General features: G+C 48.1%; 3 protein-coding genes across 4 annotated transcripts; 1 reads left to right on the top strand and 2 right to left on the bottom strand.

Annotated features, from left to right (window-relative positions):
- Nucleotides 1-14959: 14959 nt before the first annotated feature.
- LOC138674967 (protein mono-ADP-ribosyltransferase PARP12-like) lies at nucleotides 14960-48474 on the top strand. The gene is made up of 12 exons (XM_069762849.1): nucleotides 14960-16351; nucleotides 36190-36325; nucleotides 38999-39290; nucleotides 39456-39542; nucleotides 39613-39733; nucleotides 39805-39967; nucleotides 43465-43588; nucleotides 44842-44938; nucleotides 45223-45304; nucleotides 47188-47318; nucleotides 47391-47542; nucleotides 47622-48474. Exons 1-12 carry the CDS (start codon nucleotides 16068-16070, stop codon nucleotides 47924-47926), a joined length of 1974 nt encoding a protein of 657 aa, XP_069618950.1. The 5' UTR covers nucleotides 14960-16067; the 3' UTR covers nucleotides 47927-48474.
- Nucleotides 48475-50663: 2189 nt separating this feature from the next.
- On the bottom strand, nucleotides 50664-55021 carry LOC138673842 (E3 ubiquitin-protein ligase TRIM39-like). Its single transcript, XM_069761877.1, has 2 exons — nucleotides 54928-55021; nucleotides 50664-52677 (listed from the first exon to the last, which is right to left on the bottom strand). Exons 1-2 carry the CDS (start codon nucleotides 54935-54937, stop codon nucleotides 51179-51181), a joined length of 1509 nt encoding a protein of 502 aa, XP_069617978.1. The 5' UTR covers nucleotides 54938-55021; the 3' UTR covers nucleotides 50664-51178.
- Nucleotides 55022-69434: 14413 nt separating this feature from the next.
- TBXAS1 (thromboxane A synthase 1) lies at nucleotides 69435-117996 on the bottom strand. Of its 2 annotated transcripts, XM_069762846.1 has the most exons (14): nucleotides 117858-117996; nucleotides 97053-97165; nucleotides 82823-82916; nucleotides 82692-82744; nucleotides 82450-82546; nucleotides 82179-82295; nucleotides 79390-79478; nucleotides 79137-79288; nucleotides 77791-77921; nucleotides 77419-77718; nucleotides 77240-77328; nucleotides 73163-73300; nucleotides 72930-73092; nucleotides 69435-72738 (listed from the first exon to the last, which is right to left on the bottom strand). In XM_069762846.1, the coding sequence occupies exons 2-14, from the start codon at nucleotides 97133-97135 to the stop codon at nucleotides 72664-72666; spliced, it is 1581 nt and encodes a 526-aa protein (XP_069618947.1). In that variant the 5' UTR covers nucleotides 97136-97165; nucleotides 117858-117996; the 3' UTR covers nucleotides 69435-72663. The 2 variants fall into 2 exon arrangements, with proteins under 2 accessions (XP_069618947.1, XP_069618948.1); XM_069762847.1 differs by lacking the exons at nucleotides 69435-72738; nucleotides 72930-73092 and having other exon boundaries at nucleotides 73182-73300; nucleotides 77148-77328.
- Nucleotides 117997-144179: the final 26183 nt, after the last annotated feature.

The raw sequence follows: 144179 nt of genomic DNA, 5'->3' as shown, positions 1-144179 counted from the left end.
TTATGGGGTCCCTGTGGTTGGGGATATTATGGGGCCTCTGTGGTTGGGGATATTATGGGGTCCCTGTGGTTGGGGATATTATGGGGTTCCTGTGGTTGGGGATATTATGGGGCCTCTGTGGTTGGGGATATTATGGGGCCTCTGTGGTTGGGGATATTATGGGGTCCCTGTGGTTGGGGATATTATGGGGTCCCTGTGGTTGGGGATATTATGGGGCCTCTGTGGTTGGGGATATTATGGGGCCTCTGTGGTTGGGGATATTATGGGGTCCCTGTGGTTGGGGATATTATGGGGTCACCTGTGGTTGGGGATATTATGAGGCCCCTGTGGTTGGGGATATTATGGGTCCCTGTGGTTGGGGATATTATGGGCCCCTGTGGTTGGGGATATTATGGGGTCCCTGTGGTTGGGGATATTATGGGGCCCCTGTGGTTGGGGATATTATGGGGCCTCTGTGGTTGGGGATATTATGGGGCCCCTGTGGTTGGGATAATATGGGGTCCCAGTGGTTGGGGATATTATGGGCCCCTGTGGTGGGGATATTATGGGCCCCTGTGGTGGGGATATTATGGGCCCCTGTGGTTGGGGATATTATGGGGCCCCTGTGGTTGGGGATATTATGGGGCCCCTGTGGTTGGGGATATTATGGGGCCTCTGTGGTTGGGGATATTATGGGCCCCTGTGGTTGGCGATATTATGGGGCCCCTGTGGTTGGGGATATTATGGGCCCCTGTGGTTGGGGATATTATGGGGCCTCTGTGGTTGGGGATATTATGGGCCCCTGTGGTTGGGGATATTATGGGGCCTCTGTGGTTGGGGATATTATGGGGCCTCTGTGGTTGGGGATATTATGGGCCCCTGTGGTTGGGGATATTATGGGGCCTCTGTGGTTGGGGATATTATGGGGCCTCTGTGGTTGGGGATATTATGGGGCCTCTGTGGTTGGGGATATTATGGGGTCCCTGTGGTTGGGGATATTATGGGGTCCCTGTGGTTGGGGATATTATGGGGTCCCTGTGGTTGGGGATATTATGGGGTCCCTGTGGTTGGGGATATTATGGGGTCCCTGTGGTTGGGGATATTATGGGGCCTCTGTGGTTGGGGATATTATGGGGTCCCTGTGGTTGGGGATATTATGGGGTTCCTGTGGTTGGGGATATTATGGGGTCCCTGTGGTTGGGGATATTATGGGGCCTCTGTGGTTGGGGATATTATGGGGTCCCTGTGGTTGGGGATATTATGGGGTTCCTGTGGTTGGGGATATTATGGGGCCTCTGTGGTTGGGGATATTATGGGTCCCTGTGGTTGGGGATATTATGGGGTCTCTGTGGTTGAGGATATTATGGGGTCCCTGTGGTTGGGGATATTATGGGTCCCTGTGGTTGGGGATATTATGGGGCCCCTGTGGTTGGGGATATTATGGGCCCCTGTGGTTGGGGATATTATGGGCCCCTGTGGTTGGGGATATTATGGGGCCTCTGTGGTTGGGGATATTATGGGGCCCCAGTGGTTGGGGATATTATGGGGTCCCTGTGGTTGGGGATATTATGGGCCCCCTGTGGTTGGGGATATTATGGGGTCCCTGTGGTTGGGGATATTATGGGCCCCTGTGGTTGGGGATATTATGGGGTCCCTGTGGTTGGGGATATTATGGGGCCTCTGTGGTTGGGGATATTATGGGTCCCTGTGGTTTGGGATATTATGGGTCCCTGTGGTTGGGGATATTATGGGGCCCCTGTGGTTGGGGATATTATGGGGGGCCCCTGTGGTTGGGGATATTATGGGGCCTCTGTGGTTGGGGATATTATGGGGCCCCTATGGTTGGGGATATTATGGGGCCCCTGTGGTTGGGGATATTATGGGGCCCCTGTGGTTGGGGATATTATGGGGGCCCTGTGGTTGGGGATATTATGGGGCCCCTGTGGTTGAGGATATTATGGGCCCCCTGTGGTTGGGGATATTATGGGGGGTCCCTGTGGTTGGGGATATTATGGGGTCACCTGTGGTTGGGGATATTATGGGGTCCCTGTGGTTGAGGATATTATGGGCCCCTGAGGTTGGGGATATTATGGGTCCCTGTGACTGGGATATTATGGGCCCCTGTGGTTGGGGATATTATAGGGGTCCTGTGGTTGGGGATATTATGGGGTCCCTGTGGTTGGGGATATTATGGGTCCCTGTGGTTGGGGATATTATGGGGCCCCTGTGGTTGAGGATATTATGGGGCCCCTGTGGTTGGGGATACTATGGGGCCCCTGTGGTTGGGGATATTATAGGGGTCCTGTGGTTGGGGATATTATGGGGTCCCTGTGGTTGGGGATATTATAGGGGTCCTGTGGTTGGGGATATTATAGGGGTCCTGTGATTGGGGATATTATGGGGCCCCTGTGGTTGAGGATATTATAGGGGTCCTGTGGTTGGGGATATTATGGGGTCCCTGTGGTTGGGGATATTATGGGGCCCCTGTGGTTGGGGATATTATAGGGGTCCTGTGGTTGGGGATATTATGGGGTCCCTGTGGTTGGGGATATTATAGGGGTCCTGTGGTTGGGGATATAATGGGGTCCCTGTGGTTGGGGATATTATAGGGGTCCTGTGGTTGGGGATATTATAGGGGTCCTGTGATTGGGGATATTATGGGGCCCCTGTGGTTGAGGATATTATAGGGGTCCTGTGGTTGGGGATATTATGGGGTCCCTGTGGTTGGGGATATTATGGGGCCCCTGTGGTTGGGGATATTATAGGGGTCCTGTGGTTGGGGATATTATGGGGTCCCTGTGGTTGGGGATATTATAGGGGTCCTGTGGTTGGGGATATTATAGGGGTCCTGTGATTGGGGATATTATGGGGCCCCTGTGGTTGGGGATATTATAGGGGTCCTGTGATTGGGGATACTATGGGGCCCCTGTGGTTGGGGATATTATAGGGGTCCTGTGGTTGGGGATATTATGGGGTCCCTGTGGTTGGGGATATTATAGGGGTCCTGTGGTTGGGGATATTATAGGGGTCCTGTGATTGGGGATATTATGGGGCCCCTGTGGTTGAGGATATTATAGGGGTCCTGTGGTTGGGGATATTATGGGGTCCCTGTGGTTGGGGATATTATGGGGCCCCTGTGGTTGGGGATATTATAGGGGTCCTGTGGTTGGGGATATTATGGGGTCCCTGTGGTTGGGGATATTATAGGGGTCCTGTGGTTGGGGATATTATAGGGGTCCTGTGATTGGGGATATTATGGGGCCCCTGTGGTTGGGGATATTATAGGGGTCCTGTGGTTGGGGATATTATGGGGCCCCTGTGGTTGGGGATATTATGGGGCCTCTGTGGTTGGGGATATTATGGGCCCCTGTGGTTGGGGATATTATGGGGCCCCTGTGGTTGGGGATATTATGGGGCCCCTGTGGTTGGGGATATTATGGGGCCCCTGTGGTTGGGGATATTATGGGCCCCTGTAGTTGGGGATATTATGGGGTCCCTGTGGTTGGGGATATTATGGGGCCCCTGTGGTTGGGGATATTATGGGGGGTCCCTGGGGTTGGGGATATTATGGGGCCCCTGTGGTTGAGGATATTATGGGGCCCCTGTGGTTGGGGATATTATGGGGCCCCTGTGGTTGGGGATATTATGGGGCCCCTGTGGTTGGGGATATTATGGGGCCCCTGTGGTTGAGGATATTATGGGGCTCCTGTGGTTGGGGATATTATGGGCCCCTGTGGTTGGGGATATTATGGGGTCCCTGTGGTTGGGGATATTATGGGGCCCCTGTGGTTGGGGATATTATGGGGCCTCTGTGGTTGGGGATATTATGGGGCCCCTGTGGTTGGGATAATATGGGGTCCCAGTGGTTGGGGATATTATGGGCCCCTGTGGTGGGGATATTATGGGCCCCTGTGGTGGGGATATTATGGGCCCCTGTGGTTGGGGATATTATGGGGCCCCTGTGGTTGGGGATATTATGGGGCCCCTGTGGTTGGGGATATTATGGGGCCTCTGTGGTTGGGGATATTATGGGGCCCCTGTGGTTGGGGATATTATGGGCCCCTGTGGTTGGGGATATTATGGGGCCTCTGTGGTTGGGGATATTATGGGCCCCTCTGTGGTTGGGGATATTATGGGGCCCCTCTGTGGTTGGGGATATTATGGGGCCCCTGTGGTTGGGGATATTATGGGGCCCCTGTGGTTGGGGATATTATGGGGCCTCTGTGGTTGGGGATATTATGGGGCCCCTGTGGTTGGGGATATTATGGGGGGTCCCTGAGGTTGGGGATATTATGGGGCCCCTGTGGTTGGGGATATTATGGGGCCCCTGTGGTTGGGGATATTATGGGGGGTCCCTGTGGTTGGGGATATTATGGGGCCCTGTGGTTGGGGATATTATGGGGCCCCTGTGGTTGGGGATATTATGGGCCCCTGTGGTTGGGGATATTATGGGGCCTCTGTGGTTGGGGATATTATGGGGTCCCTGTGACTGGGAATATTATGGGCCCCTGTGGTTGAGGATATTATGGGGTCCCTGTGGTTGGGGATATTATGGGCCCCTGTGGTTGAGGATATTATGGGGTCCCTGTGGTTGGGGATATTATGGGGTCTCTGTGGTTGAGGATATTATGGGGTCCCTGTGGTTGGGGATATTATGGGTCCCTGTGGTTGGGGATATTATGGGGCCCCTGTGGTTGGGGATATTATGGGCCCCTGTGGTTGGGGATATTATGGGCCCCTGTGGTTGGGGATATTATGGGCCCCTGTGGTTGGGGATATTATGGGGCCCCTGTGGTTGGGGATATTATGGGCCCCTGTGGTTGGGGATATGATGGGGCCCCTGTGGTTGGGGATATTATGGGGTCCCTGTGGTTGGGGATATTATGGGCCCCTGTGGTTGGGGATATTATGGGGCCCCTGTGGTTGGGGATATTATGGGGGCCCCTGTGGTTGGGGATATTATGGGGCCTCTGTGGTTGGGGATATTATGGGGACCCTGTGGTTGGGGATATTATGGGCCCCTGTGGTTGGGGATATTATGGGGCCTCTGTGGTTGGGGATATTATGGGGTCTCTGTGGTTGGGGATATTATGGGGCCTCTGTGGTTGGGGATATTATGGGGTCCCTGTGGTTGGGGATATTATGGGGTCCCTGTGGTTGGGGATATTATGGGGTCCCTGTGGTTGGGGATATTATGGGTCCCTGTGGTTGGGGATATTATGGGGCCTCTGTGGTTGGGGATATTATGGGGTCCCTGTGGTTGGGGATATTATGGGCCCCTGTGGTTGGGGATATTATGGGGTCCCTGTGGTTGGGGATATTATGGGGTCCCTGTGGTTGGGGATATTATGGGGTCCCTGTGGTTGGGGATATTATGGGCCCCTGTGGTTGGGGATATTATGGGCCCCTGTGGTTGGGGATATTATGGGGTCCCTGTGGTTGGGGATATTATGGGGTCCCTGTGGTTGGGGATATTATGGGGCCTCTGTGGTTGGGGATATTATGGGTCCCTGTGGTTGGGGATATTATGGGCCCCTGTGGTTGGGGATATTATGGGGTCCCTGTGGTTGGGGATATTATGGGGTCCCTGTGGTTGGGGATATTATGGGGTCCCTGTGGTTGGGGATATTATGGGCCCCTGTGGTTGGGGATATTATGGGCCCCTGTGGTTGGGGATATTATGGGGCCCCTGTGGTTGGGGATATTATGGGTCCCTGTGGTTGGGGATATTATGGGGCCTCTGTGGTTGGGGATATTATGGGTCCCTGTGGTTGGGGATATTATGGGTCCCTGTGGTTGGGGATATTATGGGGCCTCTGTGGTTGGGGATATTATGGGGCCCCTGTGGTTGGGGATATTATGGGGGGTCCCTGTGGTTGGGGATATTATAGGGGTCCTGTGGTTGGGGATATTATAGGGGTCCTGTGATTGGGGATATTATGGGGCCCCTGTGGTTGAGGATATTATAGGGGTCCTGTGATTGGGGATATTATGGGCCCTGTGGTTGGGGATATTATGGGGGGTCCCTGTGGTTGGGGATATTATGGGGCCCCTGTGGTTGGGGATATTATAGGGGTCCTGTGATTGGGGATATTATGGGGCCCCTGTGGTTGAGGATATTATAGGGCTTCTGTGGTTGGGGATATTATGGGGCCCCTGTGGTTGAGGATATTATAGGGGTCCTGTGGTTGGGGATATTATGGGGTCCCTGTGGTTGGGGATATTATGGGGCCCCTGTGGTTGGGGATATTATAGGGGTCCTGTGGTTGGGGATATTATGGGGTCCCTGTGGTTGGGGATATTATAGGGGTCCTGTGGTTGGGGATATTATAGGGGTCCTGTGATTGGGGATATTATGGGGCCCCTGTGGTTGAGGATATTATAGGGGTCCTGTGGTTGGGGATATTATGGGGTCCCTGTGACTGGGATATTATGGGCCCCTGTGGTTGGGGATATTATAGGGGTCCTGTGGTTGGGGATATTATGGGGTCCCTGTGGTTGGGGATATTATAGGGGTCCTGTGGTTGGGGATATTATGGGGTCCCTGTGGTTGAGGATATTATGGGGCTCCTGTGGTTGGGGATATTATGGGCCCCTGTGGTTGGGGATATTATAGGGGTCCTGTGGTTGGGGATATTATGGGGTCCCTGTGGTTGGGGATATTATAGGGGTCCTGTGGTTGGGGATATTATAGGGGTCCTGTGATTGGGGATATTATGGGGCCCCTGTGGTTGGGGATATTATGGGGCCCCTGTGGTTGGGGATATTATAGGGGTCCTGTGGTTGAGGATATTATGGGCTCCCCTTTGGTTGGGGATATTATGGGGCTCCTGTGGTTGGGGATATTATGGGGCCCCTGTGGTTGGGGATATTATGGGCCCCTGTGGTTGGGGATATTATGGGTCCCTGTGGTTGGGGATATTATGGGGCTCCTGTGATTGGGGATATTATGGGCCCTGTGGTTGGGGATATTATGGGGGGTCCCTGTGGTTGGGGATATTATAGGGGCCCTGTGGTTGGGGATATTATGGGGTCCCTGTGATTGGGGATATTATGGGCCCTGTGGTTGGGGATATTATGGGGCCCCTGTGGTTGTGGATATTATGGGTCCCTGTGGTTGGGGATATTATGGGGCCCCTGTGATTGGGGATATTATGTGGGGTCCCTGTGGTTGGGGATATTATAGGGGTCCTGTGGTTGGGGATATTATGGGTCCCTCTGTGGTTGGGGATATTATGGGGCCCCTCTGTGGTTGGGGATATTATAGGGCCCCTGTGATTGGGGATATTATGGGTCCCTGTGGTTGGGGATATTATGGGGCCCCTGTGGTTGTGGATATTATGGGTCCCTGTGGTTGGGGATATTATGGGGCCCCTGTGATTGGGGATATTATGGGGCCCCTGTGGTTGGGGATATTATGGGGGGTCCCTGTGGTTGGGGATATTATAGGGGTCCTGTGGTTGGGGATATTATGGGTCCCTGTGGTTGGGGATATTATGGGGCCCCTGTGGTTGGGGATATTATGGGGCTTCTGTGATTGGGGATATTATGGGGCCCCTGTGGTTGGGGATATTATGGGGCTTCTGTGATTGGGGATATTATGGGGCCCCTGTGGTTGGGGATATTATGGGGTCCCTGTGGTTGGGGATATTATGGGGTCCCTGTGGTTGGGGATATTATGGGGTCCCTGTGGTTGGGGATATTATGGGCCCCTGTGGTTGGGGATATTATGGGCCCCTGTGGTTGGGGATATTATGGGGTCCCTGTGGTTGGGGATATTATGGGGTCCCTGTGGTTGGGGATATTATGGGGCCTCTGTGGTTGGGGATATTATGGGTCCCTGTGGTTGGGGATATTATGGGCCCCTGTGGTTGGGGATATTATGGGGTCCCTGTGGTTGGGGATATTATGGGGTCCCTGTGGTTGGGGATATTATGGGGTCCCTGTGGTTGGGGATATTATGGGCCCCTGTGGTTGGGGATATTATGGGCCCCTGTGGTTGGGGATATTATGGGGCCCCTGTGGTTGGGGATATTATGGGTCCCTGTGGTTGGGGATATTATGGGGCCTCTGTGGTTGGGGATATTATGGGTCCCTGTGGTTGGGGATATTATGGGTCCCTGTGGTTGGGGATATTATGGGGCCTCTGTGGTTGGGGATATTATGGGGCCCCTGTGGTTGGGGATATTATGGGGGGTCCCTGTGGTTGGGGATATTATGGGGTCCCTGTGGTTGGGGATATTATAGGGGTCCTGTGGTTGGGGATATTATAGGGGTCCTGTGATTGGGGATATTATGGGGCCCCTGTGGTTGAGGATATTATAGGGGTCCTGTGATTGGGGATATTATGGGCCCTGTGGTTGGGGATATTATGGGGGGTCCCTGTGGTTGGGGATATTATGGGGCCCCTGTGGTTGGGGATATTATAGGGGTCCTGTGATTGGGGATATTATGGGGCCCCTGTGGTTGAGGATATTATAGGGGTCCTGTGGTTGGGGATATTATGGGGTCCCTGTGGTTGGGGATATTATAGGGGTCCTGTGGTTGGGGATATTATAGGGGTCCTGTGATTGGGGATATTATGGGGCCCCTGTGGTTGAGGATATTATAGGGCTTCTGTGGTTGGGGATATTATGGGGCCCCTGTGGTTGAGGATATTATAGGGGTCCTGTGGTTGGGGATATTATGGGGTCCCTGTGGTTGGGGATATTATGGGGCCCCTGTGGTTGGGGATATTATAGGGGTCCTGTGGTTGGGGATATTATGGGGTCCCTGTGGTTGGGGATATTATAGGGGTCCTGTGGTTGGGGATATTATAGGGGTCCTGTGATTGGGGATATTATGGGGCCCCTGTGGTTGAGGATATTATAGGGGTCCTGTGGTTGGGGATATTATGGGGTCCCTGTGACTGGGATATTATGGGCCCCTGTGGTTGGGGATATTATAGGGGTCCTGTGGTTGGGGATATTATGGGGTCCCTGTGGTTGGGGATATTATAGGGGTCCTGTGGTTGGGGATATTATGGGGTCCCTGTGGTTGAGGATATTATGGGGCTCCTGTGGTTGGGGATATTATGGGCCCCTGTGGTTGGGGATATTATAGGGGTCCTGTGGTTGGGGATATTATGGGGTCCCTGTGGTTGGGGATATTATAGGGGTCCTGTGGTTGGGGATATTATAGGGGTCCTGTGATTGGGGATATTATGGGGCCCCTGTGGTTGGGGATATTATGGGGCCCCTGTGGTTGGGGATATTATAGGGGTCCTGTGGTTGAGGATATTATGGGCTCCCCTTTGGTTGGGGATATTATGGGGCTCCTGTGGTTGGGGATATTATGGGGCCCCTGTGGTTGGGGATATTATGGGCCCCTGTGGTTGGGGATATTATGGGTCCCTGTGGTTGGGGATATTATGGGGCTCCTGTGATTGGGGATATTATGGGCCCTGTGGTTGGGGATATTATGGGGGGTCCCTGTGGTTGGGGATATTATAGGGGTCCTGTGGTTGGGGATATTATGGGTCCCTGTGGTTGGGGATATTATGGGGTCCCTGTGATTGGGGATATTATGGGCCCTGTGGTTGGGGATATTATGGGGCCCCTGTGGTTGTGGATATTATGGGTCCCTGTGGTTGGGGATATTATGGGGCCCCTGTGATTGGGGATATTATGTGGGGTCCCTGTGGTTGGGGATATTATAGGGGTCCTGTGGTTGGGGATATTATGGGTCCCTCTGTGGTTGGGGATATTATGGGGCCCCTCTGTGGTTGGGGATATTATAGGGCCCCTGTGATTGGGGATATTATGGGTCCCTGTGGTTGGGGATATTATGGGGCCCCTGTGGTTGTGGATATTATGGGTCCCTGTGGTTGGGGATATTATGGGGCCCCTGTGATTGGGGATATTATGGGGCCCCTGTGGTTGGGGATATTATGGGGGGTCCCTGTGGTTGGGGATATTATAGGGGTCCTGTGGTTGGGGATATTATGGGTCCCTGTGGTTGGGGATATTATGGGGCCCCTGTGGTTGGGGATATTATGGGGCTTCTGTGATTGGGGATATTATGGGGCCCCTGTGGTTGGGGATATTATGGGGCTTCTGTGATTGGGGATATTATGGGGCCCCTGTGGTTGGGGATATTATGGGGGCCCTGTGATTGGGGATATTATGGGGGTCCCTGTGGTTGGGGATATTATGGGGCTTCTGTGATTGGGGATATTATGGGGGGTCCCTGTGGTTGGGGATATTATGGGGGCCCCTGTGGTTGGGGATATTATGGGGTCCCTGTGGTTGGGGATATTATAGGGGTCCTGTGGTTGGGGATATTATAGGGGTCCTGTGATTGGGGATATTATGGGGCCCCTGTGGTTGAGGATATTATAGGGGTCCTGTGGTTGGGGATATTATGGGGTCCCTGTGACTGGGATATTATGGGCCCCTGTGGTTGGGGATATTATAGGGGTCCTGTGGTTGGGGATATTATGGGATCCCTGTGGTTGGGGATATTATAGGGGTCCTGTGGTTGGGGATATTATGGGGTCCCTGTGGTTGAGGATATTATGGGGCTCCTGTGGTTGGGGATATTATGGGCCCCTGTGGTTGGGGATATTATAGGGGTCCTGTGGTTGGGGATATTATGGGGTCCCTGTGGTTGGGGATATTATAGGGGTCCTGTGGTTGGGGATATTATAGGGGTCCTGTGATTGGGGATATTATGGGGCCCCTGTGGTTGGGGATATTATGGGGCCCCTGTGGTTGAGGATATTATAGGGGTCCTGTGATTGGGGATATTATGGGCCCTGTGGTTGGGGATATTATGGGGGGTCCCTGTGGTTGGGGATATTATAGGGGTCCTGTGGTTGGGGATATTATGGGTCCCTGTGGTTGGGGATATTATGGGGCCCCTGTGATTGGGGATATTATGGGCCCTGTGGTTGGGGATATTATGGGGCCCCTGTGATTGGGGATATTATGGGGGGTCCCTGTGGTTGGGGATATTATAGGGGTCCTGTTGTTGGGGTTATTATGGGTCCCTGTGGTTGGGGATATTATGGGGCCCCTGTGATTGGGGATATTATGGGTCCCTGTGGTTGGGGATATTATGGGGCCCCTGTGATTGGGGATATTATGGGGCCCCTCTGTGGTTGGGGATATTATGGGGGGTCCCTGTGGTTGGGGATATTATAGGGGTCCTGTGGTTGGGGATATTATGGGTCCCTGTGGTTGGGGATATTATGGGGCCCCTGTGGTTGGGGATATTATGGGCCCCTGTGGTTGGGGATATTATGGGGCCCCCTGTGGTTGGGGATATTATGGGGGCCCCTGTGGTTGGGGATATTATGGGGGTCCCTGTGATTGGGGATATTATGGGGCCCTGTGGTTGGGGATATTATGGGGGTCCCTGTGATTGGGGATATTATGGGGTCCCTGTGGTTGGGGATATTATGGGGCCCCTGTGGTTGGGGATATTATGGGGCCCCCTGTGGTTGGGGATATTATGGGGGTCCCTGTGGTTGGGGATATTATGGGGCCCCTGTGGTTGGGGATATTATGGGGTCCCTGTGGTTGGGGATATTATGGGGCTTCTGTGGTTGGGGATATTATGGGCCCCTGTGGTTGGGGATATTATGGGGCCCCCTGTGGTTGGGGATATTATGGGGCCCCTGTGATTGGGGATATTATGGGGCCCCTCTGTGGTTGGGGATATTATGGGGGGTCCCTGTGGTTGGGGATATTATAGGGGTCCTGTGGTTGGGGATATTATGGGTCCCTGTGGTTGGGGATATTATGGGGCCCCTGTGGTTGGGGATATTATGGGGCTTCTGTGATTGGGGATATTATGGGGCCCCTGTGGTTGGGGATATTATGGGGCTTCTGTGATTGGGGATATTATGGGGCCCCTGTGGTTGGGGATATTATGGGGGCCCTGTGATTGGGGATATTATGGGGGTCCCTGTGGTTGGGGATATTATGGGGCTTCTGTGATTGGGGATATTATGGGGGGTCCCTGTGGTTGGGGATATTATGGGGGCCCCTGTGGTTGGGGATATTATGGGGTCCCTGTGGTTGGGGATATTATAGGGGTCCTGTGGTTGGGGATATTATAGGGGTCCTGTGATTGGGGATATTATGGGGCCCCTGTGGTTGAGGATATTATAGGGGTCCTGTGGTTGGGGATATTATGGGGTCCCTGTGACTGGGATATTATGGGCCCCTGTGGTTGGGGATATTATAGGGGTCCTGTGGTTGGGGATATTATGGGATCCCTGTGGTTGGGGATATTATAGGGGTCCTGTGGTTGGGGATATTATGGGATCCCTGTGGTTGAGGATATTATGGGGCTCCTGTGGTTGGGGATATTATGGGCCCCTGTGGTTGGGGATATTATAGGGGTCCTGTGGTTGGGGATATTATGGGGTCCCTGTGGTTGGGGATATTATAGGGGTCCTGTGGTTGGGGATATTATAGGGGTCCTGTGATTGGGGATATTATGGGGCCCCTGTGGTTGGGGATATTATGGGGCCCCTGTGGTTGAGGATATTATAGGGGTCCTGTGATTGGGGATATTATGGGCCCTGTGGTTGGGGATATTATGGGGGGTCCCTGTGGTTGGGGATATTATAGGGGTCCTGTGGTTGGGGATATTATGGGTCCCTGTTGTTGGGGATATTATGGGGCCCCTGTGATTGGGGATATTATGGGCCCTGTGGTTGGGGATATTATGGGGTCCCTGTGGTTGGGGATATTATGGGGCCCCTGTGGTTGTGGATATTATGGGTCCCTGTGGTTGGGGATATTATGGGGCCCCTGTGATTGGGGATATTATGGGGGGTCCCTGTGGTTGGGGATATTATAGGGGTCCTGTGGTTGGGGTTATTATGGGTCCCTGTGGTTGGGGATATTATGGGGCCCCTGTGATTGGGGATATTATGGGTCCCTGTGGTTGGGGATATTATGGGGCCCCTGTGGTTGTGGATATTATGGGTCCCTGTGGTTGGGGATATTATGGGGCCCCTGTGATTGGGGATATTATGGGGCCCCTCTGTGGTTGGGGATATTATGGGGGGTCCCTGTGGTTGGGGATATTATAGGGGTCCTGTGGTTGGGGATATTATGGGTCCCTGTGGTTGGGGATATTATGGGGCCCCTGTGGTTGGGGATATTATGGGCCCCTGTGGTTGGGGATATTATGGGGCCCCCTGTGGTTGGGGATATTATGGGGGCCCCTGTGGTTGGGGATATTATGGGGGTCCCTGTGATTGGGGATATTATGGGGCCCTGTGGTTGGGGATATTATGGGGGTCCCTGTGATTGGGGATATTATGGGGTCCCTGTGGTTGGGGATATTATGGGGCCCCTGTGGTTGGGGATATTATGGGGCCCCCTGTGGTTGGGGATATTATGGGGGTCCCTGTGGTTGGGGATATTATGGGGCCCCTGTGGTTGGGGATATTATGGGGTCCCTGTGGTTGGGGATATTATGGGGCTTCTGTGGTTGGGGATATTATGGGGTCCCTGTGGTTGGGAATATTATGGGGCTCCTGTGGTTGGGGATATTATGGGCCCCTGTGGTTGGGGATATTATGGGGCCCCCTGTGGTTGGGGATATTATGGGGCCCCTGTGGTTGGGGATATTATGGGGCCCCCTGTGGTTGGGGATATTATGGGGCCCCCTGTGGTTGGGGATATTATGGGGGCCCCTGTGGTTGGGGATATTATGGGGGTCCCTGTGGTTGGGGATATTATGGGGCCCCCTGTGGTTGGGGATATTATGGGGGGTCCCTGTGGTTGGGGATATTATGGGGGTCCCTGTGGTTGGGGATATTATGGGGGGCCCCTGTGGTTGGGGATATTATGGGGTCCCTGTGGTTGGGGATATTATGGGGGGTCCCTGTGGTTGGGGATATTATGGGGCCCTGTGGTTGGGGATATTATGGGGGTCCCTGTGGTTGGGGATATTATGGGGTCCCTGTGGTTGGGGATATTATGGGGGGTCCCTGTGGTTGGGGATATTATGGGGCCCCCTGTGGTTGGGGATATTATGGGGGTCCCTGTGGTTGGGGATATTATGGGGTCCCTGTGGTTGGGGATATTATGGGGGGTCCCTGTGGTTGGGGATATTATGGGGCCCCCTGTGGTTGGGGATATTATGGGGCCCCCTGTGGTTGGGGATATTATGGGGCCCCCTGTGGTTGGGGATATTATGGGCCCCTGTGGTTGGGGATATTATGGGCCCCTGTGGTTGGGGATATTATGGGGGGCCCTGTGGTTGGGGATATTATGGGGGTCCCTGTGGTTGGGGATATTATGGGCCCCCTGTGGTTGGGGATATTATGGGGTCCCTGTGGTTGGGGATATTATGGGGGTCCCTGTGGTTGGGGATATTATGGGGGTCCCTGTGGTTGGGGATATTATGGGTCCCTGTGATTGGGGATATTATGAGGCCCCTGTGGTTGGGGATATTATGGGGGCCCCTGTGGTTGGGGATATTATGGGGCCCCCTGTGGTTGGGGATATTATGGGGCCCCCTGTGGTTGGGGATATTATGGGGCCCCCTGTGGTTGGGGATATTATGGGCCCCCTGTGGTTGGGGATATTATGGGGGTCCCTGTGGTTGGGGATATTATGGGGGTCCCTGTGGTTGGGGATATTATGGGGCCCCTGTGGTTGGGGATATTATGGGTCCCTGTGATTGGGGATATTATGAGGCCCCTGTGGTTGGGGATATTATGGGGGCCCCTGTGGTTGGGGATATTATGGGGCCCCCTGTGGTTGGGGATATTATGGGGCCCCCTGTGGTTGGGGATATTATGGGGCCCCCTGTGGTTGGGGATATTATGGGGGCCCTGTGGTTGGGGATATTATGGGGCCCCTGTGACTGGGAATCAGCACCGTCAGCTCCAGTACACATCACAAGCGGTTTCCTGCGCACATGACCTGTAGTCGGGGCCGCGCCTGTCACTAACGCATGCGCAGAGGAGGCCGGCTGGGGCCGTGCGGGATTTCCGGAAGTTTCGGTTTCGTTTCTCCAGATTTCTCCGTCCTCGGATACCGGAGGGAGCGGCTCCGGGGCCACAGACTCCGGGGGCCACAGCAGGAGCCGCTGCATCTGCCGATCGCGCTTATATCGCAGCCTCAGGCCAGGGAGGGTTTCTCGGGGCTCGGATTGGTGATTGCACGGTCCGGAGTGCCGGATTACTGGTGTGAGGGACCGGACTGGGTGTTTTAGGGTGGGGGGTGAGTTTTAGCCATTGGGGTCTCAGGATCAGGGTTTTTAGATTTTGGGGTGAATTTTAGCCTCAGGACGATTTAGGGTCCCGGTGTCAGATGTAGAGTCGGGTGTGGAGATCGGGGGTCTTACCGGGGGCTGATATTACAGGTGAGGGGCCACAGTCCTCTCAGGGGCCCATGTATTAGAGTTCAGGGGTCTTATAGTACAGATTGCTGGTCTCTGGTCCCATCGGGGCCTTATAGTGCAGGTCTGCGGTACCAGAGTGCTATCGGGGGGCTGCATAGTACAAGTTGGGGGGCCGCGGTAAGAGTCCTGTTAGGGGGCTGCATAGTACAGGTCGGGGGTCCGCGGTACCAGAGTCCTGTCGGGGGGCTGCGGTAAGAGTCCTGTCAGGGGGCTGCATAGTACAGGTCGGGGGTCCGCGGTACCAGAGTCCTGTCGGGGGGCTGCATAGTACAAGTTGGCGGTCCGTGGTACCAGAGTCCTATTGGGGGGCTGCATAGTACAGGTCTGGGGTCTGCGGTACTAGAGTCCTATCGGGGGGCTGCATAGTACAAGTTGGGGGTTCGTGGTACTAGAGTCCTATTGGTGGGCTGCATAGTACAGGTCGGGGTCTGCGGTACTAGAGTTCTATAGGGGGGCTGCATAGTACAAGTTGGGGGTCCGCTGTACTAGAGTCCTATCGGGGGCTGCATAGTACAGGTCGGGGGTCCTATCGAGGCTGTTCAGTACAGGTTAGGGGTCTGCAGTGCCAGTGTTTTTATCAGGGGCCACACATTGCAGGTCAGGGGTCCCCATAGTACAGGTTGGGGGCAGACAGTCGGAGGAGGGGTGCCCTGGTAAGCTTGCAGGACCCCACCATGGCAGACCCGCTCTCCCTGAAGCTGTGCCAGGCATTGTGCTCCAGCGGGGGCAGTATGGAGCTCGGCCTCTTGGGCCGGACCCTCAGGTTGGGCCCCGAGCAGATGGCGCGGCTCCTGGAGGTGGAGGAGGGGCGGAGTCTGGTGATCCAGAGCCGGGACGGAGGGCGGGTGGCGGTGTACAGCAGCTCCCTGAGACTCTGCGCCAGCCGCAACCAGGAATGTCCCGGGAACTGCGGCCATCTCCACATCTGCCGCTTCTTCATCTTAGGCGGCTGCAGCAGGTGAGAGGTGTCCGATAATCCGGAGCATCTGCTAATCCGGCGGCGTCAGCACTAGGGTTGAGCGAAACGGGTCGAACATTTTCAAAAGTCGCCGACTTTTGGCTAAGTCGGGGTTTCATGAAACCCGATCCGACCCCTGTGCGGGGTCGGCCATGCGGTACGCGACTTTCGCGCCAAAGTCGCGTTTCAATGACGCGAAAAGCGCCATTTCTCAGCCAATGAAGGTAAACGCAGAGTGTGGGCAGCGTGATGACATAGGTCCTGGTCCCCACCATCTTAGAGAAGGGCATTGCAGTGATTGGCTTGCTGTCTGCGACGTCACAGGGGCTATAAAGAGGCGTTCCCGCCGACCGCCATCTTACTGCTGCTGATCTGAGCTTAGGGAGAGGTTGCTGCCGCTTTGTCAGAAGCAGGGATAGCGTTAGGCAGGGTCCATTAACCACAAAACCGCTTGTGCTGCAGCGATTTGCACTGTCCAACACCACCCTCGGTGTGCAGGGACAGTGGAAGTTACATTTTTTTTTTTTTCCCCTCAGCGCTGTAGCTCATTGGGCTGCCCTAGAAGGCTCCCTGATAGCTGCATTGCTGTGTGTACGCCGCTGTGCAAACCAACTGCTTTTTTCAAAGCACAAATCCTCTTGTTCCTTCCTTTCTGCACAGCTATCTTTTTTGTTTGTCCACACTTTTTATTTCATTTGTGCATCAGTCCACTCCTTATTGCTGCCTGCCATACCTGGCTGAGATTACTGCAGGCAGGGAGATAGTAGCTGCCTGCCATACCTGGCTGAGATTACTGCAGGCAGGGAGATAGTAATTGTAGGACATTCCCTGTTTTTTTTTTTTTTTTTTTTTTTGGTGGGAGATTAAGATTGGCAATTTGGCATTTCTGCTAGAGTGCCATCCCTGTGTGTGCCATCTCTCTCACATAGTGGGCCATAGAAAGCCTTTTCATTTTTCTGTATTTTTTTTTGTGGGGTGTATAAATTCTCCCTGATAAAAATACAGTGGGAGATTAATATTGGCCTTTGGGCTTGTGTGCCAGTCCTGAGTGTGCCATCTCTCTCACAAATAGTGGGCCATAGAAAGCCTATTTATTTTTTTTTTTGGTTTTATAAATTCTCCCTGAAAAAAAGGGAGATTAATATTGGCCTCTGGGCTTGTGTGCCAGTCCTGAGCGTGCCATCTGTGCCAGCCCTGAGCGTGCCATCTCTCTCACAAATAGTGGGCCATAGAAAGCCTATTTAATTTTTTTTTTTGTTTTATAAATTTTCCCTGAAAAAAGGGAGATTAATATTGGCCTCTGGGCTTGTGTGCCAGTTGTGAGCGTGCCATCTGTGCCAGTCCTGAGCGTGCCATCTCTCTCACAAATAGTGGGCCATAGAAAGCCTATTTAAATATTTTTTTGGTTTTATAAATTCTCCCAGAAAAAAAGGGAGATTAATATTGGCCTCTGGGCTTGTGTGCCAGTCCTGAGCGTGCCATCTGTGCCAGCCAGCCCTGAGCGTGCCATCTCTCTCACAAATAGTGGGCCATAGAAAGCCTATTTAATTTTTTTTTTTGTTTTATCAATTTTCCCTGAAAAAAGGGAGATTAATATTGGCCTCTGGGCTTGTGTGCCAGTTGTGAGCGTGCCATCTGTGCCAGTCCTGAGCGTGCCATCTCTCTCACAAATAGTGGGCCATAGAAAGCCTATTTAAATATTTTTTTGGTTTTATAAATTCTCCCAGAAAAAAAGGGAGATTAATATTGGCCTCTGGGCTTGTGTGCCAGTCCTGAGCGTGCCATCTGTGCCAGCCAGCCCTGAGCGTGCCATCTCTCTCACAAATAGTGGGCCATAGAAAGCCTATTTAATTTTTTTTTTTGTTTTATCAATTTTCCCTGAAAAAAGGGAGATTAATATTGGCCTCTGGGCTTGTGTGCCAGTTGTGAGCGTGCCATCTGTGCCAGTCCTGAGCGTGCCATCTCTCTCACAAATAGTGGGCCATAGAAAGCCTATTTAAATATTTTTTTGGTTTTATAAATTCTCCCAGAAAAAAAGGGAGATTAATATTGGCCTCTGGGCTTCTGTGCCAGTCCTGAGCGTGCCATCTGTGCCAGTCCTGAGCGTCCCATCTCTCTCACAAATAGTGGGCCATAGAAAGCCTATTTTATTTTTTTTTTGGGTTTTAGAAATTCTCCCTGAAAAAAGGGAGATTAATATTGGCCTCTGGGCTTGTGTGCCAGTTGTGAGCGTGCCATCTGTGCCAGTCCTGAGCGTGCCATCTCTCTCACAAATAGTGGGCCATAGAAAGCCTATTTAAATATTTTTTTGGTTTTATAAATTCTCCCAGAAAAAAAGGGAGATTAATATTGGCCTCTGGGCTTCTGTGCCAGTCCTGAGCGTGCCATCTGTGCCAGTCCTGAGCGTCCCATCTCTCTCACAAATAGTGGGCCATAGAAAGCCTATTTTATTTTTTTTTTGGGTTTCAGAAATTCTCCCTGGAAAAAAAAAGGGAGATTAATATTGCCCTTTGGGCTTGTGTGCCAGTACTAAGCGTTCCATCTCTCTCTCTCTCTCAGTCAGTGGGCCATAGAACGCATATTTTTGGTTTTATTTGTTTTCTAAATTCTCCCTGAAAAAATCATTTTATTTTATTTGGTTTCTAAATTCTTCCTGATAAAATCATATTTTTTTTATTATTTTTATTTCTAAAGTCTCCCTGAAAAAAAAAAAAAAAAAACAACCAAAAAAACAGTGGGAGATTAATATTGGCCTTTCTGCTTGTGTGCCAGTCTTGACTCCTGGGTGTGCCATCTCTCTCTCTCTCTCTCTCTCTCTCTCTCTCTCTCTCCAATTGTGGTCCATAGAAAGCCTATATTTTTTTTCCTTGATTTGGGTTCTAAAATCTACCAGAGAAAATAACTACATCAATCATTGGTAGAAAAATATTGGCCTCTGGGTTTGTGTGCCACTCCTGACTCCTGTGTGCGTCATCTCTCAGTCAGTGGGCCATAGAACGCCTATTTTTGGTTTTATTTGTTTTCTAAATTCTCCCTGAAAAAATCATTTTATTTTATTTGGTTTCTAAATTCTTCCTGATAAAATCATATTTTTTTTATTATTTTTTTTTCTAAAGTCTCCCTGAAAAAAAAAAAAAAAAACAGTGGGAGATTAATATTGGCCTTTCTGCTTGTGTGCCAGTCTTGACTCCTGGGTGCGTCATCTCTCAGTCAGTGGGCCATAGAACGCCTATTTTTGGTTTTATTTGTTTTATAAATTCTCCCTGAAAAAATCATTTTATTTTATTTGGTTTCTAAATTCTTCCTGATAAAATCATATTTTTTTTATTATTTTTTTTTCTAAAGTCTCCCTGAAAAAAAAAAAAAAAAAACAACCAAAAAAAACAGTGGGAGATTAATATTGGCCTTTCTGCTTGTGTGCCAGTCTTGACTCCTGGGTGCGTCATCTCTCAGTCAGTGGGCCATAGAACGCCTATTTTTGGTTTTATTTGTTTTATAAATTCTCCCTGAAAAAATCATTTTATTTTATTTGGTTTCTAAATTCTTCCTGATAAAATCATATTTTTTTTATTATTTTTTTTTCTAAAGTCTCCCTGAAAAAAAAAAAAAAAAAAACAACCAAAAAAAACAGTGGGAGATTAATATTGGCCTTTCTGCTTGTGTGCCAGTCTTGACTCCTGGGTGTGCCATCTCTCTCTCTCTCTCTCTCTCTCTCTCTCCAATTGTGGTCCATAGAAAGCCTATATTTTTTTTCCTTGATTTGGGTTCTAAAATCTACCAGAGAAAATAACTACATCAATCATTGGTAGAAAAATATTGGCCTCTGGGTTTGTGTGCCACTCCTGACTCCTGTGTGCGTCATCTCTCAGTCAGTGGGCCATAGAACGCCTATTTTTGTTTTTATTTGTTTTATAAATTCTCCCTGAAAAAATCATTTTATTTTATTTGGTTTCTAAATTCTTCCTGATAAAATCATATTTTTTTTATTATTTTTTTTTCTAAAGTCTCCCTGAAAAAAAAAAAAAAAAAACAAAACAAAAAAAAAACAGTGGGAGATTAATATTGGCCTTTCTGCTTGTGTGCCAGTCTTGACTCCTGGGTGTGCCATCTCTCTCTCTCTCTCTCTCCAATTGTGGTCCATAGAAAGCCTACATTTTTTTTCCTTGATTTGGGTTCCAAAATCTACCAGAGAAAATAACTCCATCAATCATTGGTAGAAAAATATTGGCCTCTGGGCTTGTGTGCCACTCCTGATTCCTGTGTGCGTCATCTCTCACTCAGTGGCCCATAGAAAGCATATAGTTTGTTACATTTGTTTTCTAAATTCTCCCTGCAAAAATCTATTTTTTTTTTTTTGGGGGGTTTCTAAAGTGTTCCTGAAAAAAATAAAAATAAAAAAAAAATAATAGTGTGACATTAATATTAACATTTGTGCTTCAGTGACAGTCCTGCGTGTGGGGCATCTCTCTAATTTGCAGCCACCAAAAAAAGAGTGTGTAACATTGGGCCTGATTTTCGCTGTGGTCTCACCAACCTGTAAAGGGGTAGCTAAATCATACTGAAGTTATAGCTCACCGTGTAAGTTGTGTGACTGCAACAAATAACGTTAGTTTGGTTACGTTTTTAAAACAATGAGGAAGTCTAGTGGAAGAGGTCGTGGCCGGGGGCGTTCATTGTCAGCTGGTAATGAGGGTAGTGGTAGTGGTGGAGCATCAGGTGGTCGTGGGGGAAAAAATATTGCACCTAAGTCTGGAGCTGTGGAGCCAGGTTAGTCGTCCGGCTACACAAGGCCTCGAACGCTCCCTTTTCTGGGATTAGGAAAACCGCTTTTAAAGCCGGAGCAGCAAGAGCAAGTTTTGGCTTATCTTGCTGACTCAGCCTCTAGCTCTTTTGCCTCATCTCGTGAAACTGGTAAAAGTAAAAGCAGCGCGTCGTTAGTGGATGTTCACGGTCAGGGACAAGTCACTTCCTTGTCCTCTTCAGCAAAAACAACAACAGAGAAGAATGCAGCAGGCGACACAACGGGTTACTCCATGGAGCTCTTTACACATACCGTCCCTGGCTTAGAAAGTGAAGCAGTTAACAGTCCATGCCCATTACAAATTGAATCTGACATGGAGTGCACTGACGCACAGCCACAGCCAGACTACTATGCTGGTCCTTTGACTCAGACCACAACATTGCCCTCGCAGGGTGCTGATCAAGAATCAGACCCTGATGAGACTATGTTGCCCCATCACGAACGCTATACCACCGAACGACACGGTGACACAGACGAAGTTGCGCAGGAGCTACAAGAAGAGGTAATAGATGACCCAGTTCTTGACCCCGATTGGCAGCCATTGGGGGAACAGGGTGCAGGCGGCAGCAGTTCTGAAGCAGAGGAGGAGGAGGGGCCGCAGCAGGCATCAACATCGCCACAGGTTCCATCTGCCGGGCCCGTATCTTGCCCAAAACGCGTGGCAAAGCCAAAACCTGGTGGAGGACAGCGTGGCCATCCGGTTAAAGCTCAGTCTGCAATGCCTGAAAAGGTATCCGATGCTAGAAAGAGTGCAGTCTGGCATTTTTTTAACCCCTTCCCGACCCATGACGCCACGTAGGCGTCATGAAAGTCGGTGCCATTCCGACCCATGACGCCTATGCGGCGTCATGGAAAGATCGCGTCCCTGCAGGCCGGGTGAAAGGGTTAACTCCCATTTCACCCGATCTGCAGGGACAGGGGGAGTGGTAGTTTAGCCCAGGGGGGGTGGCTTCACCCCCTCGTGGCTACGATCGCTCTGATTGGCTGTTGAAAGTGAAACTGCCAATCAGAGCGATTTGTAATATTTCACCCATTATAACGGGTGAAATATTACAATCCAGCCATGGCCGATGCTGAAATATCATCGGCCATGGCTGGAAATACTAGTGTGCCCCCACCCCACCCCTCCGATCGCCCCCCCACCCCCCCGATCTGGCCGGTACACTGCTCCGGCTCCCCTCCGCCCTGTGCTCCGCTCCCCCCCGTGCTCGTGTCCGCTCGCCCCGTGCTCCAATCACCCCCCCGTGCTCCAATCACCCCCCCTGCACTCCGATCCACCCCCCCCCGTGCTCCGTTCCACCCCCCGTGCTCCGTTCCAGCCCCCCCGTGCTCCGTTCCACGCCCCCCGCGCTCCGTTCCACCCCTCCCGCGCTCCGATTCCCCCCCCCGTGCTCCGATCCCCCCCCCGTGGTCCCCCCCCACCCTATCATACTTACCGATCCAGCCGGGGTCCCGTCCGTCTTCTCCCGGGCGCCGCCATCTTCCAAAATGGCGGGCGCATGCGCAGTGCGCCCGCCGAATCTGCCGGCCGGCAGATTCGTTCCAAAGTGCATTTTGATCACTGAGATATAATCTATCTCAGTGATCAAAATAAAAAAAATAATAAATGACCCCCCCCCTTTGTCACCCCCATAGGTAGGGACAATAAAAAAATAAAGAAATTTTTTTTTTCCCACTAATGTTAGAATAGGGTTAGGGTTAGGGGTAGGGTTAGGGGTAGGGTTAGGGTTAGGGGTAGGGGTAGGGTTAGGGTTAGGGGTAGGGTTAGGGTTAGGGGTAGGGCTAGGGTTAGGGCTAGGGTTAGGGTTAGGAATGTGCACACGTATTCTGGTCCTCTGCGGATTTTTCCGCTGCGGATTTGATAAATCCGCAGTGCTAAACCGCTGCGGATTTATGGCGGATTTACCGCGTTTTTTTCTGCGCATTTCACTGCGGTTTTACAATTGCGATTTTCTATTGGAGCAGTTGTAAAACCGCTGCGGAATCCGCACAAAGAAGTGACATGCTGCGGAATGTAAACCGCTGCGTTTCCGTGCAGTTTTTCCGCAGCATGTGTACAGCGATTTTTGTTTCCCGTAGGTTTACATTGAACTGTACACTCATGGGAAACTGCTGCGGATCCGCAGCGTTTTCCGCAGCGTGTGCACATACCTTTAGAATTAGGCTATGTGCACACGGTGCGGATTTGGCTGCGGATTCGCAGCAGTGTTCCATCAGGTTTACAGTACCATGTAAACATATGAAAAACCAAATCCGCTGTGCCCATGGTGCGGAAAATACCGCGCGGGAACGCTGCGTTGTATTTTCCGCAGCATGTCAATTCTTTGTGCGGATTCCGCAGCGTTTTACACCTGTTCCTCAATAGGAATCCGCAGGTGAAATCCGCACAAAAAACACTGGAAATCCGCGGAAAATCCGCAGGTAAAACGCAGTGCCTTTTACCCGCAGATTTTTCAAAAATGGTGCGGAAATATCTCACACGAATCCGCAACGTGGGCACATAGCCTTAGGGTTAGGGTTGGAATTAGGGTTGTGGTTAGGGTTAGGGGTGTGTTGGGGTTAGTGTTGTGGTTAGGGGTGTGTTGGGGTTAGGGTTGTGATTAGGGTTATGGCTACAGTTGGGATTAGGGTTAGGGGTGTGTTGGGGTTAGTGTTGGAGTTAGAATTGAGGGGTTACCACTGTTTAGGCACATCAGGGGTCTCCAAACGCAACATGGCGCCACCATTGATTCCAGCCAATCTCGTATTCAAAAAGTCAAATGGTGCTCCCTCACTTCCGAGCCCTGACGTGTGCCCAAACAGTGGTTTACCCCCACATATGGGGTACCAGCATACTCAGGACAAACTGCGCAACAATTACTGGGGTCCAATTTCTCCTGTTACCCTTGTGAAAATAAAAAAATGCTTGCTAAAACATAATTTTTGAGGAAAGAAAAATGATTTTTTATTTTCACGGCTCTGCGTTGTAAACGTCTGTGAAGCACTTGGAGGTTCAAAGTGCTCACCACATATCTAGATAAGTTCCTTGGGGGGTCTAGTTTCCAAAATGGGGTCACTTGTGGGGGGTTTCTACTGTTTAGGCACACCAGGGGCTCTGCAAACGCAACGTGACACCCGCAGACCATTCCATCAAAGTCTGCATTTCAAAAGTGACTACTTCCCTTCTGAGCCCCGACGTGTGCCCAAACAGTGGTTTACCCCCACATATGGGGTATCAGCGTACTCAGGAGAAACTGGACAACAACTTTTGGGGTCCAATTTCTCCTGTAACCCTTGGGAAAATAAAATATTCTGGGCTAAATAATTATTTTTGAGGAAAGAAAACGTATTTATTATTTTCACGGCTCTGCATTATAAACTTCTATGAAGCACTTGGGGGTTCAAAGTGCTCATCACACATCTAGATAAGTTCCTTTCAGGGTCTAGTTTCCAAAATGGGGTCACTTGTGGGGAGTTTCTACTGTTTAGGCACATCAGGGGCTCTGCAAACGCAACGTGACGCCCGCAGAGCATTCCATCAAAGTCTGCATTTCAAAACGTCACTACTTCAATTCCAAGCCCCGGCATGTGCCCAAACAGTAGTTTACCCCCACATATGGGGTATCACCGTACTCAGGAGAAACTGGACAACAAATATTGGGGTCAAATTTCTCCTGTTACCCTTGGGAAAATTAAAAAATTCTGGGCTAAATAATTATTTTTGAGGAAAGAAAACGTATTTATTATTTTCACGGCTCTGCATTATAAACTTCTATGAAGCACTTGGGGGTTCAAAGTGCTCACCACACATCTAGATAAGTTCCTTTGGGGGTCTAGTTTCCAAAATGGGGTCACTTGTGGGGGGTTTCTACTGTTAAGCCACATCAGGGGCTCTGCAAACGCAACGTGACGCCCACAGAGCATTCCATCAAAGTCTGCATTTCAAAACGTCACTACTTCACTTCCGAGCCCCGGCATGTGCCCAAACAGTGATTTACCCCCACATATGGGGTATCAGCGTACTCAGGAGAAACTGGAAAACAACTTTTGGGGTCAAATTTCTCCTGTTACCCTTGGGAAAATAAAAAATTGCAGGCTAAAAGATCATTTTTGAGAAAATAATTTTTTTTTTTATTTTCATGGCTCTGCGTTATAAACTTCTGTGAAGCACTTGGGGGTTCAAAGTCCTCACCACACATCTAGATTAGTTCCTTTGGGGGTCTAGTTTCTAAAATGGTGTCATTTCTGGGGGATCTCCAATGTTTAGGCACACAGGGGCTCTCCAAACGTGACATGGTGTCCGCTAATGATTGGAGCTAATTTTCCATTTAAAAAGCCAAATGGCGTGCCATTCCTTCCGAGCCCTGCCGTGCGCCCAAACAGTGGTTTACCCCCACATATCGGGTATCAGCGTACTCAGGACAAACTGGACAACAATATTTGGGGTCCAATTTCTCCTATTATCCTTGGCAAAATAGGAAATTCCAGGCTAAAAAATCATTTTTGAGGAAAGAAAAATTATTTTTTATTTTCATGGCTCTGCGTTATAAACTTCTGTGAAGCACCTGGGGGTTTAAAGTGCTCAATATGCATCTAGATAAGTTCCTTGGGGGGTCTAGTTTCCAAAATGGGGTCACTTGTGCGGGAGCTCCAATGTTTAGGCACACAGGGGCTCTCCAAACGCGACATGGTGTCCGCTAACAATTGGAGCTAATTTTCCATTCAAAAAGTCAAATGGCGCGCCTTCTCTTCCGAGCCCTGCCGAGTGCCCAAACAGTGGTTTACCCCCACATATGAGGTATCGGCGTACTCGGGAGAAATTGCCCAACAAATTTTATGATCCATTTTATCCTACTGCCCATGTGAAAATGAAAAAATTGAGGCGAAAAGAATTTTTTTGTGAAAAAAAATTACTTTTTCATTTTTACAGATCAATTTGTGAAGCACCTGAGGGTTTAAAGTGCTCACTAGGCATCTAAATTAGTTCCTTGGGGGGTCTAGTTTCCAAAATGGGGTCACTTGTGGGGGAGCGCCAATGTTTAGGCACACAGGAGCTATCCAAACGCGACATGGTGTCCGCTAACGATGGAAATAATTTTTCATTCAAAAAGTCAAATGGCGCTCCTTCCCTTCCGAGCCTTACCATGTGCCCAAACAGTGGTTTACCTCCACATGTGAGGTATTGGTGTACTCAGGAGAAATTGCCCAACTCATTTTAGGATCCATTTTATCCTGTTGCCCACGTGAAAATGAAAAAATTGAGGCTAAAAGAATTTTTTTGTGAAAAAAAAGTACTTTTTCATTTTTACGGATCAATTTGTGAAGCACCTGGGGGTTCAAAGTGCTCACTATGCATCTAGATAAGTTCCTTGGGGCGTCTAGTTTCCAAAATGGGGTCACTTGTGGGGGAGCTCCAATTTTTAGGCACACGGGGGCTCTCCAAACGTGACATGGTGTCCGCTAAAGAGTGGAGCCAATTTTTGATTCAAAAAGTCAAATGGCGCTCCTTCCCTTCCAAGCCCTGCCATGCGCCAAAACAGTGGTTTACCCCCACATATGAGGTATCAGCGTACTCAGGACAAATTGGACAACAACTTTCATGGTTCAGTTTCTCCTTTTACCATTGGGAAAATAAAAAAATTGTTGCTAAAAGATAATTTTTGTGACTAAAAAGTTAAATGTTCATTTTTTCCTTCCATGTTGCTTCTGCTGCTGTGAAGCACCTGAAGGGTTAATAAACTTCTTGAATGTGGTTTTGAGTACCTTGAGGGGTGCAGTTTTTAGAATGGTGTCACTTTTGGGTATTTTCAGCCATATAGACCCCTCAAACTGACTTCAAATGTGAGGTGGTCCCTAAAAAAAATGGTTTTGTAAATTTCGTTGTAAAAATGACAAATCGCTGGTCGAATTTTAACCCTTATAACTTCCTAACAAAAAAAAATTTTGTTTCCAAAATTGTGCTGATGTAAAGTAAACATGTGGGAAATGTTATTTATTAACTATTTTGTGTCACATATCTCTCTGGTTTAACAGAATAAAAATTCAAAATGTGAAAATTGCGAAATTTTCAAAATTTTCGCCAAATTTCCGTGTTTATCACAAATAAACGCAGAATTTATTGACCTAAATTTACCACTAACATGAAGCCCAATATGTCACGAAAAAACAATCTCAGAACCGCTAGGATCCGTTGAAGCGTTCCTGAGTTATTACCTCATAAAGGGACACTGGTCAGAATTGCAAAAAACGGCAAGGTCTTTAAGGTCAAAATAGGCTGGGTCTTGAAGGGGTTAAACAACATCCAATTGATCAGCGCAAAGTCATCTGTCAAAAATGTTCTACTTCCTTAAGCAGAGGTCAGAATCTGAAAAGTCTCAATACTAGTTGCATGCATAGACATTTAACCACCATGCATTTGAAAGCTTGGACTAACTACCAAACGTCCCTTAAGGTTGTTGCACCCTCGGCCAATGAAGCTAGTCATCAACGCAACATCCCTTCCGGCAGTGTAGGACCACCATTTAGCGCACCACCTGCTGTATCTGTGCAGGTATCTTTGCCAGGCCAAAGCAGTCAGGGTCAGGGAATCACCAGTTTCGTAGTAGGAAACACTGCATCTAGGGCACCGGCGGCAACAATACCATCTCCCACCGTCTCTCAGTCTGCCATGTCCACCGGCACCCCCGCTAGTTCCACGATCTCCAGCTCTCCAGTCCAGCTCACCCTACATGAGACTATGGTTAGAAAAAGGAAATACTTAGCCTCGCATCCGCGTACACAGGGTTTGAACGCCCACATAGCTAGACTAATCTCGTTAGAGATGATGCCCTACCGGTTAGTTGAAAGCGAAGCTTTCAAAGACCTGATGGACTACGCTGTACCACGCTACGAGCTACCCAGTCGACACTTTTTTTCCAGAAAAGCCATCCCAGCCCTCCACCAGCATGTTAAAGAGCGCATCGTCCATGCACTCAGGCAATCTGTGAGCACAAAGGTGCACCTGACAACAGATGCATGGACCAGTAGGCATGGCCAGGGACGTTACGTGTCCATCACGGCACACTGGGTAAATGTGGTGGATTCAGGGTCCACAGGGGACAGCAAGTTTGGGACAGTTCTGCCTAGCCCACGGTCTAGTAAACAGTTGTCTGTAGCCGTTCGCACCCCCTCCTCCTCCTCCTCCTCGTCCTCCTGCAGAAGCAAGAGCTCGTCCACAGACCGCAGTCGCACAAACACTCCATCCGCACCTGCCACTGTTGCACACCAGGTCTCCCATTATGGGGCAGCTACTGGCATACGTCAGCAGGCTGTATTGGCTATGAAGTGTTTGGGCGACAATAGACACACCGCGGAAGTTCTGTCCGAGTTCTTGCAGCAAGAAACGCAGTCGTGGCTGGGCACTGTAGATCTTGAGGCAGGCAAGGTAGTGAGTGATAACGGAAGGAATTTCATGGCTGCCATCTCCCTTTCCCAACTGAAACACATTCCTTGCCTGGCTCACACCTTAAACCTGGTGGTGCAGTGCTTCCTGAAAAGTTATCCGGGGTTATCCGACCTGCTCCTCAAAGTGCGTGGACTTTGCGCACATATCCGCCGTTCGCCTGTACACTCCAGCCGTATGCAGACCTATCAGCGTTCTTTGAACCTTCCCCAGCATCGCCTAATCATAGACGTTGCAACAAGGTGGAACTCAACACTGCACATGCTTCAGAGACTGTGCGAACAGAGGCGGGCTGTTATGTTTTTGTGGGAGGATACACATACACGGGCAGGCAGTAGGATGGCAGACATGGAGTTGTCAGGTGTGCAGTGGTCGAAGATTCAAGACATGTGTCAAGTCCTTCAGTGTTTTGAGGAATGCACACGGCTGGTTAGTGCAGACAACGCCATAATAAGCATGAGCATCCCCCTAATGCGTCTGCTGATGCAAAGTTTGACGCACATAAAGGATCAGGCGTCTGCACCAGAGGAAGAGGAAAGCCTTGATGACAGTCAGCGATTGTCTGGTCAGGGCAGTGTACATGACGAGGTACCGGGCGAAGAGGAGGTGGAGGATGAGGAGGATGATGGGGATGAGTATATTTTTAATGAGGAAGCTTTCCCGGGGGCACGGGAAATTGGTGGCGTGGCAAGGCCGGGTTCTGGTTTTTTGAGGGACACAAGTGACGTAGATTTGCCTGCAACTGCCCCTCAACCAAGCACAACCGCAGATTTGACAACGGGAACTTTGGCCCACATGGCGGATTATGCCTTGCGTATCCTCAAAAGGGACACACGCATTACAAAAATGATGAACGATGACGATTACTGGTTGGCCTGCCTCCTTGATCCTCGCTATAAAGGCAAATTGCAAAATATTATGCCACATGAGAACTTGGAACTAATATTAGCAACAAAACAATCAACTCTTGTTGACCGTTTGCTTCTGGCATTCCCTGCACACAGCGCCCGTGATCGTTCTCACACGAGCTCCAGGGGCCAGCAGACCAGAGGTGTTAGAGGGGCAGAAATCAGAAGTGGCGTTGGACAGAGGGGTTTTCTGACCAGGTTGTGGAGTGATTTTTCTATGACCGCAGACAGGACAGGTACTGCAGCATCAATTCAAAGTGACAGGAGACAACATTTGTCCAGTATGGTTACAAACTATTTTTCATCCCTTATCGACGTTCTCCCTCAACCGTCATTCCCATTTGATTACTGGGCATCCAAATTAGACACCTGGCCAGAATTGGCAGAATATGCATTGCAGGAGCTTGCTTGCCCGGCAGCTAGTGTCCTATCAGAAAGAGTATTCAGTGCTGCAGGTTCAATACTAACAGAAAAAAGGACTCGTCTGGCTACCCAAAATGTAGATGATCTAACCTTCATTAAAATGAACCACAACTGGATTTCAAAATCTTTTGCCCCACCCTGCCCGGCTGACACCTAGCTTTCCTATGAAAAGGTCTTGCCTGTGGACTATTCTGAATGACTTTTCCAATCTCGTAATTTTCTTCACCTGATTGTCCAGCATACGACATGTTTCCACCTCACGAAATGGCCAAACTCCCCACACGGGGCCGTGCTATCGCCACTTTGCGCTTGGACCCTTGAGAGTGCTGTTTGTCTGAAGAGGTGGGTGTGGCCGCTTTTGGTCGACGGCACTGCCACTGGGTCCCTCATAGTACAATAAAGTGTCTCTGGCGGTGGTGGTGCGCACCCAACGTCAGACACACCGTTGTAATATGAGGGGCCCTGTGCCTGTACCGCCGGCCACAAGACAGTTCCCCCCCCCAGCTCAAACAGTGCTCTACCACTAGCAAAATTATCTCTCACAGCTTCACCAATGTGTAGTCTAGCCGCTGACATCCTTCAATGCCTGGCACTGACAATACCATTGTTTTGACATTTTTGTTATGTTAGGCCTTCGAAGCCTGTCTGCGGTCCCTTCTTTCTACAACTACTACACTGACCAGGCCACTGCTGGCCGTGTTACCCTGGAACCAATTTAAAAGTGCCTACAGCCAGCCCAATTTTGTTATGTTAGGCCTTCGAAGCCTGTCTGCGGTCACTCCTTCCACTAGACTTCCACTGACCAGACCACTGCTGCCCGTGTACCCCTGGAACCAATTTAAAAGTGCCTACAGCCAGCCCAAGTTTGTTATGTTAGGCCTTGGAAGCCTGTCTGCGGTCACTCCTTCCACTAGACTTCCACTGACCAGACCACTGCTGCCCGTGTACCCCTGGAACCAATTTAAAAGTGCCTACAGCCAGCCCAAGTTTGTTATGTTAGGCCTTGGAAGCCTGTCTGCGGTCACTCCTTCCACTAGACTTCCACTGACCAGACCACTGCTGCCCGTGTACCCCTGGAACCAATTTAAAAGTGCCTACAGCCAGCCCAAGTTTGTTATGTTAGGCCTTGGAAGCCTGTCTGCGGTCACTCCTTCCACTAGACTTCCACTGACCAGACCACTGCTGCCCGTGTACCCCTGGAACCAATTTAAAAGTGCCTACAGCCAGCCCAAGTTTGTTATGTTAGGCCTTGGAAGCCTGTCTGCGGTCACTCCTTCCACTAGACTTCCACTGACCAGACCACTGCTGCCCGTGTACCCCTGGAACCAATTTAAAAGTGCCTACAGCCAGCCCAAGTTTGTTATGTTAGGCCTTCTAAGCCTGTCTGCGGTCCATTCTTTCAACTACTACTACACTGACCAGGTCACTGCTGCCCGTGTACCCCTGGAACCAATTTAAAATTGCCTACAGCCAGCCCAATTTTTTTATTTTAGGCCTTCGATGCCTGTCTGCGGTCCATTCTTTCAACTACTACTACACTGACCAGGTCACTGCTGTCCGTGTACCCCTGGAACCAATTTAAAATTGCCTACAGCCATGTGTTATTATTTTAGGCCTTCGATGCCTGTCTGCGGTCACTCCTTCCACTAGGCCTCCACTGACCACACCACTGCTGTCCGTGTACCCCTGGAACCAATTTAAAATTGCCTACAGCCAGCCCAATTTTTTTATTTTAGGCCTTCGATGCCTGTCTGCGGTCCATTCTTTCAACTACTACTACACTGACCAGGTCACTGCTGTCCGTGTACCCCTGTAACCAATTTAAAATTGCCTACAGCCATGTGTTATTATTTTAGGCATTCGATGCCTGTCTGCGGTCCATTTTTTCAACTACTACTACACTGACCAGGTCACTGCTGCCCGTGTACCCCTGGAACCAATTTAAAATTGCCTACAGCCATGTGTTATTATTTTAGGCCTTCGATGCCTGTCTGCGGTCACTCCTTCCACTAGGCCTCCACTGACCACACCACTGCTGCCCGTGTACCCCTGGAACCAATTTAAAATTGCCTACAGCCAGCCCAATTTTTTTATTTTAGGCCTTCGATGCCTGTCTGCGGTCCATTCTTTCAACTACTACTACACTGACCAGGTCACTGCTGTCCGTGTACCCCTGGAACCAATTTAAAATTGCCTACAGCCATGTGTTATTATTTTAGGCCTTCGATGCCTGTCTGCGGTCACTCCTTCCACTAGGCCTCCACTGACCACACCACTGCTGTCCGTGTACCCCTGGAACCAATTTAAAATTGCCTACAGCCATGTGTTATTATTTTAGGCCTTCGATGCCTGTCTGCGGTCACTCCTTCCACTAGGCCTCCACTGACCACACCACTGCTGTCCGTGTACCCCTGGAACCAATTTAAAATTGCCTACAGCCAGCCCAATTTTTTTATTTTAGGCCTTCGATGCCTGTCTGCGGTCCATTCTTTCAACTACTACTACACTGACCAGGTCACTGCTGTCCGTGTACCCCTGGAACCAATTTAAAATTGCCTACAGCCATGTGTTATTATTTTAGGCCTTCGATGCCTGTCTGCGGTCACTCCTTCCACTAGGCCTCCACTGACCACACCACTGCTGTCCGTGTACCCCTGGAACCAATTTAAAATTGCCTACAGCCATGTGTTATTATTTTAGGCCTTCGATGCCTGTCTGCGGTCACTCCTTCCACTAGGCCTCCACTGACCACACCACTGCTGTCCGTGTACCCCTGGAACCAATTTAAAATTGCCTACAGCCAGCCCAATTTTTTTATTTTAGGCCTTCGATGCCTGTCTGCGGTCCATTCTTTCAACTACTACTACACTGACCAGGTCACTGCTGTCCGTGTACCCCTGTAACCAATTTAAAATTGCCTACAGCCATGTGTTATTATTTTAGGCATTCGATGCCTGTCTGCGGTCCATTTTTTCAACTACTACTACACTGACCAGGTCACTGCTGCCCGTGTACCCCTGGAACCAATTTAAAATTGCCTACAGCCATGTGTTATTATTTTAGGCCTTCGATGCCTGTCTGCGGTCACTCCTTCCACTAGGCCTCCACTGACCACACCACTGCTGCCCGTGTACCCCTGGAACCAATTTAAAATTGCCTACAGCCAGCCCAATTTTTTTATTTTAGGCCTTCGATGCCTGTCTGCGGTCCATTCTTTCAACTACTACTACACTGACCAGGTCACTGCTGCCCGTGTACCCCTGGAACCAATTTAAAATTGCCTACAGCCATGTGTTATTATTTTAGGCCTTCGATGCCTGTCTGCGGTCACTCCTTCCACTAGGCCTCCACTGACCACACCACTGCTGTCCGTGTACCCCTGGAACCAATTTAAAATTGCCTACAGCCATGTGTTATTATTTTAGGCCTTCGATGCCTGTCTGCGGTCCATTCTTTCAACTACTACTACACTGACCAGGGCACTGCTGGCCGTGTACCCCTGGAACCAACATCAGAAAATATAAAAATAAGTATTTTGCTTATAAAAAAGAAAATACTGGTGAGATATCAAATGCAGACATTTTAACATTAAAAACAAACACACAACTCTAATCTGGTACAGTACTAAAAATGGCCACCAGCTACAATTACTTTCTCCTGCAAGTAGTTAACTGAAAGTTTTTTTAAATTGAAAACACACATATGGCATCCACCGAGTGTTGTCCTGTCGCGTCTTCTTTATATTATTGCCGAGAAGATGCAAAATAATGAAAATAATAAAATCATTAATTACCAAAATAATAGAGAAAGTCAACACCACATTGCAAATAAACATTCATTCCAAATAAAGAAGCAGGGCGCGTCCGAGGGTGAGTATATACCTAATAAGAATATAATCACCCTCGGACGCGCAATGCTTATTTCCAACAGCCTTCCTTCCTAAGAATCAGCCCTTCCGTCGTGTAGAGAGACGTTGTGTTACACTCCAAGGTGTTCCCCAGGTTGCCTTTCCTGAGCTTCGATCTTCCGGCTCTCGTTTAGTAGTTCTTGGAAACTACTCTGCATTAGGCCTTCAAATTGGGTATGGGGTGTAGAGAGATGGTGTGTTCCACTCCAAGGTGTTCCCCAGGTTGCCTTTCCTGAGCTTCGATCTTCCGGCTCTCGTTTAGTAGTTGTTGGAAACTACGCTGCATTAGGCCTTCAAATTGGGTATGGGGTGTAGCGAGAGGGTGTGTTACACTCCAAGGTGTTCCCCAGGTTGCCTTTCCTGAGCTTCGATCTTCCGGCTCTCGTTTAGTAGTTCTTGGAAACTACACTGCATTAGGCCTTCAAATTGGGTATGGGGTGTAGAGAGAGGGTGTGTTACACTCCAAGGTGTTCCCCAGGTTGCCTTTCCTGAGCTTCGATATTCCGGCTCTCGTTTAGTAGTTGTCGGAAACTACGCTGCATTAGGCCTACAAATTGGGTATGGGGCGTAGAGAGAGGGTGTGTTACACTCCAAGGTGTTCCCCAGGTTGCCTTTCCTGAGCTTCGATATTCCGGCTCTCGTTTAGTAGTTGTCGGAAACTACGCTGCATTAGGCCTACAAATTGGGTATGGGGTGTAGAGAGAGGGTGTGTTACACTCCAAGGTGTTCCCCAGGTTGCCTTTCCTGAGCTTCGATCTTCATGCTCTCGTTTAGTAGTTGTCGGAAACTACGCTGCATTAGGCCTACAAATTGGGTATGGGGTGTAGAGAGAGGGTTTGTTACACTCCAAGGTGTTCCCCAGGTTGCCTTTCCTGAGCTTCGATCTTCCGGCTCTCGTTTAGTAGTTGTTGGAAACTACGCCGCATTAGGCCTTCAAATTGGGTATGGGGTGTAGCGAGAGGGTGTGTTACACTCCAAGGTGTTCCCCAGGTTGCCTTTCCTGAGCTTCGATCTTCCGGCTCTCGTTTAGTAGTTCTTGGAAACTACACTGCATTAGGCCTTCAAATTGGGTATGGGGTGTAGGGAGAGGGTGTGTTACACTCTAAGGTGTTCCCCAGGTTTCCTTGCCATTGCTTCGGTCTTCCGACTCTCGTTTAGTAGTTGTAGAAAAGTACACTGCATTAGGCCATACAAAATGGGTATGGGGTGGAGAGAGATGGTGTGTTACACTCCAAGGTGTTCCCCAGGTTGCCTTTCCTGAGCTTCTATCTTCAGGCTCTCATTAAATTGTGGTTAAATGGAACAACTGCATTTGGCGTACTAGTTGGTTTGGGGCCTACTATCGGTGTCTGCCACTCCTTGCTGTTCTCCTCCACTGAACAAAGCTGTGCCGCCTGTTTACTACGGTTGCCAATTTTGAACTGCATTTCGACTACTTACTGATTTGGCCCTACTCTCTGTGTCAGCCTCTCATTCCAGTTGTCCTCCACTGCAATGCCCCCTGGTTATTCCTGTGTTACCAATTTTGAACTGCATTTAGCCCACTTTCTTCTTTGGGCCTATATCTGTGTTTCCACTTCATCGTGCCCATTGCCCAGCCAGTGATAGATGAGTCTGCTGGTACATTGACCCATAACGCAACATTCCCCGTGCACGCTACACAACAACATTGTGACCCTGCTGAAAGTCAGGTTGCTCTTCCCGCATACCATACCACCTTACACGGGGACAAAGAGGAAGGTGCAGATGAAAGTGCAGGTTCCTTCATCAGGTGGGGGGAGGAATACTAGTTGGCGACGTCACTGGCACAGGGCCTCTCATAGTACGCAAAAGTGTTGCTGCCGGTGGGAGGCGCCCCCGCCATGCAAACACACCGCTGTACTTTGAGGGGCCCTGTGCCAGTGCCAATGCCAACGAGTGGGCCCCCCCTGCTTGCTCAGGTTCACAGCACTTGCAAAGTTGAAATACTTACCTCTCCCTGCTCCACTGCCGTGACGTGGTCCAGATTTCCTGGGCCCACTAATTACTTGAACCAGCCCTACCCCCCACAACTTTAGCCAAATGACCCCCAATTTCAAATGCCTTCCAATTATTATAAGGTAAATTACGCTTGACAAGCTTCATTAAGAAGAATGGATGGTTTTGACATTAAAATGGCCACTCTAGGTGTTTTCCTGGCCCCCACTCACTGCCGACTATGCTGCCCCATTGACTTGCATTGGGTTTCGTGTTTCGGTCGATCCCGACTTTACGTCATAATCGGCCGATTTCACTCGACCCGACTTTGGACATAGTCGGGTTTCGCAAAACCCGGCTCGACTCTAAAAAGGTCAAGGTCGCTCAACTCTAGTCAGCACTGACTCCTCTCTTCCATTCCAGGCCGCGATGTAAGTTCAGTCACTCCATCGACAGCGAACAGACGGCGCAAATCCTGCAGAAGTATCACCTGAGCGGCGTGGCCATCCCGGAGCTGCGGCGCCTCCTGCTGCAGAACGACCCAAACCTGCTGCCGGACGTGAGTACCGTCATGTGGCCGCCACAGCGGGGCGCTGTGCAGTGAAAACGACTTGTTTTGGGTTGACGTGAACGTTTGATCTCTGGTTTCTTGGGAGCATGAAGACAGCAGTAATGGGGGACTTTACTAGGCACATAGTTGCCATGGGGCTTGATGGACACCCTAATAGATAACCCTTTAACTGCTGCAGGCAGTCACTGTGGGGAGCTGCTGTTAACCCTTTAACTGCTGCAGGTAAACAGCAGGGCCCCACAGTGATTGCCTGCAGTAGTTAAAGGGTTAACAGCAGCACCCCACAATGATTGCCTGCAGTAGTTATAGGGTTAGCACCATGATCTCTGCTTGCTGTCAGTAAATAGACTCTGGCTCTGACCGGCTTTCATAGAGCTGTAGTGTATTAATCCGGGCTTCCTCTTTTCTCCACGCTATGGCGTGTGGCCCGCAGCCCCCAATGCCCCTCTTAACTTCTCAGCCCTGTTCCTAAGCCAGCTTCTCCACCATGACAGACGATCAGCTCTCCATCCTTCTATCAAGATCACATCTCACCACTTGCACCCTTGACCCGCTCCCATCCCACCTCATCCCTACCCTCGCAAAAGTCTTCATCCCAACCGTAACACAACTCTTCAACCTCTCACTTACAAATGGTGTCTTCTCCTCATCCTTCAAACACGCATCAATCACACCATCCTCCAAAAAACCCTCCCTTGACCCATCCTCTGTGTCCAGCTATCGCCCGATATCCCTTCTCCCTTATGCCTCAAAACTACTGGAACAGCATGTCCATCTTGAACTGTCCTCCCACTTCTCCTCCTGCTCCCTCTTTGACCGGTTACAATCTGGCTTCCGAATACATCACTCAACTGAAACTGCCCTAACTAAAGTGACCAATGACCTATTAACCGCCAAGAGCAAGCGACACTACCCTGTCCTCCTCCTCCTGGACCTATCTTCTGTCTTCGACACTGTGGACCACTCCCTCCTGTTACAGATCCTCTCATCTCTTGGCATCACAGACTTGGCCCTATCCTGGATCTCATCATATCTGACAGACCGAACATTCAGTGTCTCCCTCTCACACACCACCTCCTCACCTCGCCCCCTGTCTGTCGGTGTTCCCCGAGGCTCAGTTCTAGGACCCCTGCTCTTCTCCATCTACACCTTCGGCCTGGGACAGCTCATAGAATCCCACGGTTTACAATATCATCTCTACACTGATGACACGCAGATCTACCTATCTGGACCCGACCTCACTTCCTTACTGACCAAAATCCCACAATGTCTGTCTGCTATTTCATCCTTCTTTTCTGCTCGTTTTCTAAAACTGAACATGGACAAAACAGAATTCATCATCTTTCCCCCATCTCACTCTACCCCTCCACCAGACCTATCCATCAATGTCAATGGCTGCTCACTTTCCCCGTTCCCGCACGCTCGGTGCCTTGGGGTGATTCTTGACTCTGCCCTCTCTTTCAAGCCACATATCCAAGCCCTTGCCTCCTCTTGCCGATTCCAACTTAAAAACATTTCCCGGATCTGTACATTCCTTGACCATGAAACCACAAAAACACTAGTCCATGCCCTTATCATCTCCCGCCTTGACTACTGCAACCTCCTACTCTCTGACCTCCCCTCTAGCACTATGGCACCCCTCCAATCCATCCTAAACTCTGCTGCCCGACTAATCCACCTGTCTCCCCGTTACTCCCCAGTTTCTCCTCTCTGCCATGCCCTTCACTGGCTTCCTATTGCCCAGAGACTCCAGTACAAAGCCCTAACCATGACGTACAAATCCATCCACAACCTGTGTCCTCCATACATCTGTGACCTCGTCTCCCGGTACTTTCCTGCACGCAACCTCCGATCCTCACAAGATCTCCTTCTCTACTCCCCTCTCATCTCTTCCTCCCACAACCGCATCCAAGATTTCTCCCGTGCTTCCCCTATACTCTGGAACTCTCTACCCCAACACATCAGGCTCTCACCTACCACGGAAACCTTCAAAAGGAACCTGAAGACCCACCTCTTCCGACAAGCCTACAACCTGCAGTGATCCCCAGTCTACTAAACCGCCACATGACCATCTCTACCCTCACCTAGTGTATCCTCACCCATCCCCTGCAGACTGTGAGCCCTCGCGGGCAAGGTCCTCTCTCCTTCTGTATCCTCACCCATCCCCTGCAGACTGTGAGCCCTCGCGGGCAGGGTCCTCTCTCCTCCTGTATCCTCACCCATCTCTTGTAGATTGTGAACCCTCGCGGGCAGGGTCCTCTCTCCTTCTGTATCCTCACCCATCCCTTGTAGATTGTGAGCCCTTGCGTGTAGGATCCTCTCTCCTCCTGTATCCTCACCCATCCCCTGCGGACTGTGAGCCCTCGCGGGCAGGGTCCTCTCTCCTTCTGTATCCTCACCCATCCCTTGTAGATTGTGAGCCCTTGCGTGTAGGATCCTCTCTCCTCCTGTATCCTCACCCATCCCCTGCGGACTGTGAGCCCTCGCGGGCAGGGTCCTCTCTCCTCCTGTACTTGTGTGTGCCTTGTTTTACTCATGTTTATTGTACTTGTCTATATTTGCCCCGTTCACATGTAAAGCGCCATGGAATAAATGGCGCTATAAAAATGAATAATAATAATGTCTGTGATATACTTGTGTATTTCGCCTCTCCTGTCACAGGTCTGCTCGCATTATAACCGCGGCGAGGGTCAGCACGGCTCCTGCACCTTTCAGACCAGCTGCAACAAGCTGCACGTCTGCCAGCATCTCCTGCAGGGCGACTGCAGGTTCGGGAGCGAATGCAAGAGGTCACATGACCTGACATCGGAGGAAACGAAGCGAAAGCTGCTGAAGTGGGGTCTGGCCGCCAGCCTCGTCCCCTCCATCCTGGAGATCTACCTGAACGCCAGCGCCATAAAGAACGGCAGCTCCGCCGCACCACCGCCAGAACCCAGGTCCCCAGCTGCCAAAGGTACGAGGGCGAGCGGCCCCCTGTCCGGCCAATTACACGGCCGTGGACCCCCCACGCGCACACAGAGGCTGCTGCCTTGTGATTGGCCTAGAGGGTCTCAGATTGTCAGCTCTGTGGTTCCGGTCCGTCTGTCCAGACCATAGTAATCAACTCCGTGCTCCGCAGATAAACCCGGCGCCCAGAAATCTGCAGCCCCCCAACCCATCGATGAGATCTGCCTCTACTTTTTATTAAACAACTGTGGCTTCAAAGGTAAGAGACCCCCGTGTCCCCCCACACCCTGCACATGGGGGGCGCTCTGTTACACATCCTGTCATTGCAGAGCGCTGCGTGCGGGATCACTACCAGCTTCCGTATCGGTGGCAGCTCTGTATGAACGGTGTCTGGAAGGACTGTGCAAACATGGAGGCCATCGAGCAGGCGTACTGCGACCCCAACACCAGGTACCGGACGCCGGCGACCACCGTCCCCCCGCAGCGTAATCCAGACTTACCTGCCAGCCCTTCTCTCCTAGGAAACCTCCCCTGGACTTTGACACCATGACCCATAAGTCACACCAGGTGAAGCGTCTGTCCACGCCGTCCTCGGCCTCCAAACCTCCGCACTTCATCCTCACCACGGACTGGCTCTGGTACTGGAGGGACGAGTACAGCACCTGGGTGGAGTACGGCCGGGAGGTGAGTGCCGCCATCCGCCACAGTACCGTGAGGGTGCAGCTCCTTATTACAGCCTGATGGTGGCGCTGCTGAGCAGACGGGTCATAATTGCCTTTGTATTGGTATAAACAGTATATACAACATATGGTCATACAAGGTACCAAACCCACAATATAATAGACAATTAATAGGGCACAGGGAATGCAGCACTATACAATGACCTCTAGGTGCAATATCTCACAAGGTTCCTATATGAAGTATAGGGGTGATCTCAATAACCCAAGAGAGAACATGAAACCGAATGTAGGCGCCCCCAGAAAAGGCGAACTGACCCCAATAAGACCAGCCCTATAAAAACTCACTATAAAAAAAGGCGAGTGCCAAGCCCTGAGGTGTCACTTGGTTGGGGCAGACCTGTAAGAAGGATCCAGGCTGTGCTTGTACCATAAACCAGGGGTGCAGGCAGAGCCCCACGGGTATCGCAGGCAGAGCCCCACGGGTATCGCAGGCAGAGCCCCACGGGTATCGCAGGCAGAGCCCCACGGGTATCGCAGGCAGAGCCCCACGGGTATCGCAGGCAGAGCCCCACGGGTATCGCAGGCAGAGCCCCACGGGTATCGCAGGCAGAGCCCCACGGGTATCGCAGGCAGAGCCCCACGGGTATCGCAGGCAGAGCCCCACGGGTATCGCAGGCAGAGCCCCACGGGTATCGCAGGCAGAGCCCCACGGGTATCGCCGCAATTGCAGCTTCGTCAGGGGGAGGCGCACTCGGACACTTGCCTGTTCCTCCTCACAGTTATTATACTTCTTCATTGGCTCCTACCACGTGGTCCAAGTGTCCGGTATTCACAGCACTGTCTCCTGTGCGATATTGTACCTAGAGGTCATTGTATATCGCTGCGTTTTCTTGTGCCCTATTTATTGTCTATTGTGGTTTTGGTACCTTGTGTGACCATATATTGTATATACTGTCTATACCCATATATCCTTCGCTCTGCTGCCTTGTGTGACCATATATTGTACTAGCTATTGAACCCGTTCTACGCCCGGGTGGCGAGCATTTATATTGGTATATGGTCTCCATCCAGGTATGTGCTGCTCCATCCTGCGCCCCCATCCTGTCATGTGCTGCTCCATCCTGCGCCCCCATCCTGTCATGTGCTGCTCCATCCTGTCATGTGCTGCTCCCATCCTGCGTCCCCATCCTGTCATGTGCTGCTTCCATCCTGCGCCCCCATTCTGTCATGTGCTGCTCCCATCCTGCGCCCCCATCCTGTCATGTGCTGCTTCCATCCTGCGCCCCCATTCTGTCATGTGCTGCTCCCATCCTGCGTCCCCATCCTGTCATGTGCTGATCCCATCCTGCGCCCCCGTTCTGTCATGTGCTGCTCCCATCCTGCGCCCCCGTTCTGTCATGTGCTGCTCCCATCCTGCGCCCCCGTTCTGTCATGTGCTGCTCCCATCCTGCGCCCCCGTTCTGTCATGTGCTGCTCCCATCCTGCGCCCCCGTTCTGTCATGTGTTGCTCCCATCCTGCGCCCCCGTTCTGTCATGTGCTGCTCCCATCCTGCGCCCCCGTTCTGTCATGTGCTGCTCCCATCCTGCGCCCCCGTTCTGTCATGTGCTGCTCCCATCCTGCGCCCCCGTTCTGTCATGTGCTGCTCCCATCCTGCGCCCCCGTTCTGTCATGTGCTGCTCCCATCCTGCGCCCCCGTTCTGTCATGTGCTGCTCCCATCCTGCGCCCCCGTTCTGTCATGTGCTGCTCCCATCCTGCGCCCCCGTTCTGTCATGTGCTGCTCCCATCCTGCGCCCCCGTTCTGTCATGTGCTGCTCCCATCCTGCGCCCCCGTTCTGTCATGTGCTGCTCCCATCCTGCGCCCCCGTTCTGTCATGTGCTGCTCCCATCCTGCGCCCCCGTTCTGTAATTTGCTGCTCCCATCCATATGCCCCGTATGCTGCTCCATTATGGTTGATGGCCCCCATAAGATGCTCCATAGTATATGCCCCCGTACACTGCTCCTGCGATATATAAAAAAAAAATACCATACTCACCTATCGTCGCTGGGCGCCGAGTGCTGGGGGGCCTGAGCAGGCGGGGACATCGGCGCGCTGTGGGGGTCAGGTGCCGGAGTCGCCGCTAGCTCAGGCCCCCGACACTTGCTATATTCACATGGCCTTGATCCAGCACTGCGTGCCGCTCCGTGTTCCGGGTCCTCTGGCTGTGACTGTTCAGTCAGAGGGCGGCGCGCATTAAGCACGTCATCGCGCCCTCAGAACTGTGAACGTCACAGGCAGAGGACCCGGAACACGAAGCGGCACGCAGCGCTGGATCAAGGCCATGTGAATATAGCAAGTGTCGGGGGCCTGAGCTAGCGGCGACTCCGGCACCTGACCCCCACAGCGCGCCGATGTCCCCGCCTGCTCAGGCCCCCCAGCACTCGGGGGCTTCGGACAGAGTGACGCTCCCAGCCTTATATTATAGATATCCGGTCTATACCCATATATCCTTCGCTCTGCTGTCTTGTGTGACCGTATATTGTATATACTGTCTATACCCATATATCCTTCGCTCTGCTGCCTTGTGTGACCATATATTGTATATACTGTCTATACCCATATATCCTTCGCTCTGCTGCCTTGTGGATACAGGGGAGTCTTTACAGTTGTAAATGCTTTTAATTGTTTTGTTGTTTGGTATCAATAATGTTGTATATTTCATATTTTGGTGTTCTCGTCCTATATACATTGTCTTTTTTTTTTCCTTCCTCTTTTCCACTAAATTTACTCTGCATTCGCAGCACCCGTACGTCTCACATTATCATATGCATTCCGTGGTGCACCCTTTCTTGCTTTCTGTCATAATTGCCTTTGTCGTCATTTTCTGAGATGCGTGACTCCTTCATTTTTCGTGATCTGGGGCTGGATGAGGACTTAGTTTCTGCCCCGTAACTGACATTTTTATTGACACCATTTTGGGGTAGACACAATTTTTTGATTGCCTCTTATTGCATTTTATTGCAATTTTTCACGTTCTTAAATTTTTTTTTTTTTTTTTCGTAACCCATTTATATTTTGATTACGGACACAGCGAAACCAAATATGTGTATTTTTAATAGGGCAAAAAGGGCCGATTTTGAACTTTGGCTAAATGTCTAAAAAGAAAATTCCACTTTCCTTTTATTATCCAAGTTAATATGGTATTGTACTCATTCACTTTGAGCCGGTCCATGAACTGCTGCAGAAGATCTTCTCCACCTTGCTGTATGAGGAAATTATTATTTATATATCACAGCCAACATTGTGCATGGTACTAGTCTCTTGGCAAGTTAGGGAGAGGTTGGTGAATGAAGGCGTACAGGCCGTACCCATTGCGGTCCCTCGCTTCTTCAAAGAGGGGGGAAAAAACCAAACCTGCACACTATATCTTGTCTGCGGAAGTTTGAGAATCAAGTACCACGCTCCTTGTAATGGAGTCTGACTCCACATGTGCAGGTCTAATCCATGTTGTTTCCTTCCAGACAGACATCCACATGTCCTCATCCACAATAACAAGCAATGACCTTGAAAATGTTTTCCTATCCGATGCCAATGCCAACATTCAGTTCAAGGCTGGGAAATACAACTATGTGCTGAGCTTTCGAGGTGGGTGCAGCGGGCATCAGATGTGTGGGGGAGGGGAGGTGTTATCTACCCCCATCAGACACTGGCTGCTGTAGGACCCGCTGGGGTCTGTAGTCATTTCCCATAACGTGATGTTTGTATGGAGGATGAGACGGCACTTTATAATTGGCACCAAGACAAGCCGGATCCTGGGAAAGAACTGTCCTGGTGAGGGTACCAAGGGTCAGCCCCTCCAATGATAACATGATGGCGAGTAACATGACTGCATAATGTTGGAATAAACTGTCACGTTATTAAAGGGGATGTCCAAGCCTGTTAAATTGATGGTTTATCATTTAGGTCCTCAGTGTCTGATCGAAATACCGCTCCCCACCAGTCAGAACTGTACAGTTTTGTCATCTGTATAGGGGCCACAGCTGGGTGCTGCACCAGTGAGCACTGCCGGCCCCGGAAGCAGCTGATCCCCCCCCCCCCCCCACCTCACTGAGCAGATACTGACGACCTATCATAAGGACAAACCATCAGTCTCGTAGTCCCAGACTTCCCCTTTAATGATCCAGTGAAAGCAAGCAGGTATTGTCTCATCCCACTTCTGTGCCCTGCCCTCTTCCTCTATGCTCCACCCCTTCACAGTTCATTGTTTCCTTTTTTTCCCGTTAATATAATTAATGAAATGCGCCTTTTTTTCCACTCTGCCACCCGCTCTTCCACTATCCTCCTCCCTTTTTACTTTTTGTCCCACACTTTTTAATTTTTGGCCCCTTTTTCTATTTTTGCCTTTCTTTCTCTGCCCCTCACTAATTTTTTGCCCCCCTCATTCTTTTTGCTCCCCCCTCATTATTTGCCTCTCCCACTCCCCATTGTTGCCCCTCCCACTCCCCATTGTTGCCCTTCCCTCTTCTATTTTTGCTCCTCCCTCATTATTTGCCCCTCCCACTCCCCATTGTTGCCCTTGCCTCTTCTATTTTTGCTCCTCCCTCGTTATTTGCCCCTCCCACTCCCCATTGTTGCCCTTCCCTCTTCTATTTTTGCTCCTCCCTCATTATTTGCCCCTCCCACTCCCCATTGTTGCCCTTCCCTCTTCTATTTTTGCTCCTCCCTCATTATTTGCCCCTCCCATTCCCCATTGTTGCCCTTCCTTCTTCTCCTATTTTTGCTCCTCCCTCAGTCTTTGCCCCTCTTTTCCAATTGTTTCCCCACCCCTTTCTTTCCCTATCTGGGTTTTCCCCTTCCTTTCATTCCTTCTTACTGACGGTCTCCATCCTGTCTCCTAGAAATGATGCAGAGGAACACGCAGTACGGCACGGAGCGGCGGGTGTGCCGGAGGCCGAGGTTTGTGTCGGCCGAGGATGTGAAGAAGAGGAAACAAAGGTAAAAGCGGAGCAGACAGGTGGTTCCCCCATGATGACATCTGCAGCGCGTACCGCTGGGGGCTCAGTAGCGCCTCCTGGCTGAGCGTCATCGCGCTGCTGCTCTGAAAAGCGGCGCTGCCCTGCTGCACTGCATTGTGGGACATGTAGTGTACACAGCACCCGCTGCTCAGGAATGTAGTTTTCTCCACGGCATCTCCCACAACGCGGTGCAGCCGAGCTCGTGTACCTTCACCTGCGGGCACAGCGATGCGCCTTTAACAAGACGAGTATTGTGTTTTATAGGAAGTCAGAGCCAACAAAGGCAAATGACAAATCCACCCCGGAGCACTGGGACAAGGGGCAACTGCCCGAGGTGGGCTACAAGGTGAGGAGACCCCGGCCGGGACCCTGCCGTGTGTGGGGGAGATCACAGGATGCAGAAGTGACTGCAGCTCTGGAGGTGACTGGAGGATAAGACATGATGTAACAGCAGAATAGTGACTGCAGCTGTGGAGGATAAGACACGATGTAACAGCAGAATAGTGATCGCAGCTCTGGAGGATAAGACACGATGTAACAGCAGAATAGTGAGTGCAGCTCTGGAGGTGACCAGAGGATAAGACATGATGTAACAGCAGAATAGTGACTGCAGCTCTGGAGGTGACTGGAGGATGAGACACGATGTAACAGCAGAATAGTGACTGCAGCTCTGGAGGATAAGACACGATGTAACAGCAGAATGGTGAGTGCAGCTCTGGAGGATAAGACACGATGTAACAGCAGAATAGTGACTGCAGCTCTGGTGGTGACTGGAGGATAAGACACGATGTAACAGCAGAATAATGACTGCAGCTCTGGAGGATAAGATACGATGTAACCGCAGAATAGTGACTGCAGCTCTGGAGGATAAGATACGATGTAACCGCAGAATAGTGACTGCAGCTCTGGAGGTGACTGGAGGATTAGACACGATGTAACAGCAGAATAGTGAGTGCAGCTCTGGAGGATAAGACATGATGTAACCGCAGAATAGTGAGTGCAGCTCTGGAGGTGACTGGAGGATTAGACATGGTGTAACAGCAGAATAGTGCGTGCAGCTCTGGAGGATAAGACGTGATAGAACGGCAGAATAGTGAGTGCAGCTCTGGAGGTTAAGACATGATGTTGCCGCAGAATAATGAGTGCCGCTCTGGAGGATAAAACATGATGTGGCTGCAGAATAGTGAGTGCAGCTCTGGAGGATAAGGCACGATGTAACAGCAGAATAGTGATCGGAGCTCTGGAGGTGACTGCAGGTTAAGACATGATGTAACCGCAGAACAGTGAGTGCAGCTCTGAAAATAACTGGAGGATAAGACACGATGTAACCCCAGAATAGTGAGTGCAGCTCTGGAAATGACTGGAGGATAAGACCTGATATAACAGCACAATAGTTCGTGCAGCTCTGGAGGTGACTGGAGGATAAGACATGGTGTAACCGCAGAATAGTGAGTGCAGCTCTGGAGGTGACTGCAGGATAAGACATGATGTAACAGCAGAATAGTGAGTGCAGCTCTGGAGGATAAGACATGATGTAACCGCAGAATAGTGACTGCAGCTCTGGAGGTGACTGCAGGTTAAGACACGATGTAACAGCAGAATAGTGCGTGCAGCTCTGGAGGTGACTGGAGGATAAGAAATGGTGTAACCGCAGAATAGTGAGTGTAGCTCTGGAGAATAAGACATGATGTAACCGCAGAATAGTGACTGCAGCTCTGGAGGTGACTGCAGGTTAAGACACGATGTAACAGCAGAATAGTGAGTGCAGCTCTGGAGGTGACTGGAGGATAAGACACGATGTAACAGCAGAATAGTGAGTGCAGCTCTGGAGAATAAGATGCAATGTCTATAGGGCTTTAACGGGATCCTGTCAGCTGATTCTCCCCGGGTGATTGCAGTTCTGTAAAACATTATTTGATAGTTTGGAGCTTCGGCCTGGACCACAGATATGGGACCAGTCCAGTTTCGCCCCCGCTTGGCTCCTCCCTGCTCCTGGTGATTGACAGGTCTGTCCTGATAGATTTTGGACAGAGTAAATGGCACCCGGCTGCTCTCCCGGTGAGGGACTAGTTCCTGCCGCCTGTGGATCAGAGTCCACTGCCAGGTTCCATTTAAAGTGTAGACGTCTTGGTGTTGTGGTGTGAGCTCCAGGCCTCTGGGGGCGCTGTTGTGCCTCAGATCTGCAGTGCTCCTTAACACTCTGTCCCCTCCCCGCTCGCCGTTCTGCAGCTCGTCCGCCTGTCTCCGTCTTCGGAGGAGTATAAGAAGATCGACGCCATGTTCAGCCGCACGCTGCCGGACAAGCAGATCCAGAGCCTGGAGCGGATCCAGAACCCGGCACTGTGGGAGGTGTACCAGTGGTGAGTGTGAGCGCAGCCGAGGCCCCGACGCGCGCCAGTGAGCTGGGACAGTGACTGAACCTTATGATACAGGCAGAAGGAGCAGATGAAGAAGCTGAGCGGCGGCCGGGAGGTGGACGAGCGGCAGGTTTTCCATGGCACCCGCGGTGACCTCACAGACGCCATCTGCCAGCAGAACTTCGACTGGCGAATCTGCGGAACGAACGGGACGTCGTACGGGAAAGGTAGAGAGCGCGCGGAGCGGCGGACATTCATCTGCTGCCGACAACCTGCCTGTGATCACATCGCTCTTCTCTCCTGCAGGCAGTTACTTTGCTCGGGACGCCTCGTACTCGCACCGTTACTGCGTCAGCGTGGACTCCAAGTCCGTGATGTTCGTGGCCCGGGTGCTGGTCGGGGACTTCGTCCGTGGCTCGTCGCTGTACCTGCGCCCGCCCTCAAAATCCTCGTCCACCTTCTACGACAGCTGCGTGGACAAGGAGAGTGATCCCTCCATATTTGTCGTGTTTGAGAAACATCAGATCTACCCCGAATATCTGATCAGGTACACGGACCGGGCCTACAACATGGCCGACCTGCGCCTCGGCCACCGCAGGGCGCCGATCTGACCGGGCTCCAATAAAGGGCCAGCGTCCGGCTGTGTCAGTCATCAGTAATACGAAAAGTTCTGAAACTTTCCAATAAACTTTCTGATTGATCTTTCACCATTTTCTAGCTCTGCTGCCTGTCAGTGAGCGGTAACCGAACCCGTCGCACAATCCTCTGAGCGTCCCGCCAGTTGTAAGACCCCTGCTGACGCGCTGCGGTCCGACAACCTGGTGTCCTATTCACTGACAGCAAGCAGAGCGATGGCGGCGAGAGACCCCAATGTGGACAGATGCAGGGACGCGGCATTCAGTCCTCCGCAGTGGGGGGGAACTGATAACATTGGGGGGCTCAAATATCCAAAGCCCAGGGCTGAGCATGATGGGAGTTGTAGTGTCGGCTGGAAATTACAAGGGTTATCTGCTGTTTGTCACTTACCAGAGGCGGCTGAGAGGACGATGATTGAGCCGCCATTACCACCAGTAGGGGGCGCCGCACCCATCAGTGCTCGACACAGCCTGGAGCTCCTCGTAGATCTCTTTATAGTGCAATAAAACCTGTTTTCCACGTCTTTCTCATTGACTTTCAGTTTTTCCTTGTGCCTAAACCCCCCCAATACATCATCTGAGCGAGCGCCGCTCTGAATGAAGCTTCGGCTGCGAACGCCAGAGGAGCTGCCTGATTACAGATGGCGAGTGTGAGTGCGCAACCTGTAGGTCCTGAGGAAGCACAACATCCTGTCCGCCTCTGTCCTCCTCATCCTATGATATGTAGAGATCACGGCATCGTCCCAAAACCCTATACTGCACCTGCCGGAGCGGGATCCAGCTGTAAGGTCCGGAAATGATTCCTCTATCCCTGGGAAAGTGCTGCGTTACACATTCACCACCAGGGGGAGCTGCCTGCTGAACTCTATACTGCATGTACTCCCCCTAGTGGTGGCTGCAGACAGGATCTTATCATGTATCTCTGTATACAGGGTGCTCCCCCTAGTGGTGACTGCAGACAGGATCTTATCACGTATCTCTGTATACAGGGAGCTCCCCCTAGTGGTGGCTGCAGACAGGATCTCATCATGTATCTCTGTATACAGGGAGCTCCCCCTAGTGGTGGCTGCAGACAGGATCTTATGTATTTCTATATACAGGGAGGCCCCCCTAGTGGTGGCTGCAGACAGGAGCTAATCATGTATCTCTGTATACAGGGAGCTCCCCCTAGTGGTGGCTGCAGACAGGATCTTATCATGTATCTCTGTATACAGGGAGCTCCCCCTAGTGGTGGCTGCAGACAGGATCTTATCATGTATCTCTGTATACAGGGAGCCCCCCTAGTGGTGACTGCAGACAGGATCCTATCATGTATCTCTGTATACAGGGAGCTCCCCCTAGTGGTGGCTGCAGACAGGATCTTATCATGTATCTCTGTATACAGGGAGCTCCCCCTAGTGGTGGCTGCAGACAGGATCTTATCATGTATCTCTGTATACAGGGAGCTCCCCCTAGTGGTGGCTGCAGACAGGATCTTATCACGTATCTCTGTATACAGGGAGCTCCCCCTAGTGGTGTCTGCAGACAGGATCTTATCATGTATCTCTGTATACAGGGAGCTTCCCCTAGTGGTGGCTGCAGACAGGAGCTAATCATGTATCTCTGTATACAGGGAGCTCCCCCTAGTGGTGGCTGCAGACAGGATCTCATCATGTATCTCTGTATACAGGGAGCTCCCCCTAGTGGTGACTGCAGACAGGATATTATCATGTATCTCTGTATACAGGGAGCTCCCCCTAGTGGTGACTGCAGACAGGAGCTTATCACGTATCTCTGTATACAGGGAGCTCCCCCTAGTGGTGGCTGCAGACAGGATCTCATCATGTATCTCTGTATACAGGGAGCTCCCCCTAGTGGTGACTGCAGACAGGATATTATCATGTATCTCTGTATACAGGGAGCGCCCCCTAGTGGTGGCTGCAGACAGGATCTTATCATGTATCTCTGTATACAGGGAGCTTCCCCTAGTGGTGGCTGCAGACAGGATCTTATCATGTATCTCTGTATACAGGGAGCTCCCCCTAGTGGTGACTGCAGACAGGATATTATCATGTATCTCTGTATACAGGGAGCTCCCCCTAGTGGTGACTGCAGACAGGAGCTTATCACGTATCTCTGTATACAGGGAGCTCCCCCTAGTGGTGGCTGCAGACAGGATCTCATCATGTATCTCTGTATACAGGGAGCTCCCCCTAGTGGTGACTGCAGACAGGATATTATCATGTATCTCTGTATACAGGGAGCGCCCCCTAGTGGTGGCTGCAGACAGGATCTTATCATGTATCTCTGTATACAGGGAGCTTCCCCTAGTGGTGGCTGCAGACAGGATCTTATCATGTATCTCTGTATACAGGGAGCTCCCCCTAGTGGTGACTGCAGACAGGATATTATCATGTATCTATGTATACAGGGAGCTCCCCCTAGTGGTGGCTGCAGACAGGAGCTTATCACGTATCTCTGTATACAGGGAGCTCCCCCTAGTGGTGACTGCAGACAGGATTATATCATGTATCTCTGTATACAGGGAGCTCCCCCTAGTGGTGGCTGCAGACAGGATCTCATGTATCTCTGTATACAGGGAGCTCCCCCTAGTGGTGGCTGCAGACAGGATATTATGTATCTCTGTATACAGGGAGCTCCCTCTAGTGGTGGCTGAAGGCTGATTCTTGCTGTATCTCCTGTCTTTTGTAGATTACAATCAGGACACAGATGTGATGTTGTACGATGTCTTTAATGTACAATCGGACAGAACATCATGTCCACGTTTGATCTTGGCCCCTTTGTGCTCTCCTGGGCGCGGTTGGTGCCTACTATGGTCCAGCTTCTCCTTGGCTTCTCTCTTCGGGGGTGGTACTGATGAGTATCACTCATATGAAGGTGTGCACTGAGCCGGACGTGTTTGTGAATGAGTTTCTCTCCCTGTTGGTCACCGTTCTGCCCCCTCTCTACAGGCTGTGATGCGCCCCCTACTAGCCGGACACTAAATATGGGCGCCTTTCTCCGGTGTGCAGAGGGAGCTGCGGGCGCTGTGACAATAGGACGAGTGCCTGCTCTGCCCGGTTCCCGCTCCGTGCCACTTCCCTGGTCTGGTGCTCCCTGGTCTGGCAGAAGTGCAGGGAGTGGCGCCAGTGTCTCCAGGGCCCGGGTATATACGTATATCAGTGGCCACCGCTCTGGGCATCCGGGGATCACCAGCTCTACATGGACGTTCTCTGCTCGCAATTTTCCTCATTTTTCATAGCTCCGGATCCGCACCCAACAGCTCTTATCACACTCTCTGTCCCACACGTAGATGGCGGCATGTAGCAGCTCCGTGAAGGTGGCGAGAAAAGTATGTAGGTGTTTGATGGGGTCACTCAACTCGTAGAAGGAGAGACGCCCGGCTCCATAATCCAGGTAGATCCCAAACCTCTGAGAGGAGATCTTGTCAGGGATCGGGGTGGTTTTCCAGTTATGTATGACTGCGTATTCCAGGCCGTTAATCCACCGGCACAGAGCCCAGGACTGCTCATTGTTCCCTACAGAGCCCTGCCGACCCTTTCTGGCCACACTAGCGTAGCTCATGCCCACCCTCCAGGCCCCCGTGCCGCTGGTCTCCACCTCCCAGTAACCCTGGTCTGTGGCAACCCCACTGCTGCTGAGCACCTGCGAGTGGTCGAACCGCTCCTCAGACTCCGGACGCAGCAGGTCTCTTTGTGACCAGGTTGCGGTTTTCAGATCTTCGGATATATGGACGTGGTTTTCGGCCGTGTTTACGTCCAGTAGTAGGTCGATAATTTCCTGAGCGTAGATTCCTCTCTTTATACCGGTGATCATGTCTGATAGACCGGAGTGTAACATTGTGGAGATCAGACCCAAGTCCACATCACGGACAGCACAAAGGATCCTCTCTGTTCCTCGATCTGTATAAGCCTTATATTCCGGCAGTGCCATCAGTGGTCCGTTGGAGGTACGCAGCTCCTTGATGTGACAAATATCTCTGCACAGTTCCTCCTCCTTGACCTTCAGATTCTGGATCAGATCAGAGATTGACCTGGACTTCTGCTCCTTTTGTCTGAAGATCTCACTCAGGATTCGCTTCTCCAGGAGGTCCAGCTGTCTTCTGCTGTTTATGAACAGGACGTTCATTCTCCTGCTGATGTCCTCAGCTTTGGCTTTTTCCGCCTTCATTTCTTCTTGAAGTTCCTGAACTCTTTGCTGAATATGACCATTTTGGGAAGTCAGTTCTTCCAGGACTTGGTGTACGTTGCCTTTCTCATCTGTCTGCAGGTGGTGGCCTCTGTCTGCAGTGCAGTCATCTCTCGGGTTTCTCTCATGGAGGAACCATTCATCTAAACCAGTCAAGACCTCCTCTTTAATCTCTGCTCCTAGATTCTGGTCTACACTTGATTGGACATATTCCTTCCTACGGACTGAGTGATTGGAGTCGGCCATAGGAACTTTATGATCCGAGCAACTATGGATGGACTGCAGACTCCTCTCCACGTTGGTCACCACCAGTAGATTGTTGTTCTTCAGACATTTGTAGACTGTTGTTTTTTCAGCATGGCCCCAGTTCTTGACATGTCGGTAAAGTTCCCTCATCTGCTCTTGGGTGGTGCCGTTATTCTTCACAAGGTCATACTGCTCATCCGTCAGGAGCTTCATCTGTCTCAGGTCATCCATGGCTGGCACTACCATAGAGATGGTCTGGATGAGACGACTCATGCTCTGGTCCAGGACGTGTCCTGTCGGGGATGACACATTGAATGACCAGTCAATGAAATGGCAGACTGAGGTTCGCCTTTCTGATGTCCCCCATCGTGAACAGAGGAAGGGTCTTTCTTACTGCTGTAAAAATTTACAAAATTTTTGCTGTTTCCATTAAACCAATGAGACGAGAACAATATAAATGTCTGATACAATGGGTTTGTTCTCCAAATTTACCAAAAAATGCCATTTATTACTGACTCCTGCCCTCTGGGGATTATTTACTTCTACATGACCAGCATCTTTAGTACTTAGACCTTTCTGGCTGATATAACCTGCTTCAGATGTGATTCATAGCCATACTCCAGCTTCAGACAGCGTTCTTGATGGGCAGTGGCCAGCACCATGCTTCGCTGTAGACACCGAGCCCCTGACTTGCTTCACACTATAGGCATGATCGAGCCCCCGCTGTGCTTGACTGTAGAAATCACAAAGCCACCACCATGCTTCACTGTAGATACCACTGAGCCCCTGCCATGCTTCACTTTCAGCAGGGTGTGCTTTTCAATGGTCACTTATGGTTTCCTCCTCCAGAAAAAATGCTGATCCATTTTGCGTTAGTAGAGGTGACACTTTGGAGTTTGGGAAGAAGACCTTTAATAGTTATGCATCTAGCTGTATACATGGATTCCTTAGCACTGCTTCCACTATGTTGCACCGCTGGTCTTCTGGAGGGTTTTTGAACACCAGCCTCCTCAGGAACCTGGTGGAAGCCTCCACTTACTGCCACTTCCGGTGCCCCTCTGCTCCCCTTTTCTCTTAGACCTCTATATTTTATCCTTGTTTATACATTCATCTCTTCTCTTCACTTTTTGGATCATTCTGAAAACAATTTCAGAATATTAGTGACCTGTAGGCCTTTGCCCGTGAGGACCTAGCTCAGATTTCTCAGGAACACTGCAAGAAGCCGTTGTCTAACTATGCAACGTGTCTGTAGCAGGTTATAACAGCCAGACAGATCTACCAAGTACTAAAGACACCGGTCATGAACGGGTGAATAATCCTGAGACTTTGTGAGACATGTAAGTGGCATTTGGTGGTAAATTTGGAGGAACCACTTGTTATATTTCATGTGCTCAGATATTTACTTTGTTCTTGTTTCATTGACTTATTATGGACAGGATCTGTCGCCGTGTGGGCACAGTGTGGCCGTATGTGGACGAGCTCTATCGCCGTGTGGCCATATGTGGACGGGATGTGTCACCGTGTGAGCACAGTGTTGGCCGTATGTGGATAGGATCTGGCCCCGGTGGGCACAGTATGGCCGTATGTGGATGGGATCTGGCCCCGGTGGGCACAGTATGGCCGTATGTGTATGGGATCTGGCCCCGGTGGGCACAGTATGGCCGTATGTGGATGGGATCTGGCCCCGGTGGGCACAGTATGGCCGTATGTGGACGGGATCTGGCACCGGTGGGCACAGTATGGCCGTATGTGGATAGGATCTGGCCCCGGTGGGCACAGTATGGCCGTATGTGGATGGGATCTGGCCCTGGTGGGCACAGTATGGCCGTATGTGGATGGGATCTGGCCCCGGTGGGCACAGTATGGCCGTATGTGGACGGGATCTGGCCCCGGTGGGCACAGTATGGCCGTATGTGGATGGGATCTGGCCCCGGTGGGCACAGTATGGCGGTATGTGTATGGGATCTGGCCCCGGTGGGCACAGTATGGCCGTATGTGGATGGGATCTGGCCCCGGTGGGCACAGTATGGCCGTATGTGGATAGGATCTGGCCCCGGTGGGCACAGTATGGCCGTATGTGGATGGGATCTGGCCCCGGTGGGCACAGTATGGCCGTATGTGTATGGGATCTGGCCCCGGTGGGCACAGTATGGCCGTATGTGGATGGGATCCGGCCCCGGTGGGCACAGTATGGCCGTATGTGGACGGGATCTGGCCCCGGTGGGCACAGTATGGCCGTATGTGGATGGGATCTGGCCCCGGTGGGCACAGTATGGCCGTATGTGGATGAGATCTGGCCCCGGTGGGCACAGTATGGCCGTATTTCGATGGGATCTGGCCCCGGTGGGCACAGTATGGCCGTATTTCGATGGGATCTGACCCCGGTGGGCACAGTATGGCTGTATTTCGATGGGATCTGGCCCCGGTGGGCACAGTTTGGCCATATGTGGGAGTATATAGCATTATTAGAGAGGTCATATGAAACATAAATGCCCGTTGTGCTCACGTACATCAGACCCGATGGAAAAGAAGTCACTTCTCACCTTCCGCCATGGTCTGCAGCTTTTCCTCGTTTTCTGTCCTTCCTGTGGGTTCGTCAGCCGCTCGTTCCTCAGAGTGGTGGAGGATGGTGGTGGTAGTGCCCTGGGAACACAAGTGTCTGTGAGAGGCTGATAAGGCTTCTGCCGGCAGATACATAGTGTAACCGTCCTATAGCGCCACCAGGACTACTGAAGTCCTGCATATGTCAGGCACTGTATACGGGGGCACTCTGTGGCAGACACTGTATACATGAAATATAAACCTTTATTAGTTACACTTAGGGTATGTTTCCACGGTCAGTATTGGCAGCACATTGGATGCTGCACATGTCTGCTCCGTCCAAAGCACTGCCGACTTTTTTATGTATGATGAGGGACCGGGCCGGGGGTACCTTTCTTGCGCCGGGTCCGGCACTGTTGGGACTGTCAGCTTTGTTGCCTGGGGGAAAGCTTAGAAACCAGGACCGACCTTTGCACTCGACCGCAGGGGGCTTAGCTAGGCTAAAAAGGGCAGAGCGCGCAAAAAGAGGGTCAGACTTGGCGGGAGCACGCAGCAGGGAAAGTTTGGTGCCCCGTCCTCTGACCACCGTGACAGCGCAGGTCTGCGCTATCGAATCCCTGTGGCCACTTACAGAGACTGTGACCGGAGTCTCTGTGCCTATTACCCGTTGGCTCCCGCCGCTCAAGACACCCAACGCTGTGGGTCAGTAAATATCGTGTGCGTGCCGCCTAAGAAAGACCGGGTGACTCTCACCGAGAACTGTTCCCTCTCTCACCCGCATACTTCTGCCGAGCTTTGTTAAGCTCCGGCAGTGTTGGAGGATGCTCTCCTCTCTGCACCCCAAATCCCGGACCCAGGACCCCGTGCAAGACGTCGAGGACTTATCATCACTGCCAGGAACCGGATCATCAATGTCTGCAGGACGACACAGAATTCAACACCTGCCAACCGCGTTGGCACCACCATTTGAACTCTGCAGTCAGGAAGATGTCAGACTGATAAGTTGATCTTAATGAACAGATGTTAGACTATTTGCCCCCTTTACCTCCCTCAGCATACCTTTTCTGCTCATACCACCTGCCATACTCCTGCCTCTCCTTCCCCCTTCCTGCCTGGAGTATTCCCAGTACAAGTAAAAATTAAATTTAACCCTTGCTCTGCCTCCTGTCCGTAACTGCATCCTGCTCACACTTGGCGTAGTCGGTAGGATGCAGTCCAACTGCACTGAAGTGGCAGACCAAGAAGTGGTGGGGGGCCCAAGGTCCAGTATAGCCCTGTGCGCAATGTTAAGTAACCTCCTGAAGTTTACTGGGCACAACATTGCTATGGAGCTGGACTGAGCGGAACCGGGGGATGATGAGGATGCACACCATGACTCCTGCATTAGAGGCGGAGGTTGCCATGATAGCTATAGATGGAGAGGTGAGGGATCCTGTTATGCCCCCCTCGAGAACGAGACACTTGTAATAAGATAAGGTATTACAGATCCTGGAAGAGACACACACAAACCCCACGGACGTAGGGGAGTTCCGCATGCGTTTATTTTGATGGGTGCAAAGGGAGGGGGAGACGGTGACCCAGTATATGAACGCACTACAGGAGATCCACATTGCTATTACTAGAAAAGACGGCATGGGTATTGGGCCTACTGACATAGTACCGCGAGATCAGTTAGTGATAGGCTTGCGAGACGTACTGCTGAAACAGGCCTTGCGCGAGCGCTTGCGGGTAAATCCACGCATTACCTTTTCTGAAGTGGGGAGCGAAACGCAGGAGCAGGTGGAGACAGTCCTGGTGGGGAAGGACCAGAGGTGTCCGTGACAATGGCCACCAAACAGAGATGGGTGGAAGAGGTGCGGAAAGAAATCTAGGGAATACGAGAAGAATTGTTTGATTCAAAGAAGAAACCAGCCACATCAAACTCACCTGGGGGCAGAACTGGTTCTGAGCCTCGTTGTGAAGTGAGAAAGTCCCGTAGAGAAGAATTCCCTACTTGCTACAACTGTGGTGAGCTTGGACATTTGGCTCGGGGATGTATACGACAAAGCCGCTCCCTACAGCGCCGTCCATTAACCTAGGTGGCTCCCAGGCTGGGAGACGCCGTCTGGAGCCTGAACAGTCAAGAAGGAGAAGCAGAAATCCCACTAGTCTAGTTTCCATGTGCCCTCTCGCCTGGGTCGAAAGGGAATAGTGCTGACCGCCGGAAACGCAGGTAACAGACATGCTGTCACTAGGGATGACCATATTGAAGGAGTTCAGAAGTCTTTTCATCGAGTCCCCAGATGTGTTCCTAAAACAGTGAAGCCCTCACACCCCCCAGAGGAGGGTGTTCCAGCGGCTAATCCGTACGGCTCAAGAAATCTCTAGTGACGGGAAGATGTTGGGGAAAGTGATCGTTCCAGCAGCAGCCAGCTTGGTTGTACCGCCAGGGCAGACCATGTTCACTCTGCCCGTCCAAGCTTGTACCCCTCTGGAAGGAGTCGAGATACAGATAGAGCCAGCTTGTATGGAGCAGCGCTGGGTGGCTCAGATGGCGAAGTTTTGATATAAGATCATCTACTAGAGGGGAGAGGAAAATAAGCCGATGCCTTATCCAGAGTGACGCATGAAAAACCTGGGCCCAACCGTGACAAAAAGCTGGAGGTTGAAGAGGTTCCTGAGTTCCAGGATTCTGCCAGGACGTTGGCAGCTATGCAGGACCAGGTACAGGCAGTTCTCAGGAATGCTTACTGGGACGGTCCCGTGATGAGTGGGTCCGGTTACAACAAGAAGATGGGGTACTTGCTCAAATGAGACAGTGGGTAACTCTGAAACAACTATCCAGTCAAAGATAGAAATACGCCTTGTCTCCGGGGACTCTGCAGATCCTTCGGCAGTGGGAAAGGCTCCAACTGAAGAATGGGCTATTGTACTGGAAGATTAACTTTCAACGGGAACTGGATGTCACCTGGCAGGTGGTGATCCCCGAGGCGCTGCCTAAGGTAGCTACAGAAGCACACAAAAGAGGAGCTCACTTCGGTCAAGAGATGACCGTTCAGTGGCTGCAAAAGCTAGTTTACCATCCTCACCTGAAAGCCGTGGTGGAAGATCCCTGTCGGCAATGTATAAACTGTGAATTAGCTAAGCCTCTGGAGCAAAGAGCTCCCGCACAGACCATCGTGACTTCTGCACCTCTGGAAGTATTGATGATAGATTATCTGACGATAGGTCTAGCCCACCAGGGATATGAGCATTGTCTAGTAAAGACGGACCACTTTACTAAGTTCACCGTTGTGTCTCAGACACGTTACCAAACTGCCGAGTCCGCAGAACATGCCATCTGCAAGAATTTCATTCAAGTGTATGGCTGTCCAAAGAGAATTCTCTCTGATCAAGCTGCCTATTTCCTAGGGCGAGTGATGGAAGAACTGCACCGCCTGTACCAGGTCAAAAAATCTCGGATGACGCCTTACCACCCTCAGGGAAATGCCGGCACCGTGTTCTAAATATCGGATTTAACGCTATATGGTGGTAGACCGCTCTATGGTCATGTGTTTGCACTTTTTTTTTTTTGTTTTTGCTGTGTGCACTTTTTAGGCTTCAATATTGCCCCCGCTCTCTATACAGACCCTGTATACAGGGGCACTCTCTGGCAGACACTATACGGGGGTACTCTGTGGCACACTCTGTATACGGTGGCACTCTTTGGCACACTCTATACGGTGGCACTCTGGCAGACTCTGTATATGGGGGTCACTTTCTGGCAGACACTATACGGGGGGCACTCTCTGGCAGACTATACGGGGGCACTCTGGCACACTCTGTATATGGGGATCACTCGGCACACTGTATACGGGAACACTCTGGCAGACACTATATGGGGGTCACTGTAGCACACTCTGTATATGGGGGCACTCTGGCACACTTTGTATATGGGGACACTGGCACATTCTGTATATGGGGGCTCTCTGGCAGACAGTATATGGGGGCACTCTCTGGCACACTATACGGGGGCACTCTGGCACACTCTGTATACGGGACACTCTGGCAGACATTGTATACGGGGGCACTCTCTGTATATCGGGGTCACACTCTGGTAGACACTGTATATAGGGGGCACACTCTGTATATGGGGGTCACACTCTGGCAGACACTATATGGGGCGCTCTCTGGCACACTGTATACGGGGGGCACTCTGGCACACTCTGTATATGGGGGCACTCTCTGGCACACTATACGGGGGCACTCTCTGGCACACTATATGGGGGGCACTCTGGCACACTCTATATGGGGGGCATTCTCTGGCACACTCTGTATATGGGGGGCACTCTCTGGCACTCTCTGTATATGGGGGGCACTCTCTGTATATGGGGGGCACTCTCTGGCACACTGTATATGGGGGGCACTCTCTGTATATGGAGGGCACTCTCTGGCACACTGTATACGGGGGGCACTCTCTGGCACACTCTGTATATGGGGGGCACTCTCTGGCAGATACTGTATACGGGGGGTACTCTCTGGCACACTCTGTATACGGGGGGCACTCTCTGGCACACTCTGTATACGGGGGGCACTCTCTGGCACACTCTGTATATGGGCGGCACACTCTGTATACGGGGGGCACTCTCTGGCACACTGTATATGGGCGGCACTCTCTGGCACACTCTGTATATGGGGGGCACTCTCTGGCAGACAGTGTATACGGGGGGTACTCTCTGGCACACTCTGTATACGGGGGGCACTCTCTGGCACACTCTGTATACGGGGGGCACTCTCTGGCACACTCTGTATATGGGCGGCACACTCTGTATACGGGGGGCACTCTCTGGCACACTGTATATGGGCGGCACTCTCTGGCACACTCTGTATATGGGGGGCACTCTCTGGCAGACACTGTATACGGGGGGTACTCTCTGGCACACTCTGTGTACGGGGGGCACTCTCTGGCACACTCTGTGTACGGGGGGCACTCTCTGGCACACTCTGTATACGGGGGGCACACTCTGTATATGGGCGGCACTCTCTGGCACACTCTATACGGGGGGCACTCTCTGGCACACTGTATATGGGCGGCACTCTCTGGCACACTCTGTATATGGGGGGCACACTCTATACGGGGGGCACTCTCTGGCAGACAGTGTATACGGGGGGTACTCTCTGGCACACTCTGTATACGGGGGGCACTCTCTGGCACACTCTGTATACGGGGGGCACACTCTGTATATGGGCGGCACTCTCTGGCACACTCTGTATACGGGGGGCACTCTCTGGCACACTGTATATGGGCGGCACTCTCTGGCACACTCTGTATATGGGGGGCACACTCTGTATACGGGGGGCACTCTCTGGCAGACACTGTATACGGGGGATACTCTCTGGCACACTCTGTATATGAGGGGCACTCTCTGGCACACTGTATATGGGCGGCACTCTCTGGCACACTCTGTATACGGGGGGTACTCTCTGGCACACTCTGTATATGGGGGGCACTCTCTGGCACACTCTGTATATGGGGGGCACTCTCTGGCACACTCTGTATACGGGGGGTACTCTCTGGCACACTCTGTATATGGGGGGCACTCTCTGGCACACTCTGTATATGGGGGGCACTCTCTGGCACACTGTATATGGGCGGCACTCTCTGGCACACTCTGTATACGGGGGGTACTCTCTGGCACACTCTGTATATGGGGGGCACTCTCTGGCACACTGTATACGGGGGGTACTCTCTGGCACACTCTGTATACGGGGGGTACTCTCTGGCACACTCTGTATATGGGGGGCACACTCTGTATATGGAGGGCACTCTCTGGCAGACACTGTTGTGTGTGACATGTAGACAGTATAAGCTGTGTGTTCTCTGCAGGTGTAGAATGAGACTCCATTCCCGCACCTCCGTTGTGTCCAGCCATTTTGTTTTGTTACAACGGGCTCGGACACCAGGGTCCCCATCCTTGGTCACGGCCGGCCATAGCTGACATGCACAGCCGTTTACGTGTGACCGTTCGGTCCCGGCGACCGTTTCCCTCCAGAGTTCCCCCAGCGGACGGATAGAAGTCCCGGAAAGTTACCTGCCTGACAGGTTCAGGGTCAGTGAGGTCTGTGGCCCCGCGGTCACCACTCTCCGTCTCTGCGCCTCACTCTTGGCTTCCTCTTCGGGGTGGTGGTCTGCGCCCCTCTGGTGCCCCCTCCTCAGCCTCTGCTCATAGTGTTCACAGGCCCGTTATCTCTGCGCTGAGGCCCCGGGGCGTGTTCTGTATAAACGTCCGCTGCCCCCATAGGACGGACTCAGCCAGGTGAATTCAAACCTTCATTTAAAGGGACGGCTGAAAAAATCCTGCAGGGCATCTCCGTCCCTTCATCAGCATCTCAAAGCCGGGGCTCAGCGCTGGTCTTGGGCTGACAGTCAACAGCGCACAGACCTGTGCCCACCCTGCCTCCTCCCTACAGATGAATAATACCGCCAGATCAAGACCAGATATTGTAACACCGCCATACTGATCATTAACAAAACGTGTGCCAAATATTTCCATATACTGCGATATAGAGCTCAAATAATACCATAATCCAGGTAGGACAGAGTAGTGACCAAATAATGCCGCAATATTAGACTGCGGAGACCCGTGTGTCAAATAGTGCCTTCCCCCCTACCACCAATCCCGAAAAGACAACACGAACAGGCTTAGATGGGTTGAACTAGTCGGTCACAGTTTATTAATTTGATAAGCAGGGAGGGGCAAATTACATTTCGCAACGGGCTCACAGCCGTGGGCCCAGTCTGCGACCGACAGGCGGCCAGCCAATGAGCGGCTACGAAGCTTCGCCCCTCCCTCCACTTCCGCCACGGAGGATCGTGTACTACCTACATGTGACTCCGACCCCCACCCATCAGCGTTTGGGCCTGTTCGATTCCATCTTGCAGACCTGACAAAAATATATCGAGGCCGATGTCCGTGAGGTGAATGCCGTTGGGCCTGAGCAGTCCTGATTTGTCCCCTTCCAGTTGGTAATGGCGAACTACAATGCCGAATTTTGATTTTACAAATCTTGCCATTCTCAGGTTGACCTTTTTCCTTGATCGTTCTAAGCCTCTTGGGTCCTTAGCCCCGTGCCAGACCGCTCCCGGCACCATCTCCGACCACACCAATATCGTATCAGGCAACAGGTGGAAGAAACGCTCGATATCAGCTGTCATCGTTGAACTGAGGTCAATACATCTCCGTTTTCCCAGATCGTTGCCCCCGGCATGCAAGACTAGTATCACCGGCCCTTTGGCCCTATTAGTGATGTCAACGACTTCTGGGAAGATTTTTGGCCACTGTAGGCCTCTTATCCCTCTCCAGTTGACCTCTACGTTCCTGAAGCCTAGATTCGCACCACCAGGCCGATGTTCGGCCCGCTTCTTTGCCCAGTAGATGTATGAATGTCCAACCACCCAAACTGCAGGTTTTTGGGCGCCTGGAAAAGACAAGATATGTTACTTAAGCAAGTCAGGTCTAATGTATCTGGCGAAGCATGCGGATTTCCATCGACCCAATCGCTGCACTTCAGCCTCAGGGATGCCGGCCTTAGCCGCCTCGGTAGCAGCCCCTATATGGAAAGAATGTGTACCATATTCTGATGGATCGACGCTAACGGCTTCGAGACACCGATTAAAAATTGTGTGGAACTGGTTTTGGTGAGGGGGGAGCCGTCTGCATGTGACAGAAAGAATCTACCCGCGCATTTCGTTGCCGTGTATCTTTTTACTACGTTTAGTGGGCATACGGGAGCATCCGACGAATTAATGAGGACCCACGTCCCTCTCCCGGCGGGGTCGCATTTGGATTTACGCACCCTAATGCGCAGTGCATCGTTACATATGACGAGGTCTTCGTTGATTAGTCCACCATCTGATGAGGTTTTTGAACGCGGTACCAGCTCGCTAATCCGAAGCACTCCGAAAAAGGCGATGGTAAACGCGGCTGACACTAGGACTGACTCGTATTGGAAAATGCAAACCGACGGGGAAATCATGATAATATCGTGTAGTAGACGCAAAGAAATGGGACAATGACACTCCTGACTAGGTTGGAGCCTTTTCCAGCCTATAATGGCTTGTCTGATGAAAAAATACTTCGTCACGTCTGCCCACCCCAATAGCTGGAAGAAAAAGGCTATTCCCGAAAGATGACGCTGCGCCGATGTTCCTGACGTGCCTCATTGCCTGAGCAAATTCAAAAGATCAACCAGCACCTCGCATCTCGCCCAATCGCACCTATTATTATTATTATTTATTGTTATAGCGCCATTTATTCCATGGCGCTTTACATGTGAGGAGGGGTATACATAATGAAAACAAGTACAATAATCTTAAACAATACAAGTCATAACTGGTACAGGAGGAAAGAGGACCCTGCCCGCGAAGGCTCACAATCTACAAGGGATGGGTGAGAATACAGTAGGTGAGGGTAGAGATGGTCATGCAGCGGTTTGGTCGATCGGTGGTAGCTGCAGGTTGTAGGCTTGTCGGAAGAGGTGGGTCTTCAGGTTCTTTTTGAAGGTTTCGATGGTAGGCGAGAGTCTGATGTGTTGTGGTAGAGCAGTGGTCCCCAACTCCAGGCCTCGAGGGCCGCCAACAGTGCAGGTTTTCAGGATTTCCTTAGTATTGCACAGGGGTTGGAATCATCACCTGTGCAGATGATCACATTACCACCGATGCAATACTAAAGAAATCCTGAAAACCTGCACTGTTGGCGGCCCTCGAGGCCTGGAGTTGGGGACCCCTGTGGAAGAGGGTTCCAGAGTAGGGGTGATACGCGAGAGAAATCTTGTATACGATTGTGGGAAGAGGAGATAAGAGGGGAGTAGAGAAGGAGATCTTGTGGGGATCGGAGGTTGCGGGTAGGTAAGTACCGGGAGACGAGGTCACAGATGTATGGAGGAGACAGGTTGTGGATGGCTTTGTACGTCATGGTTAGGGTTTTGTAGTGGAGTCTCTGGGCAATGGGGAGCCAGTGAAGGGATTGACAGAGGGGAGAGGCCGGGGAATAGCGGGGGGACAGGTGGATTAGTCGGGCAGCAGAGTTTAGAATAGATTGGAGGGGTGCGAGAGTGTTAGCGGGGAGGCCACAGAGCAGGAGGTTGCAGTAGTCAAGGCGAGAGATGATGAGGGCATGGACTAGGGTTTTTGCAGATTCATGGTTGAGGAATGAACGGATTCGTGAAATATTTTTGAGTTGCAGTCGGCAGGAAGTGGAAAGGGCTTGGATATGTGGTTTGAAGGAGAGATCAGCGTCAAGGATTACCCCGAGGCAGCGAGCTTGTGGGACTGGGGAGAGTGGGCAGCCATTTACTGTAATGGATAGGTTCGTTGGGGGGGTCGCGTGAGATGGGGGAAAGATGATGAATTCTGTTTTGTCCATGTTAAGTTTCAAAAATCTAGCGGAGAAGAAGGATGAAATAGTGCACAGACATTGAGGGATTCTGGTTAGAAGGGAGGTGATATCTGGTCCAGAGATGTAGATCTGTGTGTCATCAGCATAGAGATGATACTGAAAACTGTGAGATTCTATGAGCTGTCCCAGGCCAAAGGTGTAAATGGAGAAGAGCAAGGGCCCAAGTACTGAACCTTGTGGGACTCCGACAGATAGGGGGCGAGGTGAGGAGGTGGTGTGTGAGTGGGAGACGCTGAATGTCCGGTCTGTTAGGTATGATGAGATCCAGGATAGGGCCAAGTCTGCGATGCCAAGGGATGAGGGTTTGTAATAATAGGGAATGGTCCACTGTGTCAAAGGCAGCCGACAGGTCGAGGAGGAGGAGGACAGAGTAGTGTCGCTTGCTCTTGGCGGTTAAGTGGTCATTGGTGACTTTAGTTAGGGCAGTTTCGGTGGAATGGTGTGACCGGAAGCCAGATTGTAGGCGGTCAAAGAGGGAGCAGGAAGAGAGATGGGAGGACAGTTCAAGGTAGACGTGTTGTTCCAGTAGTTTGGAGGCATAGGGGAGAAGTGATATAGGGCGATAGCTAGATACAGAGGATGGGTCAAGAGAGGGCTTTTTGAGGATAGGTGTGATGGAGGCATGTTTAAAGCTTGAGGGGAAAACACCAGTTGTTAGAGATAAGTTGAAGAGATGGGTTAGGGTTGGGATGAAGATTGTGGTGAGGTTTGGGATGAGGTGGGATGGGAGCGGGTCAAGTGCACAGGTGGTGAGATGTGATCTTGAGAGTAGAGTGGAGAGTTGATCTTCTGTAATGGTGGAGAAGTTGGTTTTGGAGGTGGAGGGCTGGGAAATCGGAACTGGTCTTCCGTGAATTAATGAACACCACTCGTCCCACGCCTTACCGTAAACCTGACCAGGTAGCCGGCGTAACTGATGCGCGGATCAGTGGCATCATTGATTGGCTACCGTGTCCAAAAGGAGTGTTGGACACCCGATGGTTGCGCGTTCGGAAGGAGAGCTTTGAAGGTCTGCCAATCGGAAAATAACAGAGCGTTAACAAGGTTATCATCAACCGACGTAACTGTGGCACGACACCAGATGTCGTGCGTTAAGCATAGCAGCGCTAAGCGGCGTAGCAGTGCGATGCGAATAAAGGTAGGGATGCAGAAGACATGCTGTTCAAACTCTTTGCTGTGACGGGGTGTTTGGTGGAGAATCTTATGTTCCTGTTATCTAGTCGTGCGCCCCAGAGCTCTATTGCAGCTACAATCGCAAAGACTTCTAGCAGGGCCGGGTCGCGTCCCCAATCGGCGGAGGCCCACAAAGCTGGCCAGCTCGCTTTGCACCATTGGTCTTGGTAGATTGCCACAAACCCGTCTCTGAGATTTCCTCCCGCTGCTAGTCCTTGCTCTTTGCTTGGCGTTTCCTGAGACTTGAGGCAAGTTTGGCCATTGTAGGAATTTAATAATGTTTTCCAGACTAGCAAGTCTTCCTTCAGTGTGCGAGTAAGCCTAATTCTATAGCCTGGCTAGGAGATGCCCTTCATCGCCAGTGATAGTCGGCGTGAAAAGGTTCTGGCCACCGGCATTACGCGGCAAGCGAAATTGAGCAAACCTAGCAGGGACTGCATCTGTTGGACGGTGACTTTTTTTAACCCCGCAAAAATCTTCAACCATTTGCAGCGTTTTCTGCAATTTATCCTCTGGCAATCTAAAAACCATTGCGTTGGTGTCTATCTCTATGCTGAGGAAAGGCAGCACATTACACGGGCCGACCGTTTTTTCTGTTGAGAGAGGCACGCCGAAATGACTGGCTAGAAATTTAAATTTTTGGAGGAGGAAATAACAGAGTTTCGAGTCTTTCGGCCCGACGAACAGGAAATCGTCGAGGTAATGACCCGTCGAATTGCTGCCGGTTTTGTAACGCACTACCCAGTCAAGAAAAGTGCTGAAAAGCTCAAAATAGTGACAGGAGATGGAGCAGCCCATCGGTAGGCACATGTCAAAGTAGAAGAGCTGTTCCACCTTACAACCTAACAGGTGGAAGCACTCGGGGTGAACGGGCAATAGGCAGAATGCTGACTCAATGTCCGATTTTGCCAGCAGGGCGCCGGGCCTGGCTGTCCGCACGAGCTCAACTGCCCTGTCAAATGAAGCGTAGGTTACTGATACCTCTTCTGGGGGTATCGCGTTGTTAACCCAATCGCCTTTAGGGTATGAGAGGTGATGGATTAACCGATACTTTCCCGGTTCTTTTTTAGGGACGATGCCCAGGGATGAGGTTCTAAAATTACTGAATGGCAGTGATGTAAATGGGCCTGCCATCCTGCCTAGTTCTATCTCTTTTTGAATTTTTTCCCGTAAGATCTCGGGAAATTCGCGAGCGGATTTAAGATTATTCGCCGATTTCGTTTTGCGACTAAAGTTAAAGGGGATAAAGAAACCGAATTTGAAGCCGTGATCGAGTTGCTGCGCGGCCTCTTTATTGGGGTAGAGGCTTAGCCAAGGGCCCATTGCGGTAACATTCACCGGGGTTATGCCTTGCAGGTGCTTGGCGCGTACATCTCGCTGCGGGGTGTCCGCCACCGCAGGCGGAGCAGTCGTGTTTGTATCTACAGGAACCATGAAAGCGGCAGTACCCCTCGTTATACAGCAAGCAGGCCCCTGGTCTCCGTACGACCACTGAATTTTGGCCTGCGGTGGCTGGGTAATTAGTGGCCGATGACGAAAAGGGGGGTTGTTTTTGTTTTTGGATAGCATAAGACGCAACCAAACATCTGTCGTTTTAACGCCCCAGCCTAGGTCGGGTTGCGTGGCAAGCCGCCTGCGGAATTCTTCGTCGTACCACCTCCATGCTGACCCGCCGTGAGACTTATGAGTTATATACTAGGTCCTGGTATATGAATAGCTCGAAACAGCGTTCTGGGTGTTTTTGACCCATAATGCAGCCGAAGACTGCAAAGGCCTGAAGCCAGTTGTTCATGGTTTGGGCGGTCTTAGGTCTGTTTCTTTCGAATCCTGACCTCCGCTCCTCCTTATCTACGGATTGTTGGTCTTCTGACAATAGCGACCATATATCCAAGTAATCGTTATCCCATATTTTCTGTTTTATCTCTGGATCTACGTGTGTACCTAGGGGACTAATTCTGCAGAAAAATGCGTCTTTGTGAAGGCTAGCTGATTGAGCTGTCCTTGTGTCAGTTGGTCCGGCAGGGCGAGACAGCTGGTGGACCAGCGCCCTGATAGTGGATGCTAATTCTCCTTCCCCTGTGATGTGTATGGCGTGATGCTCGTCTCTCCCGGTAGTGGAGGGACTCCGACTCCCGTCGTAGCGATAACTTGTTGGCAGGAAGCCCAGGGAGGTGGAGATGTGGTTCCCTGGCCAGTAGCCAATGCCGCCGCACGTGATTCTAGACAGCTGTGTGCCGGAGCGAGAGTGACTCATCCGTCTTCCAGTGTGGTGGTGCATTGTTGATGTTGGCCGGTAGCCCGGGGACCTGAGGATAGGTATCCCCTGCCGGTAGCCGAGGCTGGGGCACATGACGGCAATGGCTCGTCGTGTGGCTGAGCAGTTACCGCTAATGGTGTCGCTCCTGCCCTGTTGACGTGTGGCTGAGCGGTTACCGCTGTTGGCGTCGCTCCAGCCCTGATGATGGATCCTCGGGGTGAGCGCTGTCTTCTACTACGGTACTGCCTCTTGCGGCACTCAGAACTGGCAGACCGTCCCGAAGTGGATGGTGAGCGCCACCTAGCGGAGCGGGATCTGTGGCGATACGTATGCACGCTGCATCTATAGGGGAAATAGTGGGGCTTTGGGAGGCCCCTATGTATCTCAGTTTAGTAACAATGCATTCCTCTGTGCCCCCAGTAATAATGTCCTTGTGTGCCTCCATATAGTAATAGTGCCTCCTCAGCCTCCACATAGTCAACATGCCCCCAACCCCGGTGTCTCCTCGTAGAAATGGTTCCCCCTATTCTGCCCCTACCGCCTATTTCAGTCCTGGCAAGAAATGAATAAAGTGATAGATCTGCCCAGCACCGGTGCGGTGGCGGAGTGATGTCCCTGCGGTGGCGGAGAGATGTCCCTGCAGTTCCCGTCCTGGTGATCGGTTATCCGGAGGCAGCTGACCACCCGGGTCCTGAGTCCGGGAATATTAAACAATGAACATCATGTGTGACGATGCAGCCGACTACCAACCCGGCCCAGAATCAGCAGTCTGACCCTGACCGGGTGGTAGCTGCCGCCATGTCATCATGGATCTGCTGTGACACAGGAATCTGGGCACCAATGATGGCAGTGTCACTGAAGGGAGTATTCCACCAGCAGAACTGTGAGCGCAGCTCTGGAGGATAAGACACGATGTAACAGCAGAATAGCGAGTGCAGCTCTGGAGGGTAAGACACGATGTAACAGCAGAATAGTGAGTGCAGCTCTGGAGGATAAGACACGATGTAACAGCAGAATAGCGAGTGCAGCTCTGGAGGGTAAGACACGATGTAACAGCAGAATAGCGAGTGCAGCTCTGGAGGGTAAGACACGATGTAACAGCAGAATAGCGAGTGCAGCTCTGGAGGGTAAGACACGATGTAACAGCAGAATAGTGAGTGCAGCTCTGGAGGATAAGACACGATATAACAGCAGAATAGTGAGTGCAGCTCTGGAGGGTAAGACACGATGTAACAGCAGAATAGTGAGTGCAGCTCTGGGGTGACTGAAGGATAATTTCTTGTCTGAACAGCCGTACATCACCAAGCACAATGCCAAACGTCAGATGGAGTGGTCTAAAGCCGCCACCTCTGCACTCTAGAGGACACGTGTTCTGTGCAGTGTCGGATCGCACTTCTCTACCTACAGCTGAAGACCCTTATCTGCCCCCCAAGACTGTGCCGACTGCACAAGGTCCATACAAACATAGGGGGACAGAACATGAGCAGCCGCACAGAGCCCGGACCCCAACTCCATCCTATACTGGAAATTATGAGCCTGGACGAAGAAGGGGCAAAATCCTGTAGAATCTCCAGCAGAGCGGCGCCGCTGTATCTGCAGAGGGTCCTCACCGGATTATCGGAAGTCTGATGAGATTTAACGTAAAAGAAAACAAAACAGCAAATTTATTTCAAAAATAGATTTATATGAAACCAATGGAAAATAGCAGAAGACTGAAGCCCCTCCCCCGAGGAGCAGACCCGCCACCAATCTGGTATATAAAGGACCGGTGTCCTGTAAACAAAGGGACCCACCACATAACATTGGTTCAGTGTCTGCCGCTCTCTTCTAGGTTGTCAAGATCTCTGCTTGCTGTGAGTGAAGTCTTGTTGAAACAGAAATTAATTATCTCCCAGCCGAGGGCTTGTCTCCATGTGTGACTATGACTGGTAGTTTGCTACAATGTGTCAGTGGCGGAAGAATGTCACAGTCTGGAGTGTGGACCCTTCATGCCTCCAGCAGACGTGAAACAACAAAACTTCAGTTGTCAAACTGCAGTTTCTGACTGTAATCTCTACACTTTTTCACTGACAACAAGCAGAGGTCTAGGATATTTTATAGGCTGAAAATCCCTAAGCAAACTAGAAAATTGTAGAAGCAACTAAAATCCCCAACCAACCAAACAAGCTGCAGTTATGCTGACCTGACACCAGGGGGCAGATCTCACAGCAAGAAACAAAAAAATGTATTAAATATCTGTACTAGGGAGCTCCCCCTAGTGGTGGCTGTAGACAGGATCGTATCATGTATCTCTGTATACAGGCAGCTCCCTCTAGTGGTGACTGCAGGCAGGATCTTATCATGTATCTCTGTATACAGGGAGCTCCCCCTAGTGGTGACTGCAGACAGGATCTTATCATGTATCTCTATATACAGGGAGCTCCCCCTAGTGGTGACTGCAGACACGACCTTATCATGTATCTCTGTATACAGGGAGCTCCCTCTAGTGGTGACTGCAGACAGGATCTTATCATGTATCTCTGTATACAGGGAGCTCCCCCTAGTGGTGGCTGCAGACAGGATATTATCATGTATCTCTGTATACAGGGAGCTCCCCCTAGTGGTGGCTGCAGACAGGACCTTATCATGTATCTCTGTATACAGGGAGCTCCCTCTAGTGGTGACTGCAGACAGGATCTTATCATGTATCTCTGTATACAGGGAGCTCCCCCTAGTGGTGACTGCAGACAGGATCTTATCATGTATCTCTGTGTACAGGGAGCTCCCCCTAGTGGTGGCTGCAGACAGGATCTTATCATGTATCTCTGTGTACAGGGAGCTCCCCCTAGTGGTGACTGCAGACAGGATCTTATCATGTATCTCTGTATACAGGGAGCTCCCTCTAGTGGTGACTGCAGACAGGATCTTATCATGTATCTCTGTATACAGGGAGCTCCCCTTAGTGGTGGCTGCAGACAGGATCTTATCATGTATCTCTGTGTACAGGGAGCTCCCCTTAGTGGTGGCTGCAGACAGGATCTCATCATGTATCTCTGTATACAGGGAGCTCCCCCTAGTGGTGACTGCAGACAGGATCTTATCATGTATCTCTGTGTACAGGGAGCTCCCCCTAGTGGTGACTGCAGACAGGATCTTATCATGTATCTCTGTGTACAGGGAGCTCCCCCTAGTGGTGACTGGAGCGAGGATCTTATCATGTATCTCTGCATACAGGGAGCTCCCCCTAGTGGTGGCTGCAGACAGGATCTTATAATGTATCTCTGTATACAGGGAGCTCCCCCTAGTGGTGGCTGCAGACAGGATCTTATCATGTATCTCTGTATGCAGGGAGCTCCCCCTAGTGGTGACTACAGACAGGATCTTATAATTTATCTCTGTATACAGGGAGCTCCCCCTAGTGGTGGCTGCAGACAGGATCTTATCACGTATCTCTGTATACAGGAAGCTCCCCCTAGTGGTGGCTGCAGACAGGATCTTATAATGTATCTCTGTATACAGGGAGCTCCCCCTAGTGGTGGCTGCAGACAGGATCTTATAATGTATCTCTATACAGGGAGCTCCCCCTAGTGGTGGCTGCAGACTGGATCTTATCATGTATCTCTGTATACAGGGAGCTCCCCCTAGTGGTGGCTGCAGACAGGATCTTATAATGTATCTCTGTATACAGGGAGCTCCCCCTAGTGGTGGCTGCAGACAGGATCTTATCATGTATCTCTGTATACAGGGAGCTCCCCCTAGTGGTGGCTGCAGACAGGATCTTATCATGTATCTCTGTATACAGGGAGCTCCCCCTAGTGGTGGCTGCAGCCAGGATCTTATCATGTATCTCTGTATACAGGGAGCTCCCCCTAGTGGTGGCTGCAGACAAGATCTTATCATCTCTGTATACAGGGAGCTCCCCCTAGTGGTGGCTGCAGACAGGATCTTATCACGTATCTCTGTATACAGGGAGCTCCCCCTAGTGGTGGCTGCAGATAGGATCTTATCATGTATCTCTGTATACAGGGAGCTCCCCCTAGTGGTGGCTGCAGACAAGATCTTATCATCTCTGTATACAGGGAGCTCCCCCTAGTGGTGGCTGCAGACAGGATCTTATCACGTATCTCTGTATACAGGGAGCTCCCCCTAGTGGTGGCTGCAGACAGGATCTTATCATGTATCTCTGTATACAGGGAGCTCCCCCTAGTGGTGGCTGCAGACAGGATCTTATCATGTATCTCTGTATACAGGGAGCTCCCCCTAGTGGTGGCTGCAGACAGGATCTTATCATGTATCTCTGTATACAGGGAGCTCCCCCTAGTGGTGGCTGCAGACAGGACCTTATCATGTATCTCTGTATACAAGGAGCTCCCCCTAGTGGTGGCTGCAGACAGGATCTTATCACGTATCTCTGTATACGGGGAGCTCCCCCTAGTGGTGGCTGCAGACAGTATCTTATCATGTATCTCTGTATACAGGGAGCTCCCCCTAGTGGTGACTGCAGACAGGATCTTATCATGTATCTCTGTATACAGGGAGCTCCCCCTAGTGATGGCTGCAGACAGGATGTTATCATGTATCTCTGTATACAGGGAGCTCCCCCTAGTGGTGACTGCAGACAGGATCTTATCATGTATCTCTGTATACAGGGAGCTCCCCCTTGTGGTGGCTGCAGGCTCACACTTTCTCTACCATGTAACTGAGCTTATATGGAGGGATTTGGGCACTGGTAATGTATGGAGGACCCTAGCACCTTGTTAGGTTAATTTGGGGTTATTTTGGGGTTCAACGCGCAAAGGATATTTGTACTAGGGGGTCAACATTTATTGTGGACATATACAATGTTCCTTACACACTTCACCAGTACGTGATATGGGTGGTGGTCAGTGCACTTTTGGAATCTACAGGGGGCGCTAGCGGGCTACAACTCTGACATACACTCCATCCTTCGGCCTCAGAGTGGACACTGCGGTGACCTGTAGCGGAATCTGGAAGAAAGATGTAAAGGGTTAAGTTCTGTGTCACATCCTCTGTATCCCCCACATATCATTTTTGCTCATATAGAATCAATGGTTTCCAATCCGTGGAGCACTGCAACTCCCAGCATGCTCACGGAACTACAGACTGAAGACCACTGGTCTGTACGATGAATATAAAGGATCCGCAGCTTCTTCTTCACCTGAGTATGAGGACAAGTCTCAAAGCGAAACTTCCGCAGGATCCGGTACAAGGTGATTTTGGCTTCCAAGATCGCGAGTCGCATCCCGATGCAGCTGCGGGGTCCGGCTCCAAACGGCAGGTAGAGGAAGGGGTGACGCTTCTGCTTCTCCTCAGCCGTGAATCTGCGGGAAGATCCTGATTATTGGCACCATGCCGATCCGCCATACTGTGCACATGTCGTCATATCGTTACCTCTCGGGTCTGAAGCGCTCGGGCTCTTCCCAGTATCGGGGGTCATTCTGCATGCAGCCAATCGGAATCTCCAGCACCGTCCCGGCCGGGATCTTACACCCCATCACTGTGCAGTCAGCAGCCGCTTCCCGGGCAAACCTAGAGGCAAACGGGCACCATATACTATATATGTATCACACCCAGAGCTGCATTCAATGTTCTGCTGATCTCTTGGCCTCTGCCTTTGTGTGCAGTTGCCTGTTCTGCATCTCTGCAGAGCACGTACTACATTCCCCATCGTCCACTGCATCACAGTCCCAACAGATTGCAAGTAAAGATCGTTCTGGATGCAATGCAGAAATTATGAGCGCAGCTCTGGAGTGCAAGATATGATGCAGCAACAGCTGTGAATGCTGCTCTGGAAGTATTAAAGAAGATTAATTAACATGAGGTAGCAAATAACTTGTGAACGCAGCTCTGGACTAGTAAAGTCATGGCCAAAACTTTTGAGACTGATGTAAATTTTGGTTTTCACAAATTTTTGCTGCTTCAGTTTTAATGATTGAGTCCAGACTGTTATAAAGATATAATATATTACAAAGTCTTTCCATACCACAACAATAAACTTTATCGCATAAACCCTGTTTGCACTGAATTTCTGCTCTGCCACAAAGTGACCTACTCTTTAGCTTAGGAGAAAGTGTTATCGAGGACAAGGCAGCAGGTATCATGCTGTCATGTGACTGAATTATAGGAGCCGACTGGGGACTTTATGATGTGGATGGTGCCTGAAATCATTGTATTTTTTCTGTTATCAATGATTACCTGCAAGGAAACACGTACAATCACCATTGCTTTGCATCCCTAGGGCTTTACAGGCAAGGACATTACTGCTTGTAAGACTGCCCCTAAATCGACCATTTACTGGGTCATCAAGAACCTAAAAAGGAGAGAGATCCAGTTGCTGTGAGGATGCTACAGGGCACACAAGAAAGTCCAGTGAGTATCAGGACCGTCTCCTAAAGAGGATTTAGCTATGGGATTGGTTCAACATCAGTGCAGAGCTTGCTCAGGAATGGCAGCAGGCAGGACTCAGTGCATCTGCTCGCACAGCGAGGGGAAGGCTTTTGGTGGTTGATCTGGTGCCAAGAAGGGCAGCAAAGAAGCTACTTCACTCCAAGAACATTAAGGTCAGATGAACATTCTGCATGAAGTACAGGGATTGTACTGCGGGCGGGGGAGGGGGGGGGGAGTAATTTTCTAGGATGAAGCCCCTCAGACTGTTCGAGATGTTTAGAAAAATGATTGGAGAAGTGAAGGCGACGTTGCCATCAGTCCTGTGTCTGCTGACAGTAAAGCTTCCTGAGATCATGTGTGGGGCTTCTCATCCATGGAGGGGGCTCACTCTCAATGTGCTGGAGCTTCTCATCCATGGAGGGGATTCACTTACAATGTGTGGGTTGCTAACATCAACTGATCTTTATAGTGCATTCTTCGAAGGAATAAAAGAATCCACACTATCCATAAACAAAGAGTTGGTGAGGGAACACTGAGCTAATTTATATGAATTTACATCTCCTGGTCCAGATGAATTACATCCTAGGATACTGACAGAGTTAACAGAGGAAATTGCAGAACCACTAACCAGAATCTTTGAACAATCCTGGAGAACAGACGTCCCAGAAAATTGGAGAAGGGCAAATGTTGTCCCTATCTTCAAAAAAGGAAAGAAGACAGAACCAAGAAACTGCAGGCAAGTGAGCCTTACTGCTATACCAGGAAAGATCTATGAACAAATTATTAAACAGCATGTATGTAAGTACTTGGATAAGAATACAGTAATTAACCAGAGCCAGCATGGGTTTGTACCAAACAAGTCATGCCTGACTAATCTAATTTATTTCTATGATGGAATCACTGACTGGGTGGATCAGGGAAATGCTGTAGATATAGTAGGTTTCGACTTCAACAAAGCATTTGATAAAGTATCTCATACTATCTTTATTAAAAAAAAAAAAAAGATCAAGTATGGGATTGACAAGGCTGCGGTTAGGTGGATTCAAAACTGGGTCAGTAATCGTACTCAAAGAGTGATAATACATGGTTGCACATCCAATTGGAAGAGTGTTTCAAGTGGGGTACCACAAGGTTCTGTCCTGGCCCCAGTGTTACAAGTGGGGACCACAAGGCTCTGTCCTGGTCCCAGTGTTACAAGTGGGGTACCACAAGGATCTGCCCTGGCCCCAGTGTTATAAGTGGGGACCACAAGGATCTGTCCTGGTCCCAGTGTTTCAAGTGGGGTACCACAAGGCTCTGTCCCAGCCCCAGTGTTACAAGTGGGGTTCCCAGAGGCTCTGTCCCGGCCCCAGTCTTACAAGAGGGGACGACAAGGCTCTGTCCTGGTCGCAGTGTTACAAGTAGGGTACCAAAAGGCTCTGTCCTGGTCCCAGTGTTACAAGTGTGGATCACAAGACTGTCCTGGCCCCAGTGTTCCAAGTGCGGTACCACAAGGATCTGCCCAGGCCCCAGTGTTATAAATGGGGACCACAAGGCTCTGTCCTGGTCCCAGTGTTACAAATAGGGTTTCCCAAAGGCTCTGTCCCGGTCCCAGTGTTACAAGTGGGGTACCAAAAGGCTCTGTCCCGGCCCCAGTGTTACAAGTGGGGTACCACAAGGCTCTGTCCTAACCCCAGTGTTACAAGTGGGGTACCACAAGGCTCTGTCCTGGCCCCAGTGTTACAAGTGGGGTACCACAAGGCTCTGTCCTGGGCCCCAGTGTTACAAGTGGGGACCTAAAGGCTCTGTCCTGGTCCCAGTGTTACAAGTGGGGTACCAAAAGGCTCTGTTCTGGCCCCAGTGTTACAAGTGGGGACCACAAGGCTCTGTCCTGGCCCCAGTGTTACAAGTGGGGACCAAAAGGCTCTGTCCTGGCCCCAGTGTTACAAGTGGGGACCACAAGGCTCTGTCCTGGCGCCAGTGTAGCTCAACATTTTTATAAATGATCTATAAGGGAACTGAAGGTAAACTGATCAAATTTACAGACGATGCAAAGCTACGAGGGATAGCTAACACTAGAGAAGACAGAGACAGGATTCAGAAGGATCTAGAGAAGCTTGAAGAATGGGCAGCGACTAACAGAATGGTACTTAACAGGGAAAAATGCAAGATTCTACATCTGGGCAAGAAAAAACAAAATTACATCTACAGAATGGGAGGAATAGAACAAAGCAACAGCATGTGTGAAAAAGACTTGGGTATACTAATAGATCACAGACTGAACAAGAGTCAACAGTGTGTTGCAGCAGCAAAAAGGCAAATACAGCTGTATGATATATTAAGAGAAGCACAGAGTCTAGATTATGTGAAGTCATTCTCCCCTTTACTCCTCCTTGGTCAGGCCTCACCTGGAATACTGTGTGCAGTTTTGGGCACCACATTGTAAAAAAGACATTGAAAAGCTGGAGCAAGGTCAGAGAAGAGCGACCAGAATGGTGAGTGGACTGCAAAGTATGTCCTATGAGGAACGATTACAGGATCTGGGAATGTTTAGCTTGCAAAAAAGAAGACTAAGAGGAGACGTAATAGCTGTCTACAAATATCTGAAGGGCTGTCACATTGTAGAAGGATCATCTTTATTTTCGTTAACACATGGAAACACAAGAAGCAATGGGAAGAAAGTGAAAGGGAGAAGATACAGATTAGATATTAGAAGGCTGACAGTGAGGGTGACCAATGAGTAGAACAGGCGGCCACCAGAGGTGGTGAGTTCTCCTTCAATGGAAGTCTTCACACAGAGGCTGGAAAGACATCTGTCTGAGATGGTTTAGTGACTCCTGCATTGAGCAGGGGGTTGGACACAATGATCCCGGGGGTCCCTTCTAAATCTACCATTCTATGAATCTAAGATCCATGGAGGGGATCGCTCACAATTTTTGATTCGGTAACCATAGACACATCTGACTAAAAGAGCAAAAAACACTGAAGCTTCAAATTGTGAAATCCAAACCTTGTGTCGACTATAATAATGATGGAAATAGGACGCGCGCAGCTCCGGTTGTGAGTGGAGTAATGCACATAACGCCACAGACGGGCACGCACCGGAATGCGGGGGGGTACATCCGCAGCGACTCGGAGATCACCAGGTCCATGTAGGGCAGATGGTGCACTGTGTTGTAGTCGGCGCCATCCTACGATGAGACATTTGCCACCATTACATCCCGCCCCCTCTGCAGGGATTGGGGTCCGGCCCCTCGTCCGCCTCCCCCCGAGTCACTCACATGGTTCTCTGAGAACTCGTCCACTTCCCTCAGTAGCCGCTCCTGGCTCTCGGGGTGAGTGGCCAGCAGGTAGGTGGTGAATGCCAGGAGGCTGCTGGTGGTCTCGTAACCGGCGATGAGGAAGATGAAGGCTTGGCCCAGGATCTCGTCCTCACTCAGGGTCTTGGTGGTCTCCTTTCTAGGTTCTTCCTTTACGGGGGCCGCCAGATCAGCCTGGTTCACAATATCGAAATGTTCCACGGAGACGTTGGAGGCCGTCGTCCTGGCGTCCAGCAGGAGCTGCAGGAAATCCCGGCGTCGCTGCGGCAAAACACACGATTAACCCAGAAACCAGGAAGGATGATGCTGTGAGAGGCGCGAGGCGCCGTGTACCTCGCCGGACGGCTGCTGGTCGCGCTGATCCATCATGTCCTTCATGATCTTGCGGAAGAAGTCGTTTATCTTGTCGCGGTTCCTATTGGGAAGGCGGCGAGCAATGGGGACCATGATGGATGGAAACGCCACTGGTGGGAAAAAGAGAGAAAAGTAAGAAGAGGACCGACCCCCAGGAGGTCACCGCGCTCTCCTGGAGTCCTGAGTGACAGATCTGCCGCTAAATACTGCTGAGCGTGAGCTCGAAAGCCACCCTCCTGAATATTAATGAGCCCTCCTGAATATTAATGAGCCCTCCTGAATATTAATGAGCTCTACTGAATATTAATGAGCTCCAATGAATATAAATTAGTTCAACTAAATATTAATGAACCCTCCTGAATATTAATGAGCTCCAATGAATATTAATTATCTCCACTGAATATGAATGCAGCACTTGAATATTTACGAGTTTCAATTAATATTATTGAGCTCCAACGAATATTAATGAGCCCTTCTAAATATTAATAAGCTCCAATAATGAGCCCTCCTGTTCTAACACAGAATATTAATGGGCCTTACTGAATATTAATGACAACCGCTGAATATTAATTAAGATCTACTGGGTTCTGCTGAATATTAATGAGTCCATCTCAATATTTGTTATGCATACTGAATATTAATTATCCCTACAGAATATTTATTAGCCATGCTGAATATTAATGAGTCCTATGAATATTAATGTGCCCTATAGAATATTAATTACCCCTTCCAACATGTTATCCCAATTCTAAAGAATTCTACTGAATATTAACGATCTGTTAATATTTTAATATGCTCATTTGCATGGCATGGCACGTTTGACATGTTAAGACTATGGATATTAATGAGCTCATTAACAGTTTAATATGCCCACTTGCGCATGAATGAGCAGCTTGACATGTTAATAAGGCCATATTTATGTTAATGAGCAGTTTGACATATTATGAGCCCATCTGAATATTAATGACCTCTCTTATGAATGAGTGCAGAATAATAATGGTCCCACCCACATTTACTTACTGAATTATTATAAGCTTGTTAACATTTTTAATGAGCCCACTAGAATATTAATGAGATTACTAGCATATCAATGAGCCCGCCTTCATATTAAAATGCTCTCCTTTATATTAATTAACCCCACCATATGTTAATGAACCCTGCTTTATATTAATGAGCCTAATTGAATAATAATGAGTCATCATGCATATTAATGAGCTTCCTGCTTATTAATTAACCCGTACTTCATCTCTCCTCTGATTGGATGCCAGGCAGGCATACGGAGGTCCTGCCACACCCATCACCCCCCGGCCGCCCCTCCCCCTTACACGTCAGCAGAACGAGGGGCTTCAGTGGGGTGAACAGTTCCAGAAACTTCTTGCTGTTCTGCACCATCGGGTGATCCGGATCTTTCTGGGAGTCAACGTTGGTGCCAAACGCCACGCTGGCAACGATGTCCATGGTGTAACACGCGTAACTTCTGTGGAGGCAAGAAACCGGGGCGAACGGTTACCAAAGCCAGAGAAGTATTCGCTGCTGCTCTCTGTTATCAGCCAGGGGTTGTTGTGGGCTGTTTGTTACCTTTGGACGTTGCAGGATTCTCCCGAGTCTGCAAATGTCTGCAGGTTACTGAGCAGCACGTCGCATCCCTGGTGTATGAGGGGGCACATCTGGAAGACGGGAGAGGGGGCCTGACAACCTAAGACATGACACTGCGGCGGGTTGTCAGCTGGGGTCACTTACTGCGCAGGGGCCGTGCACACCTGTGACTAGTTCTAACACTAGCTCTAACCTTAGCACTAAGCCGAACCATAGCCACAAGCCTAACTAAAATCCTACCCTAGTCCTAAAACTAGTCCTAACTTCAGCACTAACTAACTGCAAGCCTAGCCATAAACCTAACACAGATCCTAGCTATTACCCTATCCCACAACCTAACCCAAATCCTAACTCTAGCCCAATCCTTAAGCCTAGATTAAATTCCTCCACGAGCCCTAATACTAAGCTTAACCCAACTCCTAACACTAACCCCAGCTCTAAGTCTAACTCTGGTCCTAACGCTAGCTTTAATCATAGCAGCAAACCTAACCCAAATCATAAACCTAACCTTAGCACTAACCCTAGACATAAACCTAACTCAGGGCTTTGTGGTTAGGCTTAGCTCTAGGGTCTAACACTTTGCCTAAACCAAATCCTAAACCTAGCCATACCTTTAACCCTAGCCCTAGCTAACGCTTACCCAAAACATAACACTGGCTCTAACTCTACCACTAAGCCTAACCATACCCATAACTCTAACCCTACCACTAAGCCTAAACATAACTCTAACCCTACCACTAAGCCTAAACATATCTCTAACCCTACCACTAAGCCTAACCGTACCCATATCTCTAACCCTACCACTAAGCCTAACCATACCCATAACTCTAACCCGACCACTAAGCCTAACCATACCCATAACTCTAACCCTACCACTAAGCCTAACCATACCCATCACTCTAACCCAACCACTAAGCCTAACCCTAGCCATAACTCTAAACCTACCACTAAGCCTAACCATACCCATAACTCTAACCCTACTACTAAGCTTAACCATACCCATAACTCTAACCCTACCTCTAAGCCTAACCATACCCATCACTCTAACCCTACCACTAAGCCTAACCATACCCATAACTATAACCCTAGTACTAAGCCTAACCACTCCCATAACTATAACCATACTACTAAGCCTAACCATACCCATAACTCTAACCCTACCACTACGCCTAACCGTACCCATAACTCTAACCCTATCACTAAACCTAACCATACCCATAACTCAAACCCTACCACTAAGCCTAACCCTACTCATAACACTAAGCCTAGCCCTATTACTAAGCCTAACCCTACCCATAACTCTAATCCTACCACTAAGCCTAACCCTATTACTAAGCCTAACCCTACTCATAATTCTAACCCTACCACTACGAATAACCATACCCATAACTCTAACCCTATCACTTAGCCTAACCTACCCATAACTCTAACCCTACCACTAAGCCTAAACATAACTCTAACCCTATCACTAAGCCTAACCATACCCATATCTCTAACCCTACCACTAAGCCTAACCATACCCATAACTCTAACCCGACCACTAAGCCTAACCATACCCATAACTCTAACCCTACCACTAAGCCTAACCATACCCATAACTCTAACCCTACTACTAAGCTTAACCATACCCATAACTCTAACCTACCTCTAAGCCTAACCATACCCATCACTCTAACCCTACCACTAAGCCTAACCATACCCATAACTATACCCCTAGTACTAAGCCTAACCACTCCCATAACTATAACCATACTACTAAGCCTAACCATACCCATAACTCTAACCCTACCACTATGCCTAACCGTACCCATAACTCTAACCCTATCACTAAACCTAACCATACCCATAACTCAAACCCTACCACTAAGCCTAACCCTACTCATAACACTAAGCCTAGCCCTATTACTAAGCCTAACCCTACCCATAACTCTAATCCTACCACTAAGCCTAACCCTATTACTAAGCCTAACCCTACTCATAATGCTAACCCTACCACTACAAATAACCGTACCCATAACTCACCCTATCACTTAGCCTAACCTACCCATAACTCTAACCCTACCACTAAGCCTAACCATACCCATAACGCTAACCCTACCACTACACCTAACCATACCCATAACTCTAACCCTATCACTTAGCCTAACCGTACCCATAACTCTAACCCTATCACTAAACCTAATCATACCCATAACTCACACCCTACCACTACACCTAACCGTACCCATAACTCACACCCTACCACTACGCCTAACCCTACCCATAACTCTAACCCTATTACTAAGCCTAACCCTACCCATAACTCTAACCCTACCACTATGAATATCCATACCCATAACTCTTACCCTATCACTAAGCCTAACCCTATAACTAAGCCTAACCCTACCCATAACTCTAACCCTACCACTATGAATATCCATACCCATAACTCTAACCCTACCACTAAGCCTAACCCTATTAGTAAGCCTAACCCTACCCATAACTCTAACCCTACCACTAAGCCTAACCCTATTAGTAAGCCTAACCCTACCCATAACTCTAACCCTACCAATACGAATAACTGTACCCATAACTCTAACCCTATCGCTAAGCCTAACCTACCCATAACTCTAACCCTACCACTAAGCCTAACCCTATCACTAAGCCTAACCGTACCCAAAACTATAACCCTAGCCCTATCTGAATTTCTAACACTAACCGTAGATCTCAGCGTAACCATAGCCTCCCCCAGCCCTCCCGGCTGCGCCATGGGCCCTCAGCATTGGACTCACCTCCTTCATACGTGCCGCGCTGAAGGACGGGGTCAGGACGCTGCGCACGCGCTTCCATTGCTGGTCGCGGAGGCACAGGAGGCTGTCGCTCATCGGCTTGGTCACCAGGTTCATTTTCTGCAGGGATAAGAGCAAATGTTAAGCGGCGCCTCACCAGCACCGCTGCCTGCCGTGCAATTAGACAGGGAGCAACTGTAGCAAACCCTCAGCAGTGAAAGCAGGACAAGGTCCTGACTCGTTTTCGTTCACTGACAGCAGGCGGAGAACTTACCAGCCTGTTGGTAAAGTTTGAGAAGTCTTTCTGAAGAACCTGCTTCACGGCCTCTGGATCGGACAGAAGAACCATCGGACGGCGGCCCATGTAATACCTGTGTATGATGTAACGCCGGGCATCATGGGAGATGTACCGCTAGCTGGAAATACTACATCTCCCACAATGCCTCCCAGCAGGAGGTGATGGACAGACAGACATTTACGTGCAGCTTTGGGTGTGACTAGAGTAGAATCAGTTACCCCGAGATCGGCCCGTACATCTTCAGGATCTGGTTGGCTCCTTCCCAGAATCCCTGAAAATTAAAGTAAAATAACCAATCACGGCAAAGGATGAAAGGTGCACCATGTGACCACAACTCCCATCATCCTACCTTCTGGAACAGCAGCACATTCCCAATGAACGGCGCCGGCCTGGGATGTCTGATCCCCATCTTCTGCAGCTGCGAGAAGGCGGATATGGAATACCTGCAGGAGAAGTGGCCATCACACATGTGTCCGCGGACTACCACCCCCATCAGGCGCAGCACATGGTTATGTGTAATATCTGCTCCCACAATTCCCTGCTCTGCTCGGGCCGAGCCCTGTGTCCCTCTTAGACGAAGGGGTGACAGATCGCGCTTGTCTGCATGTATGTCACGATAATGTAAAAATGCCATGTTCTGAGTAATTTTTTAGAAGGTACCATGGTAGCAGACGCATGCTGTGGACGCTCTGCCCCCCCCCCCTCCTCTCTGCCTGTCAGCACAGTGAAATTCTAAGCCACTCTTTCCCCCCTCCCTCAGGAATGTCTTTGTTTGCAGCTGCAAAACCGCAAGTAAAGAGTAGCAACGCATGGCAATCCCTATGTTTAGCTACAGTGGTCCTTTAAGACCAAATATATCAAAATAGGATATTCACAGAAATAGGCTGTTCATATTTCCGGAAACCGCAGGGACAGGGCTCCTAACTGGTGGGTTTTGGGAGCTCAGCGCTTAGCAGACATTGAGAAACGCATTACTGCTTAACTGGGGCTCATAGCCAAGACATGTCTATACTTAAATTAACCTTCAGGTCTTGCTGAACATAGTGATAACTTTGTATTTCTTCTACGAGGTTCATACGCCAAGATGTGTGTAAAAATGGCTTCTCATAACTTTAAGAAAGGGAAGTATTCAGCCTCTGAGTGAGGTCACCACAGGGGAGTGCCTTGGTTTTGGGCACAGGGATAAGTGAGTGAGACATGAGTCTTTACTAGTCTTTTGTCCAGGGTCCAGCTTCGAGACACATCTGTAATGCATCTTGATGTGTCGCCCTTCTCCGAGACGCATGGTCGGCCATGATATGAAAGAACCGTAAGTCTATTTTCTTCTGTTAATCCCTTTGTATTTGTAATCGTTTGGTATATATATATATATATATATATATATATATGTATTTAAATATATATATATATATATATATATAATTGTCTCCTTTTATAATATCTTTTTACACTTTTGTAAACACTGCCTACCCTTTGGAGTAAAATATATAAAATTACTAGCTTCGTTTCTCCTTGCTCTATAACGTACTGTCACATCCTCTGAAGTGAATTACGCTACTAATTTGGGTTGGCTCCGGACCCCTTATTAATTAAATCGGAGCTGGTGGCAGCGGATTTGTCCTGCGCCTTTGGGAAACCTGGTAGCGACGGACAGCGTTGATAATTAATGTTCCCGCCTGAGTGGGAGTAGTTATATCGCCCTCGCTGCAGTGTGCCCATTAGCCAGTACAAAGTAAGGCAGCCTTTCTGGCTACTAATTATCCTAGGTGCAGTACTCTGTCTGACCTGAGGGTAAGGGGGGCACCAGAGAGCTGTAAGTTCTAAACCGGAACTGGGAAGTGGGATATAGATAAATCCCCTTCAGAAAAGATCTGGGGCAACCAAACAACCCCGGTTCATGATATATTGGGGTCAGCAGGGTGGGATGATAAAGTTATCCCCTGTGATCCGTGACAATGTATTAGAATCATATCGCAGCAAAACAAGTGTGAGACCACTGACCATCTGCCCACCATAATGAGCCTGAACCCAGTCTGCCACATTAATATCTCATGGCGGTATTATTAGTATACTATGTGGCGGTATTACATAGGTGCTGTATGGGGTATTATTAGTATTCTATGTGGTGGTATTACATAGGTGCTGTATGGGGTATTATTAGTATACTATGTGGCGGTATTACGTAGGTGCTGTATGGGGTATTAGTATACTATATGGCAGTATTACATAGGTGCTATGTGGGGTATTATTAGTATACTATGTGGTGGTATTACATAGGTGCTGTCTGGGGTATTATTAGTATACTATGTGGTGGTATTACATAGGTGCTGTATGGGGTATTATTAGTATACTATGTGGTGGTATTACGTAGGTGCTGTGTGGGGTATTATTAGTATACTATGTGGCGGTATTACATAGGTGCTGTATGGGGTATTATTGGTATACTATGTGGTGGTATTACATAGGTGCTGTATGGGGGTATTGTTAGTATACTATGTGGCGGTATTACATGGGTGCTGTATGGAGGTATCATTAGTATACTATGTGGAGGTATTACATAGATGCTATATGGGTTTTATTAGTATTCTATGTGGCGGTATTACATAGGTGCTGTATGGAGGTATTATTAGTATACTATGTGGTGGTATTACATAGGTGCTGTATGGGGGTATTATTATTATACTATGTGGTGGTATTACATAGGTGCTGTATGGCGGTATTATTAGTATACTATGTGGTGGTATTACATAGGTGCTGTATGGGGGTGTTATTAGTATACTATGTGGTGGTATTACATAGGTGCTGTATGGCGGTATTATTAGTATACTATGTGGTGGTATTACATAGGTGCTGTATGGGGGTGTTATTAGTATACTATGTGGTGGTATTACATAGTTGCTGTATGGCGTTATTATTAGTATACTATGTGGTGGTGGTATTACATAGGTGCTGTATGGGGGTATTATTAGTATACTATGTGGCGGTATTATATAGGTGCTGTATGGGGTTGTTATTAGTATACTATGTGGTGATATTACATAGTATACTAATAATACCCATACAGCACCTATGAGGTGGCATTACATAGGTGTTGTATGGTGGTATTATTAATTTGCAATGTGGCTGTATTACATAGGTGCTCTATGGTGGTATTATTAGTATACTATGTGGAGGTATTACATAGGTACTGAGTAGTTTATGATCCAACCACAGCCCCTGATTTTTAGTAGGGCCATAACTGCTGTGAACCAGCCTATCCCTAGTACCCTGTCCCTTTCTAAAGGTGCGATATCTTATATATCTAGGTCGGCCAGCAGAACTCACAATATTCCTGTAAGATGCCCATCACTTGGTCCATACGGTCACCATAGGTCTCAATGATCCATATCCTTCATTCTTTGCTTGGGTATTTATAGACTCTGACACCATAAATATAGGGCATGTTTATAAGCCCCCCCTGAATATGGGGTACGGATATCCTCTTCTAAGGAATATTTTTTCCAAATCCTTTTCTTGTTTTTCACAAGCAGATACAATAGAACGATTACACCTTATACTATTAAATTGGCCTTCTGGGATCTCTTTCTTTTAAGTTTTTTTTGGATGGGCTGATAACTTTCCCACTTCAATATGTATTTAGTCACTGTTATATTAGTTAATAATTGACCATTTGTTCCTCTTTGGATAATATATGTCAGGGAGGGATAATCTGTCACCTACTAGCTCACAAGTTAATCTTGGACCCATCGGATTCACATTCAGGTATTTAATAAAGTCATTAAATCTATTGCTTGTTCCTAACTATAAGATAAAAGTAAATCATGGTCATCCTCACAGAGGAATAAGGGGTCCTCACAGTAGTGCAGGAGCAGACTGGCATAATTGGGGCACCTGAGGACCCCATAGCGGTGCCCCTGAGATGGGGATATCACTTCCTAAGTCATATTTAACAATGTCTTCAAGTAATTCAATAATCAAGTTGGTATTTCTCCTGACGTGAACGTAACCCAAAATCATCAGGGTGCTGCTATACAAGGTCTCCACATCAATAGAGGTCAGTCAAAAGCCCAAGTTCCCGCAATTCAGATTAATTATTCAGGTGAATAAATGACTGTGATCTATGTCATTTTCCGCCAAACTAACAAATATCTGAGCACTGACATTCCCTGGTGGAGGCTTCTCTCTCTCCTTCTTCCATCAATGCAGCCAATGTGGATCCTCTGCTGAAACCCCCAATTCTTGGCATTTTTGTCAATCAGATGCCTTGTAAAAGTTTTTGACCTAATTTTACGTGAATAAAAAAATAATGTTTCATATTCAGGAGAAAGCATCAAATCTAATTTGAGGTAGAAAAGATAAAACTCTTGTAAGGTGACAGGAGTGGAGATATTGAGAACCTGATTACGATCTATCCCCCCCTCCTGTAAGAGATTTCAGTCCCCCCAAATCCTGAATAAACAGCTCGTGTTCCCTCCCTTTAGGGAATGACCGAGGCTTCTTATAACTCAGACTCTTTCCTAGAGAACTCCAGCTCCGTTTTGTCACTTTATCTAGATCCATTAATCATTTATCTGAGTCCTTCTCCCAGCTGTAACAATTGAGGGGGAATCTAGATCTGACCGCTGGGATCTCTCAGATTCTGACACCTCTAGATAGGTGCTGTATGGTAGTATTTGTATCCTATGTGGCGGTATTACATAGGTGCTGTATGGCAGTATTATTAGTATACTATGTGGCGGTATTCCATAGGTGCTGTATGGCAGTATTATTAGTATACTATGTGGCGGTATTACATAGGTGCTGTATGGCAGTATTATTAGTATACTATGTGGCGGTATTACATAGGTGCTGTATGTCGGTATTATTAGTATACTATGTGGCGGAATTACAATGGTGCTGTATGGTAGTATTTGTATCCTATGTGTCGGTATTACATAGGTGCTGTATGGCGGTATTATTAGTATACCATGTGGCGGTATTTCATAGGTGCTTTTTGGTAGCATTATTTGCTTCCTATGTGGCAGTATTACATAGGACCCAGAAGTGGTACCATACCCAAAGTATACAAGGCAGATGAAGTAGTACGGTGTACCCAGTATACAGGGCAGGAGAAGTCATACTGTGCACCCAGTATACAAAGCAGAAGAAGTGGTACTGTGCACCCAGTATACAGGGCATGAGAAGTGGGAGTGTGCACCAAGTATACAGGGCAGGAGAAGTAGTACTGTGCACCCATTATACAAGACAGGAGAAGTTGTACTGTGCACCTAGTATACAGGACAGGAGAAGTAATACTGTGCACCCAGTATACAGGACAGGAGAAGTAATACTGTGCACCCTGTATACAGGGCAGGAGAAGTAATACTGTGAACACAGTATACAGGGTAGGAGAAGTAATACTGTGCACGCAGTATACAGTGCAGGAGTAGTACTGTGCAACCAGTAAACAGGGCAGGAGAAGTAATACTGTGCACCCAGCATACAGGGCAGGAAAAGTAATACTGTGTACTCAGTATACAGGGCAGGAGAAGTAATACTGTGTACCCAGTATACAGGACAGGAGAAGTAATACTGTGCACCCAGTATACAGGAAAGGAGAAGTAATATTGTGCACCCAGTATACAGGGCAGGAGAAGTCATACTGTGCACCCATAACACAGGGCAGGAGAAGTCATACTGTGCACCCAGTATACAGGGCAGGAGGAGTAATACTGTGCACCCAGTATACAGGGCAGGAGAAGTAGTACTGTGCACCCAGTATACAGGGCAGGAGAAGTAATATTGTGCACCCAGTATACAGTGCAGGAAAAGTAGTACTGTGCACCCAGTATACAGGGCAGGAGAAGTAATACTGTGTACCCAGTATACAGGACAGGAGAAGTAATACTGTGCACCCAGTATACAGGGCAGGAGAAGAAATACTGTGCACCCAGTATACAGGGCAGGAGAAGTAATACTGTGCACCCAGTATACAGGGCAGGAGAAGTCATACTGTGCACCCAGTTTACAGGGCAGGAGAAGTCATACTGTGCACCCAGAATACAGGACAGGAGAAGTAATACTGTACACCCAGTATACAGGGCAGGAGAAGTAATACTGTGTACCCAGTATACAGGACAGGAGAAGTCATACTGTGCACCGAGTATACAGGGCAGGAGAAGTAATACTGTGCACCCAGTATACAGGGCAGGAGAAGTAATACTGTGTACCCAGTATACAGGACAGGAGAAGTCATACTGTGCACCCAGTATACAGGGCAGGAGAAGTCATACTGTGCACCCAGTATACAGTGCAGGAGAAGTAATACTGTGCACCCAGTATACAGGGCAGGAGAAGTAATACTGTGCACCCAGTATACAGGGCAGGATAAGTCATACTGTGCACCCATAACACAGGGCAGGAGAAGTAATACTGTGCACCCAGTATACAGGGCAGGAGAAGTAATACTGTGCACCCAGTATACAGGGCAGGAGAAGTAATACTGTGCACCCAGTATACAGGGCAGGATAAGTCATACTGTGCACCCATAACACAGGGCAGGAGAAGTAATACTGTGCACCCAGTATACAGGGCAGGAGAAGTAATACTGTGCACCCAGTATACAGGGCAGGAGAAGTAATACTGTGCACCCAGTATACAGGGCAGGAGAAGTCATACTGTGCACCCAGTATACAGGGCAGGAAAAGTAATACTGTGCACCCAGTATACAGGGCAGGAGAAGAAATACTGTGCACCCAGTATACAGGGCAGGAGAAGTAATACTGTGCACCCAGTATACAGGGCAGGAGAAGTAATACTGTGCACCCAGTATACAGGGCAGGAGAAGTAATACTGTGTACCCAGTATACAGGACAGGAGAAGTAATACTGTGCACCCAGTATACAGGGCAGGAGAAGTAATACTGTGCACCCAGTATACAGGGCAGGAGACGTAATACTGTGCACCCAGTATACAGGGCAGGAGAAGTCATACTGTGCACCCAGTATACAGGGCAGGAGAAGTCATACTGTGCACCCATAACACAGGGCAGGAGAAGTAATACTGTGCACCCAGTATACAGGGCAGGAGAAGTAATACTGTGCACCCAGTATACAGGGCAGGAGAAGTCATACTGTGCACCCAGTATACAGGGCAGGAGAAGTAATACTTGTCACGGATCCCTTCTCCGTTGTGTCACTTATTCGTCACGTGCCTGCTCTCACACGTGACTTAGGGTTGTGCCTGCAAGGGTTAATCTATCTCCCCACTCTCAGTCCAGCATTCAACCTCTGTCCTATGCTGTAATGGGAGCGTAAATCACACACCGACCCAGACCACACACCCGCTCATACACGCTGCCACCACTCACCGAATACACGGGCGATGAGTCTCAGAAATAATAATACTAATAAAAATATGTCTATCACTCATAAGGCTCACACACCTTAGGCTATGGATTCTTTTAGTACATTCAAGGTTCAACTTGTTAAGGTTTTATACTTTAATAACAAAAGGCAAAAACAGGAGGACAACAGGAGCGTTTATAAAAAGTATTTATACAAAGCTTATTAGAAAAATTCTGTAAAATTTATACACTTAAAAAACACCAAATGAAGACACCAAAAGATAACATCAGTACCCATATCCTTGCTAGCAAAAATTAGCACAGCACAGGATTTTTACATATAACAATGAATAAATGAAGGATCTGTAACCTCCAAAAAAAACCCAGAACCGAGCTGTAAAGCCTACAACTATAACCCATTTATCAAAGTCATGCCCAATATGTCTTTTTCTATGAGGGTCTTGCTAATAAACAGCCCAGAATGGGGATTAATCTATGGTGTCCCTAGAGAGGCATAGGTGAAAAGCCAACTGGCGTAAAAAAACTCCCCACCAGGACACAACCCATAGCAAGATCTTAACAGGTACTGAGGAACCCTTGAATTGGGCACTATCCCCGATGCGCGTTTCGCTGCATATCTGCTCGCTTTATCAACAAATAACCAAAGGGTCAGTGCTTACAATAAGAAAAAGGTATAAAAATATGATAATAAAAAGACATACAACTTATGCAAAACAGTGTCAAAATAAACAGGAGAAAAACTTACAGAAATCATCTAACTGGCAGTTTGCTTTCTCCTCCCTAGGGGGGGAAGAGGGGTGAATGGAGTTGGTGGAACACATCAGCTTCTCAGGCTGCCCTCATATGTGAACACAATTCTCTGTCTGCAGCCTAAATTTATAACTTTGGTCTGAGGCCAGGTTTCTAGACCGGCCCCTCAGGTTGATATCATAATTGCTGGCTTGTTGATTGGCCACAGCTGCTCTACTAATGAATATATATTATTTCCTCTTGAGACACGTGTGAGATTGTTCCCAGGAATAGATCACCTCAGGCCGCAATTTAGCATCTCCCCTCCAAGACCTCAGAGGTACCAAATGTTACCTTCTTCTTGGCTCTAGCTAGACCTCCTGGTGAGATAGGGAGACACAATTTCTACTAGCCCCAAGGAAGTACCTATTAACACCGAGGTGTGACTTGCCTTCAGGACAGATGCTACATTATCACTAGTCACACATATAACCCTAGACATATGTCACTACACACATATAGATATATATATATATATACACATATTTCACCACAATACTGTGCACCCAGTATACAGTGTAGGAGAAGTAATACTGTGCCTCCAGCATACAGGGAAGGAGAAGTAATACTGTGTACCCAGTATACAGGGCAGGAGAAGTCATACTGTGCACCCAGTATACAGGACAGGAGAAGTGATAGTGTGCAACCAGTATATGTACATAGGAGCTATATGGTGGTATTATTAGTATACTATGTTGCGGTAATACATAGGTGCTGTATGAAATGGGGGTATCAAGTGGAAATTATTGGACACTTCTAAGTCCATTAATTCTTCTAGTAAGGCAGTAATATTTGAATACTATGTGACAACATTGTTTGGACACTGAGTGGCGGTATTATGTAGTGCGTTATGGTGGCATTATTTCAGTACTGTATATAGTATGTGGATACTATGTGGGGGTCTTATATGGCCCTTGTATGGTGGCCCTGTATTGTAGTATTATTAGTGGACTATGTGGTGGTATTACGGAGCATTGTATAATGGTATTATTCGGACACTTTGTAACGGCTTTATGCTGGTATTCCTTGGTCACTATGTGGTGGTATTATGTCACCTCTGTATAGCAGTAATTTGTGAACACAGTGTAGCGGTATTATTAGAATTATATGGCGGGTACCTATATACAGTGCCTTGCGAAAGTATTCAGCTCCCTGGAACTTTTCAACCTTTTCCCACACATCAGGCTTCAAACAGAGATACCAAATGTAACTTTTTGGTGAAGAATCAACAACAAGTGGAACACAATTGTGAAGTTGAACGAAATTTATTGGATATTTTAAATTTTTGTGGAAATTCAAAAACTGAAAAGTGGGGAGTGCAATATTATTCGGCCCCTGTAACTTTCAGTGCAGAAGTTCATTGTGGATCTCTGAATGATCCAATGTTGTCCTAAATGCAGTGGCGTAACTACAAAGTTATGGGCCCCGGTGCGAACTTTCAAATGGGGCCCCCCCCCACCATGCCAAAATATTTTTCACCCAAATTCACATTTTCCCTATTAATTTTGCACACTATAACTTTATTGCAAAGTTGTATAGTGTGACCTCAGTTGCATAACTATCCAGTGCCCCATCCTGGCATATATTTGTCCCCCGTACTGCCATTGTTATGTAATGTATAAAAGAAAATAAACCATTATACTCATCAGGGGCTAACATAGAAGTCATGGGGATCCATATGAGAAGTACAATGCACCCCCATAGTACTCCTTATAGTATAATACACTCCCCATAGTCCCCCATATAGTATTGTACACTCCTCAGTCCTCCATATAGTATAATACACTCCTCCGTATATTAAAATACACTCCTCATAGTGCTCCATATAGCATAATACACTCTCCGTAGTGCTCCATATAGTATAATACACCCCTCATAGTCCTCCATATAGTACAATACACTCCTCATAGTGCTCCATATAGTACAATACACTCCTCAGTCCTCCATTTAGTATTATACACTCCACATAGTCCTCCATATATTAAAATACACTGCTCAGTCCTCCATATAGTATAATACACTGCTCATAGTGCTCCATATAGTATAATGCACCCCTCATAGTCCTCCATATAGTATAATACACTCCTCAGTCCTCCATTTAGTATTATACACTCCACATAGTCCTCCATATATTAAAATACACTGCTCAGTCCTCCATATAGTATAATACACTCCTCATAGTGCTCCATATAGTATAATGCACCCCTCATAGTCCTCCATATAGTATACTGCACTCCTCAGTCCTCCATTTAGTATTATACACTCCACATAGTCCTCCATATATTAAAATACACTGCTCAGTCCTCCATATAGTATAATACACTCCTCATAGTGCTCCATATAGTATAATGCACCGCCATAGTCATCCATGTTGTACAATCCACTTCCCATAGTATGATGGACCATAGTTCTTCATATAGTATAATATATTCCCCATAGTCCTCGATTCAGTATAATGCAGCCCACATATAGTATAATACAGCCACCCCACAGAGTATACTGCAGCCCTGCCATACAATACAATGTAACCCCCATAAAATATAATGCAGCCCCCCTCATAGTGTAATGCAGCCCCTCCATACAGGGGCAGTGAGAAAGACATGAGGAAATGGTGACTAGGGGGCAGGGGACAAGGACACAAGGGGGGTAGGGGAGACAGGCACAATGGTAACATAGGGGGGCTAGGGAGCAAGGAAGACAGGCACAAGGGGACACATGGGGGCTAGGAGGCAGGGGAGAAGGTTACAAGGGGACTAGTGGGCAAGGGAGACTGACACAAGGGGACAAGGGAGACTGGCACAAGGGGACACACAGGGACTAGTTGGCCAGGGAGACTGACAAGGGGACACACAGGGACTAATGGGCAAAGGGAGACTGGCACACGGGGACAAGGGAAACAAGCATAAGGGGACAAGGGAGACAGGTGCAAGGGGACACACAGGGACTAGTGGGCAAGGGACACTGACACAAGGCTACACACGGGGACAAGGGATAGAAGCACAAGGGGACTCATAGAGACTAAGAGGAAGGGGAAAAGGGCACAATGGGACACACGGGGACTAGGGTGCAATGGAGACAGGCACAAGAGGACACAAGGGGACTCCGAGGGCAGAGTAGATAGGGACGCAATGGCTGCAAGGGGACAGAGGAAGATGGGGGGGAGACTTGGGAGGAGGGAGGAAGGGGGCACAGGGATTACAAGGACAGAGTAGATGGAGAACACACGGTGAGAAAGGGGACAGGGGAGACTTGAGAGCAGGGCAGATGAGTCACACAGGGACAAGGGGCAGGGAATGCATGGGGGGTGCAGGAGGACTCAGGGCATGGGAGATGAGGAGCATTGGGAGACCAGGGGAGGAGGAACAAGGTGTGTACGGGGAGCCCAGAGGAGCACCATGACCTGAACCTGGGGACCTACTAGGACATGGGGCACGGGACAGCAGGGACGAAACGGGGCTGGTGTCACAGGGGGCCAGGGACGCTGGGGGCAGAGACGGCGACACACGGGCAGCAGACACACCTCACTTCCGCCGGTCCCGTACACCTCCATGTTCATCCCCGGATCCTCCATATGGCTGAGCCGCTGCGGCATCCCCCTCCTGGGCGGCTTGGTCCACGTGCCCCCCACTAGCTCTGGAACCGCCTGTTCCTGGTCGCAGCAGCCGCCACAGGCTTTGCCAATATGGCGGCCACCATCACCTGTGCAGATGCTGCACTGCCTGGGCCCCACACACAGCGGGTGTGCGATGAAGTGATGTCATCACGCACCCGCAGTGTCAGAGGCAGAGGGGAATGATGGGAGAGGGAGCATCAGCTGACGCTCTCTCCTCCATCATTGCTTTGAACTGTACCGGCATCATAAACGCCGGTATAGTTCACTGCGGCGGTTACGCCCCAGCCTCACACACACTACAGATATCACACACACACACACTACATATATAACACACGCACTACAGATATCACACACACTACATATATAACACACTATAGATATCAAACACAAACACACCAGCTCATATACACATCTCACATTCCTCTCTGGTACAGGGGAGGCTGATATTAACCTGCAGCTCCTCAGCTTCTCCTGCTTGCACACCGCTGTCATGTCCCGCCCCTCCCCCGCTCTCCCCTTCAGTCCCGGGGCTCAGAGCAGGAGACGCTGTCACAGTCTCACAGTGCTGACTGGAGCTGCTTCCAAGTTCCTAAAGATACCGTCACACTGGGCGATATCGCTAGCGATCCGTGACGTTGCAGCGTCCTGGCTAGCGATATCGTCCAGTGTGACAGGCAGCAGCGATCAGGCCCCTGCTGTGCTGTCGCTGGTCGGGGAAGAAAGGCCAGAACTTTATTTCGTCGCTGGACTCCCTGCAGACATCGCTGAATCGGCGTGTGTGACACCGATTCAGCGATGTCTTCGCTGGTAACCAGGGTAAACATCGGGTTACTAAGCGCAGGGCCGCGCTTAGTAACCCGATGTTTACCCTGGTTACCATCGTTAAAGTAAAAAAAAAAAAACACTACATACTTACCTACAGCCGTCTGTCCTCCAGCGCTGTGCTCTGCACTCCTCCTGTACTGGCTGTGAGCACAGCGGCCGGAAAGCAGAGCGGTGACGTCACCGCTCTGCTTTCCGGCTGCCCGGCGCTCACAGCCAGAGCAGAGAAGCAGAGCACCGAGGACAGACAGCGGTAGGTAAGTATGTAGCGTTTGTTTTTTTTACTTTAACGATGGTAACCAGGGTAAACATCGGGTTACTAAGCGCGGCCCTGCGCTTAGTTACCCGATGTTTACCCTGGTTACCGGGGACCTTGGGATCGTTGGTCGCTGGAGAGCTGTCTGTGTGACAGCTCTCCAGCGACCAAACAGCGACGCTGCAGCTATCTGGATCGTTGTCGGTATCGCTGCAGCGTCGCTTAGTGTGACGGTACCTTAACTCTCCCATACCCTGGCTGCCCCCTCCCCCTAGATACGCCTCGGACTGTTGCCGTGCGGGAGGGATCTCCTCCTGCACTGCAACATGGTTTCGGCCGGTGCCTCTGACCTGCCGGGCCCCGTCGCAATGGCGACCGCTGCGACCGCGGTAGTTACGCCACTGCCTAAATGCCTAATGATGATAAATATAATCCACCTGTGTGTAATCAAGTCTCCGTATAAATGCACCTGCTCTGTGATAGTCTCAGGGTTCTGTATGAAGCATCATGAAGACCAAGGAACACAACAGGCAGCTCCGTGATACTGTTGTGGAGAAGTTTAAAGCCGGAGTTGGATGCAAAATGATTTCCAAAACTTTAAACAACCCAAGGATCACTGTACAAGTGATCATATTGAAATGGAAGGAGCATCATAGCACTGCAAATCTACCAAGACCCGGCCGTCCCTGATCAGAGATGCAGCCAAGAGGCCCATGATCACTCTGGATGAACTGCAGAGATCTACAGCTGAGGTGGGACAGTCTGTCCATAGGACAACAATCAGTCGTACGCTGCACAAATCTGGCCTTTATGGAGGAGTGGCAAGAAGAAAGACATTTGTCAAAGATATCCATAAACAACAAGCCACCTGGGAGACACCAAACATGTGGAAGAAGGTGCTCTGGTCAGATGAAACCAAAATCAAACTTTTTAGCAACAATGCCAAACGATATGTTGGCGTAAAGGCAACACAGCTCATCACCCTGAACACACCATCCCCACTGTCAAACGTGGTGGCAGCATCATGGTTTCGGCTGCTTTTCTTCAGCAGGGACAGGGAAGATGGTTAAAATTGATGGGAAGATGGATGGAGCCAAATACAGGACCATTCCTGAAGAAAACCTGTTGGAGTCTGCAAAAGACCTGAGACTGGGACGGAGATTTGTCTTCCAACAAGACAATGATCCCAAACATAAAGCAAAATCTACAATGGAATGGTTCACAAATAAATGTATCCAGGTGTTAGAATGGCCAAGTCACAGTCCAGACCTCAATCTAATGGAGAATCTGTGGAAAGAGCTGAAAACTGCTGTTCACAAACGATCTCCATCAAACCTCACTGAGCTCGAGCTGTTTGCCGAGGAAGAACGGGCGAGAATTTCAGTCTCTCCATGGACAAAACTGATAGAGACACACCCCAATTGACTTGTAATCGCAGCAAAAGGGGCAACAAAGTATTAAGTTACAGGGGCCAAATAATATTGCACGCCTCAATTTTCAGTTTTGGAATTCCCACAGAAATGTAAAATAACCAATAAATTTCGTTCAACTTCACAATTGTGTTCCACTTGTTGATTCTTCACCAAAAATTTACATTTGGAATCTTTATGTTTGAAGCCGGATATGTGGGAAAAAGTTGGAAAGTTCCAGGGGGGAATACTTTTGCAAGGCACTGTATATATAGTTCTGTGTATGCGGCTATAGGAAATACAGAAACCCTTTATACAGATGGTGTGCGGGGAGTCACTCACCAGTACAGCAATCCCAGCAATCCGGCAATGAGGGCAATGGTGACTTTAGAGTCGTCCAGTCCGTGCACCCAGGACTCCTCCATTTTTCCTTCTTGTCACAGACCAGTCAGTCCCTGTGGAGAAGGAGGCGTCAGAGATACGGGACAGTGCGTCAGGGAGCGCCGGCGACCCCACAGGACGAGGCAGAAAATCCCATAAATATTTATTTATCACGATCCTTGTTGTGCAGGAAAACTAAATAAACACGGAAAATGAAGAAGAAGTTATCATGAGCGGCCAACCTCCACGCACAGTACTACTTCCTCCACTGGCTACACATAGGAAACCACAACCGCCTGCGGATGATTAACAGACAGACGCTCACAGGATGCAACGGACAACTCCGCTCATCATCCATCTGCGGAGAAGATGGAGGAAACATCACTGCTACAACAGAACTGTGCACCCAGTATACAGGGCAGGAGAAGTCATATTGTGCACCCAGAATACAGGGCAGAAGAAATACGGTGCACCCAGTATACAGGGCAGGAGAAGTCATATTGTGCACCCAGAATACAGGGCAGGAGAAGTAATACTGTGCACCCAGTATACAGGGCAGGAGAAGAAATACTGTGCACCCAGTATACAGGGCAGAAGAAATACTGTGCACCCAGTATACAGGGCAGAAGAAATACTGTGCACCCAGTATACAGGGCAGGAGAAGAAATACTGTGCACCCAGTATACAGGGCAGGAGAAGTCATATTGTGCACCCAGAATACAGGGCAGGAGAAGAAATACGGTGCACCCAGTATACAAGGCAGGAGAAGTCATATTGTGCACCCAGAATACAGGGCAGGAGAAGTAATACTGTGCACCCAGTATACAGGGCAGGAGAAGAAATACTGTGCACCCAGTATACAGGGCAGAAGAAATACTGTGCACCCAGTATACAGGGCAGAAGAAATACTGTGCACCCAGTATACAGGGCAGGAGAAGAAATACTGTGCACCCAGTATACAGGACAGGAGAAGAAATACTGTGCACCCAGTATACAGGGCAGGAGAAGTAATACTGTGCACCCAGTATACAGGGCAGAAGAAATACTGTGCACCCAGTATACAGGGCAGGAGAAGAAATACTGTGCACCCAGTATACAGGACAGGAGAAGAAATACTGTGCACCCAGTATACAGGGCAGGAGAAGTAATACTGTGCACCCAGTATACAGGGCAGGAGAAGTAATACTGTGCACCCAGTATACAGGACAGGAGAAGAAATACTGTGCACCCAGTATACAGGGCAGAAGAAATACTGTGCACCCAGTATACAGGGCAGGAGAAGTAATACTGTGCACCCAGTATACAGGACAGGAGAAGAAATACTGTGCACCCAGTATACAGGGCAGGAGAAGTAATACTGTGCACCCAGTATACAGGACAGGAGAAGAAATACTGTGCACCCAGTATACAGGGCAGGAGAAGAAATACTGTGCACCCAGTATACAGGGCAGGAGAAGTAATACTGTGCACCCAGTATACAGGGCAGGAGAAGTAATACTGTGCACCCAGTATACAGGACATGAGAAGTAATACTGTGCACCCAGTATACAGGACAGGAGAAGTAATATTGTGCACCCAGTATACAGGGCAGGAGAAGTAATACTGTGCACCCAGTATACAGGGCAGGAGAAGAAATACTGTGCACCCAGTATACAGGGCAGGAGAAGTAATACTGTGCACCCAGTATACAGGGCAGGAGAAGAAATACTGTGCACCCAGTATACAGGGCAGGATAAGTCATACTGTGCACCCAGTATACAGGGCAGGAGAAGTAATACTGTGCACCCAGTATACAGGGCAGGAGAAGTAATACTGTGCACCCAGTATACAGGGCAGGAGAAGTAATACTGTGCACCCAGTATACAGGGCAAGAGAAGTCATACTGGGCACCCATAACACAGGGCAGGAGAAGTAATACTGTGCACCCAGTATACAGGGCAGGAGAAGTAAAAGTGTGCACCCAGTATACAGGGCAGGAGAAGTAATACCGTGCACCCAGTATACAGGGCAGAAGTAATACCGTGCACCCAGTATACAGGGCAGGAGAAGTAATACCGTGCACCCAGTATACAGGGCAGGAGAAGTAATACTGTGCACCCAGTATACAGGGAAGGAGAAGAAATACTGTGCACCCAGTATACAGGGCAGGATAAGTCATACTGTGCACCCAGTATACAGGGCAGGAGAAGTAATACTGTGCACCCAGTATACAGGGCAGGAGAAGTAATACTGTGCACCCAGTATACAGGGCAGGAGAAGTAATACTGTGCACCCAGTATACAGGGCAAGAGAAGTCATACTGGGCACCCATAACACAGGGCAGGAGAAGTAATAGTGTGCACCCAGTATACAGGGCAGGAGAAGTAATAGTGTGCACCCAGTATACAGGGCAGGAGAAGTAATACCGTGCACCCAGTATACAGGGCAGGAGAAGTAATACCGTGCACCCAGTATACAGGGCAGGAGAAGTAATACCGTGCACCCAGTATACAGGGCAGGAGAAGTAATACTGTGCACCCAGTATACAGGGCAGGAGAAGTAATACTGTGCACCCAGTATACAGGGCAGGAGAAAAAATACTGTGCACCCAGTATACAGGGCAGGATAAGTCATACTGTGCACCCAGTATACAGGGCAGGAGAAGTAATACTGTGCACCCAGTATACAGGGCAGGAGAAGTAATACTGTGCACCCAGTATACAGGGCAGGAGAAGTCATACTGTGCACCCAGTATACAGGGCAGGAGAAGTAATACTGTGCACCCAGTATTCAGGGCAGGAGAAGTCATACTGTGCACCCAGTATACAGGGCAGGAGAAGTAATACTGTGCACCCAGTATACAGGGCAGGATAAGTCATACTGTGCACCCAGTATACAGGGCAGGATAAGTCATACTGTGCACCCAGTATACAGGGCAGAAGAAATACTGTGCACCCAGTATACAGGGCAGGAGAAGTAATACTGTGCACCCAGTATACAGGGCAGGAGAAGAAATACTGTGCACCCAGTATACAGGGCAGGAGAAGTAATACTGTGCACCCAGTATACAGGGCAGGAGAAGTAATACTGTGCACCCAGTATACAGGGCAGGAGAAGTAATACTGTGCACCCAGTATACAGGGCAGGAGAAGTAATACTGTGCACCCAGTATACAGGACAGGAGAAGTAATACTGTGCACCCAGTATACAGGGCAGGAGAATTAATACTGTGCACCCAGTATACAGGGCAGGAGAAGTAATACTGTGCACCCAGTATACAGGACAGGAGAAGTAATACTGTGCACCCAGTATACAGGGCAGGAGAAGTAATACTGTGCACCCAGTATACAGGACAGGAGAAGTAATACTGTGCACCCAGTATACAGGGCAGGAGAAGTAATACTGTGCACCCAGTATACAGGGCAGGAGAAGTAATACTGTGCACCCAGTATACAGGACAGGAGAAGTAATACTGTGCACCCAGTATACAGGGCAGGAGAAGTAATACTGTGCACCCAGTATACAGGGCAGGAGAAGTAATACTGTGCACCCAGTATACAGGGCAGAAGAAATACTGTGCACCCAGTATACAGGGCAGAAGAAATACTGTGCACCCAGTATACAGGGCAGGAGAAGAAATACTGTGCACCCAGTATACAGGGCAGGAGAAGTCATATTGTGCACCCAGAATACAGGGCAGGAGAAGAAATACGGTGCACCCAGTATACAAGGCAGGAGAAGTCATATTGTGCACCCAGAATACAGGGCAGGAGAAGTAATACTGTGCACCCAGTATACAGGGCAGGAGAAGAAATACTGTGCACCCAGTATACAGGGCAGAAGAAATACTGTGCACCCAGTATACAGGGCAGAAGAAATACTGTGCACCCAGTATACAGGGCAGGAGAAGAAATACTGTGCACCCAGTATACAGGACAGGAGAAGAAATACTGTGCACCCAGTATACAGGGCAGGAGAAGTAATACTGTGCACCCAGTATACAGGGCAGAAGAAATACTGTGCACCCAGTATACAGGGCAGGAGAAGAAATACTGTGCACCCAGTATACAGGACAGGAGAAGAAATACTGTGCACCCAGTATACAGGGCAGGAGAAGTAATACTGTGCACCCAGTATACAGGGCAGGAGAAGTAATACTGTGCACCCAGTATACAGGACAGGAGAAGAAATACTGTGCACCCAGTATACAGGGCAGAAGAAATACTGTGCACCCAGTATACAGGGCAGGAGAAGTAATACTGTGCACCCAGTATACAGGACAGGAGAAGAAATACTGTGCACCCAGTATACAGGGCAGGAGAAGTAATACTGTGCACCCAGTATACAGGACAGGAGAAGAAATACTGTGCACCCAGTATACAGGGCAGGAGAAGAAATACTGTGCACCCAGTATACAGGGCAGGAGAAGTAATACTGTGCACCCAGTATACAGGGCAGGAGAAGTAATACTGTGCACCCAGTATACAGGACATGAGAAGTAATACTGTGCACCCAGTATACAGGACAGGAGAAGTAATATTGTGCACCCAGTATACAGGGCAGGAGAAGTAATACTGTGCACCCAGTATACAGGGCAGGAGAAGAAATACTGTGCACCCAGTATACAGGGCAGGAGAAGTAATACTGTGCACCCAGTATACAGGGCAGGAGAAGAAATACTGTGCACCCAGTATACAGGGCAGGATAAGTCATACTGTGCACCCAGTATACAGGGCAGGAGAAGTAATACTGTGCACCCAGTATACAGGGCAGGAGAAGTAATACTGTGCACCCAGTATACAGGGCAGGAGAAGTAATACTGTGCACCCAGTATACAGGGCAAGAGAAGTCATACTGGGCACCCATAACACAGGGCAGGAGAAGTAATACTGTGCACCCAGTATACAGGGCAGGAGAAGTAAAAGTGTGCACCCAGTATACAGGGCAGGAGAAGTAATACCGTGCACCCAGTATACAGGGCAGAAGTAATACCGTGCACCCAGTATACAGGGCAGGAGAAGTAATACCGTGCACCCAGTATACAGGGCAGGAGAAGTAATACTGTGCACCCAGTATACAGGGCAGGAGAAGAAATACTGTGCACCCAGTATACAGGGCAGGATAAGTCATACTGTGCACCCAGTATACAGGGCAGGAGAAGTAATACTGTGCACCCAGTATACAGGGCAGGAGAAGTAATACTGTGCACCCAGTATACAGGGCAGGAGAAGTAATACTGTGCACCCAGTATACAGGGCAAGAGAAGTCATACTGGGCACCCATAACACAGGGCAGGAGAAGTAATACTGTGCACCCAGTATACAGGGCAGGAGAAGTAATAGTGTGCACCCAGTATACAGGGCAGGAGAAGTAATACCGTGCACCCAGTATACAGGGCAGGAGAAGTAATACCGTGCACCCAGTATACAGGGCAGGAGAAGTAATACCGTGCACCCAGTATACAGGGCAGGAGAAGTAATACTGTGCACCCAGTATACAGGGCAGGAGAAGTAATACTGTGCACCCAGTATACAGGGCAGGAGAAGTAATACTGTGCACCCAGTATACAGGGCAGGAGAAAAAATACTGTGCACCCAGTATACAGGGCAGGATAAGTCATACTGTGCACCCAGTATACAGGGCAGGAGAAGTAATACTGTGCACCCAGTATACAGGGCAGGAGAAGTAATACTGTGCACCCAGTATACAGGGCAGGAGAAGTCATACTGTGCACCCAGTATACAGGGCAGGAGAAGTAATACTGTGCACCCAGTATTCAGGGCAGGAGAAGTCATACTGTGCACCCAGTATACAGGGCAGGAGAAGTAATACTGTGCACCCAGTATACAGGGCAGGATAAGTCATACTGTGCACCCAGTATACAGGGCAGGATAAGTCATACTGTGCACCCAGTATACAGGGCAGAAGAAATACTGTGCACCCAGTATACAGGGCAGGAGAAGTAATACTGTGCACCCAGTATACAGGGCAGGAGAAGAAATACTGTGCACCCAGTATACAGGGCAGGAGAAGTAATACTGTGCACCCAGTATACAGGGCAGGAGAAGTAATACTGTGCACCCAGTATACAGGGCAGGAGAAGTAATACTGTGCACCCAGTATACAGGGCAGGAGAAGTAATACTGTGCACCCAGTATACAGGACAGGAGAAGTAATACTGTGCACCCAGTATACAGGGCAGGAGAATTAATACTGTGCACCCAGTATACAGGGCAGGAGAAGTAATACTGTGCACCCAGTATACAGGACAGGAGAAGTAATACTGTGCACCCAGTATACAGGGCAGGAGAAGTAATACTGTGCACCCAGTATACAGGACAGGAGAAGTAATACTGTGCACCCAGTATACAGGGCAGGAGAAGTAATACTGTGCACCCAGTATACAGGGCAGGAGAAGTAATACTGTGCACCCAGTATACAGGACAGGAGAAGTAATACTGTGCACCCAGTATACAGGGCAGGAGAAGTAATACTGTGCACCCAGTATACAGGGCAGGAGAAGTAATACTGTGCACCCAGTATACAGGGCAGGAGAAGTCATACTGGGCACCCAGTATACAGTGCAGGAGAAGTAATACTGTGCACCCAGTATACAGGACAGGAGAAGTAATACTGTGCACCCAGTATACAGGGCAGGAGAAGTCATACTGGGCACCCAGTATACAGTGCAGGAGAAGTAATACTGTGCACCCAGTATACAGGACAGGAGAAGTAATACTGTGCACCCAGTATACAGGGCAGGAGAAGTAATACTGTGCACCCAGTATACAGGACAGGAGAAGTAATAATGTGCACCCAGTATACAGGGCAGGAGAAGTAATACTGTGCACCCAGTATACAGGGCAGGAGACGTCATACTGTGCACCCAGTATACAGGACAGGAGAAGTAATAATGTGCACCCAGTATACAGTGCAGGAGAAGTCATACTGTGCACCCAGTATACAGGACAGGAGAAGTAATACTGTGCACCCAGTATACAGGGCAGAAGAAGTAATACTGTGCACCCAGTATACAGGGCAGGAGAAGAAATACTGTGCACCCAGTATACAGGGCAGGATAAGTCATACTGTGCACCCAGTATACAGGGCAGGAGAAGTAATACTGTGCACCCAGTATACAGGGCAGGAGAAGTAATACTGTGCACCCAGTATACAGGGCAGGAGAAGTCATACTGTGCACCCAGTATACAGGGCAGGAGAAGTAATACTGTGCACCCAGTATTCAGGGCAGGAGAAGTCATACTGTGCACCCAGTATACAGGGCAGGAGAAGTAATACTGTGTACCCAGTATACAGGGCAGGATAAGTCATACTGTGCACCCAGTATACAGGGCAGAAGAAATACTGTGCACCCAGTATACAGGGCAGGAGAAGTAATACTGTGCACCCAGTATAAAGGGCAGGAGAAGAAATACTGTGCACCCAGTATACAGGGCAGGAGAAGTAATACTGTGCACCCAGTATACAGGGCAGAAGTAATACTGTGCACCCAGTATACAGTGCAGGAGAAGTAATACTGTGCACCCAGTATACAGGACAGGAGAAGTAATACTGTGCACCCAGTATACAGGGCAGGAGAAGTAATACTGTGCACCCAGTACACAGGGCAGGAGAAGTAATACTGTGCACCCATAACACAGGGCAGGAGAAGTAATACTGTGCACCCAGTATACAGGGCAGGAGAAGTAATAGTGTGCACCCAGTATACAGGGCAGGAGAAGTAATACTGTGCACCCAGTATACAGGGCAGGAGAAGTCATACTGTGCACCCAGTATACAGGGCAGGAGAAGTAATAGTGTGCACCCAGTATACAGGGCAGGAGAAGTAATACCGTGCACCCAGTATACAGGGCAGGAGAAGTAATACCGTGCACCCAGTAAACAGGGCAGGAGACGTCATACTGTGCACCCAGTATACAGGACAGGAGAAGTAATAATGTGCACCCAGTATACAGTGCAGGAGAAGAAATACTGTGCACCCAGTATACAGGGCAGGAGAAGTAATACTGTGCACCCAGTATACAGGGCAGGAGAAGTAATACTGTGCACCCAGTATACAGGGCAGGAGAAGAAATACTGTGCACCCAGTATACAGGGCAGGATAAGTCATACTGTGTGTCACGATTCCCCTGACCGCTGTCACCACTGGGTCAAGATTCACACCGTGACCGTCACCCCTACGTCACGGATCAGGGTGACTTTAGGCCAACAGACGGCTATCACATGTGCAGGGGGGCTTATCTTAGTTATCCCTCCACTGCTAACAATGTGATGAAAAACCACACACAAGGCTATTGACCTCTTAGTTTACAGCAGGGGCTTATTCTAGGTATCCCACTGCTTTTCTATATACCAAGAACTGCAGGGATTTATGTATATCCCGCTTACAGTTCCACTTAACACTTGCAGCTCTCTGGCGCCCCCTTACTCTCAGGTCAGATTAGGTACTGCACCCTGGGTAATTAGTCGCCAGAAAGGCTGCCTGCTATGTACTGGCTATTGGGCACGCTGCAGCGACGCGATAACTACTCCCACACAGGCAGGAACAATAATTATCAAACCCGCAGTTGCTTCAGCATAATCCAACCGTCAGCACACTTTCGCTGCCACCAGCTTCGATTAAACGGGTCCGAAGCTAACCCAACACAACAGTAACAGTAGCGTATTTTCCCTTCAAGAGACTTAGGGTACGGTTTAGAGCAGGAGAACGAACTAATATATAATAGTATATCCCATTCAAAATAACTAGGCAGTGCGTTATTAAAAATAGTTTATAAAGATGTTATACATGAGACAATTGCAAATATGTACAAGGGTAATTATAACATAAAGGGAATAAATGAGAAAAGATAACACTCACATATTAAAAGCATTGCAGGCATCCAGGCTAGTGCAGTTTCCATACATCCCAGTCCATGGGATGTACCAGCTCTTCCAGGACAATAGGACAAAGCAGTCCAGAGGGAGAAATCAGCAAAAAGTGACTCCTCAGAGCCTGCCAGACACTTAAAACATTAAGGCTGTGACATCACAGAAAGGCTGGCTTATCCAGACCCTCCTCTCTCTACATTCTGCCTAAACTTTAAACTATTCTCTCTAATTTCTATAACTTCACTACAAAACATGTCAGCGTCCTAAAAAGCTCATCATTCATCTCAGATTAACGTGAGCATTCTAATGAGATCAAATATGTCCTATCTGGGATACATATTTACAGAGAAAACCCTACTTCTTTACCAGATGGAGTTAGAAACCCGAGTGTCATGAGATGTGTAGCTACACCGAGTGAGACTACGAATATATATTTTCGTATTTCTAGCTTAAATCGTTTGCCTAATATCTAACAAAAACTAAACAAAGAATCTTTCATGAATTTTTGGAGCCATTTTTCCTGTTCTAGCTGGACAAGAGCTTACACAGGAAATGCTAGTCGTAAATTCCGTTCGGCAATAAAACCTCTCTTCCCCCATACTCTCAGAGAAGGAAAGCCAGGAATTTGCAGCTACAAACTGTTCTCCAAGAAGGGGGGCTTAGCCCACACAGGCTAGAGAACTACTTATGATATTTCATACCATATCGTGACACTGTGCACCCAGTATACAGGGCAGGAGAAGTAATACTGTGCACCCAGTATACAGGGCAGGAGAAGTCATACTGTGCACCCAGTATACAGGGCAGGAGAAGTAATACTGTGCACCCAGTATACAGGGCAGGAGAAGTCATACTGTGCACCCAGTATACAGGGCAGGAGAAGTAATACTGTGCACCCAGTATACAGGGCAGGAGAAGTAATACTGTGCACCCAGTATACAGGGCAGGATAAGTCATACTGTGCACCCAGTATACAGGGCAGGATAAGTCATACTGTGCACCCAGTATACAGGGCAGGAGAAGTAATACTGTGCACCCAGTATACAGTGCAGGAGAAGTAATACTGTGCACCCAGTATACAGTGCAGGAGAAGTAATACTGTGCACCCAGTATACAGGACAGGAGAAGTAATACTGTGCACCCAGTATACAGGGCAGGAGAAGTAATACTGTGCACCCAGTATACAGGGCAGGAGAAGTCATACTGTGCACCCAGTATACAGGGCAGGAGAAGTAATACTGTGCACCCAGTATACAGTGCAGGAGAAGTCATACTGTGCACCCAGTATACAGTGCAGGAGAAGTCATACTGTGCACCCAGTATACAGTGCAGGAGAAGTAATACTGTGCACCCAGTATACAGTGCAGGAGAAGTAATACTGTGCACCCAGTATACAGGGCAGGGGAAGTAATACTGTGCACCCAGTATACAGTGCAGGAGAAGTAATACTGTGCACCCAGTATACAGTGCAGGAGAAGTAATACTGTGCACCCAGTATACAGGGCAGGAGAAGTAATACTGTGCACCCAGTATACAGGACAGGAGGAGTGGTACTGTGTAGTGTATATATACAGGAGGAGTGGTACTGTGCAGTGCATATATACAGGAGGAGTGGTACTGTGCAGTGTAAATATACAGGAGGAGTGGTACTGTGCAGTGCATATATACAGGGGGAGTGGTACTGTGCAGTGTAAATATACAGGAGGAGCGGTACTGTGCAGTGTATATATACAGGAGGAGTGGTACTGTGCAGTGTATATATACAGGAGGAGTGGTACTGTGCAGTGTAAATATACAGGAGGAGTGGTACTGTGCAGTGTATATATACAGGAGGAGTGGTACTGTGCAGTGTATATATACAGGAGGAGCGGTACTGTGCAGTGTATATATACAGGAGGAGCGGTACTGTGCAGTGTATATATACAGGAGGAGTGGTACTGTGCAGTGTATATATATAGGACAGGAGGAGTGGTACTGTGCAGTATATATATATAGGACAGGAGGAGTGGTACTGTGCAGTGTATATATACAGGAGGAGCGGTACTGTGCAGTGTATATATACAGGAGGAGTGGTGCTGTGCAATGTATATATACAGGAGAGGAGTGGTACTGTGCAGTGTATATATACAGGACAGGAGGAGTGGTACTGTGCAGTGTATATATACAGGACAGGAGGAGTGGTACTGTGCAGTGTATATATACAGGACAGGAGGAGTGGTACTGTGCAGTGTATATATACAGGAGGAGCGGTACTGTGCAGTGTATATATACAGGAGGAGTGGTACTGTGCAGTGTATATATACAGGAGGAGTGGTACTGTGCAGTGTATATATACAGGAGGAGTGGTGCTGTGCAGTGTATATATACAGGAGGAGTGGTGCTGTGCAGTGTATATATACAGGAGGAGTGGTCCTGTGCAGTGTATATATACAGGAGGAGTGGTACTGTGCAGTGTATATATACAGGAGGAGTGGTACTGTGCAGTGTATATATACAGGACAGGAGGAGTGGTACTGTGCAGTGTATATATACAGGAGGAGTGGCACTGTGCAGTGTATATATACAGGAGGAGTGGTACTGTGCAGTGTATATATACAGCAGGAGTGGTACTGTGCAGTGTATATATACAGCAGGAGTGGTACTGTGCAGTGTATATATACAGCAGGAGTGGTGCTGTGCAGTGTATATATACAGGAGGAGTGGTGCTGTGCAGTGTATATATACAGGAGGCGTGGTACTGTGCAGTGTATATATACAGGAGGAGTGGTACTGTGCAGTGTATATATACAGGACAGGAGGAGTGGTACTGTGCAGTGTATATATACAGGAGGAGTGGCACTGTGCAGTGTATATATACAGGAGGAGTGGTACTGTGCAGTGTATATATACAGCAGGAGTGGTACTGTGCAGTGTATATATACAGCAGGAGTGGTACTGTGCAGTGTATATATACAGGAGGAGTGGTACTGTGCAGGGTATATATACAGCAGGAGCGGTACTGTGCAGTGTATATATACAGCAGGAGTGGTACTGTGCAGTGTATATATACAGCAGGAGTGGTACTGTGCAGTGTATATATACAGGAGGAGCGGTACTGTGCAGGGTATATATACAGGAGGAGTGGTACTGTGCAGTGTATATATACAGGAGGAGCGGTACTGTGCAGTGTATATATACAGGAGGAGTGGTACTGTGCAGTGTATATATACAGGAGGAGTGGTACTGTGCAGTGTATATATACAGGAGGAGTGGTACTGTGCAGTGTATATATATACAGGAGGAGTGGTACTGTGCAGTGTATATATACAGGAGGAGTGGTACTGTGCAGTGTATATATACAGGAGGAGTGGTGCTGTGCAGTGTATATAGACAGGAGGAGTGGTACTGTGCAGTGTATATATACAGGAGGAGTGGTACTGTGCAGTGTATATATACAGGAGGAGTGGTACTGTGCAGTGTATATATACAGGACAGGAGGAGTGGTACTGTGCAGTGTATATAGACAGGAGGAGTGGTACTGTGCAGTGTATATATACAGGAGGAGTGGTACTGTGCAGTGTATATATACAGGAGGAGTGGTACTGTGCAGTGTATATATACAGGAGGAGTGGTACTGTGCAGTGTATATATACAGGAGGAGTGGTGCTGTGCAGTGTATATATAGGAGGAGTGGTACTGTACAGTGTATATATACAGGAGGAGTGGTACTGTGCAGTGTATATATACAGGAGGAGTGGTACTGTGCAGTGTATATATACAGGACAGGAGGAGTGGTACTGTGCAGTGTATATATACAGGAGGAGTGGTACTGTACAGTGTATATATACAGGAGGAGTGGTACTGTGCAGTGTATATATACAGGAGGAGCGGTACTGTACAATGTATATATACAGGAGGAGTGGTACTGTGCAGTGTATATATACAGGTGGAGTGGTACTGTGCAGTGTATATATACAGGAGGAGTGGTACTGTGCAGTGTATATATACAGGAGGAGTGGTACTGTGCAGTGTATATATACAGGAGGAGTGGTACTGTACATTGTATATATACAGGAGGAGTGGTACTGTGCAGTGTATATATACAGGAGGAGTGGTACTGTGCAGTGTATATATACAGGACAGGAGGAGTGGTACTGTGCAGTGTATATATACAGGAGGAGTGGTACCGTGCAGTGTATATATACAGGAGGAGTGGTACTGTGCAGTGTATATATACAGGACAGGAGGAGTGGTACTGTGCAGTGTATATATACAGGAGGAGTGGTACCGTGCAGTGTATATATACAGGAGGAGTGGTACTGTGCAGTGTATATATACAGGAGGAGTGGTACTGTGCAGTGTATATATGCAGGACAGGAGGAGTGGTACTGTGCAGTGTATATATACAGGACAGGAGGAGCGGTACTGTGCAGTGTATATATACAGGAGGAGTGGTACTGTGCAGTGTATATATACAGGAGGAGTGGTACTGTGCAGTGTATATACAGTGAGGCAAAAAAGTATTTAGTCAGTCAGCAATAGTGCAAGTTCCACCACTTAAAAAGATGAGAGGCGTCTGTAATTTACATCATAGGTAGACCTCAACTATGGGAGACAAACTGAGAAAAAAAATCCAGAAAATCACATTGTCTGTTTTTTTATCATTTTTTTTGCATATTATGGTGGAAAATAAGTATTTGGTCAGAAACAAACAATCCAGATTTCTGGCTCTCACAGACCTGTAACTTCTTCTTTAAGAGTCTCCTCTTTCCTCCACTCATTACCTGTAGTAATGGCACCTGTTTAAACTTGTTATCAGTATAAAAAGACACCTGTGCACACCCTCAAACAGTCTGACTCCAAACTCCACTATGGTGAAGACCAAAGAGCTGTCAAAGGACACCAGAAACAAAATTGTAGCCCTGCACCAGGCTGGGAAGACTGAATCTGCAATAGCCAACCAGCTTGGAGTGAAGAAATCAACAGTGGGAGCAATAATTAGAAAATGGAAGACATACAAGACCACTGATAATCTCCCTCGATCTGGGGCTCCACGCAAAATCCCACCCCGTGGGGTCAGAATGATCACAAGAACGGTGAGCAAAAATCCCAGAACCACGCGGGGGGACCTAGTGAATGAACTGCAGAGAGCTGGGACCAATGTAACAAGGCCTACCATAGGTAACACACTACGCCACCATGGACTCAGATCCTGCAGTGCCAGACATGTCCCACTGCTTAAGCCAGTACATGTCCGGGCCCGTCTGAAGTTTGCTAGAGAGCATTTGGATGATCCAGAGGAGTTTTGGGAGAATGTCCTATGGTCTGATGAAACCAAACTGGAACTGTTTGGTAGAAACACAACTTGTCGTATTTGGAGGAAAAAGAATACTGAGTTGCATCCATCAAACACCATACCTACTGTAAAGCATGGTGGTGGAAACATCATGCTTTGGGGCTGTGTCTCTGCAAAGGGGCCAGGACGACTGATCCGGGTACATGAAAGAATGAATGGGGCCATGTATCGTGAGATTTTGAGTGCAAACCTCCTTCCATCAGCAAGGGCATTGAAGATGAAACGTGGCTGGGTCTTTCAACATGACAATGATCCAAAGCACACCGCCAGGGCAACGAAGGAGTGGCTTCGTAAGAAGCATTTCAAGGTCCTGGAGTGGCCTAGCCAGTCTCCAGATCTCAACCCTATAGAAAACCTTTGGAGGGAGTTGAAAGTCCGTGTTGCCAAGCGAAAAGCCAAAAACATCACTGCTCTAGAGGAGATCTGCATGGAGGAATGGGCCAACATACCAACAACAGTGTGTGGCAACCTTGTGAAGACTTACAGAAAACGTCTGACCTCTGTCATTGCCAACAAAGGATATATTACAAAGTATTGAGATGAAATTTTGTTTCTGACCAAATACTTATTTTCCACCATAATATGCAAATAAAATGTTAAAAAAACAGACAATGTGATTTTCTGGATTTTTTTTTCTCAGTTTGTCTCCCATAGTTGAGGTCTACCTATGATGTAAATTACAGACGCCTCTCATCTTTTTAAGTGGTGGAACTTGCACTATTGCTGACTGACTAAATACTTTTTTGCCCCACTGTATACAGGAGGAGTGGTACTGTGCAGTGTATATATACAGGAGGAGTGCTACTGTGCAGTGTATATATACAGGAGGAGTGGTACTGTGCAGTGTATATATACAGGAGGAGTGGTACTGTGCAGTGTATATATACAGGAGGAGTGGTACTGTGCAGTGTATATATACAGGAGGAGAGGTACTGTGCAGTGTATATATACAGGAGGAGTGGTACTGTGCAGTGTATATATACAGGAGGAGTGGTACTGTGCAGTGTATATATAGGAGGAGTGGTACTGTACAGTGTATATATACAGGAGGAGAGGTACTGTGCAGTGTATATATACAGGAGGAGTGGTACTGTGCAGTGTATATATACAGGAGGAGTGGTACTGTGCAGTGTATATATACAGGAGGAGTGGTACTGTGCAGTGTATATATACAGGAGGAGAGGTACTGTGCAGTGTATATATACAGGAGGAGTGGTACTGTGCAGTGTATATATACAGGAGGAGTGGTACTGTGCAGTGTATATATACAGGAGGAGTGGTACTGTGCAGTGTATATATACAGGAGGAGTGGTACTGTGCAGTGTATATATACAGGAGGAGTGGTACTGTGCAGTGTATATATAGGAGGAGTGGTACTGTACAGTGTATATATACAGGAGGAGTGGTACTGTGCAGTGTATATATACAGGAGGAGTGGTACTGTGCAGTGTATATATACAGGAGGAGCGGTACTGTGCAGTGTATATATACAGGAGGAGTGGTACTGTGCAGTGTATATATACAGGAGGAGTGGTACTGTGCAGTGTATATATACAGGAGGAGTGGTACTGTGCAGTGTATATATACAGGAGGAGTGGTACTGTGCAGTGTATATATACAGGAGGAGCGGTACTGTGCAGTGTATATATACAGGAGGAGTGGTACTGTGCACTGTATATATACAGGAGGAGGGGTACTGTACAGTGTATATATACAGGAGGAGTGGTGCTGTGCAGTGTATATATACAGGAGGAGCGGTACTGTGCAGTGTATATATACAGGAGGAGTGGTACTGTGCAGTGTATATATACAGGAGGAGTGGTACCGTGCAGTGTATATATACAGGAGGAGTGGTACTGTGCAGTGTATATATACAGGAGGAGTGGTACTGTGCAGTGTATATATACAGGACAGGAGGAGTGGTACTGTGCAGTGTATATATACAGGAGGAGTGGTACCGTGCAGTGTATATATACAGGAGGAGTGGTACTGTGCAGTGTATATATACAGGAGGAGTGGTACTGTGCAGTGTATATATACAGGAGGAGTAGTACTGTGCAGTGTATATATACAGGAGGAGTGGTACTGTGCAGTGTATATATACAGGAGGAGTAGTACTGTGCAGTGTATATATACAGGAGGAGTAGTACTGTGCAGTGTATATATACAGGAGGAGTGGTACTGTGCAGTGTATATATACAGGAGGAGTAGTACTGTGCAGTGTATATATACAGGAGGAGTAGTACTGTGCAGTGTATATATACAGGAGGAGTGGTACTGTGCAGTGTATATATACAGGAGGAGTGGTACTGTGCAGTGTATATACACAGGAGGAGTGGTACTGTGCAGTGTATATATACAGGAGGAGTAGTACTGTGCAGTGTATATATACAGGAGGAGTGGTACTGTGCAGTGTATATATACAGGAGGAGTGGTACTGTGCAGTGTATATATACAGGAGGAGTGGTACTGTGCAGTGTATATATACAGGAGGAGTGGTACTGTGCAGTGTATATATACAGGAGGAGTGGTACTGTGCAGTGTATATATACAGGAGGAGTGGTACTGTGTGGTGTATATATACAGGAGGAGTGGTACTGTGCAGTGTATATATACAGGAGGAGTGGTACTGTGCAGTGTATATATACAGGAGGAGTGGTACTGTGCAGTGTATATATACAGGACAGGAGGAGTGGTACTGTGCAGTGTATATATACAGGAGGAGTGGTACTGTGCAGTGTATATATACAGGAGGAGTGGTACTGTGCAGTGTATATATACAGGAGGAGTGGTACTGTGCAGTGTATATATACAGGAGGAGTGGTACTGTGCAGTGTATATATACAGGAGGAGTGGTACTGTGCAGTGTATATATACATAGGAGGAGTGGTACTGTGCAGTGTATATATACATGAGGAGTGGTACTGTGCAGTGTATATATATATACAGGAGGAGTGGTACTGTGCAGTGTATATATACAGGAGGAGTGGTACTGTGCAGTGTATATATACAGGAGGAGTGGTACTGTGCAGTGTATATATACAGGAGGAGTGGTACTGTGCAGGGTATATATACAGGAGGAGTGGTACTGTGCAGTGTATATATACAGGAGGAGTGGTACTGTACAGTGTATATATACAGGAGGAGTGGTACTGTGCAGTGTATATATACAGGAGGAGTGGTACTGTGCAGTGTATATATACAGGAGGAGTGGTACTGTGCAGGGTATATATACAGGAGGAGTGGTACTGTGCAGTGTATATATACAGGAGGAGTGGTACTGTGCAGTGTATATATACAGGAGGAGTGGTACTGTGCAGTGTATATATACAGGAGGAGTGGTACTGTGCAGGGTATATATACAGGAGGAGTGGTACTGTGCAGTGTATATATACAGGAGGAGTGGTACTGTGCAGGGTATATATACAGGAGGAGTGGTACTGTGCAGTGTATATATACAGGAGGAGTGGTACTGTACAGTGTATATATACAGGAGGAGTGGTACTGTGCAGTGTATATATACAGGAGGAGTGGTACTGTGCAGTGTATATATACAGGAGGAGTGGTACTGTGCAGGGTATATATACAGGAGGAGTGGTACTGTACAGTGTATATATACAGGAGGAGTGGTACTGTGCAGTGTATATATACAGGAGGAGTGGTACTGTGCAGTGTATATATACAGGAGGAGTGGTACTGTGCAGTGTATATATACAGGAGGAGTGGTACTGTACAGTGTATATATACAGGAGGAGTGGTACTGTGCAGTGTATATATACAGGAGGAGTGGTACTGTGCAGTGTATATATACAGGAGGAGTGGTACTGTGCAGTGTATATATACAGGAGGAGTGGTACTGTGCAGTGTATATATACAGGAGGAGTGGTACTGTGCAGTGTATATATACAGGAGGAGTGGTACTGTGCAGTGTATATATACAGGAGTGGTACTGTGCAGTGTATATATACAGGAGGAGTGGTACTGTGCAGTGTATATATACAGGAGTGGTACTGTGCAGTGTATATATACAGGAGGAGTGGTACTGTGCAGTGTATATATACAGGAGGAGTGGTACTGTGCAGTGTATATATACAGGAGGAGTGGTACTGTGCAGTGTATATATACAGGAGGAGTGGTACTGTGCAGTGTATATATACAGGAGGAGTGGTACTGTACAGTGTATATATACAGGAGGAGTGGTACTGTGCAGTGTATATATACAGGAGGAGTGGTACTGTGCAGTGTATATATACAGGAGGAGTGGTACTGTGCAGTGTATATATACAGGAGGAGTGGTACTGTGCAGTGTATATATACAGGAGGAGTGGTACTGTGCAGTGTATATATACAGGAGGAGTGGTACTGTGCAGTGTATATATACAGGAGTGGTACTGTGCAGTGTATATATACAGGAGGAGTGGTACTGTGCAGTGTATATATACAGGAGTGGTACTGTGCAGTGTATATATACAGGAGGAGTGGTACTGTGCAGTGTATATATACAGGAGTGGTACTGTGCAGTGTATATATACAGGAGGAGTGGTACTGTGCAGGGTATATATACAGGAGGAGTGGTACTGTGCAGTGTATATATACAGGAGGAGTGGTACTGTACAGTGTATATATACAGGAGGAGTGGTACTGTGCAGTGTATATATACAGGAGGAGTGGTACTGTGCAGTGTATATATACAGGAGGAGTGGTACTGTGCAGTGTATATATACAGGAGTGGTACTGTGCAGTGTATATATACAGGAGGAGTGGTACTGTGCAGTGTATATATACAGGAGTGGTACTGTGCAGTGTATATATACAGGAGGAGTGGTACTGTGCAGTGTATATATACAGGAGGAGCGGTACTGTGTAGTGTATATATACAGGAGGAGCGGTACTGTGCAGTGTATATATACAGGAGGAGTGGTGCTGTGCAGTGTATATATACAGGAGGAGCGGTACTGTGCAGTGTATATATACAGGAGGAGTGGTACTGTGCAGTGTATATATACAGGAGGAGCGGTACTGTACAGTGTATATATACAGGAGGAGCGGTACTGTGCAGTGTATATATACAGGAGCGGTACTGTGCAGTGTATATATACAGGAGGAGTGGTACTGTGCAGTGTATATATACAGGAGGAGCGGTACTGTGCAGTGTATATATACAGGGCAGGAGGAGTGGTACTGTGCAGTGTATATATACAGGAGGAGTGGTGCTGTGCAGTGTATATATACAGGAGGGGTGGTGCTGTGCAGTGTATATATACAGGAGGAGTGGTGCTGTGCAGTGTATATATACAGGAGGGGTGGTGCTGTGCAGTGTATATATACAGGAGGAGCGGTACTGTGCAGTGTATATATACAGGAGGAGTGGTACTGTGCAGTGTATATATACAGGAGGAGTGGTACTGTGCAGGGTATATATACAGGAGGAGTGGTACTGTGCAGTGTATATATACAGGAGGAGTGGTACTGTGCAGAGTATATATACAGGAGGAGTGGTACTGTGCAGGGTATATATACAGGAGGAGTGGTACTGTGCAGTGTATATATACAGGAGGAGTGGTACTGTGCAGTGTATATATACAGGAGGAGTGGTACTGTGCAGTGTATATATACAGGAGGAGTGGTACTGTGCAGTGTATATATACAGGAGGAGTGGTACTGTGCGGTGTATATATACAGGAGGAGTGGTACTGTGCGGTGTATATATACAGGAGGAGTGGTACTGTGCGGTGTATATATACAGGAGGAGTGGTACTGTGCAGTGTATATATACAGGAGGAGTGGTACTGTGCAGTGTATATATACAGGAGGAGTGGTGCTGTGCAGTGTATATATACAGGAGGAGCGGTACTGTGCAGTGTATATATACAGGAGGAGTGGTGCTGTGCAGTGTATATATACAGGAGGAGTGGTACTGTGCAGTGTATATATACAGGAGGAGTGGTACTGTGCGGTGTATATATACAGGAGGAGTGGTACTGTGCGGTGTATATATACAGGAGGAGTGGTACTGTGCAGTGTATATATACAGGAGGAGTGGTACTGTGCAGTGTATATATACAGGAGGAGTGGTGCTGTGCAGTGTATATATACAGGAGGAGCGGTACTGTGCAGTGTATATATACAGGAGGAGTGGTGCTGTGCAGTGTATATATACAGGAGGAGCGGTACTGTGCAGTGTATATATACAGGAGGAGTGGTGCTGTGCAGTGTATATATACAGGAGGAGCGGTACTGTGCAGTGTATATATACAGGAGGAGTGGTACTGTGCAGTGTATATATGCAGGAGGAGTGGTACTGTGCAGTGTATATATACAGGAGGAGTGGTACTGTGCAGTGTATATATACAGGAGGAGTGGTGCTGTGCAGTGTATATATACAGGAGGAGCGGTACTGTGCAGTGTATATATACAGGAGGAGTGGTACTGTGCAGTGTATATATACAGGAGGAGAGGTACTGTGCAGTGTATATATACAGGAGGAGTGGTACTGTGCAGTGTATATGTACAGGAGGAGCGGTACTGTGCAGTGTATATACAGAATATTGGTGACTTACTTTGGGGGCAGCCGTCAGTGCAGTGCAGGGGTCTCTTTCCCGGTGTGACACCTGAGGGCTCGCTGTGCGCCGTGCTGCTGTCGGGCAGATTCCGGGGCGGCGCTGTCGGTCGGGGGCGGTCGGATCCTGCAGACACCTGGGAGTCTCTGGGAGATTTGATGCTGCAGATTTGCAGCAGGGATTATTTCTATGGCGGCTCTTCTGGTCTCAGTAATGTTTCCCCCTCATGCTGGGACCATGTGCCGGGGGCTGTATGGCGGAGGGCCGGCACTGGGAGCCCCCAACACCGGTCACTGCACATCAGGTCCAGGAGCCGCACTGCACTGATACAGTGAGAACGACCTGAGCCGACCGGAGAGCCAAGAGATAGACAAGAAGAAGAAGGAAAATAATAATTATCTTTATTTTTATATAGCGGTAAGATATTTCATTGTTTACAGTTATTTAAATTATGTTTTGTCCTCCAGTCACCTCTAGAGCTGCACTCACTATTCTGCTGTTACATCGTGTCTTATCCTCCAGGTTTTTTATTAAATAAAATAAAACACTTTACATGACAATAACTGTGATACATTACACATAAAACACAACAGAACAGAACATAAGAACAAAGCTCCAATCAGACGACAACAAACGACAAAAGCCACAAAGAAATAAACCGGAAATGGAACAAAAATGGAGAAAGTTCGTGACCTACAAATCAGGGACGAGAAAGAAAAATTCCAATAACATAAAAAAAAACAGAACTAAAAGACAACAAACAAAATACTCATAACTTACGTGAATACCTGTAAAAAATTATAACTAATAAATAGTATAAAATCATGTAAGACCCCCGGCCCAGCTTCATTCATACTACTATATACAACCCCAACTACATTCACACCGTCCTATATACAATATTATATACAATATATACACTATAAACACATTACACTAAACCAAACACTATACAACACCGCAAACACAACAAAACGCTGCTGGTCCCACTGCCGAACCTTACAGCCCCCCTTACACCACCACATTCACCCTACAACAAACCTAAACACAACACAGTGTACAACATTAACAATTTTTTTTTTTAAAATATATATACACACTACTACTCTAACTATCCCGCCACCCCTGATCCAGCTCTGGCCACAAAGTTCAGGAATCATCCGAGCTAGGATCAGGCCCCAAAGTTTTTCCCCAGGCGGGGCCTGGGCCAGATCAGTCTCTTATCACCGCCGTTGAACCCCCCAATCCCCCCACCCAACCTAACTAAGACCCTCTATTATACACACTATATACAATATATACAATACACTATATACAATATATACATAAACCAACATCACAGAACACAACCTACATTCTCACCACCCGAGGCTCAAGTTCGATGCCTGCAAACCTTCTATTCAGGGAACAGAAATACAAAACAAAAATATAGGGTGTAAAGACATCAGCCCACCACAAGGATATAGGAGCGCTATCGGACTAAGGCACCCTGAAGGAGAAACCCCTCCAGAGATGGGCCGCCCTCCGGGCACCCAGCCCCCCGCACTCCAGAGAACGCACCTTCACCAGGGCACCTAGGATGCTGCTACAAACTTCATCTACATGGAGGATTTTACTCTGCGTCGAAACTAAAACTCGTGCGTTCCACGTGAAATACCTGACCACTGCGCTGACTAAGAATAAAGTGGCTCGGTCCCTTCTCCCAAGGTCTCTGAACGCTCCATAGGCCCACTCGGCATAGGACAGAGTGGCCAGCCGCGGCCAACCAATGGAAGCGCCCACCCTGTTGTACATCTCTGCATTAAAGGGACAATGAAGCAGGAAGTGCTCCATGCTTTCCAGCATGGTAGCGCAAGCCTCACGGGGACAATTCCTGTCCACGGAGCTCCTGTGCTTCAAATTGTCCCTCACATACAACTTACCTTGGAAGCAGCGCCAAGTCAAGTCCCAATACTTCTTGGGAATCCTGCTAGAATTTAACAAACTCAACCCAACCTCTAGATCCCGACTCGGGCAGTCCTTGAGGATCAATGGTCTCTAAAAATGCGAAAGCAAGACCCGCATGTCGAGGAGTTTCCTCGGGAGGGACCTCACTTCCCACATTCCCAGACCCCACCGGCGCATCATTTTCAGAACCGGGGTAACATAAGCCGGGAGATGCCCGTGGGGTGTGCGAAGATCCTTCAATCTTCCTCCTGTCTCCCATTCCTGGAAGAAAGGCTGAAACCATCCCTTGCAGGAGAATACCCACAGAGGAGCCCTCTCTTTCCAGAGGTTTGCCACGTTAACTTTCAAAAAGGTGTTCACTAGAAACACCACGGGGTTCACCATATTCAACCCCCCTAGTCTCCTCGTGCGATAAGTGACCTCCCATTTGACTAGGTTTAGTCTATTCCCCCATAACATCTGGAAGAACAGACTGTAAATCCGTGTCCAGAGAGGCTCCGGCAAGACACAGACGCTGCCCAGGTAGATTAGCAAGGGGAGCAGGAAAGCTTTGCACAGGTCAACCCTTTCCCTCAGGGTCAAAGACCAACCCTTCCAGTGGCCCACTCTTTGGGCGACACCTTTGATTCTGCCTTCCCAGTTTTTCGTGGGGTAATCACCCTGGCCAAATTCGATGCCTAGGACTTTGGCATGTTCTTGGGGTTCGGGGAGGGTGTCTGGAATATCAAACGTGGGATCCCCGCCTCCCAGCCAGAGACTCTCACACTTGTCCTGGATGACCTTGGACCCGGATGCCTCTGAGTAGCTCTCCACTTCTGACATCACCACCATCGCCTCCTCTTGCGAAGAAAGAAAGACGGTAACGTCGTCCACGTAGGCCACTATCCTCAGGATATCCTCTGGCGCCAACCCGCCCATCCCCACCCCCGCCAACGGTCCACAATCGACCCTTCTGAGGAAGGGATCGATCGCAAACGCGTAAAACAAAGGGCTAAGAGGGCAGCCCTGGCGGACACCAGATCCCACCCCGAAAGGTTGTCCAATCCACCCGCTTACCAGAGGGAAAGTCTCAGCCCCTGCGTACAAGGTCTTAAGCCAGTCCACAAACCCTCCAGGCAGACCATACCTCAAAAGAGTGGACCAGAGGTACTCGTGGTCAACCCGATCAAAGGCTTTCACCTCTCTTATGAACTACAATCACTACAGTGTCCTTCCTTGTGAACTATAACTGCCACACAGTCCTTCCTTGTGAACCATAACCACCACACTGTCCTCCTCTGTAAACTATAAGTGCCACACTGTGCTCTCTTATGAGTTATAACTGCCACAGTGTCCTTCTTTGTGAACTATAAACGCTATATTATCTTCCCTTGTGAACTATAAGCGCCACACTTTGCTCCCTTATGAGCTATACCCACTACAGTGTCCTTCCTTGTGAACTATAATCATAACACTGTCCTACCTTATTAAAGAGAAGCTGTCAACATCAAAATGCAGACCAATCTGTTGGCAGCTTGTTATAGGGCAGGATTACTTAAGGAGACGAATATATAGTTTTGAGTGAAAAGATTCAGTATAACCACCTGAGATTTATGGTCCAGTGGGCGGTCTTAACATTGACTAAAAAGACGCGCCGCATGTCCGGAGTCGCAGGGCCGCCGGATGCGTGTTACCACGCATAGTGGAAATGGGATTTTAAAAAAAACCTCCACTATGCTGCGTTCAATCCGCAGCTAGTCCAGATGTAAAACGGCCCGTGGACACATACCCTTACAGTCTTGTACATAGGGGTCAGTATTATAGCAGTTATATTCTTGTACATAGGGGCAGTATTATAGTAGTTATATTCTTGTACATAGGGGCAGTATTATAGTAGTTATATTCTTGTACATAGGGAGCAGTATTATAGTAGTTATATTCTTGTACATAGGAGCAGTATTATAGTGGTTATATTCTTGTACATAGGAGCAGTATTATAGTAGTTATATTCTTATACATAGGGGCAGTATTATAGCAGTTATATTCTTGTACATAGGAGCAGTATTATAGTAGTTATATTCTTGTACATAGGGGCAGTATTATAGTAGTTATATTCTTGTACATAGGGGGCAGTATTATAGTAGTTATATTCTTGTACATAGGGGGCAGTATTATAGTAGTTATATTCTTGTACATAGGGGCAGTATTATAGAAGTTATATTCTTGTACATAGGAGGCAGTATTATAGTAGTTATATTCTTCTACATAGGAGCAGTATTATAGTAGTTATATTCTTGTACATAGGGGCAGTATTATAGTAGTTATATTCTTGTACATATGAGCAGTATTATAGTAGTTATATTCTTGTCCATAGGGGCATTATTATAGTAGTTATATTCTTGTATATAGGAGCAGTATTATAGTAGTTATATTCTTGTACATAGGGGCAGTATTATAGTAGTTATATTCTTGTATATAGGGGCAGTATTATAGTAGTTATATTCTTGTACATAGGGGCAGTATTATAGTAGATATATTCTTGTACATAAGGGCAGTATTATAGTAGTTATATTCTTGTACATAGGAGCAGTATTATAGTAGTTATATTCTTGTACATAGGAGCAGTATTATAGTAGTTATATTCTTGTACATAGGAGGCAGTATTATAGTAGTTATATTCTTGTACATAGGAGGCAGTATTATAGTAGTTATATTCTGTATATAGGAGCAGTATTATAGTAGTTATATTCTTGTACATAGGAGCAGTATTATAGTAGTTATTTTCTTGTACATAGGGAGCAGTATTATAGTAGTTATATTCTGGTACATAGGAGCAGTATTATAGTGGTTATATTCTTGTACATAGGAGCAGTATTATAGTAGTTATATTCTTGTACATAGGGGCAGTATTATAGTAGTTATATTCTTGTATATAGGGGCAGCATTATAGTAGTTATATTCTTGTACATAGGGGCAGTATTATAGTAGATATATTCTTGTACATAGGGGCAGTATTATAGCAGTTATATTCTTGTACATAGGAGCAGTATTATAGTAGTTATATTCTTGTACATAGGGGCAGTATTATAGTAGTTATATTCTTGTACATAGGAGGCAGTATTATAGTAGTTATATTCTTGTACATAGGAGGCAGTATTATAGTAGTTATATTCTGTATATAGGAGCAGTATTATAGTAGTTATATTCTTGTACATAGGAGCAGTATTATAGTAGTTATATTCTTGTACATAGGGAGCAGTATTATAGTAGTTATATTCTGGTACATAGGAGCAGTATTATAGTGGTTATATTCTTGTACATAGGAGCAGTATTATAGTAGTTATATTCTTGTACATAGGGGCAGTATTATAGTAGTTATATTCTTGTATATAGGGGCAGTATTATAGTAGTTATATTCTTGTACATAGGGGCAGTATTATAGTAGATATATTCTTGTACATAGGGGCAGTATTATAGTAGTTATATTCTTGTACATAGGAGCAGTATTATAGTAGTTATATTCTTGTACATAGGAGCAGTATTATAGTAGTTATATTCTTGTACATAGGAGGCAGTATTATAGTAGTTATATTCTTGTACATAGGAGGCAGTATTATAGTAGTTATATTCTGTATATAGGAGCAGTATTATAGTAGTTATATTCTTGTACATAGGAGCAGTATTATAGTAGTTATATTCTTGTACATAGGGAGCAGTATTATAGTAGTTATATTGTGGTACATAGGAGCAGTATTATAGTGGTTATATTCTTGTACATAGGAGCAGTATTATAGTAGTTATATTCTTGTACATAGGGGGCAGTATTATAGTAGTTATATTCTTGTACATAGGGGGCAGTATTATAGTAGTTATATTCTGGTACATAGGAGCAGTATTATAGTGGTTATATTCTTGTACATAGGAGCAGTATTATAGTAGTTATATTCTTGTACATAGGAGCAGTATTATAGTAGTTATATTCTTGTACATAGGAGCAGTATTATAGTAGTTATATTCTTGTACATAGGGAGCAGTATTATAGTAGTTATATTCTGGTACATAGGAGCAGTATTATAGTGGTTATATTCTTGTACATAGGAGCAGTATTATAGTAGTTATATTCTTGTACATAGGGGGCAGTATTATAGTAGTTATATTCTTGTACATAGGGGGCAGTATTATAGTAGTTATATTCTGGTACATAGGAGCAGTATTATAGTGGTTATATTCTTGTACATAGGAGCAGTATTATAGTAGTTATATTCTTGTATATAGGGGCAGCATTATAGTAGTTATATTCTTGTACATAGGGGCAGTATTATAGTAGATATATTCTTGTACATAGGAGCAGTATTATAGTAGTTATATTCTTGTACATAGGAGGCAGTATTATAGTAGTTATATTCTTGTACATAGGAGGCAGTATTATAGTAGTTATATTCTGTATATAGGAGCAGTATTATAGTAGTTATATTCTTGTACATAGGAGCAGTATTATAGTAGTTATATTCTTGTACATAGGGAGCAGTATTATAGTAGTTATATTGTGGTACATAGGAGCAGTATTATAGTGGTTATATTCTTGTACATAGGAGCAGTATTATAGTAGTTATATTCTTGTACATAGGGGGCAGTATTATAGTAGTTATATTCTTGTACATAGGGGGCAGTATTATAGTAGTTATATTCTGGTACATAGGAGCAGTATTATAGTGGTTATATTCTTGTACATAGGAGCAGTATTATAGTAGTTATATTCTTGTACATAGGAGCAGTATTATAGTAGTTATATTCTTGTACATAGGAGCAGTATTATAGTAGTTATATTCTTGTACATAGGGAGCAGTATTATAGTAGTTATATTCTGGTACATAGGAGCAGTATTATAGTGGTTATATTCTTGTACATAGGAGCAGTATTATAGTAGTTATATTCTTGTACATAGGGGGCAGTATTATAGTAGTTATATTCTTGTACATAGGGGGCAGTATTATAGTAGTTATATTCTGGTACATAGGAGCAGTATTATAGTGGTTATATTCTTGTACATAGGAGCAGTATTATAGTAGTTATATTCTTGTATATAGGGGCAGCATTATAGTAGTTATATTCTTGTACATAGGGGCAGTATTATAGTAGATATATTCTTGTACATAGGGGCAGTATTATAGCAGTTATATTCTTGTACATAGGAGCAGTATTATAGTAGTTATATTCTTGTACATAGGGGCAGTATTATAGTAGTTATATTCTTGTACATAGGAGGCAGTATTATAGTAGTTATATTCTTGTACATAGGAGGCAGTATTATAGTAGTTATATTCTGTATATAGGAGCAGTATTATAGTAGTTATATTCTTGTACATAGGAGCAGTATTATAGTAGTTATATTCTTGTACATAGGGAGCAGTATTATAGTAGTTATATTCTGGTACATAGGAGCAGTATTATAGTGGTTATATTCTTGTACATAGGAGCAGTATTATAGTAGTTATATTCTTGTACATAGGGGCAGTATTATAGTAGTTATATTCTTGTATATAGGGGCAGTATTATAGTAGTTATATTCTTGTACATAGGGGCAGTATTATAGTAGATATATTCTTGTACATAGGGGCAGTATTATAGTAGTTATATTCTTGTACATAGGAGCAGTATTATAGTAGTTATATTCTTGTACATAGGAGCAGTATTATAGTAGTTATATTCTTGTACATAGGAGGCAGTATTATAGTAGTTATATTCTTGTACATAGGAGGCAGTATTATAGTAGTTATATTCTGTATATAGGAGCAGTATTATAGTAGTTATATTCTTGTACATAGGAGCAGTATTATAGTAGTTATATTCTTGTACATAGGGAGCAGTATTATAGTAGTTATATTCTGGTACATAGGAGCAGTATTATAGTGGTTATATTCTTGTACATAGGAGCAGTATTATAGTAGTTATATTCTTGTACATAGGGGGCAGTATTATAGTAGTTATATTCTTGTACATAGGGGGCAGTATTATAGTAGTTATATTCTGGTACATAGGAGCAGTATTATAGTGGTTATATTCTTGTACATAGGAGCAGTATTATAGTAGTTATATTCTTGTACATAGGAGCAGTATTATAGTAGTTATATTCTTGTACATAGGAGCAGTATTATAGTAGTTATATTCTTGTACATAGGGGCAGTATTATAGTAGTTATATTCTTGTACATAGGAGGCAGTATTATAGTAGTTATATTCTGTATATAGGAGCAATATTATAGCACTTATATTCTTGTCCATAGGGGCAGTATTATAGTAGTTATATTCTTGTACATAGGGGCAGTATTATAGTAGTTATATTCTTGTATATAGGGGCAGTATTATAGTAGTTATATTCTTGTACATAGGAGCAGTATTATAGTAGTTATATTCTTGTACATAGGAGCAGTATTATAGTAGTTATATTCTTGTACATAGGAGGCAGTATTATAGTAGTTATATTCTGTATATAGGAGCAGTATTATAGTAGTTATATTCTTGTACATAGGAGCAGTATTATAGTAGTTATATTCTTGTACATAGGAGCAGTATTATAGTAGTTATATTCTTGTACATAGGAGCAGTATTATAGTAGTTATATTCTTGTACATAGGGGCAGTATTATAGTAGTTATATTCTTGTACATATGAGCAGTATTATAGTAGTTATATTCTTGTACATAGGGGCAGTATTATAGTAGTTATTCTTGTACATAGGAGCAGTATTATAGTAGTTATATTCTTGTACATAGGAGCAGTATTATAGTAGTTATATTCTTGTACATAGGAGCAGTATTATAGTAGTTATATTCTTGTACATAGGAGCAGTATTATAGTAGTTATATTCTGTATATAGGAGCAGTATTATAGTAGTTATATTCTTGTACATAGGAGCAGTATTATAGTAGTTATTCTTGTACATAGGAGCAGTATTATAGTAGTTATTCTTGTACATAGAAGCAGTATTATAGTAGTTATATTCTTGTACATAGGAGCAGTATTATAGTAGTTATATTCTTGTACATAGGGGCAGTATTATAGTAGTTATATTCTTGTACATAGGAGCAGTATTATAGTAGTTATATTCTTGTACATAGGAGCAGTATTATGGTAGTTATATTCTTGTACATAGGAGCAGTATTATAGTAGTTATATTCTTGTACATAGGAGCAGTATTGTAGTAGTTATATTCTTGTACATAGGGGCAGTATTATAGTAGTTATATTCTTGTACATAGGAGCAGTATTATAGTAGTTATATTCTTGTACATAGGGGCAGTATTATAGTAGTTATATTCTTGTACATAGGAGCAGTATTATAGTAGTTATATTCTTGTACATAGGAGCAGTATTATAGTAGTTATATTCTTGTACATAGGAGCAGTATTATAGTAGTTATATTCTGTATATAGGAGCAGTATCATAGTAGTTATATTTAGTTATATTCTTGTACATAGGAGCAGTATTATAGTAGTTATATTCCTGTACATAGAAGCAGTATTATAGTAGTTATATTCCTGTACATAGGAGCAGTATTATAGTAGTTATATTCTTGTACATAGGAGCAGTATTATAGTAGTTATATTCTTGTACATAGGAGCAGTATTATAGTAGTTATATTCTTGTACATAGGAGCAGTATTATAGTAGTTATATTCTTGTACATAGGAGCAGTATTATAAGTAGTTATATTCTTGTACATAGGGGCAGTATTATAGTAGTTATATTCTTGTACATAGGAGCAGTATTATAGTAGTTATATTCTTGTACATAGGAGCAGTATTATAGTAGTTATATTCTTGTACATAGGAGCAGTATTATAGTAGTTATATTCTTGTACATAGGAGCAGTATATATAGTAGTTATATTCTTGTACATAGGAGCAGTATTATAGTAGTTATATTCTGTACATAGGAGCAGTATTATAGTAGTTATATTCTTGTACATAGGAGCAGTATTATAGTAGTTATATTCTTGTACATAGGGGCAGTATTATAGTAGTTATATTCTTGTACATAGGGGCAGTATTATAGTAGTTATATTCTTGTACATAGGAGCAGTATTATAGTAGTTATATTCTTGTACATATGGGCAGTATTATAGTAGTTATATTCTTGTACATAGGAGCAGTATTATAGTACTTATATTCTTGTACATAGGGGCAGTATTATAGTAGTTATATTCTTGTACATAGGAGCAGTATTATAGTAGTTATATTCTTGTACATAGGGGCAGTATTATAGTAGTTATATTCTTGTACATAGGAGCAGTATTATAGTAGTTATATTCTTGTACATAGGAGCAGTATTATAGTAGTTATATTCTTGTACATAGGAGCAGTATTATAGTAGTTATAGTCTTGTACATAGGAGCAGTATTATAGTAGTTATATTCTTGTACATAGGGGGCAGTATTATAGTAGTTATATTCTTGTACATAGGAGCAGTATTATAGTAGTTATATTCTTGTACATAGGGGCAGTATTATAGTAGTTATATTCTTGTACATAGGAGCAGTATTATAGTAGTTATATTCTTGTACATAGGGGCAGTATTATAGTAGTTATATTCTTGTACATAGGGGCAGTATTATAGTAGTTATAGTCTTGTACATAGGAGCAGTATTATAATAGTTATATTCTTGTACATAGGAGCAGTATTATAGTAGTTATATTCTTGTACATAGGGGGCAGTATTATAGTAGTTATATTCTTGTACATAGGAGCAGTATTATAGTAGTTATATTCTTGTACATAGGGGCAGTATTATAGTAGTTATATTCTTGTACATAGGAGCAGTATTATAGTAGTTATATTCTTGTACATAGGGGCAGTATTATAGTAGTTATATTCTTGTACATAGGGGCAGTATTATAGTAGTTATATTCTTGTACATAGGGGCAGTATTATAGTAGTTATATTCTTGTACATAGGGGCAGTATTATAGTAGTTATATTCTTGTACATAGGAGCAGTATTATAGTAGTTATATTCTTGTACATAGGGGCAGTATTATAGTAGTTATATTCTTGTACATAGGGGCAGTATTATAGTAGTTATATTCTTGTACATAGGGGCAGTATTATAGTAGTTATATTCTTGTACATAGGAGCAGTATTATAGTAGTTATATTCTGTATATAGGAGCAGTATTATAGTAGTTATATTCTTGAACATCTGGCGGTATTATAGTATTAGATCGTTTATGTTGTGTTTCTGCTCCTTCTCGCTGCGGAGTTGATCAGTCAGTTCCTTTTTTTGTGGACCTGTCTGGACGTGCAGGTTACCGTACAGGAGAACATGTCTTTCTCTTGTCTCTTCCTTTCCGCCCGCATGTCGCCCTCCGTTCCCGGCGGTCTCAGAGCTGACTAATGTCTGACTCCTTCCCCGTTTCCTGGTTTTCTCCTTCACCTTTCTTCCCCTCTATATTTACTTTTCCTCTCATTCTTTGCTTCTGTTTCTCTCCATTTTGAATATTCCTGATTGGATTGTCGAGGAGTCGCATGTTTCCTGCGTTTTGCCATTTATTAGCGGTGTCCTCTGGGTGGCGCTATTTTGAGGGTAATTTGTGCCCTTTTTGCATTTATAGTTCAGGGTAAGGAGCGGCAGAGAATGTGAGGAATGTGGCTGTGACCGATACTGAGCACAACAAGGCGAGAAGGTGCGAAGTAAGAGGAAACAAATGGAGAATGCAGCGAAACGCGTGGAGAGACGTCGCCGCAGGTCTACGGTGTGTGCGGATCTTACACCCAACGTCAGTGGTGGAGTCACCGCAGCACAGAGGGTTTCAGCACCTCCAGGACTTATGGGCTGGGGGTCACCGGCAGCAGAAATGAGGTTTTATTTCTCTCGGCCCCGGAGAAGCCTCCGTCGTGGCACCGAGCAGTGGATGTCGCACCGGTCGGGTCCCGTTCACACCCGGCGGCTGCACTGTACGATACGGCGTGCACAGACATTTTTTCCTTGTATTTAACCGTTTCCAGTTTTTGTGAAGGGGTCAGCGCCGATTTCTTTGGGGGCGATGAGAACGGGCGGACATTGCCACGGTGACAGCGCACGCTTCGGTTTAGTGATTTTAGTGTCCTTGAAATTTTGTGCCATTTTTAACCCTTGAAACCAGAAGAGCGAAACGTGTCCCCCCCGAAACGTCACCAGAGAACCCCGGACCTGGTGCATCCTCCGAACCCTTCACCTCCCAGACTGTGAACCCCCGACCTCCCAGACTGTGAACCCCCGACCTCCCAGACTGTGAACCCCCGACCTCCCAGACTGTGAACCCCTGACCTCCCAGACTGTGAACCCCCGACATCCCAGACTGTGAACCCCTGACCTCCCAGACTGTGAACCCCCGACATCCCAGACTGTGAACCCCTGACCTCCCAGACTGTGAACCCCCGACCTCCCAGACTGTGAACCCCCGACCTCCCAGACTGTGAACCCCCGACCTCCCAGACTGTGAACCCCCGACCTCCCAGACTGTGAACCCCCGACCTCCCAGACTGTGAACCCCCGACCTCCCAGACTGTGAACCCCCGACCTCCCAGACTGTTCACCCCCCGACCTCCCAGACTGTTCACCCCCCGACCTCCCAGACTGTGAACCCCCGACCTCCCAGACTGTGAACCCCCGACCTCCCAGACTGTGAACCCCCGACCTCCCAGACTGTGAACCCCCGACCTCCCAGACTGTGAACCCCCGACATCCCAGACTGTGAACCCCCGACATCCCAGACTGTGAACCCCCGACATCCCAGACTGTGAACCCCCGACCTCCCAGACTGTGAACCCCCGACCTCCCAGACTGTGAACCCCCGACATCCCAGACTGTGAACCCCCGACATCCCAGACTGTGAACCCCCGACCTCCCAGACTGTGAACCCCCGACCTCCCAGACTGTGAACCCCCGACCTCCCAGACTGTGAACCCCCGACCTCCCAGACTGTGAACCCCCGTCATCCCAGACTGTGAACCCCCGACATCCCAGACTGTGAACCCCCGACATCCCAGACTGTGAACCCCCGACATCCCAGACTGTGAACCCCCGACCTCCCAGACTGTGAACCCCCGACATCCCAGACTGTGAACCCCCGACATCCCAGACTGTGAACCCCCGACATCCCAGACTGTGAACCCCCGACCTCCCAGACTGTGAACCCCCGACCTCCCAGACTGTGAACCCCCGACCTCCCAGACTGTGAACCCCCGACATCCCAGACTGTGAACCCCCGACATCCCAGACTGTGAACCCCCGACATCCCAGACTGTGAACCCCCGACCTCCCAGACTGTGAACCCCCGACATCCCAGACTGTGAACCCCCGACATCCCAGACTGTGAACCCCCGACATCCCAGACTGTGAACCCCCGACCTCCCAGACTGTGAACCCCCGACCTCCCAGACTGTGAACCCCCGACATCCCAGACTGTGAACCCCCGACATCCCAGACTGTGAACCCCGACATCCCAGACTGTGAACCCCCGACCTCCCAGACTGTGAACCCCCGACATCCCAGACTGTGAACCCCCGACCTCCCAGACTGTGAACCCCCGACCTCCCAGACTGTGAACCCCCGACCTCCCAGACTGTGAACCCCCGACCTCCCAGACTGTGAACCCCCGACATCCCAGACTGTGAACCCCCGACCTCCCAGACTGTGAACCCCCGACCTCCCAGACTGTGAACCCCCGACATCCCAGACTGTGAACCCCCGACATCCCAGACTGTGAACCCCCGACCTCCCAGACTGTGAACCCCAGACATCCCAGACTGTGAACCCCAGACATCCCAGACTGTGAACCCCCGACCTCCCAGACTGTGAACCCCCGACCTCCCAGACTGTGAACCCCCGACCTCCCAGACTGTGAACCCCCGACCTCCCAGACTGTGAACCCCCCACCTCCCAGACTGTGAACCCCAGACCTCCCAGACTGTGAACCCCCGCCCTCCCAGACTGTGAACCCCCGACCTCCCAGACTGTGAACCCCCGACATCCCAGACTGTGAACCCCCGACCTCCCAGACTGTGAACCCCCGACCTCCCAGACTGTGAACCCCTGACCTCCCAGACTGTGAACCCCCGACCTCCCAGACTGTGAACCCCCGACCTCCCAGACTGTTAACCCCCGACCTCCCAGGCCTAATTCACCCAATGGATTAATAGGCGCTGCGAGAGGACGACCGCTGTTAACCTCTTGTCTCCCAGCTCCAATAATCCAACTGGGTCAAGTACTAGCGGATTAACAGGAGCTCGGAGGCGACCAGCTGCCGTTAACACATTGCCTGCCAGGTGTGGTTAACCCATTGCCTGCCAGCTCCCGTTAACCCACTGCCTGCCAGCTGCCGTTAACTCACTGTTTTCCAGCTCACGTTAACCCACTGCCTGCCAGCTGCCGTTAACCCACTGCCTGCCAGCTCTCGTTAACCCATTGCCTGCCAGCTGCCGTTAACCCACTGCCTGCCAGCCAGCTGCCGTTAACCCTTTGTCTCATTGCTCCCCTTAACCCATCTTGTCCCTGGAGGGCGATGAATGTTGCATGAAGTGAAGGAATTATTTGCAGCACTGCGACCCCGGCTGATGACCAGTGTTCCCGTTATACTGGACCACCAGGAAAGAAAAGAGTTAAAACGGCTTTTTAAAATGCACTGCAGAGACTGCGATTTTTTAACTCTATCAATTCCAGGGCGCAGGGCTTAGGGTATGTGTCCACGTTCAGGATTGCATCAGGATTTGGTCAGGATTTTTCATCAGTATTTGTAGCCAAAACCAGGAGTGGGTGATAAATGCAAAAGTGGAGCATATGTTTCTATTATACTTTTCCTCTAATTGTTCCACTCCTGGTTTTGGCTACAAATACTGATGAAAAATCCTGACCAAATCCTGATGCAATCCTGAACGTGGACACATACCCTTAGAGAGACAGCAAGGATCCCCCCTCCGCCGTGCGGCCCCCAAGGACGGAGCCTCCTGCACTCACCTGTCACTAGTGAGCTCTGTAATACTCCATTGTGGCCACCAGGTGGCGCCAGACACCAAACTGCGGCTTCTGGGAAATCGGGGTCGTGTGAGCCGGTCATAGAAAAGACTACAACTCCCATGTGCCCAGAGTGAGGCTATGTTCACACGTTCCTGATTTCCCTCCTTTTTTTTCAGGACTAAAAACCGCAGCTCTTGGCAGAAAACGCAGGTCCTTTTTTTGGTTCATTTTTGGTGCTTTTTTGGTGCGTTTTTTGATGCGTTTTTTGATGCGTTTTTTTGATGCGTTTTTTTATGCAGTTTTCTATGCAGAGTCTGTGTGTTTTCTAGGAAGTTTTTTAGGGTTAAAATGGCTGAAAATACCCTAACCCTACCCCTAACCCTACCCCTACCCCTAACCCTAACCCTAACCCTACCCCTAACCCTACCCCTAACCCTAACCCTATTCTAACCTTAGTGGAAAAAAAAAATTCTTAATTTTTTATTGTCCCTACCTATGGGGGTGACAAAGGGGGGGGGGGCTCATTTACTATTTTTTTTATTTTGATCACTGAGATAGGTTATATCTCAGTGATCAAAATGCACTTTGGAACGAATCTGCCGGCCGGCAGATTCGGCGGGCGCACTGCGCATGCGCCCGCCATTTTGGAAGATGGCGGCGCCCAGGAAAGAAGACGGACGGACGGACACCGGGAGGCCGGGTAAGTATAAGGGGGGGAGATGAGGGCACGGGGGGGTGGCATCGGAGCATGGGGGGGTGGGATTGGGGCACGGGGGGGCAGCCACACTGCAGCGGTTCTGCACCACAAACCGCAGAAAACCCGCAGATATTTTTTTCATCTGCGGGTTTTACTGCGGGTTTGACCTCACAATGGAGGTCTATGGGTGCAGAACCGCTGCAGTTCCGCAAAAAGAAGTGACATGGTACTTCTTTTTTACCGCGGCAATTCAGCGCGGCTTTTTTCGCGATTTTCCGCAATGTGGGCACAGCAGTTCCTGTTTTCCGTAGGGTACATTGTAATGTACCCTGCATGGAAAACAGCTGCGGACCCGCAGCGGGAAAATCGCGGCGATTCCGCATGAAAAAAAGGATGGTGTGAACATGGCCTGAGAGCGGAGCTTGCGGGGAGTTGTAGTTTATGACATTCCAGTCTATTCACTGATTGACAATGCGGTGGTGTGAACTTGTCCCTCGATCGTGCACGTTTATCTCCCGATTTGTGGACGTTTCTGTTCCCTCCTGGTTGTAAATGTTGCAGCGTCGCTGACTTTCCACCATTCTGGCGCAATATTTACACATCAGTGATACATTGTTTCCGTTACTTTGTGTCATTCCTGACCTGTAGCTCTCGCCGTCGCTCTTGTGTTTTGCTTCCTTTTTTTATGCGTTTTTTAGGCAGTCGTTGGATGGATGAAAAACGCTGCAGATAATGGACGCGACGCAGATCGGACAGAGACGTCGACGCTTTAAGAACCCAAGAAAAAAATACCGCAGCGTGGGGACGACATTACATAGGGGAACGGAAAATGCTGCAAGTACTCAGCCCTTAGGGGACTGTTCACATGGAGCCTGTGGAGCAGGAACTTTCCAAACATCACGAAGAGCTCAAAATCAATAAGTTGTGATTGGAAAGTTTCTGCTATAAAGCTTCGGACAAAAATACTTCAGGCTTCCTTCCTTTCACGTATAGGGGCTCCAAAAATGCACCGAAACTAATAATAATAAAATACATCGCTGTTTGTTAGGCTACGTTCACACTAGCGTTGTGCTAGTTTGCGTCGGCGCCGCGTCGGGCGACGCAGCGGCGACGCACGCGTCATGCGCCCCTATGTTTAACATGGGGGACGCATGCGTTTTTGCTTGCTGCGTTTTGCGACGCGTGCGTCTTTTTTGCCGCAAGCGTCGGACCAAGAAAACGCAACAAGTTGCATTTTTCTTGCGTCCCATTTTCGGCAAAAAACTACGCACGCGTCGCAAAACGCAGCGTTTTTGCGTGCGTTTTGCCGCGTTTTTCGGTGAGTTGTGCGTCGCGTTGCCGACGCAGCGGCGCACAACGCTAGTCTGAACGTAGCCTTACTGAGCTGCGATTTCGGCGTTTCCGTGTTTTTCCAAGTCGCTGACATCTCAGGAGTCTCCACCGTGTACGAGCTGCCATCCTGCGTGTCACCACCAGAGGGCGCAGTCACCAGGGAAAGACGCGCTGTACATACAGGACTGCAGAAAGTCCATCATTATCCCGCTCGTCACCACCAGAGGGCGCAGTCACCAGGGAAAGACGCGCTGTACATACAGGACTGCAGAAAATCCATCATTATCCCGCTCGTCACCACCAGAGGGCGCAGTCACCAGGGAAAGACGCGCTGTACATACAGGACTGCAGAAAGTCCATCATTATCCCGCTCGTCACCACCAGAGGGCGCAGTCACCAGGGAAAGACGCGCTGTACATACAGGACTGCAGAAAGTCCATCATTATCCCGCTCGTCACCACCAGAGGGCGCAGTCACCAGGGAAAGACGCGCTGTACATACAGGACTGCAGAAAATCCATCATTATCCCGCTCGTCACCACCAGAGGGCGCAGTCACCAGGGAAAGACGCGCTGTACATACAGGACTGCAGAAAGTCCATCATTATCCCGCTCGTCACCACCAGAGGGCGCAGTCACCAGGGAAAGACGCGCTGTACATACAGGACTGCAGAAAGTCCATCATTATCCCGCTCGTCACCACCAGAGGGCGCAGTCACCAGGGAAAGACGCGCTCTGCATACAGGACTGCAGAAAATCCATCATTATCCCGCTCGTCACCACCAGAGGGCGCAGTCACCAGGGAAAGACGCGCTGTACATACAGGACTGCAGAAAATCCATCATTATCCCGCTCGTCACCACCAGAGGGCGCAGTCACCAGGGAAAGACGTGCTCTGCAGCCAGAACTGGAGAAAATCCATCGTTATACCGCTCGTCACCACCAGAGGGCGCAGTCACCAGGGAAAGACGCGCTCTGCAGCCAGAACTGGAGAAAATCCATCAGAATCCCGCGCGTCACCACCAGAGGGCGCAGTCACCAGGGAAAGACGGGCTCTGCAGCCAGAACTGGAGAAAATCCATCGTTATACCGCTCGTCACCACCAGAGGGCGCAGTCACCAGGGAAAGACGCGCTCTACAGCCAGAACTGGAGAAAATCCACCATTCACCTGCGCATGCGCAGTCCCCGCGAACTCTGCGACCATCGGAAACAATCAGCAAGTTACTGACGACAGTGGTCACAATGGTCATATATTTAAGTGCAGCCCTTGGTGCAGTGATCATACATTTAGGTGCAGGCCTTGGTGCAGTCATCATACATTTAGGTGCAGCCTTGGTGCAGTGATCATACATTTAGGTGCAGCCTTGGTGCAGTGATCATACATTTAGGTGCAGCCTTGGTGCAGTGATCATACATTTAGATGCAGCCTTGGTGCAGTGATCATACATTTAGATGCAGCCTTGGTGCAGTGATCATACATTTAGATGCAGCCTTTTTGCAGTGATCATACATTTAGGTGCAGATCTTGGTGCAGTGATCATACATTTAGATGCAGCCTTGGTGCAGTGATCATACATTTAGGTGCAGCCTTGGTGCAGTGATCATACATTTAGGTGCAGCCTTGGTGCAGTGATCATACATTTAGGTGCAGATATTGGTGCAGTGATCATACATTTAGATGCAGCCTTGGTGCAGTGATCATACATTTAGATGCAGCCCTTGGTGCAGTGATCATACATTTAGATGCAGCCCTTGGTGCAATGATCATACATTTAGGTGCAGATCTTGGTGCAGTGATCATACATTTAGGTGCAGATCTTGGTGCAGTGATCATACATTTAGATGCAGCCTTGGTGCAGTGATCATACATTTAGATGCAGCCTTGGTGCAGTGATCATACATTTAGGTGCAGCCTTGGTGCAGTGATCATACATTTAGGTGCAGCCTTGGTGCAGTGATCATACATTTAGATGCAGCCTTGGTGCAGTGATCATACATTTAGATGCAGCCTTTTTGCAGTGATCATACATTTAGGTGCAGATCTTGGTGCAGTGATCATACATTTAGATGCAGCCTTGGTGCAGTGATCATACATTTAGGTGCAGCCTTGGTGCAGTGATCATACATTTAGGTGCAGCCCTTGGTGCAGTGATCATACATTTAGATGCAGCCTTGGTGCAGTGATCATACATTTAGATGCAGCCTTTTTGCAGTGATCATACATTTAGGTGCAGATCTTGGTGCAGTGATCATACATTTAGATGCAGCCTTGGTGCAGTGATCATACATTTAGGTGCAGCCTTGGTGCAGTGATCATACATTTAGGTGCAGCCCTTGGTGCAGTGATCATACATTTAGATGCAGCCCTTGGTGCAGTGATCATACATTTAGATGCAGCCTTGGTGCAGTGATCATACATTTAGATGCAGCCTTGGTACAGTGATCATACATTTAGGTGCAGATCTTGGTGCAGTGATCATACATTTAGGTGCAGGCCTTGGTGCAGTGATCATACATTTAGGTGCAGCCTTGGTGCAGTGATCATACATTTAGGTGCAGATCTTGGTGCAGTGATCATACATTTAGATGCAGCCTTTTTGCAGTGATCATACATTTAGATGCAGCCTTGGTGCAGTGATTATACATTTAGATGCAGCACTTGGTGCAATGATCATACATTTAGATGCAGCTTTGGTGCAGTGATCATACATTTAGGTGCAGGCTTTGGTGCAGTGATCATACATTTAGGTGCAGCCTTGGTACAGTGATCATACATTTAGGCGCAGATCTTGGTGCAGTGATCATACATTTAGGTGCAGCCTTGGTGCAGTGATCATACATTTAGGTGCAGCCCTTGGTGCAGTGATCATACATTTAGGTGCAGCCTTGGTGCAGTGATCATACATTTAGGTGCAGATCTTGGTGCAGTGATCATACATTTAGATGCAGCCTTTTTGCAGTGATCATACATTTAGATGCAGCCTTGGTGCAGTGATTATACATTTAGATGCAGCACTTGGTGCAATGATCATACATTTAGATGCAGCTTTGGTGCAGTGATCATACATTTAGGTGCAGGCCTTGGTGCAGTGATCATACATTTAGGTGCAGCCTTGGTGCAGTGATCATACATTTAGGTGCAGATCTTGGTGCAGTGATCATACATTTAGATGCAGCCTTTTTGCAGTGATCATACATTTAGATGCAGCCTTGGTGCAGTGATTATACATTTAGATGCAGCACTTGGTGCAATGATCATACATTTAGATGCAGCTTTGGTGCAGTGATCATACATTTAGGTGCAGGCTTTGGTGCAGTGATCATACATTTAGGTGCAGCCCTTGGTGCAGTGATCATACATTTAGATGCAGCCTTGGTGCAGTGATCATACATTTAGGTACAGGCTTTGGTGCAGTGATCATACATTTAGGTGCAGCCCTTGCTGCAGTGATCATACATTTAGATGCAGCCTTGGTGCAGTGATCATACATTTAGGTGCAGCCTTGGTGCAGTTATCATACATTTAGATGCAGCACTTGGTGCAATGATCATACATTTAGGTGCAGGCCTTGGTGCAGTGATCATACATTTAGGTGCAGGCCTTGGTGCAGTGATCATACATTTAGATGCAGCCTTGGTGCAGTGATCATACATTTAGATGCAGCACTTGGTGCAGTGATCATACATTTAGGTGCAGGCCTTGGTGCAGTGATCATACATTTAGGTGCAGGCCTTGGTGCAGTGATCATACATTTAGATGCAGCCTTGGTGCAGTGATCATACATTTAGATGCAGCCTTGGTGCAGTGATCATACATTTAGATGCAGCCTTGGTGCAGTGATCATACATTTAGCTGCAGATCTTGGTGCAAGGATTATACATTTAGATGCAGCCTTTTTGCAGTGATCATACATTTAGATGCAGCCTTGGTGCAGTGATCATACATTTAGGTGCAGGTCTTGGTGCAGTGATCATACATTTAGATGCAGCACTTGGTGCAGTGATCATACATTTAGGTGCAGGCCTTGGTGCAGTGATCATACATTTAGATGCAGCACTTGGTGCAGTGATCATACATTTAGGTGCAGGCCTTGGTGCAGTGATCATACATTTAGATGCAGCACTTGGTGCAGTGATGATACATTTAGGTGCAGGCCTTGGTGCAGTGATCATACATTTAGGTGCAGGCCTTGGTGCAGTGATCATACATTTAGATGCAGCCTTTTTGCAGTGATCATACATTTAGGTGCAGCACTTGGTGCAGTGATGATACATTTAGGTGCAGGCCTTGGTGCAGTGATCATACATTTAGGTGCAGGCTTTGGTGCAGTGATCATACATTTAGATGCAGCCTTGGTGCAGTGATCATGCATTTAGGTGCAGCCCTTGGTGCAGTGATCATACATTTAGGTGCATTCCTTGGTGCAGTGATCATACATTTAGGTGCAGCCTTAGTGCAGTGACCATACATTTAGGTGCAGGCCTTGGTGCAGTGATCATACATTTAGGTGCAGCCTTAGTGCAGTGATCATACATTTAGGTGCAGATCTTGGTGCAGTGATCATACATTTAGGTGCAGCCCCTGGTGCAGAAATCATACATTTAGGTGCATGCCTTGGTGCAGTGATCATACATTTAGGTGCATGCCTTGGTGCAGTGATCATACATTTAGGTGCAGGCCTTGGTGCAGTGATCATACATTTAGGTGCAGGCCTTGGTGCAGTGATCATACATTTAGGTGCAGATATTGGTGCAGTGATCATACATTTAGGTGCAGGCCTTGGTGCAATGATCATACATTTAGGTGCAGCCCTTGGTGCAGTGATCATACATTTAGGTGCAGCCCTTGGTGCAGTGATCATACATTTAGGTGCAGATATTGGTGCAGTGATCATACATTTAGGTGCAGGCCTTGGTGCAGTGATCATACATTTAGATGCAGCCTTTTTGCAGTGATCATACATTTAGGTGCAGGCTTTGGTGCAGTGATCATACATTTAGATGCAGCCTTGGTGCAGTGATCATACATTTAGGTGCAGCCCTTGGTGCAGTGATCATACATTTAGGTGCATTCCTTGGTGCAGTGATCATACATTTAGGTGCAGCCTTAGTGCAGTGACCATACATTTAGGTGCAGGCCTTGGTGCAGTGATCATACATTTAGGTGCAGGCCTTGGTGCAGTGATCATACATTTAGGTTCAGATATTGGTGCAGTGATCATACATTTAGGTGAAGGCCTTGGTGCAGTGATCATACATTTAGGTGAAGGCCTTGGTGCAGTGATCATACATTTAGGTGAAGGCCTTGGTGCAGTGATCATACATTTAGGTTCAGATATTGGTGCAGTGATCATACATTTAGGTGCAGGCCTTGGTGCAGTGATCATACATTTACGTGCAGCCCTTGGTGCAGTGATCATACATTTAGGTGCAGCACTTGGTGCAGTGATCATACATTTAGGTGCAGGCCTTGATGCAGTGATCATACATTTAGGTGCAGGCCTTGGTGCAGTGATCATACATTTAGGTGCATGCCTTGGTGCAGTGATCATACATTTAGATGCAGCCTTGGTGCAGTGATCATAAATTTAGGTGCAGCACTTGGTGCAGTGATCATACATTTAGGTGCAGCACTTGGTGCAGTGATCATACATTTAGGTGCAGGCCTTGGTGCAGTGATCATACATTTAGGTGCAGGCCTTGGTACAGTGATCATACATTTAGGTGCAGGCCTTGGTGCAGTGATCATACATTTAGGTGCATGCCTTGGTGCAGTGATCATACATTTAGATGCAGCCTTGGTGCAGTGATCATAAATTTAGGTGCAGCACTTGGTGCAGTGATCATACATTTAGGTGCAGCACTTGGTGCAGTGATCATACATTTAGGTGCAGGCCTTGGTGCAGTGATCATACATTTAGGTGCATGCCTTGGTGCAGTGATCATACATTTAGATGCAGCCTTGGTGCAGTGATCATAAATTTAGGTGCAGCCCTTGGTGCAGTGATCATACATTTAGGTGCAGCACGTGGTGCAGTGATCATACATTTAGGTGCAGGCCTTGGTGCAGTGATCATACATTTAGGTGCAGGCCTTGGTGCAGTGATCATACATTTAGGTGCAGGCTTTGGTGCAGTGATCATACATTTAGGTGCAGGTCTTGGTGCAGTGATCATACATTTAGATGCAGCTTTGGTGCAGTGATCATACATTTAGATGCAGCCTTGGTGCAGTGATCATACATTTAGGTGCAGGCCTTGGTGCAGTGATCATACATTTAGATGCAGCCTTTTTGCAGTGATCATACATTTAGATGCAGCACTTGGTGCAGTGATCATACATTTAGGTGCAGCACTTGGTTCAGTGCTCATACATTTAGGTGCAGGCCTTGGTGCAGTGATCATACATTTAGGTGCAGCCCTTGGTGCAGTGATCATACATTTAGGTGCAGACCTTGGTGCAGTGATCATACATTTAGATGCAGCCTTTTTGCAGTGATCATACATTTAGATGCAGCCTTGGTGCAGTGATCATACATTTAGATGCAGCACTTGGTGCAATGATCATACATTTAGATGCAGCCTTGGTGCAGTGATCATACATTTAGGTGCAGGCTTTGGTGCAGTGATCATACATTTAGGTGCAGCCCGTGGTGCAGTGATCATACATTTAGGTGCAGCCTTGGTGCAGTGATCATACATTTAGCTGCAGATCTTGGTGTAGTGATCATACATTTAGGTGCAGCCTTTTTGCAGTGATCATACATTTAGATGCAGCCCTTGGTGCAGTGATCATACATTTAGATGCAGCACTTGGTGCAGTGATCATACATTTAGATGCAGCCTTGGTGCAGTGATCATACATTTAGATGCAGCACTTGGTGCAATGATCATACATTTAGGTGCAGGCCTTGGTGCAGTGATCATACATTTAGATGCAGCCTTGGTGCAGTGATCATACATTTAGATGCAGCCCTTGGTGCAGTGATCATACATTTAGCTGCAGATCTTGGTGCAGTGATCATACATTTAGGTGCAGCCCTTGGTGCAGTGATCATACATTTAGGTGCAGCACTTGGTGCAGTGATCATACATTTAGGTGCAGGCCTTGGTGCAGTGATCATACATTTAGGTGCAGGTCTTGGTGCAGTGATCATACATTTAGGTGCAGCACTTGGTGCAGTGATCATACATTTAGGTGCAGCCCTTGGTGCAGTGATCATACATTTAGGTGCAGCCCTTGGTGCAGTGATCATACATTTAGGTGCAGCACTTGGTGCAGTGATCATACATTTAGGTGCAGCTCTTGGTGCAGTGATCATACATTTAGGTGCAGCCCTTGGTGCAGTGATCATACATTTAGGTGCAGATATTGGTGCAGTGATCATACATTTAGATGCAGCCTTGGTGCAGTGATCATACATTTAGGTGCAGGCCTTGGTGCAGTGATCATACATTTAGATGCAGCCTTGGTGCAGTGATCATAAATTTAGATGCAGCCTTGGTGCAGTGATCATACATTTAGGTGCAGGCTTTGGTGCAGTGATCATACATTTAGGTGCAGGTCTTGGTGCAGTGATCATACATTTAGATGCAGCTTTGGTGCAGTGATCATACATTTAGATGCAGCCTTGGTGCAGTGATCATACATTTAGGTGCAGCTTTGGTGCAGTGATCATACATTTAGATGCAGCCTTGGTGCAGTGATCATACATTTAGATGCAGCTTTGGTGCAGTGATCATACATTTAGATGCAGCCTTGGTGCATTGATCATACATTTAGATGCAGCCTTTTTGCAATGATCATACATTTAGATGCAGCCTTGGTGCAGTGATCATACATTTAGGTGCAGGCCTTGGTGCAGTGATCATACATTTAGATGCAGCCTTGGTGCAGTGATCATACATTTAGGTGCAGCACTTGGTGCAGTGATGATACATTTAGGTGCAGATCTTGTTGCAGTGATCATACATTTAGGTGCAGGCCTTGGTGCAGTGATCATACATTTAGATGCAGCCTTGGTGCAGTGATCATACATTTAGATGCAGCCTTTTTGCAGTGTTCATACATTTAGATGCAGCCTTGGTGCAGTGATCATACATTTAGGTGCAGATCTTGTTGCAGTGATCATACATTTAGGTGCAGGCCTTGGTGCAGTGATCATACATTTAGATGCAGCCTTTTTGCAGTGTTCATACATTTAGATGCAGCCTTGGTGCAGTGATCATACATTTAGGTGCAGCCCTTGGTGCAGTGATCATACATTTAGGTGCAGGCCTTGGTGCAGTGATCATACATTTAGGTGCAGGTCTTGGTGCAGTGATCATACATATAGATGCAGCCTTGGTGCAGTGATCATACATTTAGGTGCAGATCTTGTTGCAGTGATCATACATTTAGGTGCAGCCCTTGGTGCAGTGATCATACATTTAGGTGCAGCACTTGGTGCAGTGATCATACATTTAGATGCAGCCTTGGTGCAGTGATCATACATTTAGGTGCAGATCTTGTTGCAGTGATCATACATTTAGGTGCAGCCCTTGGTGCAGTGATCATACATTTAGGTGCAGGCCTTGGTGCAGTGATCATACATTTAGATGCAGCCTTGCTGCAGTGATCATACATTTAGGTGCAGCCCTTGGTGCAGTGATCATACATTTAGGTGCAGCACTTGGTGCAGTGATCATACATTTAGATGCAGCCTTGGTGCAGTGATCATACATTTAGCTGCAGATCTTGTTGCAGTGATCATACATTTAGGTGCAGCCCTTGGTGCAGTGATCATACATTTAGGTGCAGCACTTGGTGCAGTGATCATACATTTAGGTGCAGGCCTTGGTGCAGTGATCATACATATAGATGCAGCCTTGGTGCAGTGATCATACATTTAGGTGCAGGCCTTGGTGCAGTGATCATACATTTAGGTGCAGGCCTTGGTGCAGTGATCATACATTTAGATGCAGCCTTTTTGCAATGATCATACATTTAGATGCAGCCTTGGTGCAGTGATCATACATTTAGGTGCAGGCCTTGGTGCAGTGATCATACATATAGGTGCAGGCCTTGGTGCAGTGATCATACATTTAGATGCAGCCTTTTTGCAATGATCATACATTTAGATGCAGCCTTGGTGCAGTGATCATACATTTAGGTGCAGGCCTTGGTGCAGTGATCATACATTTAGGTGCAGGCCTTGGTGCAGTGATCATACATTTAGGTGCAGGCCTTGGTGCAGTGATCATACATTTAGATGCAGCCTTTTTGCAATGATCATACATTTAGATGCAGCCTTGGTGCAGTGATCATACATTTAGGTGCAGGCCTTGGTGCAGTGATCATACATTTAGGTGCAGGCCTTGGTGCAGTGATCATACATTTAGATG

This window comes from Ranitomeya imitator, chromosome 4, assembly GCF_032444005.1.
Source record: "Ranitomeya imitator isolate aRanImi1 chromosome 4, aRanImi1.pri, whole genome shotgun sequence".
In the NCBI taxonomy this organism is placed as follows: domain Eukaryota; kingdom Metazoa; phylum Chordata; class Amphibia; order Anura; family Dendrobatidae; genus Ranitomeya; species Ranitomeya imitator.
Note: the sequence above shows the minus strand (reverse complement) of the source record. Positions and strands in the feature narration are given on the sequence as shown.

Excerpts from the sequence above, each read along its gene's own strand:
- TBXAS1 (XM_069762846.1), bottom strand. The coding sequence starts at position 97,135 with ATGGAGGAGTCCTGGGTGCACGGACTGGACGACTCTAAAGTCACCATT. Across the intron at positions 82,917-97,052 it reads TTGCTGGGATTGCTGTACTG|GTATTCCATATCCGCCTTCT; the intron begins GTGAGTGACTCC and ends CTTCTCCTGCAG. Across the intron at positions 79,289-79,389 it reads GAATCCTGCAACGTCCAAAG|AAGTTACGCGTGTTACACCA; the intron begins GTAACAAACAGC and ends TTGCCTCCACAG.
- LOC138674967 (XM_069762849.1), top strand. The coding sequence starts at position 16,068 with ATGGCAGACCCGCTCTCCCTGAAGCTGTGCCAGGCATTGTGCTCCAGC. Across the intron at positions 44,939-45,222 it reads GTGAAGAAGAGGAAACAAAG|GAAGTCAGAGCCAACAAAGG; the intron begins GTAAAAGCGGAG and ends TGTGTTTTATAG. Across the intron at positions 45,305-47,187 it reads TGCCCGAGGTGGGCTACAAG|CTCGTCCGCCTGTCTCCGTC; the intron begins GTGAGGAGACCC and ends GCCGTTCTGCAG.